We start from the raw sequence: 127,488 nt of genomic DNA, 5'->3' as shown, positions 1-127,488 counted from the left end.
CAGAAACCCTCAGAACATGTAGAACCCTCAGAACAGTCCAGTCAGAACAGTCAGAATCCTCAGAACAGCCAGAACCCTCAGAATAGTCAGAACAGTCAGAATCCTAAGAACAGTCAGAACAGTCAGAACCCTCAGAACAGCCAGAACCCTCAGAACAGTCAGAACAGTCAGAATCCTCAGAACAGTCAGAATCCTCAGAACATTCAGAACAGTCAGAACCCCCAGAACAGCCAGAACACTCAGAACAGTCAGAGCCCTCAGAACAGTCAGAACAGTCAGAACAGTCAGAACCCTCAGAACAGTCAGAACCCTCAGAACATTGAGAACCCTCAGAACAGTCAGAACAGTCCGAATCCTCAGAACAGCCAGAACCCTCAGAACAGTCAGAACAGTCAGAATCCTCAGAACAGTCAGAATAGTCAGAACCCTCAGAACAGCCAGAACACTCAGAACAGTCAGAGCCCTCAGAACCCTCAGAACAGTCAGAACCCTCAGAACAGCCAGAACCCTCAGAACAGTCAGAACCCTCAGAACAGTCAGAACCCTCAGAACATTGAGAACCCTCAGAACAGTCAGAACAGTCAGAATCCTCAGAACTGCCAGAACCCTCTGAACAGTCAGAACAGTCAGAATCCTCAGAACAGTCAGAACAGTCAGAACCCTCAGAACAGCCAGAACACTCAGAACAGTCAGAGCCCTCAGAACAGTCAGAACAGTCAGAACCCTCAGAACAGCCAGAACCCTCAAAACAGTCAGAACAGCCAGAACCCTCAGAACAGACAGAACCCTCAGAACAGTCAGAGCCCCCAGAACAGCCAGAACCCTCAGAACAGTCAGAACCCTCAGAACAGTCAGCACAGCCAGAACCCTCAGAACAGTCAGAATCCTCAGAACAGCCAGAACCCTCAGAACAGTCAGAACAGTCAGAATCCTCAGAACAGTCAGATTCCTTAGAACAGTCAGAACAGTCAGAACCCTCAGAACAGCCAGAACACTCAGAACAGTCAGAGCCCTCAGAACAGTCAGAACAGTCAGAAATCTCAGAACAGTCAGAACCCTCAGAACAGCCAGAACAGTCAGAACCCTCAGAACAGCCAGAACCCTCAGAACAGTCATAGCCCTCAGAAAAGCCAGAACCCTCAGAACAGTCAGAACCCTCAGAACAGTCAGAACAGTCAGAACCCTCAGAACAGCCAGAACCCTCAGAACAGTCAGAACCCCCAGAACAGCCAAAACAGTCTGAACAGTCAGAATCCTCAGAACAGTCAGAACCCTCAGAACAGTTAGAACCCTCAGAACCCTCAGAGCAGTCAGAACCCTCAGAACAGCCAGGACCCTTTGAACAGTCAGAACCCTCAGAACAGCCCGAACACTCAGAACAGTCAGAACAGTCAGAACCCTCAGAACATTGAGAACCCTCAGAACAGTCAGAACAGTCAGAATCCTCAGAACATCCAGAACCCTCAGAACAGTCAGAATCCTCAGAACAGTCAGAATCCTCAGAACAGTCAGAACAGTCAGAACCCTCAGAACAGCCAGAACACTCAGAACAGTCAGAGCCCTCAGAACAGTCAGAACCCTCAGAACAGTCAGAACCCTCAGAACACCCAGAACCCTCAGAACAGTCAGAACCCTCAGAACATTGAGAACCCTCAGAACAGTCAGAACAGTCAGAATCCTCAGAACAGCCAGAACCCTCAGAATAGTCAGAACAGTCAGAATCCTAAGAACAGTCAGAACAGTCAGAACCCTCAGAACAGCCAGAACACTCAGAACAGTCAGAGCCCTCAGAACAGTCAGAACAGTCATAATCCTCAGAACAGTCAGAATCCTCAGAACATTCAGAACAGTCAGAACCCCCAGAACAGCCAGAACACTCAGAACAGTCAGAGCCCTCAGAACAGTCAGAACAGTCAGAACAGTCAGAACCCTCAGAACAGTCAGAACCCTCAGAACATTGAGAACCCTCAGAACAGTCAGAACAGTCCGAATCCTCAGAACAGCCAGAACCCTCAGAACAGTCAGAACAGTCAGAACCCTCAGAACAGCCAGAACACTCAGAACAGTCAGAACCCTCAGAGCAGTCAGAACCCTCAGAACAGCCAGAACCCTTTGAACAGTCAGAACCCTCAGAACAGCCCGAATACTCAGAACAGTAAGAACCCTCAGAAAATTGAGAACCCTCAGAACAGTCAGAACAGTCAGAATCCTCAGAACAGCCAGAACCCTCAGAACAGTCAGAATACTCAGAACAGTCAGAATCCTCAGAACAGTCAGAACCCTCAGAACAGCCAGAACACTCAGAACAGTCAGAGCCCTCAGAACAGTCAGAACCCTCAGAACAGTCAGAACCCTCAGAACAGCCAGAACCCTCAGAACAGTCAGAACCCTCAGAACAGTTAGAACCCTCACATCAATGAGAACCCTCAGAACAGTCAGAACAGTCAGAATCCTCAGAACATCCAGAACCCTCAGTACAGTCAGAACAGTCAGAATCCTCAGAACAGTCAGAACAGCCAGAACCCCCAGAACAGCCAGAACACTCAGAACAGTCAGAGCCCTCAGAACAGTCAGAACAGTCAGAACAGTCAGAACCCTCAGAACAGTCAGAACCCTCAGAACATTGAGAACCCTCAGAACAGTCAGAACAGTCCGAATCCTCAGAACAGCCAGAACCCTCAGAACAGTCAGAACAGTCAGAACCCTCAGAACAGCCAGAACACTCAGAACAGTCAGAACCCTCAGAGCAGTCAGAACCCTCAGAACAGCCAGAACCCTTTGAACAGTCAGAACCCTCAGAACAGTCAGATTCCTTAGAACAGTCAGAACAGTCAGAACCCTCAGAACAGCCAGAACACTCAGAACAGTCAGAGCCCTCAGAACAGTCAGAACAGTCAGAAATCTCAGAACAGTCAGAACCCTCAGAACAGCCAGAACAGTCAGAACCCTCAGAACAGCCAGAACCCTCAGAACAGTCATAGCCCTCAGAAAAGCCAGAACCCTCAGAACAGTCAGAACCCTCAGAACAGTCAGAACAGTCAGAACCCTCAGAACAGCCAGAACCCTCAGAACAGTCAGAACCCCCAGAACAGCCAAAACAGTCTGAACAGTCAGAATCCTCAGAACAGTCAGAACCCTCAGAACAGTTAGAACCCTCAGAACCCTCAGAGCAGTCAGAACCCTCAGAACAGCCAGGACCCTTTGAACAGTCAGAACCCTCAGAACAGCCCGAACACTCAGAACAGTCAGAACAGTCAGAACCCTCAGAACATTGAGAACCCTCAGAACAGTCAGAACAGTCAGAATCCTCAGAACATCCAGAACCCTCAGAACAGTCAGAATCCTCAGAACAGTCAGAATCCTCAGAACAGTCAGAACAGTCAGAACCCTCAGAACAGCCAGAACACTCAGAACAGTCAGAGCCCTCAGAACAGTCAGAACCCTCAGAACAGTCAGAACCCTCAGAACACCCAGAACCCTCAGAACAGTCAGAACCCTCAGAACATTGAGAACCCTCAGAACAGTCAGAACAGTCAGAATCCTCAGAACAGCCAGAACCCTCAGAATAGTCAGAACAGTCAGAATCCTAAGAACAGTCAGAACAGTCAGAACCCTCAGAACAGCCAGAACACTCAGAACAGTCAGAGCCCTCAGAACAGTCAGAACAGTCATAATCCTCAGAACAGTCAGAATCCTCAGAACATTCAGAACAGTCAGAACCCCCAGAACAGCCAGAACACTCAGAACAGTCAGAGCCCTCAGAACAGTCAGAACAGTCAGAACAGTCAGAACCCTCAGAACAGTCAGAACCCTCAGAACATTGAGAACCCTCAGAACAGTCAGAACAGTCCGAATCCTCAGAACAGCCAGAACCCTCAGAACAGTCAGAACAGTCAGAACCCTCAGAACAGCCAGAACACTCAGAACAGTCAGAACCCTCAGAGCAGTCAGAACCCTCAGAACAGCCAGAACCCTTTGAACAGTCAGAACCCTCAGAACAGCCCGAATACTCAGAACAGTAAGAACCCTCAGAAAATTGAGAACCCTCAGAACAGTCAGAACAGTCAGAATCCTCAGAACAGCCAGAACCCTCAGAACAGTCAGAATACTCAGAACAGTCAGAATCCTCAGAACAGTCAGAACCCTCAGAACAGCCAGAACACTCAGAACAGTCAGAGCCCTCAGAACAGTCAGAACCCTCAGAACAGTCAGAACCCTCAGAACAGCCAGAACCCTCAGAACAGTCAGAACCCTCAGAACAGTTAGAACCCTCACATCAATGAGAACCCTCAGAACAGTCAGAACAGTCAGAATCCTCAGAACATCCAGAACCCTCAGTACAGTCAGAACAGTCAGAATCCTCAGAACAGTCAGAACAGCCAGAACCCCCAGAACAGCCAGAACACTCAGAACAGTCAGAGCCCTCAGAACAGTCAGAACAGTCAGAACAGTCAGAACCCTCAGAACAGTCAGAACCCTCAGAACATTGAGAACCCTCAGAACAGTCAGAACAGTCCGAATCCTCAGAACAGCCAGAACCCTCAGAACAGTCAGAACAGTCAGAACCCTCAGAACAGCCAGAACAGTCAGAACAGTCAGAACCCTCAGAGCAGTCAGAACCCTCAGAACAGCCAGAACCCTTTGAACAGTCAGAACCCTCAGAACAGCCCGAATACTCAGAACAGTAAGAACCCTCAGAAAATTGAGAACCCTCAGAACAGTCAGAACAGTCAGAATCCTCAGAACAGCCAGAACCCTCAGAACAGTCAGAATACTCAGAACAGTCAGAATCCTCAGAACAGTCAGAACCCTCAGAACAGCCAGAACACTCAGAACAGTCAGAGCCCTCAGAACAGTCAGAACCCTCAGAACAGTCAGAACCCTCAGAACAGCCAGAACCCTCAGAACAGTCAGAACCCTCAGAACAGTTAGAACCCTCACATCAATGAGAACCCTCAGAACAGTCAGAACAGTCAGAATCCTCAGAACATCCAGAACCCTCAGTACAGTCAGAACAGTCAGAATCCTCAGAAGAGTCAGAACAGCCAGAACCCTCAGAACAGCCAGAACACTCAGAACAGTCAGAGCCCTCAGAACAGTCAGAACAGTCAGAACCCTCAGACAGCCAGAAACCTCAGAACAGTCAGAACAGCCACAACCCTCGGAACAGCCAGAACCCTCAGAACAGTCAGAGCCCTCAGAACAGCCAGAACCCTCAGAACAGTCAGAAACCTCAGAACAGTCAGAATCCTCAGAACAGCCAGACCCCTCAGAACAGTCAGAACAGTCAGAAACCTCAGAACAGTCAGAATCCTCAGAACAGTCAGAACAGTCAGAACCCTCAGAACAGCCAGAACACTCAGAACAGTCAGAGCCCTCAGAACAGTCAGAACAGTCAGAACCCTCAGAACAGCCAGAAAAGTCAGAACCCTCAGAACAGCCAGACCCTCAGAACAGTCATAGCCCTCAGAAAAGCCAGAACCCTCAGAACAGTCAGAACCCTCAGAACAGTCAGAACAGTCAGAACCCTCAGAACAGCCAGAACCCTCAAAACAGCCAGAACCCTTTGAACAGTCAGAACCCTCAGAACAGTCAGAACCCTCAGAACCCTCAGAGCAGTCAGAACCCTCAGAACAGCCAGAACCCTTTGAACAGTCAGAACCCTCAGAACAGCCGAACACTCAGAACAGTCAGAACCCTCAGAACATTGAGAACCCACAGAACAGTCAGAACAGTCAGAATCCTAAGAACATCCAGAACCCTCAGAACAGTCAGAACAGTCAGAATCCTCAGAACAGTCAGAATCCTCAGAACAGTCAGAATAGTCAGAACCCTCAGAACAGCCAGAACACTCAGAACAGTCAGAGCCCTCAGAACCCTCAGAACAGTCAGAACCCTCAGAACAGCCAGAACCCTCAGAACAGTCAGAACCCTCAGAACACTCAGAACCCTCAGAACATTGAGAACCCTCAGAACAGTCAGAACAGTCAGAATCCTCAGAACAGCCAGAACCCTCTGAACAGTCAGAACAGTCAGAATCCTCAGAACAGTCAGAACAGTCAGAACCCTCAGAACAGCCAGAACACTCAGAACAGTCAGAGCCCTCAGAACAGTCAGAACAGTCAGAACAGTCAGAACCCTCAGAACAGCCAGAACCCTCAAAACAGGCAGAACAGCAAGAACCCTCAGAACAGACAGAACCCTCAGAACAGTCAGAGCCCCCAGAACAGCCAGAACCCTCAGAACAGTCAGAACCCTCAGAACAGTCAGAACAGCCAGAACCCTCAGAACAGTCAGAATCCTCAGAACAGCCAGAACCCTCAGAACAGTCAGAACAGTCAGAATCCTCAGAACAGTCAGATTCCTTAGAACAGTCAGAACAGTCAGAACCCTCAGAACAGCCAGAACACTCAGAACAGTCAGAGCCCTCAGAACAGTCAGAACAGTCAGAACAGTCAGAAATCTCAGAACAGTCAGAACCCTCAGAACAGCCAGAACCCTCAGAACAGTCATAGCCCTCAGAAAAGCCAGAACCCTCAGAACAGTCAGAACCCTCAGAACAGTCAGAACAGTCAGAACCCTCAGAACAGCCAGAACCCTCAGAACAGTCAGAACCCCCAGAACAGCCAAAACAGTCTGAACAGTCAGAATCCTCAGAACAGTCAGAACCCTCAGAACAGTTAGAACCCTCAGAACCCTCAGAGCAGTCAGAACCCTCAGAACAGCCAGGACCCTTTGAACAGTCAGAACCCTCAGAACAGCCCGAACACTCAGAACAGTCAGAACAGTCAGAACCCTCAGAACATTGAGAACCCTCAGAACAGTCAGAACAGTCAGAATCCTCAGAACATCCAGAACCCTCAGAACAGTCAGAATCCTCAGAACAGTCAGAATCCTCAGAACAGTCAGAACAGTCAGAACCCTCAGAACAGCCAGAACACTCAGAACAGTCAGAGCCCTCAGAACAGTCAGAACCCTCAGAACAGTCAGAACCCTCAGAACACCCAGAACCCTCAGAACAGTCAGAACCCTCAGAACATTGAGAACCCTCAGAACAGTCAGAATCCTCAGAACAGCCAGAACCCTCAGAATAGTCAGAACAGTCAGAATCCTAAGAACAGTCAGAACCCTCAGAACAGCCAGAACACTCAGAACAGTCAGAGCCCTCAGAACAGTCAGAACAGTCAGAATCCTCAGAACAGTCAGAATCCTCAGAACATTCAGAACAGTCAGAACCCCCAGAACAGCCAGAACACTCAGAACAGTCAGAGCCCTCAGAACAGTCAGAACAGTCAGAACAGTCAGAACCCTCAGAACAGTCAGAACCCTCAGAACATTGAGAACCCTCAGAACAGTCCGAATCCTCAGAACAGCCAGAACCCTCAGAACAGTCAGAACAGTCAGAATCCTCAGAACAGTCAGAATAGTCAGAACCCTCAGAACAGCCAGAACACTCAGAACAGTCAGAGCCCTCAGAACCCTCAGAACAGTCAGAACCCTCAGAACAGCCAGAACCCTCAGAACAGTCAGAACCCTCAGAACAGTCAGAACAGTCAGAATCCTCAGAACAGCCAGAACCCTCTGAACAGTCAGAACAGTCAGAATCCTCAGAACAGTCAGAACAGTCAGAACAGTCAGAACCCTCAGAACAGCCAGAACCCTCAAAACAGTCAGAACAGCCAGAACCCTCAGAACAGACAGAACCCTCAGAACAGTCAGAGCCCCCAGAACAGCCAGAACCCTCATAACAGTCAGAACCCTCAGAACAGTCAGAACAGCCAGAACCCTCAGAACAGTCAGAATCCTCAGAACAGCCAGAACCCTCAGAACAGTCAGAACAGTCAGAATCCTCAGAACAGTCAGATTCCTTAGAACAGTCAGAACAGTCAGAACCCTCAGAACAGCCAGAACACTCAGAACAGTCAGAGCCCTCAGAACAGTCAGAACAGTCAGAACAGTCAGAAATCTCAGAACAGTCAGAACCCTCAGAACAGCCAGAACCCTCAGAACAGTCATAGCCCTCAGAAAAGCCAGAACCCTCAGAACAGTCAGAACCCTCAGAACAGTCAGAACAGTCAGAACCCTCAGAACAGCCAGAACCCTCAGAACAGTCAGAACCCCCAGAACAGCCAAAACAGTCTGAACAGTCAGAATCCTCAGAACAGTCAGAACCCTCAGAACAGTTAGAACCCTCAGAACCCTCAGAGCAGTCAGAACCCTCAGAACAGCCAGGACCCTTTGAACAGTCAGAACCCTCAGAACAGCCCGAACACTCAGAACAGTCAGAACAGTCAGAACCCTCAGAACATTGAGAACCCTCAGAACAGTCAGAACAGTCAGAAAATTCAGAACATCCAGAACCCTCAGAACAGTCAGAATCCTCAGAACAGTCAGAATCCTCAGAACAGTCAGAACAGTCAGAACCCTCAGAACAGCCAGAACACTCAGAACAGTCAGAGCCCTCAGAACAGTCAGAACCCTCAGAACAGTCAGAACCCTCAGAACACCCAGAACCCTCAGAACAGTCAGAACCCTCAGAACATTGAGAACCCTCAGAACAGTCAGAACAGTCAGAATCCTCAGAACAGCCAGAACCCTCAGAATAGTCAGAACAGTCAGAATCCTAAGAACAGTCAGAACAGTCAGAACCCTCAGAACAGCCAGAACACTCAGAACAGTCAGAGCCCTCAGAACAGTCAGAACAGTCAGAATCCTCAGAACAGTCAGAATCCTCAGAACATTCAGAACAGTCAGAACCCCCAGAACAGCCAGAACACTCAGAACAGTCAGAGCCCTCAGAACAGTCAGAACAGTCAGAACCCTCAGAACAGTCAGAACCCTCAGAACATTGAGAACCCTCAGAACAGTCAGAACAGTCCGAATCCTCAGAACAGCCAGAACCCTCAGAACAGTCAGAACAGTCAGAACCCTCAGAACAGCCAGAACACTCAGAACAGTCAGAGCCCTCAGAACAGTCAGAACAATCAGAACAGTCAGAACCCTCAGAACAGCCAGAACCCTCAGAACTGTCAGAACCCTCAGAACAGTCAGAACAGTCAGAACCCTCAGAACAGCCAGAACCCTCAGAACAGTCAGAGCCCTCAGAACAGTCAAAACCCTCAGAACAGTCAGCACAGCCAGAAACCTCAGAACCCCCGGAACCCTCAGAACAGTCAGAATCCTCAGAACAGTCAGTATCCTCAGAACATTCAGAATCCTCAGAACAGTCAGAATCCTCAGAACAGCCAGAACCCTCAGAACAGTCAGAATCCTCAGAACAGTCAGAACAGCCAGAACCCTCAGAACAGTCAGAATCCTCAGAACAGTCAAAACCCTCAGAACAGCCAGAACCCTCAGAACCCCCATAACCCTCAGAACAGTCAGAACCCTCAGAACAGCCAGAACCCGGAGAACAGTCAGGATCCTCAGAACAGTCAGAAGTGTCAGAACCCTCAGAACAGCCAGAACCCTCAGAAGAGTCAGAACCCTCAGAATCCTCAGAACAGTCAGAATCCTCAGAACAGTCAGAATAGCCAGAATCCTCAGACCAGCCAGAACCCTCCGAACCCCCAGAACCTTGAGAACCCCCAGAACCCTCAGATCAGCCAGAACCCTCAGAACAGTTAGAACCCTCAGAACGATCAGAACACTCAGAACAGTCAGAACAGCCAGAACCCTCAGAACAGCCAGAGCCCTCAGAACAGTCAGAACCCTCAGAACAGTCAGAACACTCTGAAGTGGGACACTATGGACCCAACAGACATGGCAACTCTGCTTCTTGCTCCTAACCAACATTGCAGTACTTTGTTTTTTTTTGTCTGTTATTTCTTACATTGTTAGCCCAGAATGTTTTTTGTGTTGTTACATACAGCCGGAAAGATCTTTTGGATATAATTGTTAAATAGCCATCCCTAAAATCACCCTCCACCCAGTACCTTGCCCTGAACTTAGTCACTGTCACTAGCCGGCTACCACCTGATCACTCAACCCTGCACCTTAGAGGCTGCAGCCCAATATACATAGACATGGAATCACTGGTCACTTTAATAATGTTTACATACTGCTTTATTCATTTCATATGTATATACTGTATTCTATTCTAATGTATTTTTGTCAATGCCACTCCGACATTGCTCGTCCTAATATTTAGTTATTTCTTAATTCCATTATACTCTTTTTTGATTTGTGTGTTTGTTGTGAATTATTAGATACTACTGCACTGTTGGAGCTAGGAATACAAATATTTCGCAACACCCGCAATAACATCTGCTAAATATAAAAACTCAGGTTTTCTTCCTGTCCTCTCAGTGGGCAGTAGGAGGGTTAACCAGCCCGACTACTTAGAAGGAGAGGCTATACTTTCCCCTGCCCACAAGGCATAGCTAAGCTCTCTCATCTCCAGAACAACAGTTGGTGGTTTACCAGTTGTTATTGACTAGCAGAGCTATGCTGCAGTTGGACACCTCCTGTTGGGTGTATCAGGTGGCAAGGCAGAGCAGCAGACAGACACACACCACGTGTTAGGCTGTAAACAGTGTAAAACACGCCACTAAGTCAACGTGCCACAAAAAGTAGTTCACTATATAAGGAATAACGTGTTATTTGGGACGGGACATACAGTTGAAGTCGGAAGTTTACATACACCTTAGCCAAATACATTTAAACTCAGTTTTTCACAATTCCTGACATTTAATCCTAGTAAAAATTCCCTGTCTTAGGTCAGTTAGGATTGCCACTTTATTTTAAGAATGTGAAATGTCAGAATAAAAGTAGAGAGAATGATTTATTTCAGCTTTTATTTCTTTCATCACATTCCCAGTGGGTCAGAAGTTTACATACACTCAATTAGTATTTGGTAGCATTGCCTTTATATTGTATAACTTGGGTCAAATGTTTTGGGTAGCCTTCCACAAGCTTCCCACAATAAGTTGGGTGAATTTTGGCCCATTTCTCCTGACAGAGCTGGTGTAACTGAGTCAGGTTTGTAGGCCTCCTTGCTTGCATACGCTTTTTCAGTTCTGCCCACAAATTTTCTATAGGATTGAGGTCAGGGCTTTGTGATGGCCACTCCAATACCTTGACTTCGTTGTCCTTAAGCCATTTTGCCACAACTTTGGAAGTATGCTTGGGGTCATTGTCCATTTTGAAGACCCATTTGCGACCAAGCTTTAACTTCCTGACTGATGTCTTGAGATGTTGCTTCAATACATCCACATAATTTTCCTGCCTCATGATGCAATCTATTTTGTGAAGTGCACCAGTCCCTCCTGCAGCAAAGCACCCCCACAACATGATACTGCCACCCTTGTGTTTCACGGTTGGGATGGTGTTCTTCGGCTTGCAAACCTCCCCCTTTTTACTCCAAACATAACGATGGTCATTATGGTCAAACAGTTCTATTTTTGTTTCATCAGACCAGAGGACATTTCTCGTAAAAGTACGATCTTTGTCCTCATGTACAGTTGCAAACCGTAGCTTTTTTATGGCGGTTTTGGAGCAGTGGCTTCTTCCTTGCTGAGCGGCCTTTCAGGTTATGTCGATATATGACTCGTTTTACTGTGGATATGGATGCTTTTGTACCCGTTTCCTCCAGCATCTTCAGAAGGTCCTTTGCTGTTCTAGGATTGATTTGCACTTTTCGCACCAAAGTCTGTTCATCTCTAGGAGACAGAAAACGTCTCCTTCCTGAGCAGTATGACGGCTGCGTGGTCCCATGGTGTTTATACTTGCATTCTATTGTTTGTATAGATGAACATGGTACCTTAAGGCGTTTTGAAATTGCTCCCAAGGATGAACCAGACTTGTGGAGGTCAGCAATTGTTTTTCTGAGGTCTTGGCTCATTTCTTTTGATTTTCCCATGATGTCAAGCAAAGAGGCACTGAGTTTGAAGGTAGGCCTTGAAATACATCCACAGGTACACCTCCAATTGACTCAAATAATGTCAATTAGCCTATCAGAAGCTTCTAAAGCCATGACATCATTTTCTGGAATTTTCCAAGCTGTTTAAAGGCTCAGTCAACTTAATTTATGTAAACTTCTGACCCACTGGAATTGTGATACAGTGAATTATTGTCATAATAGTTGAAGCCGTGTTGTATGGACCAAACTGCAGACGGAATGTGGATACTCATCTTTTAATGTAAAGAATAATAAATCAAAGCAAAGTATACACAGGAAAACAATAAACACACGACAGGTTAACAGGCTACAAACAAACAAACAAACAAACAAACAAACAAACAAACAAACAAACAAACAAACAAACAAACAAACAAACAAACAAACAAACAAACAAACAAACAAACAAACAAAAGACTAGCAGTGTTAGCACAACCACCCACAAACCCAAGTGCCAAACATACTCCTAAATATATGACTCCCAATCAGGAACAACAATCCCCAGCTGTTCCTGATCAGGAGTCACAAGACTAACCCAGAAACAGACATACTAGACAACACATACAGACTTCTTCTGCCACGTCCTGACCAAAATACTACACCACTACTCCCTCTGCTGGTCAGGACGTGACAATTATAAGTGAAATAATCTGTCTGTAAACAATTGTTGGAAAAATTACTTGTCTCATGCACAAAGTAGATGTCCTAACCAACTTGCCAAAACTATAGTTTGTTAACAAGATGTCTGTGGAGTTGTTGAAAAACAAGTCTTAATGACTCCAACCTAAGTGTACGTAAACTATCTATCTATCTATCTATCTATCTATCTATCTATCTATCTATCTATCTATCTATCTATCTATCTATCTATCATCTATCTATCATCTATCTATCTATCTATCTCTGTCTGTCTGTCTGTCTGTCTGTCTGTCTGTCTGTCTGTCTGTCCAGTTCAGTTTAAGGGGCTTTATTGGAATGGGAAACATATTCATATTCAAACGAATTCTTTGTGGGTCTGTGTAATCTGAGGGAAATATGTGTCTCTAATATGGTCATACATTGGGCAGGAGGTTAGGAAGTGCAGCTCAGTTTCCACCTCATTTTGTGGGGAGTGTGCACATAGCCTGTCTTCTTTTCAGAGCCAGGTCTGCCTATGGTGGCCTCTCTCAATAGCAAGGCAATGCTCACTGAGTCTGTACATAGTCAAAGCTTTCCTTTAGTTTGGGTCAGTCACAGTGGTAATTTATTCTGCCACTGTGTACTCTCTGTTTAGGGCCAAATAGCATTCTAGTTTGCTCTGTTTTTTTGTTAATTCTTTCCAATGTCAAGTAATTATCTTTTTGTTTTCTCATGATTTGGTTGGGTCTAATTGTGTTGCTGTCCTGGGGCTCTGTGGGGTGTGTTTGTGTTTGTGAACAGAGCCCCAGGACCAGCTTGCTTAGGGGACTCTTCTCCAGGTTCATCTCTCTGTAGGTGATGTCTTTGTTAAGGAAGGTTTGGGAATCGCTTCCTTTTAGGTGGTTGTAGAATTTAACGTCTCTTTTCTGGATTTTTATAATTAGCGGGTATCGGCCTAATTCTGCTCTGTATGCATTATTTAGTGTTCTACGTTGTACACTGGGGATATTTTTGCAGAATTCTGCATGCAGAGTCTCAATTTGGTGTTTGTCCCATTTTGTGAATTATTGGTTGGTGAGTGGACCCCAGACCCTATAATTGATTCAAGTATTTTTAGCCAGATCCTAATTGGTATGTCAAATTTTATGTTCCTTTTGATCAAATCAAATGTATTTATATAGCCTTTCTTCATCAGCTGATATCTCAAAGTGCTGTACATAAACCCAGCCTAAACCCCAAACAGCAAGCAATGCAGGTGTAGAAGCACGTTGGCTAGGCAAAACTCCCTAGAAAGGCCAAAACCTAGGAAGAAACCTAGAGAGGAACCAGGCTATGAGGGGTGGCCAGTCCTCTTCTGGCTGTGCCGGGTGGAGATTATAACAGAACATGGCCAAGATGTTCAAATGTTCATTAATTAATAAATAATAATAATCACAGTAGTTTTCGAGGGTGCAACAGGTCAGCACCTCAGGAGTAAATGTCAGTTGGCTTTTCATAGCCGATCATTGACAGTATCTCTACCGCTTCTGCTGTCTCTAGAGAGTTGAAAACAGCAGGTCTGGGACAGGTAGCACGTCCGGTGAACAGGTCAGGGTTCCATAGCCACAGGCAGAACAGTTGAAACTGGAGCAGCAGCACGGCCAGGTGGACTGGGGACAGCAAGGAGTCATCATGCCAGGTAGTTCTGAGGCATGGTCCTAGGGCTCAGGTCCTCCGAGAGAGGATAGCATAGAAGGCCCTTCTTGCCTTCTCTCTCAGATCATTCACAGCTTTGTGGAAGTTACCTGTGGTGCTGATGTTTAGGCCAAGGTATGTATAGTTTTTTGTGTGCTGTAAGACATTTTGGTCTTACTGAGATTTACTGTTAGGGCCCAGGTCTGAAAGAATCTGTGCAGAAGATCTAGGTGCTGCTGTAGGCCATCCTTGGTTAGGGACAGATGCACCAGATCGTCAGCAAACAGTAGACATTTGCCTTCAGATTCTAGTAGGGTGAGGCCGGGTGCTGCAGACTGTTCTAGTGCCCTTGCCAGTTTGTTGATATATATGTTGAAGAGGGTGGGGCTTAAGCTGCATCCCTGTCTCACCCCACGGCCCTGTGGGAAGAAATGTGTGTGTTTTTTGCCCATCTGTCTGTGAGTCCCAGACTGAGACCATGTTGTTGTCTGTACTTGTAGGTGAAATAAGGTGAATGAATTGTCATTTCGGTATTGCTTTAATAAAGTGCATAATCAGACTGAATAACATTGTTTATGAGCAGAAGAGATTTTAGAGATGGTTGAACAACTCCATTTCCTGGTCAAATGACAGCAGGTGTTGACCTTACCTTGAAATGCTTACTTACAAGCCCTTAACCAACAGTGCAGTTCAAGAATAAGTAAATATATACAGTATAAAAAAACACAATAAATTAACAATGACAAGGCTATATACAGGGGGTATCGGTACCGAGTCAACGTGCGGCGGTACAGGTTAGTCGAGGTAATTGAGGTAATATGTACATGTAAGTAGGTGTAAAGTGATTATGCATAGATAATGAACAGCAAGTAGCAGCAGGGGGGGGGGGGGGTTAGGGGGTCAATGTAAATAGTCCAGGTAGCCGTTTGATGAACTATTTAAGTCTTGAGGCTTGGGGGTAGAAGCTGTTCAGTAGTCTAATGCCTTGGGGGTAGACGTTGTTAGTCTCTCAATCGCTTTGGCTAATTTTTTTAAACAGTCTTAACATTCTCTAAACTGTAAAGTGCAATTGTCACAACTGCAAAATGTAGTAACTCACCCAAAACATTTAATTCATGCTTTAAAACCTCTTGAGCCCTACTGGTCAAAGTGTTTAGATGTTTTTCCCCCATGGCAGTCAACCCTGGAAATGTTTGTTATATTCAAATGTCAGTTTTGTTCTACTTTTGTGTTGACTCTGACTACTTACTGTACTATACCAGAAGGTCCGTTTTGTTTAGCTGAACGCTATTGTGAATCACACTGAGCTGTTTAGATACCGACTTCAACAGTAGGTCAAAGTTCACTGGGAAAAGTCAAAAATGTACAATACTGTAGTACACAGAATAAGGATATGAACATTTGTATGTATACAGTATATGTATTCTTGTAGCAATGTCTTACATGTAAACAGAAAATTCACATTTGCATGTCCCTTTTTACATATTATTTTACATGTAAAGTCATATATAATGAGCAGAAAATTTGCCACAAATTGGCATCCATGAAAAAAAACTGCAACAATGAGAAAACCTGCGTTAGTTCTGTAAAAAACAGTACGTTGTATCTCCTCACACCACATCACACTACCAGTCCCCATCTTCTTGGTGGACATCCTGTCTCTCTTGTTGGTCTGGCCAGAGATTTTCATCAACGTCACATCTGATGTTTTCCCTTGCGATGCACCGAGGGAAAAATCTCCTTGAGTGGCGCAGCCATCCCCTGCAATGATCGCCTGTGATGTCCTCACAAGCAGCATTCATGGCATCTAACAGAGACATCTGATCTTGTGCCTGATAGTCATATACTTTCCACCTCTATGCTGAACAAAACTCTTATATCGGTTTCAGGAATGGGGAGGATGTTGGAAGGAACTCCATTGTTATCCTTTCATGCGCAGCAAACCATTCCCTAACAATGTTGGTTCAGTGGAAGCTGACATTATCTCACACAATTACATCATTTGGCAGATCTGGTCTAACTAAACCTCTTTGGTGTTCTGGTGTTATGTCTCTGTAAAGTTTATTTAGGAAGGCCAGGAGAAGTTGGGTGTTATAGGGCCCAATGTGTGGAATATGTGTGCTCACAGCATTCTCAGAAATAGAAGCCCAAATTGTCACATTGCCCCCAACGTTGGCCTGGTGTGCCAATTGTGGCTCGGTGTCCAATGAGATTGCGGCCACGTTTCCTGCCTTTGGACAGATTGAACCCAGCCTCGTCCACAAAAACAAGAATGTGGATCATTTGATGTCCTTCCAACTCCATTATTGTCTATATAGTAACATAGAAACAAAATATAAAGGTAGTTTTACTGCCTATTCTAGAATCAGACAGTTTAGAAAAGTATAAGTGTTTCCTGTTCTTATGGGTATCTACAACTTCAGGAAGTATATACAGATATCATTGAAGTACAGTAGAACTCCCTATACAATATACCATGTGCACACCAGTGGTTTACCAGGACATACTGGTACCACAGCTCCTACCTGGACATACTGGTACCACAGCTACTACTTGGACGTACTGGACATACTGGTACCACAGCTTCTACCTGGACATACTGGTACCGCATCTCCTACCTGGACAAACTGGACATACTGGTACCACAGCTACTACCTGGACATACTGGACATACCGGTACATCAGCTCCTACCTGGACATACTGGTACCGCAGCTCCTACCTGGACATACTGGTACCACAGCTCCTACCTGGGCATACTGGACATACTGGTACCTCAGCTTCTACCTGGACATACTGGTAACGCAGCTCTTACCTGGACATACTGATACCACATCTCCCACCTGGTCATACTGGTACCTCAGCTCCTACCTGGTACCACAGCTCCTACCTGGACATACTGGTACCACAGCTGCTACCTGGACAAATTGGACTTACTGTACCGCAGCTCCTACCTGGTCATACTGGTACCACAGCTCCTACCTGCTACCACAGCTCTTACCTGGACATACTGGTACCGCAGCTCCTACCTGGTCATACTGGTACCACAGCTACTACCTGGACATACTGGAACCACAGTTCCTACCTGGTCATACTGGTACCACAGCTCCTACCTGCTACCACAGCTCCTACCTGGACGTACTGGTACCGCAGCTCCTACCTGGTCACACTGGTACCACAGCTCCTACCTGGACATACTGGAACCGCTTCTCCTACCTGGTCATACTGGTACCACAGCTCCTACCTGGTCATACTGGTACCGCAGCTCCTACCTGGTCATACTGGAACCGCTTCTCCTACCTGGTCACACTGGTACCACAGCTCCTACCTGGACATTCTGGAACCGCTGCTCCTACCTGGTCATACTGGTACCACAGCTCCTACCTGGACGTACTGGTACCGCATCTCCTACCTGGTACCACATCTCCTACCTGGACATACTGGTACCACAGCTCCTACCTGGACATACTGGTACCACAGCTCCTACCTGGACATATTGGTACCACAGCTCCTACCTGGACATAATGGTACCGCAGCTCCTACCTGGACATACTGGTACCACAGCTCCTACCTGGACATACTGGACTTACTGTACCGCATCTCCTACCTGGACATATTGGTACCGCAGCTCCTACCTGGACATACTGGTACCGCAGCTACTACCTGGACAAACTGGTACCACAGCTCCTACCTGGACGTACTGGAACCACACCTCCTACCTGGTCATACTGGTACCACAGCTCCTACCTGCTACCACAGCTCCTACCTGGACGTACTGGTACCGCAGGTCCTACCTGGTCACACTGGTACCACAGCTCCTACCTGGACATGCTGGAACCGCTTCTCCTACCTGGTCATACTGGTACCACAGCTCCTACCTGCTACCACAGCTCTTACCTGGACATACTGGTACCGCAGCTCCTACCTGGTCATACTGGTACCGCAGCTCCTACCTGGACGTACTGGTACCACAGCTCCTACCTGGTCATACTGGTACCACAGCTCCTACCTGTTACCACAGCTCTTACCTGGACATACTGGTACCGCAGCTCCTACCTGGTCATACTGGTACCACAGCTCCTACCTGCTACCACAGCTCCTACCTGGACATACTGGTACCGCAGCTCCTTCCTGGTCACACTGGTACCACAGCTCCTACCTGGACATACTGGAACCGCTTCTCAGACCTGGTCATACTGGTACCACAGCTCCTACCTGGACGTACTGGTACCGCAGCTCCTACCTGGACAACTGGAACCGCTGCTCCTACCTGGTCACACTGGTACCACAGCTCCTACCTGGACATACTGGAACCGCTGCTCCTACCTGGTCATACTGGTACCACAGCTCCTACCTGGACGTACTGGTACCGCAGCTCCTACCTGGTACCACATCTCCTACCTGGACATACTGGTACCACAGCTCCTACCTGGACATACTGGTACCACAGCTCCTACCTGGACACCACAGCTCTTACCTGGACATACTGGTACCGCAGCTCCTACCTGGACATACTGGTACCACAGCTTCTACCTGGACATACTGGTACCACAGCTCCTACCTGTACATACTGGTACCACAGCTCCTACCTGGACATACTGGACATATTGGTACCACAGCTCCTACCTGGACATAATGGTACCGCAGCTCCTACCTGGACATACTGGTACCACAGCTCCTACCTGGACATACTGGACATACTGGTACCTCAGCTCCTACCTGGACGTGCTGGTACCGCAGCTCCTACCTGGACACCCTGGTACCACAGCTCCTACCTGGACATCCTGGTACCTCAGCTCCTACACTCTATCACTATTCCTCTCAAATCGCACCTTGTACAGTTGTTTCATAGTCATTGTATTTTTTTTCCAATACTCTGCCTATAGTGGAAATGCTGACAGAGTTTATATTTGCGAAAATATTGTCGTCATTGATGATTGCACTTTGGATCTCTGAGCCTGATGTAATTGTTGGTATGTTGCAAATGTCTTGTTCTTGCTGATGGCTGAATACTGCTGCTGCCACCAGCATGAGGTCGTTGTGCAGTCCTATATATGACAGGTAGAGCTGCTCTGTCACCAGCATGAGGTCGTTGTGCATTGGTTTATGACACTGTGGACCTGTTTACATTAGGCTGGACTCTCCGACCAGTCTCTTCCATTGTCAGTTCATGGTTTATGACACTGTGGACCTGCTTTAAATTAGGCTGGACTCTCCGACCAGTCTCTTCCATTGTCAGTCTAGAAGAAAAAGAAACACACTCCTATTAAGGCGAGGTGCTGGCTAGCGGAGTAGAAAACTAGAAAATAAGGGAGAGCCACACACTCCAGGAGCTCAGATGCAAAATAATTATGTGGGTTACATGGAGAAACAGTCTATTTTCAATCCTCTCAAAAATGTTTTCTTGCCTAACATCATTATTTGGAAACGGTATATTGATTATATTTTTGTTCTATGGAGGGGTGATGCAAAACAGCTCCAGGCATTCCATGCTTTTCTTAACTCCTGTTCTGAGCATCTGAGATTTACTGTGCAATCTGATACACATCAAATCAGTTTTCTTGATCTTATGATCTTGTGTGAAAATAATGTTCTATACACTGATCTTTACAGGAAACCTACTGATCGTAACAGTTTGTTGAGGGCTGACAGTTGTCATCCACTTCCCTTGAAAAATAGTTTGCCTTCCAGCCAATTCTGTCGAATCAAAAGAATTTGCAAAAAACAATCAGATTTTGACAGAAATATGGCTGAGACGCAAAGAAAATTCAAGGAGAGGGGGTACAAAAATGATCAGATTAATATTGCCATTGAGAAAATTCAAAACAAAACGAGACATGACCTTTTCAAAGGTCAGTCTCGCAAAAAGACGCATTCTTGCGTTCTAACTACCCGCTATTTAAAGTGCTCTGAACAAATTCACAAACATTGGCACATTCTAAGATCCGATGATAGTCTCGGTAATGTGTTTTCGGACCCTCCCTTGGTCTATTCTCACGGGGCAGAAATCTCAGAGACCAATTGGTACACTCTGATTTACCACCCCAAGATATTCCTGAACAACATCTATTTGCGCCCCTACTGGATGGAAATGACAAGTGTAATGGCAATGGCACTTATAAATGTAGATCCTTCAAACACCCCCAAACAGGGAAACAGATCCCAATCAAAGGTGTTATCACGTGCTCCACTAAGGCAGTTATTTATCTTATAACTTGTCCTTGTGGTAAAAATGATGTGGGTAAAACAAAGCGTGAATTAAAAGTACATATCTCAGAGCATCGTAGCACCATTAGGTGCAAAAACTTGACTTACCCAGTTGCGGCCCACTTTTTGGAAGCAATCCACTCGATTTCGTCTCTGCGTTATATTGGCATCGAACATGTCACCCTCCCTTGATAATTTATTGTTAAAACGAGAATCTGCCTGGATCTTTAACTTAAAGACCCTTGCTCCCTTCGGTCTCAACATAGACTTTGATCTGAAGCCATTCTTGTGATTATTGTGACTTTGCCATTGTAATTGTTTGTAAGCTTGTGTAGTCTAAAATGAATTTATGATCGTATGCTATCCATTTGTTTTTTGTATGCTGTTCTTTGTATGCCATTTTTATATTTGAGAATTAACCAATGATATCAGGCCACACTTGGCCATGATTACAGACACCTGTGTGTCTTTTGACACTATATAAACGAGTCATCTCGCAGTGTTTGTGATCATACTTTGATGAAGACAGCTTGGCTGTCGAAACGTTGGATATTAAATTCTTCCATTGTCAGACCATGGTTTATGACACTGTGGACCTGTTTACATTAGGCTGTACTCTCCGACCAGCCTCTTCCATTGTCAGACCATGGTTTATGATGTATGGTTTATGATGTATGTTTAGGAAGAGTAGCTGCTGCATATGCAATAGTTAATGGGGATCCTAATAAACTAAACTGTCCGTCTGCCCGCCTGTCTGCCCGCCTGTTTGTCCGCCTGTCTGCCCGCCTGTCCATCTTTGTGGTCAGTGACTGTAGAGTAGTAGACTTTGCCTGGACAGTGGAGACAGTGCAGTCAGGGCCAGCCTGAAGAGTAGACGGTATGGGCCAGCCTGAAGACTAGACAGTATGGGCCAGTCTGAAGAGTAGACAGTATGGGCCAGCCTGAAGAGTAGACAGTATGGGCCAGCCTGAAGAGTAGACAGTATGGGCCAGCCTGAAGAGTAGACAGTATGGGCCAGCCTGAAGAGTAGACAGTATGGGCCAGCCTGAAGAGTAGACAGTATGGGCCAGCCTGGGGGCAGCTGTCGCTGGGCTAGTCAGACCATGATGCCAAGACAATCTCCTTATTGTCTTGCCTGGCCCTGGGCTGGAGGTAGGCTGCAGCTGGCATGGAGAAGGAATGCCTCCCTCCCTCCCTCCCTCCCTCCCTCCCTCCCTGTTCTGGGGTTGGGTTCTGGGGCTGCTAGGTTATGTTCTGGGGCTGTGGGTTTGGGTTCTGGGGCTGTGGGTGTGGGTTTGGGTTTGGGCTCTGTGGTTGTGGGGTTGGGTTCTGTGGCTGTGGGGCTGGGTCCTGGGGCTGTGGGGCTGGGTTCTGGGGCTGTAGGGTTGGGTTCTGGGGCTATGGGGTTGGGCTATGGGGTTGTAGGGTTGGGTTCTGGGGAAATGGGGTTGTGGGGTTGGGTTGTGGGGTTGGGTTCTGGGGCTGCTAGGCTATGTTCTGGGGCTGTGGGTTTGGGTTCTGGGGCTGTGGGGTTGGGCTCTGGGGCTATGGGGTTGGGCTGTGGGGCTGGGTCCTGTGGCTGTGGGGCTGGGCTATGGGGCTATGGGGCTGTGGGATTGGGTTCTGGGGCTGTGGGGTTGGGGGGTTGGGTTCTGGGGCTGTGGGGTTGGGGGGTTGGGTTCTGGGGCTGTGGGGCTGTGGGGTTGGGTTCTGGGGCTGTGGGGTTGGGGGGTTGGGCTCTGGGGCTCTGGGGTTGGGTTCTGGGGCTGTGGGGCTGTGGGGCTGGGTTCTGGGGCTGTAGGGTTGGGTTCTGGGGCTGTGGGATTGGGCTATGGGGCTGTGGGGTTGGGCTCTGGGGCTGAGGGGTTGGGGGGTTGGGTTCTGGGGCTGTGGGGCTGTGGGGTTGGGCTCTGGGGCTGAGGGGTTGGGGGGTTGGGCTGTGGGGCTGTGGGGTTGGGCTCTGGGGCTGTGGGGCTGGGTTCTGGGGCTGAGGGGTTGGGGGGCTGGGTTCTGGGGCTGTGGGGTTGTGGTGTTGGGTTTTGGAGCTGTGGGGTTGGGGGGTTGGGCTGTGGGGCTGTGGGGTTGGGCTCTAGGGCTGTGTTCTGGGGCTGAGGGGTTGGGGGCTGGGTTCTGGAGCTGTGGGGTTGTGGGGTTGGGCTGTGGGGCTGTGGGGTTGGGTTCTGGGGCTGTGGGGTTGTGGGGTTGGGTTCTGGGGCTGTGGGGCTGTGGGGTTGGTCTGTATGTATGCAGGGCTCTGGGTCTGGTTGTTTGTAAAACATTTAGTACAGCACTGTAACAACCCCATGTTGTAGGGTTAGATATGACAGCACCACCTAATGGAAAGTCACACAAAGTAGAATTATGAGTAACAAGGTGCTGTTGTATAGGGCACAGAGAGATGTCTTATACTGACTACATGACCACAATCCATCACTCTCCGACTCTGCACAGACTCAGTGGAAGATGATCCATTCCATAACAAGTAAACAATGCCAGCTAACTAATAAAACTAATTTGGGTTTCGCTTAGATACAGTGGTGGAAAAGTACCCAACTGTCATACTTGAGTAAAAGGGAAAGTCACCCAATAAAATACTACTTGAGTAAAAGTCTAAAAGTATTTGGTTTTATATATATACTTATGTGTCAAATGTAGAAGTAAAAGATTAAATCATTTCAAATACCTTATATTAAGCAAACCAGACGGCACCATTTTATTTGTTTTATTTTTATTTACGGATAGCCATGGGCATGCTGTCACATCTGCTCCTGCCACACCCCCTAGTGGACATCCGGTGTCTCCTTGACCTGCAGCCCCAGTACACTCTCTCTCTCTCCGTGTGTGTGATTGTATGGTTGGAGACAGGTGTGCTGGAGTCAGAGCAGTTCCCCACCAGCTGCAACTCATTCCATAATCAAGACCTCTACAAATACTCAGTCCTGCCACTTCCACTCTGCCACATCATAATCTCCATTCAGTCAGTCATGCTTCTTGCTATTTGTTGTTATTTAAGCTCCTGTATCCTGCTGTGCCTGTTTCTGCTGCCTGCCTGATGCTGTTTATCCTCTCACTGCAGTTTTGCTTCTCTGACTCTTGTTCCTGTCTCCTGTTCCACATCTCGCTATCCTGTTCTCGATTCAGCTCACCACCACTCGCTTGGATTCCCCTCCGGACCTGTTTACCCTGTCCCAACCCAGCTCACTCCAACTCCAGCCTCCACATCTGGATTCCTACAACTCATCCGAGCTTCCCCGGATCTGCACTCCATCTCTCCCTGTGTTATAATAAATACCTTGGTTCATTCATCCCTGTTTCCTTGTCTGAGTCTGCTCTGGGGTTCCCCTGTGCTGCTCCGCCTAACACACGCTCCAACACTCAGACATCATTTACAAATGAAGCATTTAGTGAGTCCACCAGATCAGAGGCAGTAGGGATGACCAGGGATGTTCTCTTCAAGTGTGTGAATTGGACCATTTTCCTGTACTGCTAAGCATTCAAAATGTAACGAGTACTTTTGGGTGGCAGGGAAAATGTATGGAGTAAAAAATATATTTTATTTAGGAATGTAGTGAAGTAAAAGATTTCTACAATATAAATAGTAAAATACATATACTACTTAAGTCGTATTTTTGGGTAATTTAAAGCAGTGGTGTAAAAATACATGAAAGTACTACTTACATGTACTGTAAGTATTTTCTGATGTCTGTACTTTACTTTTTTACATTTTGGACAACTTTTACTTTTGATTCTTAAGTATATTTAAAACCAAATACTTTTAGACTTTTACTCAAGTAGTATTTTACTGGGCGACTTTCACTTTTACTTTAGTCATTTACTATTAAGGTATCTTTACTTTTACTCAAGTATGATAATTAGGTACTTTTTCCATTACTGCTTATAATAATTTGTATCTAAGTACTTTACACCACTGTATATGCTGTCCAAAGAAAGGTTGGGGGACCAAGATTCAAAGGTCAGATCAGGAAGGATCTTGATTGTGCCTAGGACATTGGACATTGAACTCATCATATTTGGTTGGCAAGCATGTGAATGGTTTGTGTCTGGAGTGTATGGTCGAAGAAACGGTGGAGCATGTGTTATATTGCTGTATGCTGAATAGAGGGAAAGATTTAAGTGTAGGTTCGTTGAGTTTGGATGGGGTTGGGGGGTGGGGTTGGGGTTGGGGGTTGGGGAAGGGTCTATAAGAAGTTAGAAGGGTTCTTTTTTTATTTTCTCAGAAGCAATGAGTTAGTGTAGGATTTAGAGATATGGAGCTAATGTTGTTCTGGGATTCCTCCAATGTTATTGAGGAGTACACCACATCAGTCATTGGCTTCATAAATAAGTGCATTGATGACGTCATCCCCACAGTGACTGTATGTACACACCCCAACCAGAAGCCATGGATTACAGGCAACATCCGCACTGAGCTAACGGCTAGAGCTGCCGCTTTCAAGGAGCAGGACTCTAACCCGGAAGCTTAAAAGAAATCCCGCTATGCCCTCCGATGAACCATCAAACAGGCAAAGCATCAATACAGGACTAAGATCGAGTCGTACTACACAGGCTTTGACGCTCGTCGGCTGTGGCAGGGCTTGCAAACCATTACAGACTACAAAGGGAAGCACAGCCGAGAGCTTCCCAGTGACACGAGCCTACCAGACGAGCTAAACTACTTCTATGCTCGCTTTGAGGCAAATAACACTGAAACATGCATGAGAGCATCAGCTGTTCCGGAAGACTGTGTGATCACGCTCTCCGCAGCCGATGTGAGTAAGATCTTTAAACAGGTCAACATTCACAAGGCCGCAGGGCCAGACGGATTACCAGGACGTGTACTGCGAGTATGCGCTGACCAACTGTCAAGTGTCTTCACTGACATTTTCAACCTCTACCTGTCCGAGTCTGTAATGCCAACATGTTTTAAGCATACCACCATAGTCCCTGTGCCCAAGAACACTAAGGTAAACTGCCTAAATGACTACCGACACGTAGCACTCAGGTCTGTAACCATGAAGTGCTTTGAAAGGCTGGTCATGCCTCACATCAACACCATTATCCCAGAAACCCTAGACCCACTCCAATTTGCAAACCGCCCCAACAGATCCACAGATGATGCAATCTCTATTGCACTCCACACTGCTCTTTCCAACCTGGACAAAAGGAACACCTATGTGAGAATGCTGTTCATTGACTACAGCTCAGCGTTCAACACCATAGTGCCCTCAAAGCTCATCACTAAGCTAAGGACCCTGGGGCTAAACACCTCCCTCTACAACTGGATCCTGGACTTCCTGACGGGCCGCCCCCAGGTGGTAAGGGTAGGTAACAACACATCTGCCACTCTGATCCTCAACACGGGGGCGCCCTCGGGTGCGTGCTCAGTCCCCTCCTGTACTCCCTATTCACTCATGACTGCATGGCCAGGCACGACTCTAACACCATCATTAAGTTTGCCGATGACACAACAGTAGTAGACCTGATCACTGACAACGACGAGACAGCCTATAGGGAGGAGGTCAGAGACCTGGCCGTGTGGTGCCAGGACAACAACCTCTCCCTCAACGTGATCAAGACAAAGGAGATGATTGTGGACTACAGGAAAAAGAGGACCGAGCACACCCCCATTCTCATCGACTGGGCTGTAGTGGAGCAGGTTGAGAGCTTCAAGTTCCTTGGTGTCCACATCACCAACAAACTTTCATGGTCCAAGCACACCAAGACAATCGTGAAGAGGGCACGACAAAACCTATTCCCCCTCAGGAGACTGAAAATATTTGTCATTGGTCCTCAGATCCTCAAAAGGTTCCACAGCTGCACCATCGAGAGCATCCTGACTGGTTGCATCACTGCCTGGTATGGCAACTGCTCGGCCTTTGACCGCAAGGCACTACAGAGGGTAGTGCGAACGACCCAGTACATCACTGGGGCCATGCTTCCTGCCTTCCAGTACCTATATACCAGGTGGTGTCAGAGGAAGGCCCCAAAATATTGTTAAAGACTCCAGCCACCCTAGTCATAGACTGTTCTGTCTGGTACCGCACGGCAAGCGGTACCGGAGCACGAAGTCTTGGAGGCTTCTAAACAGCTTCTACCCCCAAGCCATAAGACTCCTGAACAGCTAATCAAATGGCTACCCAGACTATTTGCATTGCCCCCACCCCCTTTTTACTCCACTGCTACTCTATGTTGTTATCATCTATACATAGTCAACTCTACCTACATGTACATATTACCTCAACCAACCGGTGCCCCCGCACATTGACTCTGTACCGGTACCCCCTTGTCTATAGTCTCGCTATTGTTATTTTACTGCTGCTCTTTAATTAGTTGTTACTTTTATTTCTTATTCTTACCTGTATTGTTGGTTAGGGGATCGTAAGTAAGCATTTCAAGTAAGCATGTGACTAATAAAATACAATTTGATATGATATGATTTGAACTGTGATTGACCACACACTTCAGAACAGTAGGTGGCGGCATAATCCTTTAACATCTGTTTGCGGACAGCCATTTTGTCCAAGTTGAAGAAGAAGTCTGACACTGTAAACATTACGTCACGAGGGCCGGGAAGGGATAGCGTTCACCGTCTAGTTTCCAAGGTAATTTTGGTTAGCAATAACGGTCGCAAATAGATGTTCGCGTTAACTCAGAGTGGCACCTTTGGGTAATACATAATTATCTTCCTAACTTTTGCAAATTGGTAATTGCAATTGTGTAATAGATGTGGGTCGTTAGCTGCCAAGTTTGATAGCTATCTAGCTTGCATAGCCCCTTTTGGATAGCTGTCTTGCTAGCTAGGTAGATAACGTTAGCTAACTACCAAGCAGCTAACGTTAATTTACATATGGCCAACGTTAGATATCTGCATAGCTAACATCCTGTGTTTTTTTTGTTTTGGTCATGTTCAATGTTATCTACTAACGTTATATCCCAACTAACGTTAGATAACTAGCTTAGCAAAGTAGCTACGCTAGCTACCCAGCCAGCTAGTTTAGCCAACCAGCTAAGTTAACGTTAGCTGGCTACTCTTGATATGAGGTGTATTGCTAACGTTAGTTGGCTGGCTAGAGGTAGCTAGGTTGGCATGCATTCACAAAGTTGACGCCCTTTCTTACTAACGTTAGTTGTCAAAGAAGCTGTATGGACATTATTATTCCCGAAACTATTTAATCAGTCAAACCTAACTGTTTGGTTTGCTACTCTAGCCAGATGCTGGTAGCAGTAGTTATATTTGTCAGACGGCAACAGATCATTGCTAGCTACTTTGACACTTGCACAAACGTTTAGATAGCTACAGAAACTCAGATCTTAGCTAGCTGGCTCGATCATATGTTTGTCTGTCTTGCTAGGTAAGGAACCATTTTAGATTCCGAAATCAGTAACTAGTAGTGTCCTTTATCCATGAGGTCATCTGGAAATAGAAGGGTGTGCATTATTAGTCCTCTGAGGGTTTATTTATAAGAGCTGTTGAAGGTTGGAGGTCACTGGAACAACAGACACACTGGCTGAGAGTGGACCACAGGACATGGTTGAGTCCTAAATGGCACCCTATTCCCAAATAGTCCATGGAGCTCTGGTCAACAGTAGTGCACTATATAGTGGAGAGTGACATTTGGGACTCATTCCAGGGGATATGTTTTTAGGACTGGGGTGGGGGGTTTTGGCAGCGTACCTGGTAGTTCGGCACAACTGCAGAACATTGCTGGCTAGAGGAGAGGGACATGGGGTTATGTTTTGAGGACAGGGGTGGGGTATGTTTTTAGGACTGGGGACTTTGTTTGGGCAGTGTAATTACATTTACATTTTAGTCATTTAGCAGACGCTCTTATCCAGAGCGACTTACAGTAGTGAATGCATACATTTCATGCATAAAAAAAAAAAAGTGTACTGGCCCCCCGTGGGAATCGAACCCACAACCCATGCTGGCGTCGCAAACACCATGCTCTACCAACTGAGCCACAGAGCTATGTATACCTAGTTGGTTCTAGACAGATTGGCTAACTGGATTTGCATTGTCAAATCCTATGCCAGTCAATTTCAGTGATCATAGCTTATTATTACCCAACTAGTCTGTCTGACATTGAGAGACATCAGGGAGTATTGCACTCTGTTATTCATGAGAACTTGTTCTCAACTAGCTTACCTGGTTAAATAAACGGAAAATAAAAACTACCAGAGCTTCTTGACATAAGAACAGCGATTACTCACCTCAAACTGGACAAAGATATTTTCTTTAATGAGTCTGACGCTAAGGAAATACTGCTTTCTTGAGACCAGCCCCAAATCCCAGTCATTCACGGGAATAAAAGGCTGAGAAAACGGGGGCGGAGGTCGGGGTGCCTTGTGAGAATTCGTAGGCGAGTGGGTAAACTACCACTACCATCAGTACTATTGGCAACATGCAATCATTGGGAAAATAAACTTGATCTACGATTAAGACTATCCTACCAAAGGGATATTAAACTAATATCTTATGTGTCATCGTGGCTGAACGACGACATGGATAATACAGAGCTGGCTGGCTTCTCCGTGCGTCGGCAGGACAGAGCAACTACGTCTGGTAAGACGGGGGAGGGGTGTGTGTGAATGTCTTTTTGTCAATAACAGCTGGTGCGCAATGTCTAATAATAAAGAAGTCTCAAGCTATTTCCCGCCAGGAGACCACACTATCTACCAAGAGGAGTTCTCATCTATATTATTCATAGCTGTCTATTTACCACCACAAACCGATGCTGGCACTAAGACGGCACTCAACCAGCTGTATAAGGACATAAGCAAACAGGAAAACGCTCATCCAGAAGCGGTGCTCCTAGTGGCCGGGGACTTTAATGCAGGCAAATTTAAATCCATTTTACCTAATTTCTACCAGCATGTCACATTGACTCGGTACCGGTACCCCCTGTTTATAGCCTTATTTTATTGTATTACTTTTTATTTTATTTCCTACTTTATTTAGTGAATATTTTCTTAACTCTATTTCTTGAACTGCATTGTTGGTTAAGGGCTTGTAAGTAAGCATTTCATGGTAAGGTCAACACCTGTTCTATTCGGCGCATGTGGCAAATAATATTTGATTTGACTTAAGGTCATTAACCATCATGTTGAAACTGAGTAGACTGCAAACATTCCACTGACAGCATTTTTTCCCAGATGTTTTTAAAAGAGTGAGGTCATATTGTCTGGAGTGAGTACTTTTCTAGGCCAGACCTAGGTTAAAGCCTTTTCAAACTCAGAGTTGACCTTTTACTTCTTATTATGACAAATGGACTTAATTTTTGCATGATAGTCCCATGTCTACAGAGTAGGAAAGTGGCAGTTAACTTCATGTGGGTACCTGGGACGGTAGCGTCCCACCTGGCCGACATCCGGTGAAATTGCAGAATGCCAAATTCAAATTAAATTACTATAAATATTTAACTTTCATGAAATCACAAGTGTAATACATCAAAATAAAGCATAACTTTGTCAGATTTCAAAAAGGCTTTACGGCGAAAGCAAACCATGCGATTCTCTGAGGACAGCGTTCAGCTCACAAAACATTACATAGTTACCAGCCAAGTAGATTAGTCACGAAAGTTAGAAATAGCAATAAAATGAATCACTTACCTTTGGTGATCTTCTTATGGTTGCACTCACAAGACTCCATGTTACACAAATGTTTGTTTTGTTTGATGAAGTCCCTCTTTATATCCAAAAACCTCAATTTTGTTGGCGCATTTTGTTCAGTAATCCAATGGCTCAAATGCGGTCACGAGGCAGAAGAAAATTCCAAATAGTATCCGTAAAGTTCGTAGAAACATGTCAAACGATGTTTATAAACAATCCTTAGGTTGTTTTTTAGCCTAAATATTCGATAATATTTCAACCTGACAATAGCGTCGTCAATATAAAAGAAAAACAAAGGCGCGCTCTCAGTTGTGCACAGAAAAGAGCTCTGGGGACATCCCACTATCTACTCATTGAAACTGGTCATTCTCCCTCATTTTTCAGAATAAAAGCCATAGGGAACGGAATCTGGGTCCTATCCCTTTAAATGGTGGATAGGCTTTCATTGGAAAAACAGCCATTTCAAAACAATGGCACTTCCTGGATGGACTTTTCTCAGGTTTGAGACCACACGTGCACCTGATCTTGCAGGTATTGCTACTGAACTGGACGCACCAAGAATGATGATAGTGACACTTGCTATGTTTTGCATAGGCCTATAGGATAGAGCCTACCTTTTAGGAGGATGATTTGCAGGCAGAAACAAATAAGTATATAATCAATACTTATTAAAAAAGTAAAGGTGCAACGCTCACTCACCATAGTAGCCTAACCTATGTGCGCGTTGTGCCTTTACCTTTTCAATGATTACATTTTTTGATTGCACTTCGACTCACGTTGTTTGAGCGCTCTCCACTTTCCATTATCAATATTTATATACAGTCTAATCATATTGAAGTTAACTGCCCTGTGATTCTCTGCCCATGTAGGCAGCCTACTCCATTTCAATGAGACCACACATACTAGGAACACTTGGGCGGCAGGTAGCCTAGTGGTTAGAGCATTGGGCCAGTAACCGAAAGGTTGCTAGATCGAATCCCCGAGCTGACAAGGTTAAAAATCTGCAGTTCTGCCCCTGAACCCAATGTTCCTAGGCTGTCATTGTAAATAAGAATTTGTTCTTAACTGACTTGCAGGTTAAATACTGGAGTTGAATCAGAGAATTCTGTGAATAATGCGAAAAGTCAGATTTTTTTAAAACAATAGGTGGGCTAACGCATATAGAGCAGAAAGAGGACTGTTTAAAAATAATCTGTGGGACAACACAAATATTTTCATCCGAAAGTCGTCTGTCTGACCGCTGCTCCCTCCCGCAGTGTGAAAAATGCTGACCGTGCCGCAATGATCTCTGTCGGGACCCACAGGTTCCCACAGGCAGCCCGCGGGAATGCAGCTTTAGTGCAGTCAGTACACAACACCATGGTCATCATGTCTTAGCAGGATCAGATGGTGACAGGGTCCCAGCAGGGAAGACCAGTCTACGGAGCTCAGGTGAATTTTGCAGTATATTAACAATATCAGTGAATGATAGAAAGTTCCATCTTGAGTTGATGGGTGGGTGACTCTCACAATCTTGGTTTCAAAGATTTCAAACATGACATCAACAAATGTCATTTTTAGGCATTAATAACAATGTCTGAAGTGTTTGTGAGCTTTAATTTAAAAACATTTACTGACAATTTAACACCTTTTTGAACATATTTTCCAAAACAAATTCTTAATCTCATTACCGCAACAGTCTGAAAACGTCAAGACCATTAGGAAAGCTAATACATGTTTTATTATTAAGTCATGCACAGTTACTTGAAACATTTTTATTTGATTTTGACTGATTTCTCTCATTACCGCAAAACCTTCCACAATCTACAACCTAATATTTTTGATATTTCAATGAAACCTGACATTTTCTAAATGATGTGGCAAACCTGGAAGAACATACCATATAGATTCTACACATGCATTTAAAAGCCAACAACTATTTTTCCATTCATTAAATTAACATTAAATTCAACACCTGTTGCGGTAATGATACATAGGGTTCAAAAATGAGGTTGATTTCGGTAATGATAATAAGTATACTATGACTGAGGTATGGTTAAAAACATTATACAATTTCATGTAGAAAATAAATTAGATAATATTAGCACAATCATGGATTCAAGTTCAATCAATTTCATTTTGCAGTGCTTCAAAAGTACATAACATACATAAAAACAACACATAGAAAAACATTAGAACAGCGCTAAACAGGGCAACATTAGAACATATGCTAAGAACACGTAAACCATTTTACCACGGCACTGAAATAACCCACCACCTAGGGCAAATACCACCTTCTGATTTGTCAATACTTGTCACGTGGGAGACATTAATTCTGAACAACCATGCTAACAAAACAGATGTGTAGAAATATGCACACAGCTAAAATATCAAACAAATATGAATGTGCATACCATACTGTGTACACCATACACTTCTAATTCATGGAAGTAGTCCAGTTCATTTGGGAGCAGGTACTATTTTTCCCCCCCTATGTTGATTGGGTGTGTCTCATGTACATTTGTTTCTAATCTTCAAAACGATTGTGAATGAATGACTTTGGCAAAGTAGCTATGGTATAAACAGCAGGATAATGTACTAGTAGAAAATCAGTTAACCTCACTCCAGGGGGTTAAATGGCCCTCCGCTTCACGGTAATGACATCAACTTGGAGGTAGGGTGCACGTGGCCGTTGTATGGCGGTAACCCTCACAGTCTAGTCCTATCACCACCCCAACGCATCCTGCTACCCTCTCTATCCCCCTTCCAATTCCAGTGTTTTACACACGTTTGTTTGTGTACTTTGCCCAGATCTCAGGCAACACACAGAAGTGTCGAGCTGAGGATGTGGAAGGTTGTGGCTCTGGGATGACGGCTTTTATAGCGTCAAAGTAGTACCAGACTTTTTCTCCCTTAAATCTGATGGATGAAAAATGGAAAAACTCAGTGTCGACTTCGTATTGACCATTTGCCAATCTGGAAAGAAAGTAAAACAGAAAATACTTAATAGGACTCAGGATTTATCATCAACAACATGACGTATCCATACCACCAGAACAAATGCACACCAATTATGATGGCGCCTACAGAGATGGTCGCCTCGCTTCGGAAACTATGGTGGTCACCTCGTTCTTAGGAAACTATGCCGTATTTTGTTTTTTTATGTGTTATTTCTTACACTGTTACCCCAGGAAATCTTAAGTCTTATTACATACAGCCGGGAGGAACTATTGGATATAAGAGCAATGTCAACTTACCAACATTACAACCAAGAATACGACTTTCCCGAAGCAGATCCTCTGTTTGGACCACCACCCAGAACAATGGATCGGTAGGCGATCCCAGTAGGCGACCCAAAACAACAGCGCCGCAGAAGGGGCAGAAGGAGCGGTCTTCTGGTCAGGCTCCGTAGACGGGCACATCGCTCACCGATCCCAAGTATACTACTCGCCAATGCCCAGTCTCTTGACAACAAGGTAGACGAAATTTGAGCAAGGGTTGCCTTCCAGAGAGACATCAGAGATTGTAACATTCTCTGTTTCACGGAAACATGGCTCACTCGGGATACGTTATCAGAGTCGGTACAACCACTCGGTTTCTTCGCATCGCACCGACAGAAACAAACATCTCTCTGGTAAGAAGAATGGCGGGGGTGTATGCCTTATGATTAACGAGTCGTGGTGTGATCATAACAAAATACAGGAACTCAAGTCCTTTTGTTCACCTGACCTAGAGTTCCTTAAATGCCGACCTCATTATCAACCAAGAGAATTGTCTTTGATTATAATCACAGCCGTGTATATCCCCCCCAAGCAGACACATTGACGGCCCTGAAAGAACTTCATTGGACTCTATGTAAACTGGAAACCACATATCCTGAGGCTGCATTTATTGTAGCTGGGGATTTTAACCTGTTGGGGCTAGGGGGCAGTATTTGCACGGCCGGATAAAAAACGTACCGATTTAATCTGGTTACTACTCCTGCCCAGTAACTAGAATATGCATATAATTGTTTGATTTGGATAGAAAACACCCTAAAGTTTCTAAAACTGTTTGAATGGTGTCTGTGAGTATAACAGAACTCATTTGGCAGGCCAAAACCTGAGAAGATTCCAAACAGGAAGCGCTCTCTCTGACCATTTCATGGCCTTCTTGATCATCTCTAACCAAAACAGGGGATCTCTGGCATGACGTGACGTTTTCTAACGCTCTCAGAAGGCGCCAGAAAGCTGAATGGTGGCTTTGCAGGCCCTGGCTGAAAAACATTAGCGCATTTTGTAAGTGATCGATCAGAGGACAATGAGACTGGGGCGCGCGTGCCCGAGCTGACACCATGTTTACTTTCTCTCTCTTTGAACGAAAACAACCACTCCCGGTCGGAATATTATCGCTTTTTTACGAGAAAAATGGCATAAAAATTGATTTTAAACAGCGGTTGACATGCTTCGAAGTACGGTAATGGAATATTTAGATTTTTTTTGTCACGAAACGCGTCGGGCGCGTCACCCTTATATACCCTTCGGATAGTGCCTTGAACGCACGAACAAAACGGCGCTATTTGGATATAACTATGGATTATTTGGGACCAAACCAACATTTGTTATTGAAGTAGAAGTCCTGGGAGTGCATTCTGACGAAGAACAGCAAATGTAATAAAGATTTTCTTATAGTAAATCTGACATGACCACTGTAGTGTGGTGTTTCCGGTCACAACTTGCAGACTTGTTTACGCTGTTGTGCGTTTTTGTTGCCGTTTTTACTTTGCTACCTGACGGTTTTTACTTTTTCATTACCGTATATTTTTACTTTTTCCCTCACTCAACTTTTTTTTTTCATTCAACTTTCCTACCCCGGAGGTTTTATCTGGACATGGTTCGTCAGGACTTCAAACAGCCGAAGCTAAGTAACATTAACATGATGCCTTCTAATTGCAGTCGTTGTACTCATAATATACAGGAGAACGATCGCCTTACGGCAAGGATAGCTGTGCTGCAAGCCCAGCTTCAGACGCAATCGTTAGGCAAGGGTCATTTCAGTGTAGGAAAGGATGAAACAGCGTCTGTGCCACCAGCAAGTACAGATAGTAACGTTAGTATAAACCCCCTCGCACGGTCCCCGCAGCCGGACATCTTTCTCATGGCTTCTGGAGGGAAACGCTGTAGGAATGCTCAACCGGTGTCGCTTATTCAGCCGACAGAAACTTTCAACCGGTTCTCCCCATTAAGCGAGTCGGAGTCGGAGGCCGAGACTTCTCTGGTCTCTGCTCCTCCCGTTGTGGGGTCTGAGACGCCGACGGCTCCCACCATTAGCTCTGACAAATTGAAAACCCTAGTCATTGGCGACTCCATTACCCGCAGTATTAGACTTAAAACTAATCATCCAGCGATCATACACTGTTTACCAGGGGGCAGGGCTACCGACGTTAAGGCTAATCTAAAGACGGTGCTGGCTAAAGCTAAAACTGGCGAGTGTAGAGAGTATAGAGATATTGTTATCCACGTCGGCACCAACGATGTTAGGATGAAACAGTCAGAGGTCACCAAGCGCAATATAGCTTCAGCGTGTAAATCAGCTAGAAAGATGTGTCGGCATCGAGTAATTGTCTCTGGCCCCCTCCCAGTTAGGGGGAGTGATGAGCTCTACAGCAGAGTCTCACAACTCAATCGCTGGATGAAAACTGTTTTCTGCCCCTCCCAAAAGATAGAATTTGTAGATAACTGGCCCTCTTTCTGGGATTCACCCACAAACAGGACCAAGCCTGGCCTGCTGAGGAGTGACGGACTCCATCCTAGCTGGAGGGGTGCTCTCATCTTATCTACGAACATAGACAGGGCTCTAACTCCTCTAGCTCCACAATGAAATAGGGTGCAGGCCAGGCAACAGGCTGTTAGCCAGCCTGCCAGCTTAGTGGAGTCTGCCACGAGCACAGTTAGCGTAGTCAGCTCAGCTTTCCCCATTGAGACCGTGTCTGTGCCTCGATCTTGGTTGGGCAAAATTAAAAATGGCGGTGTTCGCTTCAGTAATCTTACTAGTATAAAGACCTCCTCCATTCCTGCCATTATTGAAAGAGATTGTGATCCTTCACATCTCAAAATTGGGTTACTTAATGTTAGATCCCTCACTTCCAAGGCAGTTATAGTCAATGAACTAATCACTGATCATAATCTTGATGTGATTGGCCTGACTGAAACATGGCTTAAGCCTGATGAATTTACTGTGTTAAATGAGGCCTCACCCCCTGGTTACACTAGTGACCAAACCCCCCGTGCATCCGGCAAAGGCGGAGGTGTTGCTAACATTTACGATAGCAAATTTCAATTTACAAAAAAAAAAACAATGACGTTTTCGTCTTTTGAGCTTCTAGTCATGAAATCTATGCAGCCTACTCAATCACTTTTTATAGCTACTGTTTACAGGCCTCCTGGGCCATATGCAGTGTTCCTTACTGAGTTCCCTGAATTCCTATCGGATCTTGTAGTCATAGCAGATAATATTCTAATTTTTGGTGACTTTAACATTCACATGGAAAAGTCCACAGACCCACTCCAAAAGGCTTTCGGAGCCATCATCGACTCAGTGGGTTTTGTCCAACATGTCTCTGGACCTACTCACTGCCACAGTCATACTCTGGACCTAGTTTTGTCCCATGGAATAAATGTTGTGGATCTTAATGTTTTTCCTCATAATCCTGGATTATCGGACCACCATTTTATTGCGTTTACAATTGCGACAAATAATCTGCTCAGACCCCAACCAAGGAAGATTAAAAGTCGTGCTATAAATTCTCAGACAACCCAAAGATTCCTTGATGCCCTTCCAGACTCCCTCTGCCTACCCAAGGACGTCAGAGGACAAGAATCAGTTAACCACCTAACCGAGGAACTCAATTCAACCTTGCGCAATACCCTAGATGCAGTTGCACCCCTAAAAATTAAAAACATCTGTCATAAGAAACTAGCTCCCTGGTATACAGAAAATACACGAGCTCTGAAGCAAGCTTCCAGAAAATTGGAACGGAAATGGCGCCACACTAAACTGGAAGTCTTCCGACTAGCTTGGAAAGACAGTACCGTGCAGTATCGAAGAGCCCTCACTGCTGCACGATCATCCTATTTTTCCAACTTAATTGAGGAAAATAAGAACAATCCGAAATTTCTTTTTGACACTGTCGCAAAGCTAACTAAAAAGCAGCATTCGCAAATGGAGGATGGCTTTCACTTCAGCAGTAATAAATTTATGAACTTTTTTGAGGAAAAGATCATGATCATTAGAAAGCAAATTACGGACTCCTCTTTAAATCTGGGTATTCCTCCAGGGCTTCATTGTCCAGAGTCTGCACAACTCTGCCAGGACCTTGGCTCAAGGGAGATACTAAAGTGTTTTAGTACTATATCTCTTGACACAATGATGAAAATAATCATGGCCTCCAAACCCTCAAGCTGCATACTGGACCCTATTCCAACTAAACTACTGAAAGAGCTGCTTCCTGTGCTTGGCCCTCCTATGTTGAACATAATAAACGGCTCTCTATCCACCGGATGTGTACCAAGCTCACTAAAAGTGGCAGTAATAAAGCCTCTCTTGAAAAAGCCGAATCTTGACCCAGAAATTATAAAAAACTATCGGCCTATATCGAATCTTCCATTCCTCTCAAAAATTTTAGAAAAAGTTGTTGCGCAGCAACTCACTGCCTTCCTGAAGACAAACAATGTATACGAAACGCTTCAGTCTGGTTTTAGACCCCATCATAGCACTGAGACTGCACTTGTGAAGGTGGTAAATGACCTTTTAATGACGTCAGACCGAGGCTCTGCATCTGTCCTCATGCTCCTAGATCTTAGTGCCGCTTTTGATACCATCGATCACCATATTCTTTTGGAGAGATTGGAAACCCAAATTGGTCTACATGGACAAGTTCTGGCCTGGTTTAGATCTTATCTGTCGGAAAGATATCAGTTTGTCTCTGTGAATGGTTCGTCCTCTGACAAATCAATTGTAAATTTCGGTGTTCCTCAAGGTTCCGTTCTAGGACCACTATTGTTTTCACTATATATTTTACCTCTTGGGGATGTCATTCGAAAACATAATGTTAAATTTCACTGCTATGCGGACGACACACAGCTGTACATTTCAATGAAACATGGTGAAGCCCCAAAATTGCTCTCGCTAGAAGCCTGTGTTTCAGACATAAGGAAGTGGATGGCTGCAAATTTTCTACTTTTAAACTCGGACAAAACAGAGATGCTTGTCCTAGGTCCCAAGAAACAAAGAGATCTTCTGTTGAATCTGACAATTAATCTGGATGGTTGTACAGTCGTCTCAAATAAAACTGTGAAGGACCTCGGCGTTACTCTGGACCCTGATCTCTCTTTTGAAGAACATATCAAGACTGCTTCAAGGACAGCTTTTTTCCATCTACGTAACATTGCAAAAATCAGAAACTTTCTGTCCAAAAATGACGCAGAAAAATTAATCCATGCTTTTGTTACTTCTAGGCTCGACTACTGCAATGCTCTACTTTCCGGCTACCCGGATAAAGCACTAAACAAACTTCAGTTAGTGCTAAATACGGCTGCTAGAATCCTGACTAGAACCAAAAAATGTGATCATATTACTCCAGTGCTAGCTTCCCTACACTGGCTTCCTGTTAAGGCAAGGGCTGATTTCAAGGTTTTACTGCTAACCTACAAAGCATTACATGGGCTTGCTCCTACCTATCTTTCCGATTTGGTCCTGCCGTACATACCTACACGTACGCTACGGTCACAAGACGCAGGCCTCCTAATTGTCCCTAGAATTTCTAAGCAAACGGCTGGAGGTAGGGCTTTCTCCTATAGAGCTCCATTTTTATGGAATGGTCTGCCTACCCATGTGAGAGACGCAGACTCAGTCTCAACCTTTAAGTCTTTACTGAAGACTTATCTCTTCAGTAGGTCCTATGATTAAGTATAGTCTGGCCCAGGAGTGTGAAGGTGAACGGAAAGGCTGGAGCAACGAACCGCCCTTGCTGTCTCTGCCTTGTCGGTTCCCCTCTTCCCACTGGGATTCTCTGCCTCTAACCCTTTTACAGGGGCTGAGTCACTGACTTACTGGTGTTCTTCCATGCCGTCCATGGGAGGGGTGCGTCACTTGAGTAGGTTGAGCCACTGACGTGGTCTTCCTGTCTGGGTTGGCGCCCCCCCCTTGGGTTGTGCCGTGGCGGACATCTTTGTGGGCTATACTCGGCCTTGTCTTCGGACGGTAAGTTGGTGGTTGTAGATATCCCTCTAGTGGTGTGGGGGCTGTGCTTTGGCAAAGTGGGTGGGGTTATATCCTGCCTGTTTGGCCCTGTCCGGGGGTATCATCGGATGGGGCCACAGTGTCTTCTGATCCCTCCTGTCTCAGCCTCCAGTATTTATGCTGCAGTAGTTTATGTGTCGGGGGGCTAGGGTCAGTCTGTTACATCTGGAGTATTCTCTTGTCTTATCCGGTGTCCTGTGTGAATGTAAATATGCTCTCTCTAATTCTCTCTTTCTTTCTTTCTTTCTTTCTCTCGGAGGACCTGAGCCCTAGGACTACCTGGCATGATGACTCCTTGCTGTCCCCAGTCCACCTGGCCATGCTGCTGCTCCAGTTTCAACTGTTCGGCCTGCGGCTACGGAACCCTGACCTGTTCACCGGACGTGCTTGTTGCACCCTCGACAATTACTATGATTATTATTATTTGACCATGCTGGTCATTTACGAACATTTTAACATCTTGACCATGTTCTGTTATAATATCCACCCGGCACAGCCAGAAGAGGACTGGCCACCCCTCATAGCCTGGTTCCTCTCTAGGTTTCTTCCTAGGTTTTTGGCCTTTCTCAGGAGTTTTTCCTAGGGAGTTTTTCCCAGCCACCGTGCTTCTTTCACATGCATTGCTTGCTGTTTGGGGTTTTAGGCTGGGTTTCTGTACAGCACTTTGAGATTTCAGCTGATGTACGAAGGGCTATATAAATAAATTTGATTTGATTTGATTTGACTTTGGTGAGGGCTAAACTTGGTGGGTGTCTAAATAGCTAGCCCTGTGATGCCGGGCTATCTACTTAGAATATTGCAAAATGTGCTTTCACCGAAAAGCTATTTTAAAATCGGACATAGCGAGTGCATATAGGAGTTCTGTATCTATAATTCTTAAAATAATTATGTTTTTTGTGAACGTTTATCGTGAGTAATTTAGTAAATTCACCGGAAGTGTTCGGTGGGAATGCTAGTCACATGCTAATGTAAAAAGCTGTTTTTTGATATAAATATGAACTTGATTGAACAAAACATGCATGTATTGTATAACATAATGTCCTAGGTGTGTCATCTGATGAAGATCATCAAAGGTTAGTGCTGCATTTAGCTGTGGTTTGGGTTTATGTGACATTATATGCTAGCCTGAAAAATGGGTGTCTGATTATTTCTGGGTGGGTACTCTGCAAGCGTCCCACCTAGCCCATAGAGGTTAACAAAGCTAATCTGAAAACAAGGCTCTTGTTATTCAATATGGTCGTGCATATTGAATGCACGACCCGGGCTGGCAGCATTCTGGATCATTGCTACTCTAACTTCCGCAACGCATACAAAGCCCTCCCTTGCCCTCTTTTCGGCAAATCTGACCACGACTCCATTTTGTTGCTCCCAGTCTATAGATAGAAACTAAAACAGGAAACGCCTATACTCTGGTCAGACCAGCGTTGAACAGACCTATCTGATTCGCAAGCTTCAAGATTGCTTCAATCACGTGGACTGGGATATGTTCCGCATAGCATCGGACAACAACATTGATCTATACGCTGATTCGGTGAGTGAGTTTAGTAGTAAGTGCATCGGTGATGTTGTTCCCACGGTGACTATTACAATCTTCCCCAACCAGAAACCGTGGATTGATGGCAGCATTCGCGCAAAACTGAAAGCGCGAACCACTGCTTTTAATCATGGCAAGGCGACCGGAAACATGACCGAATACAAACAGTGTAGTTATTCTCTCCAAGGCAATCAAACAAGCTAAGCGTTAGTATAGAGACAAAGTAGAGTCGCAATTCAATGGCTCAGACACGAGACGTATGTGGCAAGGTCTACAGTCAATCGCAGATTACAAAAAGAAGACCAGCCCCGTCGTGGACACCGATGTCTTGCTACCAGACAAACTAAACAACTTCTTTGCTCGCTTTGAGGACAATACAGTGCCACTGACACGGCCCGCTAACAAAACCTGCGGGCTCTCCTTCACCGCAGCCAACGTGAGTAAAACATTTAAACGTGTTAACCCTCGCAAGGCTGCCGGGCCAGAGTTGATGGCAGGGACATTTACCTGCTGAGGTGAGAATGGCGGTTCTCTTGGAGGCTGGGACATTTACCTGCTGAGGTGAGAATGGTTGTTCTCTTGGAGGTTGGGACATTTACCTGCTGAGGTGAGAATGGCTGTTCTCTTGGAGGCTGGGACATTTACCTGCTGAGGTGAGAATGGCTGTTCTCTTGGAGGCTTGGACATTCACCTGCTGAGGTGAGAATGGCTGTTCTCTTGGAGGCTTGGACATTCACCTGCTGAGGTGAGACTGGCGGTTCTCTTGGAGGCTGGGACATTCACCTGCTGAGGTGAGAATGGCGGTTCTCTTGGAGGCTGGGACATTTACCTGCTGAGGTGAGAATGGCGGTTCTCTTGGAGGCTGGGACATTTACCTGCTGAGGTGAGACGGGCGGTTCTCTTGGAGGCTGGGACATTTACCTGCTGAGGTGAGAATGGCTGTTCTCTTGGAGGCTGGGACATTTACCTGCTGAGGTGAGAATGGCGGTTCTCTTGGAGGCTGGGACATTTACCTGCTGAGGTGAGAATGGCGGTTCTCTTGCAGGCTGGGACATTCCCCTGCTGAGGTGAGAATGGCTGTTCTCTTGGAGGCTGTGTCTTCTTGAACATGTTGAAGTGTATCACCTTCCTGGCTTGATGGTGTTATGTCCAATACAGCTTTTAACTTTCTTTCTTCTGTAATACCTTTGCGTTTTCCCGCCACTGTTTTTTCTTCTTTTCATGTTGCTTCTTTGTTAGATCTTGAATTTTCTTGATTTTACAATTTTGTTTTTGATATCTGGAAATGGAAAGGAAGCATGACATGAAATGAGCATGTCTCAAAACATGGGAAAAATCTTACTCTTATGGACACGTCATCCTATAGAAGGGACTGAATGGCTTACAGACTGTGTGTTAGACGTGTGTGCGTGCATGTGTAGACTTCCTAACACTGTAGGGTATTGACTTCCTGTAGACACTGTACGAGGGAATAGGCTTCCTATAGACTATATATATATTTCTGCTAATTACTCTTGCTGTAACCTCTCTAACACCTAACCCCCCTCTCTCCTTCCCTCTGTACTCTTCTAGCAGTTCTGGGTTGGTGTAAACATTTTCTCAGAATTGTCAGCCTAGCCTTCGCTAAAGCTTTCTTTTTGTCACTTGCTGACTGTCTGCAATTAAACAGGACATAAAGCAAAATATCAACAGTTGGTAAATAACAATTAAATTAATAGTTCATAATATTTATTTAAAAATAGTCTGTATGATAAATTTCTCATTACCGAAACAGAAGTTCTCTCTACCGCAACTGGCCTTAAATTGTAGCGGTAAATGAGAATGGTGTTGCGAAGGATGAGGAAACGTAGCATGTTTTGCTAACAATAGAGAAGACATGATGACTAAGCAAATATTCTTATTCAATGTACATAATTAGACATTATTTAAGTATATTTTCATCAAATTTAAATCTGTTTTTCTAAATGTGTAAAACTACCTGTATCGGTAATGATAATCAATACTGTCGTGTACGCAGTCTGACGAGAATGTTTAACTTTTTAACTGGAGAAATATAAAGATATCTGCTTACCTGGTAGCCATCTTGAAGGTAGTGGCAGATGTGTTGCTTCATTCAAAATCAAACTTTATTTAAAATTCTCTGTATGTGAACAGTCCTTCAAAAAGGTTGTGGAGATGAGAACGTCAGTCAGGGATACATCGATTTTCCACTATTTTTTTCATTATTATTACGATTTATTATTATGCATGAATATTCAGTTATTCATTTCTGTCATTTGAAAACATCTAGTAGAACATCCATACATTCTGAATATTTTCATTGAAATTACTCGTTGTAGAGAACACTATCTTTATTATGATATTTTGTTATGTTACTAAATTCCATGTTTTACATTTAAAATCAATTCTTTGAATGGTTTCATGAGAATGACCTGGGTAGACCTACAGTAGCTACAGTCTGGGATCTGGGAATAATTGTCATTTCAATTATTCAACCATTGATTCTATTCTTGGATAATATATTGTATAAATATACACCAAGGTAATTCTTTGTCATGCTTCATTTTAGGAGGATCAGAGAGTGACAGGGGTTTCAGCAGGATCAGGCAGCCAGCCAAGACCAGTCTGACAGAGGTGAGGTGAATTTTTGCAAATAGAACACTTTATTCTCTGTGCATTAAACACTGGACAAGCTAGAGGCTGTTTTGACAAACCTCAAAAGTTGATTTCCAAACTGTATCAAGGTTTGATACAGGCTTTTCCCGATGACACCACATATGTCGAACAAAAACGTGAGGTAGACCAGGTAGAAGCTGATAAAGATGAGTAGATACAGATGTTTGAATCCCCAGTCATGTTCATATCTCAGACATAAATTACTGCAGTTTATGACCATCCCATAGAACGTGCTATATGCCGGGTTTCGATGACCGTCCCATAGCACGTGCTATATGCCGGGTTTCGATGACTATCCCTTAGAAGGTGCTATATGCCGGGTTTCGAGGACCATTCCATAGAACGTGCTATATGCCGGGTTTTGATGACCGTCCCATAGAACGTGCTATATGCCGGGTTTCGATGACCGTCCCATAGAACGTGCTATATGCCGGGTTTCGATGACTGTCCCATAGAACGTGCTATATGCCGGGTTTCGATAACGCCGACAGACATGGCAGTATTTAAAAAAAATAATAATTGAGTTATTTCTTACATTATTAGCAAAGAAAGTTTTTTTGGGTGTTACATACAGCCGGAAATAACTTTTGGATATCAGAGCGGTGGTAACATTACGACCAGGAATACGACTTTCCCGAATTGGATCCTTTGTTCGTACCCTCCAGGGCAATTGAACTTATCCCAGAGGCTGCTCCAAGACGCCGCCGGCGGAGAAGCGGTATTCGAAGTGGACTTCTATTACTTGCAAATGTTCAGTCTCTGGACAATAAAGTAGAAGAGCTCAGGGTGAGGATCTCCTTCCAGAGAAACATCAGGGACTGTAACGTACTCTGTTTCACGGGAACATGGCTCTCTCGGGATATACTGTCCCCGTCCATACAGCCAGCTGGGTTCTCAGTACATCGCGCAGACAGGAATTAAGAACTCTCCGGGAAGAAGAAAGGCGGTAGTGTATGTTTCATGATTAACTACTCATGGTGTGATTGTGATAACATACAGAATCTCAAGTCCTTTTGTTCACCTGACCTAGAATACCTCACAATCAAATGCAGACTGTATTACCTCCCAAGAGAATTCTCTTCGGCTATAGTCACAGCCATGTATATTCCCACGACGGCCCTCAAGGAACTGAGGCCACATTTAATGTAGCTGAGGATTTTAACAAAGCAAATTTGAGGAAAACTCTACCGAAGTTCTATCAACACATTGACTGTAGTACTCGCGCTGGAAAAACACTTGACCACTGCTACTCCCCCTTCCAGGATGCCTACAAGGCCCTCCCTTCGGCAAATTGGGTCACAACTCTATTTTTGTCCTCCCTTCCTATAGGCAGAAGCTCAAACAGAAAGTACCCGTGGTTAAAAATTACTCAACGCTGGTGTGACCAATTGGAATCCACGCTTCAAGATTGTTTTGATCAAACGAACTGGGATATGTTCCGGTAGCCTCCTGAGAATAACATTGATTTATACACGGACACAGTGACTGAGTTCATCAGGAAGTGTATAGGGATGTTATTCCCACTGTGAGTATTAAAACATACCCAAAACAGAAAGCGTGGATAGATGGCAGCATTCGCACAAAACTGAAAACGCGAACCACCACATTTAACCATGGCAAAGTAACTGGGAATATGGTTGAATACAAGTCAGTGTAGTTATTCCCTCCGTAAGGCAATCAAACAGGCAAAATGTCAGTACAGAGACAGTGGAGTCGCAATTCAGCGGCTCACAGACGTTCTACAGACAATCACGGATTACAAAGGAAAAACCAGCCATGTCGCAGACCCTGAAGTCTTGCTCCGGGACAAGCTAAACACCTTATTCGCCCAGTTTGAGGTTAACACAGTGCCTCCAAAGCGGCCTGACTCCCAAGGCTCTCATTCTCTGTGGCCAATGTGAGTAAGACATTTAAGCGTGTTAACCCTCGCAAGGCTACCGGCCTAAATGACATCCCTAGCCGCATCCTCAGAGCATGTGAAGACCAGCTGGCTGGAGTGTTTACGGACATATTCAATCTCTCCCTATCCCAGTCTGCTGTCCCCACATGCTTCAAATTGTCCACCATGCTTTACTTGCAATGACTGTGATGTGGTTATTGGACCTTGCTTAGTTGAATGCATTTGACTAAGTTGTTCTGGTTAAGACGGTGATGGTGTAGGAATTCTGTAACATCTAAACTCGCTCTGGGTAGTAGTGTCTGTCTGAATGGCTGTAACACCTCTCCTCTCTCTCTGTCTGGGTAGGTAGTGTCTGTCTGAATGGCTGTAACAGCTCTCCTCTCTCTCTCTCTGTCTGGGTAGGTAGTGTTTGTCTGAGGGTGGATGAGGTGGCAGCAGAACACCGGGTGATGGTGTAGCACCGGGTGACAAGCTGCCAGGGTGAGGAGGACAGGTGCGGTGCTAGCTGAGTGGAGGGGGATGTGGCGCTGGACGACCCACTTGGACGGAGGGCCGCGGAGGGTGAACCATGCTGCCGTCTCCATGGGACACAAGGTGTACTCCTTCGGAGGGTACTGCTCTGGGGACGACTATGAGACGCTGAGACAGATAGATGTACATGTCTTCAACACAGGTAGGTTATTGTTATAGACCAAACAGAGCTGGATTATTAATGATAGAACTGTCTAGGCTTAGGTTCCAGCAGTGCTAGGTATGTCCCATGCATGCTCGTCTTTCCCTAAATTACTTCCAGTTTTCTTAACTTCAAATGGCCAGTCCTTTGATATTGTAATCTGACCACTTTCATCTTAAGATCTATCATTTTGCCCTCTGATGTCACGGTGACATCAGGATCTGTCGGTCATTATGAAGTAGTGTAGTTCTTCAGATGAGTGTGGAAGAAATGAAGAGGACGTGGGGAATGGGGGTCAGGAAGTATAGAAGAGCAGGACGTGGGGAATGGGGGTCAGGAAGTATAGAAGAGCAGGACGTGGGGAATGGGGGTCAGGAAGTATAGAAGAGCAGGACGTGGGGAATGGGGGTCAGGAAGTATAGAAGAGCGGGACGTGGGGAATGGGGTCAGGAAGTATAGAAGAGCGGGACGTGGGGAATGGGGTCAGTAGGTATAGAAGAGCAGGACGTGGGGAATGGGGTCAGTAAGTACGGAAGAATGGGGTCAGTAAGTATGGAAGAGCAGGACGTGGGGAATGGGGGTCAGGAAGTATAGAAGAGCAGGATGTGGGGAATGGGGGTCAGGAAGTATAGAAGAGCAGGGCGTGGGGAATGGGGTCAGGAAGTATAGAATAGCAGGAAGTCTAACCTCCAGCACCTCTCTCGGGTTCCACCCCATCTGGTCTAATCTGTTTCTAACCTTAGTCTGTATGCCACACACTCACAGGTGTTTTTCAGCACAGCTGAACAAAGAGAAGCTTCACTGCTAGACACTATTTGGGGTGTAATTTTCACGCCCGGAAGAATCGTTGGTTGGTTGAGCCTGCTGTCTGAACTACAAATGAATGAAGTCATGTTTTGTAGCATCTATTGTGGCCTTTGTGTTTTGCTGATTGCACGATCACGCTAGCAGTGAGTAGATATGGCTGTCCTTGTTCAATAGAACCATTGGACTCGTCTCAACGATGTTGCTATCTGCCAGGACAATGCAGGATATGTAGGTTGACTCATTTTTCCCTGGCTTTGTAAAGACTACAGCCTGACGGGAGCCTTACTTCCTTGTTCCCACCCTCAAATGCAGGCTTTTCAAAATGAGGGCGTGTACTAGTTTTTACGGGTTCACAGGGAGCTATCTGAGATGGCTAGCGAAGAAATTACAATGGCTGCTCTCTCTGTAGTAATACTAGTGTCTCTAGTAATACTAGTGTCTCTCTGTAGTAATACTAGTGTCTCTCTGTAGTAATACTAGTGTCTCTCTGTAGTAATACTAGTGTCTCTCTGTAGTAATACTAGTGTCTCTCTGTAGTAATACTAGTGTCTCTCTGTAGTAATACTAGTGTCTCTCTGTAGTAATACTAGTGTCTGGCTCTCTGTAGCAATACTAGTGTCTGGCTCTCTGTAGCAATACTAGTGTCTGGCTCTCTGTAGCAATACTAGTGTCTCTCTGTCCTCTGTAGTAATGCTAGTGTCTCTCTGTAGTAATACCAGTGTCTCGGTCTCCTCTCTCTAGTTTCTCTGCGGTGGATGAAGTTGCCTCCAGTGAGAACAGGTGGTCGGGAACATGCCAGGGATGTCCCCTACATGCGTTACGGTCACACAGCCGTGCTGCTGGAAGATACCATCTACATATGGGGGGGTCGTAATGACACGGAGGGGGCCTGCAACGTCCTCTATGCCTTCCACGTCAGTAAGTACACCTGATGGTTTGTGTTGTATGTCAGCTTGATTTAGAAGATACACTCGTTGTTGGATTGAATAAAGCAGACCTAGCTCTAACACCTGCCTGGCTAGCTATGTGGGTTAGATGTTTCCACTTGGTGTATCCACAGCTGCAGCCTCTAGAACAGTATCTCCTGGATAACATGCCTGTTTGGTCCCCAGACAACCACCGGTGGTTCACCCCTAAGATATCTGGGACGGTTCCGGGAGCGAGAGACGGCCACTCAGCCTGCATCCTGGGGAAGGCCATGTACATCTTTGGAGGGTATGAGCAGCTGGTAAGAATCCTTGACCTTTAACCCTGACCCGTGTGTCCTGGGGAAGCTCCTCTGTTTGTTTGGTGTTACCATGACATTTCCCTGTTCTCTTCCAGGCTGACTGCTTCTCTAATGACATTCACAAGCTGGACACCACCACCATGGTCTGGTCACTAGTCAACGCAAGGGTGAGTTACCCAACCCTAACCATTTCACTTCCTGGGGGTTGGCGTTACTAGTCCAGTTGGAGACCATTTCACTTCCTGTGTCTTGGTGTTACTAGTCCAGTTTTATTGAGTGGACATAACAGAAAGGCCCTTCAACATCCTCTGGGATGTTGACAAGTACTAAAAGGGAGAGAATTTTACACGACATTATACTGTTACCCTGCCAACCTTGCCGGCTGAAAACGAAATCACTACAGGGTGGGGGCTGGGTGAAAAATGTATCGTTTTATATGGTGATAAGGGAAAATTCTGAAGTTACATATTGTTGTTATTTTTGGACGATATTATACTGAACAAAATTATATATGCAACATGTACAGTAGAGCTGCCGCTTTCAAGGAGCTTATAAGAAATCCCGCTATGCCCTCCAAAAAAAATATCAAACAGGCAAAGCATCAATACAGGATTAAGATTGAATCATACTACACCAGCTCAGACGCTCGTCTTATGTGGCAGGCTTGGAAACTATTACAGTCTACAAAGGGAAACACAGTCGTGAACTGCCCAGTGACACGAGCCTACCAGACGAGCTAAATTACTTCTATTCTCCCTTCGAGGCAAGCAACACTGAAACATGCATGAGAGCATCAGCTGTTCCAGACGACTGTGTGATCACGCTCTCCGTAGCCGATGGCGTAGCAGTGCAGACGTGGTTTGTTGTCCTCTTGTTTACTTTTTGTATTTCTCGTCTTTTTTTGTATATATTCCAATTTATTGTTAAATCTCTTTTTCCATTTTTAAATTAAATATACCTTCCGGTAACCCGCCTCACTCAATGTGACACGATCCGCTATTTTTTTAGACCCTATAGCCAAAACTTTTATCAGAAGGTAGCCAGCTAATTAGCTAAGTTACTAGCCATTTAGTCATTGTTAGCCACTGCTAGCGGCCTTTACCCTCTGCTCAGGTCAGGCACCACCCGTTTTTTTTGCCTGGATAGTACCTGCCAGCCTCGGACTGTTTTTCTCCACTACAACGCCAGATTCCTGCCGACCATTGATCATCACAGCTAGCTATCTTCAACTGAGTGACCCAGCCCCGAAGCTAGCCCTGAGCCAGGTGCATCTCCCGGCTAGCAAACGAAATTCCCACAACTACAAGACGCTTCTACTTACCCCGGACTGCTAACTTTAAACGCCGTGTCTCCCGCATTCTAGCGTAGTAATGACTACCTGGCGGCTTCCCTGTTTCATCTGTTGCTGTACACTGGACCCTATGATCACTTGGCTACATAGCTGATGCCTGCTGGACTGTTCATTTATCACGGTACTCCACTTTGTTTACCTTTGTTTATCTGTCGGCCCTAGCCCCGAACTCAGACCCTGTGTGTAGTTAACCGACCCTCTCTGCCCATTTATCGCCATTTTACCTGTTGTTGTTGACTTAGCTGATTAGCTGTTGTTGTCTTACCCATTGTTGACTTAGCTAGCTCTCCCAATCAACACCTGTGATTGCTTTATGTCTCGCTAATGTCAATATGCCATGTATACTGTTGTTTAGGATAGTTATCATTGTTTTAGTTTACTGCGGAACCCCTAGTCCCACTGTACATGCCTTAGATACCTCCTTTGTCCCACCTCCCACACATGCGGTGACCTCACCCAGTATAACCAGCATGTCCAGAGATGCAACCTCTCTTATCATCACACAGTGCCTGGGCTTACCTCCACTGTACCCCACCATACCCCTGTCTGCACATTATGCCCTGAATCTATTCTAACACGCCCAGAAATCTGCTCCTTTTATTCTCTCCACATCAACAACAAACTAGAATGGTCCAAACACACCAAGACAGTCGTGAAGAGGGCACAACAAAACCTATTCCCCCTCAGGAGACTGAAAAGATTTGGCATGGGTCCCCAGATCCTCAAAAAGTTATACAGCTGCACCATCGACAGCATCCTAACTGGTTGCATCACTGCCTGGTATGGCAACTGCTCGGCCTCTGACCGCAAGGCACTACAGAGGGTAGTGAGAACGGCCCAGTACATCACTGGGGCCAAGCTTCCTGCCATCCAGGACCAAGTCCTGGACCAAGAGGCTTCTAAACAGCTTCTACCCCCAAGCCATAAGACTACTGACATCTAATCAAATGGCTACCCGGACTATTTGCATTGTCCCCACCCCACCCCCCATTTTTACCCTACTACTCTCTGTTTATTACCTATGCGTAGTCACTTTAACTCTACCTACAGGTACATATTACTTCAATTACCTTGACTAACCTGTGCCCCCACACATTGACTCTGTACCGGTACCCCCTGTATATAGCCTCGCTACTGTTATTTTACTGCTGCTCTTTTATTTTTTCTAACTTTTATTTTGTATTTTTTACTTAACACATTTTTCTTAAAACTGCATTGTTGGTTAAGGGCTTGTAAGTAAGCATTTCACTAAGGTCTACCACCTGTTGTATTCTGCGCATGTGACAAACTGAAATCATATTTACTACTCTAGACTGTAAATTATTAGCTTGTTCTACTGTAAGCGCACTAATCAATTACTCCCAACAATATTGTATAGAAATAAATGGAACCAGGACAGTAACCGTGGCAATGCATACTGTTTGCATTCTTCTAAATGACAAACCTAATTGAAACTAGAGTATAGAACATATACTAGTGGATAGATGACATCCTGTAGTATCCATTTATCATCTCCTTGTGGGACAATGTTTACGGTGGATGACCAATACGACTGGATCATGGATCATTTCAACGAATCATCACCTCACGAGTAGTTCTACTTAGTAACGGGTTGGCTTTCATTTGAGTGATAGCTAGACTGTCAAATCCACATTTTGGATTATGGCCAGCGACTTTTCCAAAGAGTGCTTTACACCACTCCAGCCAGCGCTTGGCATTTATTTGAGCCAGCTGTGTATTTCCTTAATGTACACCGCTTTCCTCAATAAAATGTTGAAGACGATCACACTGTTTATTGTGACTAGAATAAACATAATAACACATCCATTGCAGATCAAATTGCCAAGGCTACCTTCTCATACTCGCCATATCATGGTTCAGCATCATTCTCTCACTCGTTGTGCCTTGGGTTAGGGTTAACTCCGTGTGCCTTGGGTTAGGGTTAACTCCGTGTGCCTTGGGTTAGGGTTAACTCCGTGTGCCTTGGGGTTAGGGTTAACTCCGTGTGCCTTGGGGTTAGGGTTAACTCCGTGTGCCTTGGGGTTAGGGTTAACTCCGTGTGCCTTGGGGTTAGGGTTAACTCCGTGTGCCTTGGGGTTAGGGTTAACTCCGTGTGCCTTGGGGTTAGGGTTAACTCCGTGTGCCTTGGGGTTAGGGTTAACTCCGTGTGCCTTGGGGTTAGGGTTAACTCCGTGTTCCTTGGGGTTAGGGTTAACTCTGTGTGCCTTGGGGTTAGGGTTAACTCGTTGTGCCTTGTATCCCCCTTGGTAGCAACACGATTACACCAGATACTCTTCAGTATTCAACATTTGTCCAGGTCTCCCGGCCTTCAATACCGTCCACTAGGTGCAAGATGTTTCTGTTTTTGCAACCTTAACCCCCTACATGGACAAATGTTGAATACTGAAGTAAGACTTCTGTGAGATCTTGCTGCTCGTTGAGCTGACCATGTCAACCCACACTGCTGTTTCATCCTTGGCAATGATGTTGCTCTCCTGTCTCTTCTGATGCACAATCTTAATGGTACGAAGGAAGTATCCTGGTGCCTTGTAGTTAGCTTAGTTAAGCACTGTGAGGGAAGTATCCTGGTGCCTTGTAGTTAGCTTAGTTAAGCACTGTGAGGGAAGTATCCTGGTGCCTTGTAGTTAGCTTAGTTAAACACTGTGAGGGAAGTAGCCTGGTGCCTTGTAGTTAGCTTAGTTAAACACTGTGAGGGAAGTAGCCTGGTGCCTTGTAGTTAGCTTAGTTAAACACTGTGAAGGAAGTGGCCTGGTGCCTTGTAGTTAGCTTAGTTAAGCACTGTGAGGGAAGTGTCCTGGTGCCTTGTAGTCAGCTTAGTTAAGCACTGTGAAGGAAGTGGCCTGGTGCCTTGTAGTTAGCTTAGTTAAGCACTGTGAGGGAAGTATCCTGGTGCCTTGTAGTTAGCTTAGTTAAGCACTGTGAGGGAAGTATCCTGGTGCCTTGTAGTTAGCTTAGTTAAGCACTGTGAGGGAAGTATCCTGGTGCCTTGTAGTTAGCTTAGTTAAACACTGTGAAGGAAGTGGCCTGGTGCCTTGTAGTTAGCTTAGTTAAGCACTGTGAGGGAAGTATCCTGGTGCCTTGTAGTTAGCTTAGTTAAGCACTGTGAGGGAAGTATCCTGGTGCCTTGTAGTTAGCTCAGTTAAGCACTGTGAGGGAAGTATCCTGGTGCCTTGTAGTTAGCTTAGTTAAGCACTGTGAGGGAAGTATCCTGGTGCCTTGTAGTTAGCTTAGTTAAACACTGTGAAGGAAGTGGCCTGGTTCCTTGTAGTTTTAAGCACTGTGAGGGAAGTATCCTGGTGCCTTGTAGTTAGCTTAGTTAAGCACTGTGAAGGAAGTGGCCTGGTGCCTTGTAGTTAGCTTAGTTAAGCACTGTGAGGGAAGTAGCCTGGTACCTTGTAGTTAGCTTAGTTAAGCACTGTGAGGGAAGTAGCCTACTGCCTTGTAGTTAGCCTAGTTAGGCACCGTTAGGGAAGTAGCCTACTGCCTTGTAGTTAGCCTAGTTAGGCACCGTTAGGGAAGTGGCCTGGTGCCTTGTAGTTAGCCTAGTTAGGCACCGTTAGGGAAGTGGCCTGGTGCCTTGTAGTTAGTCACTGTGCAGGTTTATTGTCATTGTCGTTCTCGTCTGTTGGCATGTTGAAAGTTGTTAGTCTCCTAGGTCACTCGACTGGTTTAGTAGAGCATCATTCCCTGCCCTGCATGTCCTGCAGCCTGCTGTCTGACTTGACTTTATGACTGGTGGTGTGTCTGATGTTGTAACTCCAGCTAAAGTGCCTCTTCTAACTGGTTCATGTGACTGGTTGTGTATCTTGGAACCCTAGAGGACAAGTCATTCTGGAATGATTGGTTGGCATGTGTAACAGGCACTGTGATGAGGACAGTACAGGGAATAGGGCTGGAGACTGGGCCTTTTTGTCAAGCACGTTTTCATCCACTCAATACTGTAGGCTAACCGTTCACATTAGACTGACTGTTAAACATTATGCCCTAAGCTATTCACTATTACTTCAATAGTCCCCACACACACCACTACCAGAGGTTCATCTCTGTGTTATACATGTCATCAAACACTGTTTATGTAGGAATGTTTAACTATGCATTTGACTTAGAGAGCATGCACCAGGGCATTCTAGTTCAGGTACATGTGATCACTGAATGACCGAGGTAGGGAGACCAGGAAGACACTATGGAGGTGTTTGAAGGGGGGGCGAGTGTTTGAAGGGGGGGCGAGTGTTTGAAGGGGGGGCGAGTGTTTGAAGGGGGGGCGAGTGTTTGAAGGGGGCCGGTGTTTGAAGGGGGCCGGTGTTTGAAGGGGGCCGGTGTTTGAAGGGGGTCAGTGTTTGAAGGGGACCAGTGTTTGAAGGGGGCCAGTGTTTAAAGGTGTTCATTAATTAGCCTACCTTGTGTAGTTCATCTCCTGTATCAAACAGTTTGACATGAGATATTTACATTCAGTTTAAAGATGCACTATGCAGAAATCACTCCACCATTTCCTGGTTGCAAAAATTCTAATAGTTTGTCTTATTTCAGTTTATGTGACAAAACAAGCAAGTATAGTGTAGATAATATGGTATCCCAGGAGGTCTACCTTGGGGGATGGTAATAGAGGGGAGGTACGTGAGTTGACGTTGGCTCCCTCTGCTGGGAGTACGTGAGCTGGACACCCCGACACGGGTAGCTCTAACTGGAGGTAATTAGGGGAAAGTGCCAACCAGCCGTGGAGGCCAAATAAAAGGAGCACGGTGGCACACCGCGAGAGAGAACAGACACAGAGCAAAAGTAGAGAAGAAGGACCGAGCAAAACCTAAGTGATTTTCTTTGTTTATTTTCTGTCATAGTAAAGTTGTTTTTGCAGACTAAAACCTCCCTGTCTCTGTGTTAATCTCTGCACACTCAACCCAACACCCCACGGTTTACCACAATAGTCTAATCTAAGCTACTGTGAAATATATTTTCCATAACCAAAAATATTGTATATTTATGTTTGAAATTGGTGAACAAAATTGAAAGAAATGACGCAAAAACTTAACTTAAGAACGGGAACGGGAAGCATATACTGTAAATGGTGCCCATAGAACAGCTCTACAGCTTCTTAGACTTGCTTTCAATGAGTGACAGATCTATAACACACATTTCTATGTGAATTTGGTCGGTTGCCCAAAAAGTGACATATTGCAGCTTTAAGAGCAATTCCTTCGGAAATCATAGCAAGGTAGTAGTCAGTCACACATCGGTCTTGCTGTGGTGTGGCAGTGCACCTGTGTTTGAAATCTCTCCCCACTTGAGGGCGCTGTTTACGTTCGGGTTAGGGATGTGCACAGTTATTCGAATATCCGAACGGATGTTAGCATTGTAATTGTTTTGTCACATGAATTAAAAATGAAAGGCTGAAATGTCTTGAGTTGATGAGTATTCAACCCCTTTCTTATGGCAAGCCTAAATAAGTTCAGGAGTAAAAATGGACTTAAGTCACATGTACTCACTCTGTATGCAATAATATTTTTTTAACATGATTTTATGAATACCTCATCTCTGTTCCCCACACATACAATTAAATGTAACGTCCCTCAGTCGAGCAGTGAATTTCAAACACAGATTCAACCACAAAGACCAGGGAGGTTTTCTAATGCCTCGCAAAGAAGGGCACCTATTGGTAGATGGGTAAAATTAAAAAAGGCAGATATTGAATATCCCTTTGAGCATGGTGAAGTTATTAATTACACTTTAGATGGTGTATCAATACACCCAGTCACTACAAAGATACAGGCCTCCTTCCCAACTCAGTTGCCAGAGAGAAAGGAAACCGCTCAGGGATTTCACCATGAGGCCAATGGTGACTTTAAAACAGTTACAGAGTTTAATGGCTGTGATAGGAGAAAACTGAGGATGTATCAACAACATTGTAGTTACTCCATAATACTAACCCAATTGACAGAGTGAAAAGAAGGAAGCATGTACTGAAAAAAAATATTCCAAAACATGCATCCTGTTTGCAACAAGACACTAAAGTAGTACTGTAAAAAATGTGGTAAAGCAATTCACTTTTTGTTCTGAATGCAAAGTGTTGTGTTTGGGGCAAATCCAATACAACACATTACTGAGTACCACTCTCCATATTTTCAAGCATAGTGGTGGCTGCATCATGTTATGGGTATGCTTGTAATCATTAAGGACTGGGAAGTTTTTCAGGATAGAAAAGAAACTGAATGGAGCTAAGCCCTGGCAAAATTCTAAAGGATATTCTGGTTGTCTGCTTTCAACCAGACACTGGGAGATTAATTCGCCTGTCAGCAGGACAATAACATAAAAAACAAGCCAAATCTACACTGGAGCTGCTTACCAAGAAGACAGTGAATGGCCGAGTTACTGTTTTGACTTAAATCTGCTTGAAAATCTATGGCAAGACTTGAAAATGGCCTTCTAGCAATGATCAACAACCAATTTCACAGAGTTTGAAGAATTTAGAAAATAACAATACTGTGCAATCCAGGTGTTCAAAGCTCTTAGAGACTTACCCAGAAAGACTCAGCTGTAATCTATTTTTTAAAAAGCATGCGAAAAATGTAATTCAAATAACCAAATTCAACCTAGCTAATTCCCGATTTATACTAAATTGTTTGACTACAGAGGTAGCAAAACTGTACTTCAAATCTATGATACTCCCCCACTTAACATACTGCGTGACTAGTTGGGCTCAAGCTTGCTGTACAACATTAAAACCTATTCAGTCTGTCTACAAACAGGCTCTCAAAGTGCTTGATAGGAAGCCCAATAGCCATCATCACTGTTACATCCTCAGAAAGCATGAGCTCCTGAGTTGGGAAAATCTTGTGCAATACACCGACGCATGTCTTGTATTCCAGATCCTAAATGGCCTGGCTCCCCCTCCACTCAGTACTTTAGTTAAACAGAAAACCCAAACATATGGCAGCAGATCCACAAGGTCTGCCATGAGAGATGACTGTATAGTTCCCTTAAGGAAAAGCACCTTTAGTAAATCCGCTTTCTCTGTGAGAGCTTCCCATGTCTGGAATACACTGCCATCAGACACACATAACTGCACCACCTATCACACTTTCACAAAAAACATGAAGACATGGCTAAAGGTCAATCAGATTTGTGAACATAATCCCTAGCTGTGTATTGCCGCTTTCCATGTTGTCTGTAGCTTGTGAGGTGTGGAAACACTTTGTTGCTTTTATGGATTTTGTCTTGTTGCTTTTTGTGCTATGTTGCTCTGTCTGTATGTTTTGTCTTGCTTGTCCTATGTTGTTCTGCGTGTGCTCACTGCTCAATGATTGTCTGTATTGTAATTGTTTTTAATAACCTGCCCAGGGACTGCCGTTGAAAATTAGCTGGCTGGCTAAAACCGTCACTTTTACAGAAACGTTGATTAATGTGTACTGTCCCTGTAAAAATAAACTCAAACTCGAAGGTCATTCTGACATGCATTGTGTAATGTGTATGAATAAGTAGTTGAATTTGTTTATTGTATTTTAATGTGTATATGAATGTGTAGTTTAATGTGTTTATTGTATTTTAATGTGTAGTTTAATGTGTTTATTGTATTTTAATGTGTAGTTGAATTAGTTTGTATTTTAATGTGTATATGAATGTGTAGTGTCATGTCTTTTGCATCATTAAAGTGAAGACTGTTATTTTATCAAATCAATTCTCCAGTTATTATTACGTGATTAAACTAATCATGTAAATGTAATTAACTAGGATGTCGGGGCACCAAGGAAAATCTTCAGATTACAAAGTTAGAATTTTCCTAATATAACTCTTCAGATATTTTAATATCTGATCAATTAGTCTTCTAATTAATGAGTTATTTTTTACCTCACGTTAGTCTCATTCCAAATGTCGTAGATTGTTGGTTATCTGCACGAACCCAGCCTTCACTATGAATCATCCATACATCAATTGTCTTTATCATTTATTTACTAACTAAATAATCACAGAAATGCATAAACAACACAGTACATATGGTTACAAGGAAATGATAGGGGAGGTTCCCTAGTGGGCTAAGCCGATATGACGGCCTGGTGGACAAAGGGAAGTGGGTGTGGACTGAGAAGGGCAGGAAAGACAAAAATGAGTCACTACACAGTTGATAATTATAATCATTGAAATGCTAATCCTTTGCACATGAACGCTCACTCATTCGGGAATAATTGCAATCAACATATATTTACGCCCAGTGTGTCGTCGTGATCTCTGTTGGAATCGTCCGACTTTCTGTTGGAAAGTTCATCTGAGTGTCTTTCTCTCTTCCCTGAAGTATTTTATGGTTAGAATGGATACTTCAGAGTACCATTCAGAAATGTTCTCATAGAATAGATGTTTCGGCGGTTGTCGATCTTAGCATCCCAGGTTGACATCATTTCTAGCTGCAGACTAGTATTTAGTATCTAAGATTTGCTCTTATTCTGTCGGGATCGATAGTCTGAGTTTAACCATTTCCCACCGTGTAGCCAATGCTCCATCACCTAACATCACCTTACATCATTTCACAAATAGTTTCATCTTTACTCATTCATTTTATACAATAATTAGACACAAACCTCATAACGGAGGCACCTGTATAAACAGAGTTATGGTAACAAACATGAGACAAAACGGACCGGGTCGTAGCTGGCTTCTCCACGGACCATTTACACATTCTCCAAAACATGGATATTGTTCAGTTCTCAAGTTCTGTGATGTAGAAGAAGTTCCTTTGTTCTACTTTGAAACTCTCTCTCTATATACTGCATGAGGGAGAGAGTCTCCTCCAGGAATTTACGACCTGAGATAACATAACCTGGGTGTAGGAGGGAGAGAGGGGGAAGCCACTAGCTATACCCAAAGAGGCCCACGTCATGACAGTAGTTTAATGTGTTTATTGCATTGTGGTGCAGTACAGGACTCATCTGGAAAGATACCTTGGTCTCAGCATTGACTCCCTGTCAAAATTACTTACGTAAATGAGATTTCTTTATTTCAATAAATGTAAAACAACATTCTAAAAACATATTTTCAATTTGTCATTATGGGGTATTGTGTGTAGATGGGTGAAAAAAAAAAACTATTATGTAATCCATTTTCAATTCAGGCTGTAACAACAAAATATGGAATAAGTCAAGGGGTATGAATACTTTCTGAAGGCACTGTAAACCACAGGAAAATCCCCTTTTTGACTGCAAGGGGCCTTGAACAGAATTATAGACTGTGAATGTTATGGAATTAGATATGTTGAAGGAGATTCTCTCCTCTATTCTAGGATACTCCTGCTTGTTGGAGGGACTTCTTCTCTGTCACCGTCACCACTAACTCTCCTCCCCTCTCCGCCCTTCTCTTCTCCCCTGTCCGTCCCTCTTCCCTCTCTCCTCTCCACCCCTCTCTGCCCCTCTTCCCTCTCTTCTCTCTCTCCTCTTCTCTCTATCCCTCCCCTCTTCCCTTTCCCTCCCTCTCCTCTCTCTTCTCTCTCTCCTCTCCAGGGTACTCCAGCTCGTTGGAGGGACTTCCACTCTGCCACCATCGTTGGCACTAAGATGTTTGTGTTTGGAGGCAGAGCAGATCGCTTCGGTCCGTTCCACTCTAGTAATGAGATCTACTGCAACAAGATAAAGGTGTTTGATACAGAGACCAACAGCTGGCTGAACACTGCTACTGCCCAGCTCCTACCAGAGGGACGACGTAGCCACTCAGCCTGTAAGAGAGAGACACACACACACACGTTGCATTTTTCAACCTTTTAATAGCATATTGGCAGAGTTGAACTCTAAAGCACTTTCAGTTATGAACAGTGGCAATTAAAAGACTCTAATGTCAATGCATTCTTTATATGAAAAGCAGAGAACGCTTTAATGACAATGGATGCATTATAAGTTAAACAGAGAAGACTAATGACAATGGATTCATTATAAGTTAAACAGAGAAGACTAATGTCAATGGATTCATTATAAGTTAAACAGAGAAGCCTAATGACAATGGATTCATTATAAGTTAAACAGAGAAGCGTAAAATTGTCCAGCTTTCTTACGTTTATGTTGTGATTATGTTATATTGACTGCAGCTCTCCTCCATGACCTTTCAGTCTCGCTGTCGCATGGGGTGTTTGTGTCTTTAGGGCCCCACTGCTCCTGTTGGGGTGTTTGTGTCTTTAGGGCCCCACTGCTCCTGTTGGGGTGTCGTTAGGACCCCACTGCTCCTGTTGGGGTGTTTGTGTCTTTAGGGCCCCACTGCTCCTGTTGGGGTGTCGTTAGGACCCCACTGCTCCTGTTGGGGTGTGTTTATGTGTCTTTAGGGCCCCACTGCTCCTGTTAGGGTGTGTTTATATGTCTTTAGGGCCCCACTGCTCCTGTTAGGGTGTGTTTATATGTCTTTAGGGCCCCACTGCTCCTGTTGGGGTGTTTGTGTCTTTGGGCCCCCACTGCTCCTGTTGGGGTGTGTTTTTGTGTCTTTAGGGCCCCACTGCTCCTGTTGGGGTGTGTTTATATGTCTTTAGGGCCCCACTGTTCCTGTTGGGGTGTGTTTGTATCTTTAGGGGTGTCTTTAGGGCCCCCACTGTTCCTGTTGGGGTGTCTTTAGGGCCCCACTGCTCCTGTTGGGGTGTTTGTGTCTTTAGGCCCCCACTGCTCCTGTTGGGGTGTATTTATGTGTCTTTAGGGCCCCACTGCTCCTGTTGGGGTGTGTTTATATGTCTTTAGGGCCCCACTGCTCCTGTTGGGGTGTCTTTAAGGCCCCCACTGTTCCTGTTGGGGTGTCTTTAGGGCCCCACTGCTCCTGTTGGGGTGTTTGTGTCTTTAGGCCCCCACTGCTCCTGTTGGGGTGTGTTTTTGTGTCTTTAGGGTCCCACTGCTCCTGTTGGGATGTCTTTAGGGCCCCACTGCTCCTGGTAGGGTGTCTTTAGGGCCCCTCTGCTCTTGTTGGGGTGTATTTAGGGCCCCACTGCTCCTGTTGGGGTGTCTTTAGGGCCCCTCTGCTCCTGTTGGGGTGTCTTTAGGCTTTAGGGCCCCACTGCTCCTGTTGGGGTGTGTTTGTGTCTTTAGGGCCCCACTGCTCCTGTTGGGGTGTGTTTAAATATCTTTAGGGCCCCACTGCTCCTGTTGGGGTGTGTTTATGTGTCTTCAGGGCCCCTCTGCTCCTGTTGGGGTGTTTGTGTCTTTTGGGCCCCACTGCTCCTGTTGGGGTGTCTTTAGGGCCCCACTGCTCCTTATGGGGTGTCTTTAGGGCCCCACTGCTCCTGTTGGGGTGTCTTTAGGGCCCCTCTGCTCCTGTTGGGGTGTCTTTAGGGCCCCACTACTCCTGTTGGGGTGTCTTTAGGGCCCCACTGCTGCTGTTGGGGTGTCTATAGCAGAGGTCGACACCTGTCCACAGAAGCAATCAATCAATCAATCAGATTCCAAACTCTCCACCATGGCCAAGACCAAAGAGCTCTCCAAGGATGTCAGGGACAAGATTGTAGACCTACACAAGGCTGGAATGGGCTACAAGACCATCGCCAAGCAGCTTGGTGAGAAGGTGACAACAGTTGGTGCGATTATTCGCAAATAGAAGAAACACTAAAGAACTGTCAATCTCCCTCGGCCTGGGGCTCCATGCAAGATCTCACCTCGTGGAGTTGCAATGATCATGAGAACGGTGAGGAATCAGCCCAGAACTACACGGGAGGATCTTGTCAATGATCTCAAGGCAGCTGGGACCATAGTCACCAAGAAAACAATTGGTAACACACTACACCGTGAAGGACTGAAATCCTGTAGCGCCCGCAAGGTCCCCCTGCTCAAGAAAGCACACATACATGCCCGTCTGAAGTTTGCCAATGAACATCTGAATGATTCAGAGGACAACTGGGTGAAAGTGTTGTGGTCAGATGAGACCAAAATGGAGCTATTTGGCATCAATTCAACTCGCCGTGTTTGGAGGAGGACGAATGCTGCCTATGACCCCAAGAAAACCATCCCCACCGTCAAACATGGAGGTGGAAACATTATGCTTTGGGGGTGTTTTTCTGCTAAGGGGACAGGACAACTTCACCGCATCAAAGGGACGATGGACGGATGTACCGTCAAATCTTAGGTGAGAACCTCCTTCCCTCAGCCAGGGCATTGAAAATGGGTCATGGATGGGTATTCCAGCATGACAATGACCCAAAACACACGGCCAAGGCAACAAAGGAGTGGCTCAAGAAGAAGCACATTAAGGTCCTGGAGTGGCCTAGCCAGTCTCCAGACCTTAATCCCATAGAAAATCTGTGGAGGGAGCTGAAGGTTCGAGTTGCGAAACGTCAGCCTCGAAACCTTAATGACTTGGAGAAGATCTGCAAAGAGGAGTGGGACAAAATCCCTCCTGAGATGTGTGCAAACCTGGTGGCCAACTACAAGAAACGTCTGACATCTGTGATTGCCAACAAGGGTTTTGCCACCAAGTGTTTTGCCACCAAGTACTAAGTCATGTTTTGCAGAGAGGTCAAATACTTATTTCCCTCATTAAAATGGAAATCATTTTATAACATATTTGACATGCGTTTTTCTAGATTTTTTTGTTGTTATTTTGTTTCTCACTGTTCAAATAAACCTACCATTAAAATTATAGACTGATCATTTCTTTGTCACTGGGCAAACGTACAAAATCAGCAGGGGATCAAATATTTTTTTCCCTCACTGTAATCGATGCGGTGCGCATTTGCGAAAAAGGACTGTCGTTTCGCCAACTTGTACCTAACCATAAACATCAATGTCTTTCTTAAAATCAATACACAAATATATATTTTTAAACCTACATATTTAGTTAATATTGCCTGCTAACATGAATTTCTTTTATCTAGGGAAAATGCAACAGAGTCAAGGTATATGCAGCAGTTTGGGCCGCCTGGCTCGTTGCGAACTGTGTGAATACTATTTCTTCCTAACAAAGACAGCCAACTTCGCCAAACGGGGATGATTTAACAAAAGCGCATTTGCGAAAAAAGCACAATCGTTGCACGACTGTACCTAACCATAAACATCAATGCCTTTCTTAAAATCAATACACAGAAGTATATATTTTTTTAACCTGCATATTTAGCTAAAAGAAATCCAGGTTAGCAGGCAATTTTAACCAGGTGAAATTGTGTCACTTCTCTTGCGTTCATTGCACGCAGAGTCAGGGTATATGCAACAGTTTGGGCCGCCTGGCTCGTTGCAAACTAATTTGCCAGAATTTTACATAATTATGACATAACATTGAAGGTTGTGCAATGTAACAGGAATATTTAGACTTACGGATGCCACCCGTTAGATAAAATACGGAACAGTTCTGTATTTCACTGAAAGAATAAACGTGATAGTTTCCGGATTCGACCATATTAATGACCTAAGGCTCGTGTTTCTGTATGTTATTATGTTATAATTAAGTCTATGATTTGATAGAGCAGTCTGACTGAGCGATGGTAGGCTGGTGTAACCGATGTGAAATGGCTAGCTAGTTAGTGGGTGCGCGCTAATAGCGTTTCAAACGTCACTCGCTCTGCGACTTGGGAGTGGTTGTTCCCCTTGCTCTGCATGGGTAATGATGCTTGGAGGGTGGCTGTTGTCGATGTGTTCCTGGTTCGAGCCCAGGTAGGAGCGAGGAGAGGGACGGAAGCTATACTGTTACACTGGCAATACTAAAGTGCCTATAAGAACATCCAATAGTCAAAGGTATATGAAATACAAATCGTATAGAGAGAAATAGTCCTATAATTCCTATAATAACTACAACCTAAAACTTCTTACCTGGGAATATTGAAGATTCATGTTAAACTGCTCCTGTTGGGGTGTCTTTAGGGCCCCACTGCTCCTGTTGGGGTGTCTTTAGTGCCCCACTGCTCCTGTTGGGGTGTCTTTAGGGCCCCACTGCTCCTGTTGGGGTGTCTTTAGGGCCCCACTGCTCCTGTTGGGGTGTCTTTAGGGCCCCACTGCTCTTGTTGGGGTGTTTGTGTCTTTAGGGTCATATGATTGAATATGTTTTTAAAACAGAAATACATATCCCCTAAATGTTTGTTATATTCATTTTCCTTTGTCTCTTTCCTCCAGTTTCCTACAACGGGGAGCTGTATATATTTGGGGGCTATAATGCTCGTCTGGACCGACACTTCAACGACCTCTGGAAGTTCAACCCAGGTGATCAACCGTTCTAAAAACATACAATTCTCCATCCATTCTACGCTCTGAGGTTTGATAGGATACGTACGAGCTAGTGTTGGGTTGGTAGGACAGTCAGGGAGCTAGTGTTGGGTTGGTAGGACAGTCAGGGAGCTAGTTCTGGGTTGGTAGGACAGGCAGGGAGCTGGTGTTGGGTTGGTAGGACAGGCAGGGAGCTGGTGTTGGGTTGGTAGGACAGGCAGGGAGCTGGTGTTGGGTTGGTAGGACAGTCAGGGAGCTAGTGTTGGGTTGGTAGGACAGGCAGGGAGCTAGTGTTGGGTTGGTAGGACAGTCAGGGAGCTAGTGTTGGGTTGGTAGGACAGGCCGGGAGCTAGTGTTGGGTTGGTAGGACAGTCAGGGAGCTAGTGTTGGGTTGGTAGGACAGGCAGGGAGCTAGTGTTGGGTTGGTAGGACAAGCAGGGAGCTAGTGTTGGTAGGACAGGCAGGGAGCTGGTGTTGGGTTGGTAGGACAGGCAGGGAGCTAGTGTTGGTAGGACAGGCAGGGAGCTGGTGTTGGGTTGGTAGGACAGTCAGGGAGCTAGTGTTGGGTTGGTAGGACAGGCAGGGAGCTAGTGTTGGGTTGGTAGGACAAGCAGGGAGCTAGTGTTGGTAGGACAGGCAGGGAGCTGGTGTTGGGTTGGTAGGACAGGCAGGGAGCTAGTGTTGGTAGGACAGGCAGGGAGCTGGTGTTGGGTTGGTAGGACAGGCAGGGTGCTAGTGTTGGGTTGGTAGGACAGGCAGGGAGCTAGTGTTGGGTTGGTAGGACAGGCAGGGAGCTAGTGTTGGGTTGGTAGGACAGGCAGGGAGCTAGTGCTGGGTTGGTAGGACAGTCAGGGAGCTAGTGTTGGGTTGGTAGGACAGTCAGGGAGCTAGTGTTGGGTTGGTAGGACAGTCATGTGGGTTGGTAGGACAGTCAGGGAGCTAGTGTTGGGTTGGTAGGACAGGCAGGGCCCTGGGTAGGGGAGGGCCTGAATGTCGCGGGGCTGGGTATAGTACTGCCTGAATGTCGCGGGCCTGGGTAGGGCAGGTCATGGCCTGGGAAGGGAAGGGCTCTACTCAGTGTAGTTGTATACAGCAGTACTGGCACCCAGGCTGAGTACTCCTTCAGATATTGTGTTGGTTTGGTGAGCATCATAGTTTCTGGTCGTGTTGTTAGCTGTGCTGTTGTCATGATAATTTTTACCTTTAAAGGAGGATCAGGAGCATCATCATATTGACCTCAGCATCATATTCATCTCATCATCATTTTCACCTCATCATATTCACCTCATCATCATATTATCATCCTATTCATCTCATCATCATATTCACCTCATCATCATATTCACCTCATCATATTCACCTCATTATCATATTGACCTCATCATATTCACCTCATCTTGACCCAGTTTTTCTCCTCTACTAGCCTGGCTACCAGGACATACAGACAGACAGGCATACAGACATGCAAGGCAGACAGTATGGGTGTGTGTCCCAAATCATACCCTCAGCCCTATTTAGTGCACTGCTTTTGACCAAGGCCTGTTGTGCGCTATAGGGAACACGCTGAGCCATCTATTCCTGCAGTTCTAAACCTGTCCACTAGATGGCAGCACAACCTCTATCTGTTCAGGCCTTGATCTATGGCGCTGAAAGGCCTGAACAGCTTGTTGCTATAGCGGGTCCATGGTGATGCCCTATTAGGGATGACTGAATGCTGAGCAGCCACACAGAGTGGAGAGAGCTTGAAAAAGATCTTATGCTGTTTCTGATGCACACAGTTCTATATTAATAAACTAATGTTGTCCTCCTGGCTGTTGCCTCTCTCCCTCCTATCGTTCTCTTTGTCTGTTCTAAATATAGGGACCAGATGAATGAATTGAAGAGTTCAGTAGAGACTAGATCAGGTTTATGTAACATTAACTACCTGAGGTTGTCTACTTCTAAGTAGGGATACAACACAGCCACCTACCTATTACCTTGACCTGACTTTTCAACCATTTAGCAGATTTGGTCCTTATTAGGATCCCTATTTAGCAGATGGTAATTGCTCCTTATTAGGATCCCCATTTAGCAGATGGTAATTGGTCCTTATTAGGATCCCCATTTAGCAGATGGTAATTGCTCCTTATTAGGATCCCCATTTAGCAGATGGTAATAGGTCCATATTAGGATCCCCATTTAGCAGATGGTAATTGGTCCTTATTAGGATCCCCATTTAGCCCTGCAAAAGCATCAACTATTCTTCCTGGGGTCCACATGACATAATACATAGTACAGAACATTATTAGTCAAGGACTGAAATGCATACATTTAAAACGTCACACATAGCCTAGATATCAGTACTACACACAATATCTATGTCTAATACATAGTACAGTGCAAATTACAATACACGATTACAGGAGCAATTAGGGTTAAGTGCCTTGCTCAAGGGCACTTAGGCAGATTTTCCCCTAGATATGCTCAGGATTCAAACCAGCGACCTTTTGGTTACTGGCCCAATGTGCTTAACCACTAGGCTACCTGCTGCCAGAGTAGCATTTTATAGAGCCCTATAAAATCAATAACTTTTTTCCCCCCAAATTCAATTTTCTCTTTTTATTTTTCTAGGCTTCTGTTTTTTCCAGGTTTTTGCTCTCAAAATCACGCTTAGAACATCCAATTTTGTTGTTTTACTATAAGTCCTCAACAATATGACCTGGCTGCACCACTATGTAAAAATAAGTTCATGGCTTTTGTAATTTCTTTATCATAATTTAAGGGATGTTTTTGCTCTAGATTGCAGGAAATGGTAGTTACTGAACAGGTGTTCAAAAATCTCTGAGTCCAAAGGGGGGCAAAATCCCCTCCGGACCCTGATGACGGCGGGGAGAACCCTGTTAAGCTACTTTGTAGTTTTTGGGAAAGCCTTTCCATCTACCAGCAGACGGTTAAGTTCCATACATTTAGTTGATATCCTACTGTGTTCCATACATTTAGTTGATATCCTACTGTGTTCCATACATTTAGTTGATATCCTACTGTGTTCCATACATTTAGTTGATATCCTACTGTGTTCCATACATTTAGTTGATATCCTACTGTGCTCCATATATTTCAAATCAAATGAAATTGTATTTGTCACATATACATGGTTAACAGATGTTAATGCGAGTGTAGCAAAATGCTTGTGCTTCTAGTTAGATGACAAGCCAAATTTCTTCTGCCTTACGCCTTCTTCACCACGCTGTCTGTGTGTGTGGACCATTTCAGTTTGTCCGTGATGTGTACGCAGAGGAACTTAAAACTTTCCACCTTCTCCACTACTGTCCCGTCGATGTGGATAGGGGGCTGCTCCCTCTGCTGTTTCCTGAAGTCCACGATCATCTCCTTTGTTTTGTTGATGTTGAGTGTGAGGTTATTTTCCTGACACCACACTCCGAGTGCCCTCACCACCTCCCTGTAGGCTGTCTCGTTGTTGTTGGTAATCAAGCCTACCACTGTTGTGTCGTCTGCAAACTTGATGATTGAGTTGGAGGCGTGCATGGCCATGCAGTCATGGGTGAACAGGGAGTACAGGAGAGGGCTGAGCACACAACCTTGTGGGGCCCCAGTGTTGAGGATCAGCGAAGTGGAGGTGTTGTTTCCTACCCTCACCACCTGGGGGCGACCCGTCAGGAAGTCCAGGACCCAGTTGCACATGGCAGGGTTGAGACCCGGGGACTCAAGCTTAATGATGTGCTTGGAGGCTACTATGGTGTTGAATGTTGAGCTGTACATTTGGATTTTAGCACTACACAGCTGATTCAAATAACCTAAGCTTTATGATGAGTTGGTTATGTGAATCAGCTGTGTAGTGCTAGGGCAAAACCAAAACGTGCACCGGGGGGAGTGGGCAGGACTGAGTTTGGGAAACCCTATTCTAGAATATAGCTGGGCTGTATAAAGACGGTTGTAGATGTTTTCTTCATACCCACCTCCCTCTTAAATGCCATGGTGTGGTGGATAAACATTATTTTACTCACATGATTGTGAATGTTTCAATATATTTTCTCGTGTGTGTGTGTGTCCTCCAGAGGCATTCTCATGGAAGAAGGTGGAGCCTCTGGGTAAAGGTCCGTGCCCCAGGAGGAGACAGTGCTGCTGCTTGGTGGGAGATCGTATCATCCTGTTTGGAGGAACCAGGTAAGAGGCAGTCGTTTTTAGTCCACATCATAGTAGTCTTGGACGGTCTGTCATACCTACCTTGTGCCTTACCGGGCTATTCGGTAAAACTGGCACTGAACAGAAGTGGCACTGTTTTCAAACCCCACTCATACTCTGTAATCTGAAGGTTAACAATCCTAACAAGTACATGTAAAACCCCTTAGAGAATGCTAACTAAATGCTGACGAGTGCATTGCAAAAACATTCTACAGTCTCTGACCTAAAGTATTTGCAGGACAGACATACCAGCTCATAAAGTTATACAAGTAACTAAAATATGCTACTCGCTGTTTGCTGCTCGCCCAAAACAAATATTAGACAACGTGGCTCTTGATCCTCTGCTGTTACCAAACAAAGTGAACTAGTTACTAAATTAGCAAACCAAATGCACAACTGCAGAGTATTCAGCACATTTTAGACAGTTAACTTAATAGTTATAAGATATCTAGCTGGCAAACATCAAGTTGTGCATTCCCTCTTGTAACTAGATCAGCTGGCACATGCTGCACAACTTTATTTTTTAGCTTTAAAAAGAAAATGGAACCTTTTTATTTGACTCACAAGGCTCTGGTCTCTCGTTGTTGTGCTTGTGAACAAACACCACATGTATGGGTCTACCAGTAAGATTCAAAATGAAACATTACAAAAAAAAATATATATATATTTTTTTAAATGCATGAAATTAAATGTATGAAATGTATGCGTTCACTACTGTAAGTCGCTCTGGATAAGAGCGTCTGCTAAATGACTAAAATGTAAAATGTAAAAAAAATTATGTGACAGGTGAAATGAAGAACACAACCTTCTTTGTCTCATAACGTGTTGCACAAGTTGACTTAGGTATTCACTTAAAAAGTAGCTACAAATATTCACATTTATAAATATCTTTAAATAAATCATTTTAACAGCTCAGAATCCCAGCCCCCATGTCTTCCAGCCCTGCTCAGCCCACCTCTGAACCTCACTGAGACAGCCTGATACTGGGGATAACAGCTCAGTCCCAGCCCACCTCTGAACCCCACTGAGACAGCCTGATACTGGGGATAACAGCTCAGAGCCTCACCCTGCTTTAAGGCCCCGGCTGAAGGGTTCCACACTGACATCATTAGCTTTCACCTGCAGGAGAAAGTGTTTGATCAAATATTTTTATTAGAATAAATGTGAAAGAAATAATGGTCAAAGAAGACATCTGTATAAAAGCAGAGAGATTTGCTTTATTGCAATGTTATTAGTCATGTAACGACTGGTGTTATTAGTCATGTAACGACTGGTGTTATTAGTCATGTAACGACTGGTGTTATTAGTCATGTAACGACTGTGGTGTTATTAGTCATGTAATGACTGGTGTTATTAGTCATGTAACGACTGGTGTTATTAGTCATGTAACGACTGGTGTTATTAGTCATGTAACGACTGGTGTTATTAGTCATGTAACGACTGTGGTGTTATTAGTCATGTAATGACTGTGGTGTTATTAGTCATGTAATGACTGTGGTGTTATTAGTCATGTAACGACTGTGGTGTTATTAGTCATGTAACGACTATGGGGTTATGTAACGACTGTGGTGTTATTAGTCATGTAACGACTGTGGTGTTATTAGTCATGTAACGACCGTGGTGTTATTAGTCATGTGACGACTGTGGTGTTATTAGTCATGTGACGACCGTGGTGTTATTAGTCATGTGACGACTGGTGTTATTAGTCATGTGACGACTGTGGTGTTATTAGTCATGTGACGACTGTGGTGTTATTAGTCATGTGACGACTGTGGTGTTATTAGTCATGTGACGACTGTGGTGTTATTAGTCATGTGACGACTGTGGTGTTATTAGTCATGTGACGACTGTGGTGTTATTAGTCATGTGACGACTGTGGTGTTATTAGTCATGTGACGACTGTGGTGTTATTAGTCATGTGACGACTGGTGTTATTAGTCATGTGACGACTGTGGTGTTATTAGTCATGTGACGACTGTGGTGTTATTAGTCATGTGACGACTGTGGTGTTATTAGTCATGTGACGACTGTGGTGTTATTAGTCATGTGACGACTGTGGTGTTATGTAACGACTGTGGTGTTATTAGTCATGTAACGACTGGTGTTATTAGTCATGTAACGACTGTGGTGTTATTAGTCATGTAACGACTGTGGTGTTATTAGTCATGTAACGACTGCGTTTAGTTGGTCCCTGGGATTTGGCTAGGAGGATAGTCTTACAGGAGTCATGATTTCCTGTCTGCAGGCAGCAGATAGGGATTGGCTCATGGTGTGGGTAAGATAGGGAAAACGAGCGTCTTGGTGATAGTCTGTTGTCTGACCAGGGGAGTAAATACAACACCTCTCATCTCAGACAGACAGGCAGATGGGCTGATGACCTGGTCCATTTGGCAGGATCCCTTTATCTATATATCTATCTACAGCCTACCATTGTATCTACTCACACCTACATTTATCCACACACACACCTACACATATCCACACACACCTACACATATCCACACACACCTTCACATATCCACACACACCTTCACATATCCACACAGCTGTCTGTCTGCCTCCCTGGCTGGGTGTCTGTCTGTCTGCCTCCCTGGCTGGGTGTCTGTCTGTCTGCCTCCCTGGCTGGGTGTCTGTCTGTCTGCCTCCCTGGCTGGGTGTCTGTCTGTCTGCCTCCCTGGCTGGGTGTCTGTCTGTCTGCCTCCCTGGCTGGGTGTCTGTCTGTCTGCCTCCCTGGCTGGGTATCTGTCTGTCTGCCTCCCTGGCTGGGTGTCTGTCTGTCTGCCTCCCTGGCTGGGTGTCTGTCTGCCTCCCTGGCTGGGTGTCTGTCTGTCTGTCTATATGGGTGTTGTTTCCTGATACTGTAAAATGAGTCTGATCCCTACAAGACAACGTGGTCACCCACAGCTGATCCCTGATGAACTCTGAGCAAGGAGGTCACCCAAAGATTGTCTGTTTAGTTACACTAAGACACCAGACCCACACACAGGTTCATATTAGGCTGGGCTGTTGTTGTTTACACTAAGACACCAGACCCAAACACAGGTTCATATTAGGCTGGGCTGTTGTTGTTTACACTAAGACACTAGCGCGCCCCTCCCCCCAGACCCCCCCCCCCCCCCGCCGACTAGCGCGGCCCCCCAACCACTCGCATGCCCCCTCCCCCCCGACCACTCGCGCGCCCCCTCCCCCCCGACCACTCGCGCGCCCTCAGGTTGGGGAACCACTGCACTAACACACTTAAGACCCACACACAGACTGAGGACCTAGTCAAAACAGCAGCTTATTTACTTTCCCTCGTATTTAAACAGAGGAGAAGTGTGCCGAGTCGGAGGTGTGTCCATCTTTATTGTAACACAGGACATTGTGTGTTTATTGAAATCCACAAGGCTATCTTGTTCTTTGAGATGTATTACATGTTGATCATTTAGCTGTTATCTGTTATCCAGAGTGACATACAGTCCGTTAACCAAGCTAGGATAGACAACCACATATCAGTCATTACCAGGAAAGCAGATAAATCAGAGCTAGTTACAAGTGTTAGTGCCAGAAAGGGGATCCTTAGTCAGTTGAACAACTGAATGCATTCAACCCAAATGTGTCTTCTGCATTTTCTGCAGAATGGCAGATTTTTCCACCTTGCCGGCTCTGGGATTTGAACCAGCGACCTTTGGGTTCCTGGCCCAACTCTCTTAACCACTAGGCTACCTACCTGTATGTCTGTGGAACGTCTATAAGCAAATGTGCTCTGTGTTTTGTGTTTATTTTCCTGGAGCTTAACTACTTTCAGAGTCATTAGGCAGCTATTAACCCTAGCTTTAACCCTAGCTTTAACCCTAGCTTTAACCAGCTCAAGACTTATTTGTTTCTGTCTAAATTAAATAGACAAACGCCTGCAAATTACCCAGCAGACACCTTGCTTGTGTTCTTTATAACACTTCCGGATCCTAGGAAGCGTGGCAAGGAAACACTGTCAGATTTATGTGCGAGTGTGTTTGTGCGTAGGAGCGTGGCTAAGAAACACTGTGTAAATTTATGACGACTCTTCTATACCACTGTTGTTTACCTTTCAGTCTGAGCCAGACCAGAACGCTGAATGATATTTATTTAAAACATTCTGTTGTATTTATTCGCTCTTTATGATATTTACTTTACCTGCAGGAATTTGTTGGCCATTAATTTATTGTTTTAGTGAAGCACAATAAAAGGATTAAGTCGTGGGCCCGCTGTGTTCTCACTGTGTTCAAAGGGTCAGCTATAGGACTGGACTAGAGGTGTTTGTCTGGGAAACTCTCACCTTAACTAACCCTATTACAACCCTATGTGGGAATTATTACAGCAGTAAACTCACTATATGAACATTACAGCAATATAGACTGTGGGAAACTGGGTCAACAACAGAGCAAAATGGATGTTCATTAGGTTGGAACACACCGTGTGTAAGGGTGAGGATGTCAGAACCACTGAACTATTTCTACGGTGACATTGTGTCCTTGTTCACTATTAGGGGCTGTATTTGTCCTTTTTATTCACTATTGACTGTTGTTTTAACATGTGCTTTAGGACAGCAACTTGGAATTAGTTCCCATTTATAAAGTGATTTAGTGCAGCAGTTTATCCTGGGTGTGTATGAGAAAGAGATCTGCCAGCAACACATAGCCTGTGTGTCTCTCTCTCTCTCTCTCGCTCTCTCTCTCGCTCGCTCGCTCGCACACACACACACACACCCCTCACCTCCACTTACTCCAGAGTAAACAGCCTGCTGAGCTGTAGAGAGGCAAGACATTCTGTCCTGATTTATGAGCTCAGGGAGCCTCCTCTCTGTGTCACACAGCGACACCTGAACCCTAACCCTCTGTTACCCCTCACTGGTCCTCTGGGCCTCTGGTTAACTCATCTACTCAAACAGGCAGCATGCATGAGTGACTCCACCTGCACAGACCTTAGCCTAGCAACACTAGCTGTATAGTCACTCTGTTATACTTTCTAGTACTAGCTCTATAGTCACTCTCTATGTCTAATATTACACTTTCTGATACTAGCTCTATAGTCACTCTCTGTCTGTTATACTAGCCCTATAGTCACACTCTGTCTGTTATACTAGCTCTATAGTCACTCTGTCTGTTATACTAGCTCTATAGTCACTCTGTCTGTTATACTAGCTCTATAGTCACTCTGTCTGTTATACTAGCTCTATAGTCACTCTCTGTCTGTTATACTAGCTCTATAGTCACTCTGTCTGTTATACTAGCTCTATAGTCACTCTCTGTCTGTTATACTAGCTCTATAGTCACTCTGTCTGTTATACTAGCTCTATAGTCACTCTCTGTCTGTTATACTAGCTCTATAGTCAGTCTCTGTCTGTTATACTAGCTCTATAGTCACACTCTCTGTCTGTTATACTAGCTCTATAGTCACACTCTCTGTCTGTTATACTAGCTCTATAGTCACACTCTCTGTCTGTTATACTAGCTCTATAGTCACACTCTGTCTGTTATACTAGCTCTATAGTCACACTCTGTCTGTTATACTAGCTCTATAGTCACACTCTGTCTGTTATACTAGCTCTATAGTCACACTCTGTCTGTTATACTAGCTCTATAGTCACTCTGTCTGTTATACTAGCTCTATAGTCACTCTGTCTGTTATACTAGCTCTATAGTCACACTCTGTCTGTTATACTAGCTCTATAGTCACTCTGTCTGTTATACTAGCTCTATAGTCACACTCTCTGTCTGTTATACTAGCTCTATAGTCACACTCTGTCTGTTATACTAGCTCTATAGTCACTCTGTCTGTTATACTAGCTCTATAGTCACACTCTGTCTGTTATACTAGCTCTATAGTCACACTCTGTCTGTTATACTAGCTCTATAGTCACACTCTCTGTCTGTTATACTAGCTCTATAGTCACACTCTCTGTCTGTTATACTAGCTCTATAGTCACACTCTCTGTCTGTTATACTAGCTCTATAGTCACACTCTGTCTGTTATACTAGCTCTATAGTCACACTCTCTGTCTGTTATACTAGCTCTATAGTCACTCTCTGTCTGTTATACTAGCTCTATAGTCACACTCTCTGTCTGTTATACTAGCTCTATAGTCACTCTCTGTCTGTTATACTAGCTCTATAGTCACTCTGTCTGTTATACTAGCTCTATAGTCACACTCTCTGTCTGTTATACTAGCTCTATAGTCACACTCTGTCTTTTACGTCCAGTCTGGTGATTGTCTAGCTACCTCCAGTCTGGTGATTGTCTAGCTACCTCCAGTCTGGTGATTGTCTAGCTACCTCCAGTCTGGTGATTGTCTAGCTACCTCCAGTCTGGTGATTGTCTAGCTACCTCCAGTCTGGTGAATGTCTAGCTGCCTCCAGTCTGGTGATTGTCTAGCTACCTCCAGTCTGGTGATTGTCTAGCTGCCTCCAGTCTGGTGATTGTCTAGCTGCCTCCAGTCTGGTGATTGTCTAGCTACCTCCAGTCTGGTGAATGTCTAGCTGCCTCCAGTCTGGTGATTGTCTAGCTACCTCCAGTCTGGTGATTGTCTAGCTACCTCCAGTCTGGTGATTGTCTAGCTGCCTCCAGTCTGGTGATTGTCTAGCTACCTCCAGTCTGGTGATTGTCTAGCTGCCTCCAGTCTGGTGATTGTCTAGCTGCCTCCAGTCTGGTGATTGTCTAGCTGCCTCCAGTCTGGTGATTGTCTAGCTACCTCCAGTCTGGTGATTGTCTAGCTACCTTCAGTCTGGTGATTGTCTAGCTGCCTCCAGTCTGGTGATTGTCTAGCTACCTCCAGTCTGGTGATTGTCTAGCTACCTCCAGTCTGGTGATTGTCTAGCTACCTCCAGTCTGGTGATTGTCTAGCTACCTCCAGTCTGGTGATTGTCTAGCTGCCTCCAGTCTGGTGATTGTCTAGCTACCTCCAGTCTGGTGATTGTCTAGCTGCCTCCAGTCTGGTGATTGTCTAGCTGCCTCCAGTCTGGTGAATGTCTAGCTACCTCCAGTCTGGTGATTGTCTAGCTACCTCCAGTCTGGTGATTGTCTAGCTACCTCCAGTCTGGTGATTGTCTAGCTACCTCCAGTCTGGTGATTGTCTAGCTACCTTCAGTCTGGTGATTGTCTAGCTACCTCCAGTCTGGTGAATGTCTAGCTACCTTCAGTCTGGTGATTGTCTAGCTACCTCCAGTCTGGTGATTGTCTAGCTACCTCCAGTCTGGTGATTGTCTAGCTGCCTCCAGTCTGGTGAATGTCTAGCTACCTTCAGTCTGGTATGGGTCTTGAAGCCAGTTAATGATTTTCTGGTACAGGCATCACCTGCTGGTCCCATGTACTGTCAGTACACTGTGGTTCTCACTTGTGTCTTTGTTTGTCTGTGTGTTTGTCTAAAGTTGGGGACCGGCCATCCTCTGATGGACAGGAACGTGACAGCTTGGCATGCTGAGAGCTGGGCCTGGCCCAATCAGATAATTTGACTTGTTTGGTGTGTATATATTAGGGATGTTGCTGCTGGCCAACAGGCCCTCATTAACCCAACAGAAAATACTCTGCATGCATACAAGGAACAGATTCATATATACACTCTTCATACAAGGAACAGATTCATATATACACTGGTCATACAAGGAACAGATTCATATATACACTCGTCATACAAGGAACAGATTCATATATACACTCGTCATTATAAGGAACAGACATTTTTGATGAAGAGCTTAATGGAAACAGGCCTGGTATTGTTGCATGTCGTCTTACAGTCAAACAGCTGTTGCCTATTATTAGACATGCAGTTCCTGTAATGAAGCAGCTAATAATAAAACCTCATTTTAAACACGTCAAATTATCAAAGCCAGTTGGAAACAGTACACCTGGGTGTTTCTGGAAAAGCCAGTTGTAAACAGTACACCTGGGTGTTTCTGGAAAAGACAGTTGTAAACAGTACACCTGGGTGTTTCTGGAAAAGACAGTTGTAAACAGTACACCTGGGTGTTTCTTGAAAGGCCAGTTGTAAACAGTACACCTGGGTGTTTCTGGAAAAGCCAGTTGTAAACAGTACACCTGGGTGTTTCTGGAAAGGCCAGTTGTAAACAGTGCACCTGGGTGTTTCTGGAAAGGCCAGTTGTAAACAGTACACCTGGGTGTTTCTGGAAAAGCCAGTTGTAAACAGTACACCTGAGTGTTTCTGGAAAAGCCAGTTGTGAACAGTACACCTGGGTGTTTCTGGAAAGGCCAGTTGTGAACAGTACACCTGGGTGTTTCTGGAAAGGCCAGTTGTGAACAGTACACCTGGGTGTTTCTGGAAAAGCCAGTTGTGAACAGTACACCTGGGTGTTTCTGGAAAGGCCAGTTGTGAACAGTACACCTGGGTGTTTCTGGAAAAGCCAGTTGTAAACAGTACACCTGAGTGTTTCTGGAAAAGCCAGTTGTAAACAGTACACCTGGGTGTTTCTGGAAAAGCCAGTTGTGAACAGTACACCTGGGTGTTTCTGGAAAGGCCAGTTGTGAACAGTACACCTGGGTGTTTCTGGAAAAGCCAGTTGTGAACAGTACACCTGGGTGTTTCTGGAAAAGACAGTTGTGAACAGTGCACCTGGGTGTTTCTGGAAAAGACAGTTGTAAACAGTACACCTGGGTGTTTCTGGAAAAGACAGTTGTAAACAGTACACCTGAGTGTTTCTGGAAAAGCCAGTTGTGAACAGTACACCTGGGTGTTTCTGGAAAAGCCAGTTGTGAACAGTACACCTGAGTGTTTCTGGAAAAGCCAGTTGTAAACAGTACACCTGGGTGTTTCTGGAAAAGCCAGTTGTAAACAGTACACCTGGGTGTTTCTGGAAAAGCCAGTTGTAAACGGTACACCTGGGTGTTTCTGGAAAAGCCAGTTGTAAACAGTACACCTGAGTGTCCCATATGTGCCAGAGCTGAAAACCTCAAAAGTTGAAAGACTGGGAACCTAAAAGCAACAACTAGGATGGGTTGCCAATATGAACTAGGATTGTGCCTTTGGGCTTCTGGACAACAAAATAAAGTTGATATGAAAATCAATAGAACAGGATAGAAATGCCTCAAGATCCCATTTACACGATACTGCCTCAAGCTCCCATTTACACGATACTGCCTCAAGCTCCCATTTACACGATACTGCCTCAAGCTCCCATTTACACGATACTGTCTCAAGCTCCCATTACACGATACTGCCTCAAGCTCTTATTACGTTATAGCTCCCATTTACACAATACTGCCTCAAGCTCCCATTTACACAATACTGCCTCAAGCTCCCATTTACACGCTACTGCCTCAAGCTCCCATTACACGATACTGCCTCAAGCTCCCATTACGTTATAAATACCGTGACTTACCAAGACAGTTAGTGGAAAGAAAACACACCTTCCTCTAGGAATCGACTCCTAGGATTAAGTATTTTTGCAACGGAGGAGACTGATTAGTTGCCGTACTTCCGAGAATACAAACACTCATGTGCGCTAGCTAGGGATGGAGAGAGACGGGAGGGGCACAGTATAGGCAGGTCAGCCACCAGACAGACAGAACCGTGCACTAGGCCTATCTCAAATCATAATTTTATTGGTCACATACACATGGTTAGCAGATGTTAATGTGAGTGTAGCGAAATGCTTGTGCTTCTAGTTCCGACAGTGCAGTAATATCTAACAAGTAATCTAACAATTCCATATCTACCTTATACACACAAATCTAAGTAAGGGAATGGAATAAGAATATGTACATATAAATATATGGATGAGCGATGGCCGAACGGCATAGGCAAGATGCAATAGATGGTATAGAGTACAGTATAGATGGTATAGAGTACAGTATATACATATGAGATGAGTAATGTAGGGTATGTAAACATTACTAAAGTAGCATTATTAAAGTGACTAGTGGTCCATTTATTAAAGTGGCCAATGATTTTGAGTCTATGCAGGCAGCAGCCTCTCTGTGTTAGTGATGGCTGTTTAACAGTCTGATGGCCTTGAGATAGAAGCTGTTTTTCAGTCTCTCGGTTCCAGCTTTGATGCACCTGTACTGACGTCGCCTTCTGGATGATAGCGGGGTGAACAGGCAGTGGCTCGGGTGGTTGATGTCCTTGATGATCATTTTAGCCTTCCTGTGACATCGGGTGGTGTAGGTGTCCTGGAGGGCAGGTAGTTTGCCCCCGGTGATGCGATGGGCAGACCACACCACCCTCTGGAGAGCCTTGCGGTTGTGGCCGGAGCAGCTGCCGTACCAGGTGGTGATACAGAGCCCGACAGGATGCTCTCAATTGTGCATCTGTAAAGTTTGTGAGGGTTTTAGGTGACAAAGCAAATTTCTTCATTCTCCTAAGGTTGAAGAGGCGCTGTTGCGCCTTCTTCACCACACTGTCTGTGTGGGTGAACCATTTCAATTTGTCCGTGAGGGTGTACGCAGAGGAACTTAAAACTTTCCAACCTTCTCCACTGCTGTCCCATTGATGTGGATAGGGGGCTGCTCCCACTGCTGTGTTCTGAAGTCCACGATCATCTCCTTTGTTTTGTTGACGTTGAGTGAGAGGTTATTTTCCTGACACCACACTCCGAGGGCCCTCACCTCCTCCCTGTAGGCCGTCTCGTCGTTGTTGGTAATCAAGCCTACCACTGTTGTGTCGTCTGCAAACTTAATGATTGAGTTGGAGGCGTGCATGGCCATGCAGTCATGGGTGAACAGGGAGTACAGGAGAGGGCTGAGAACGCACCCTTGTGGGGCCCCAGGGTTGAGGATCAGCGGGGTGGAGATGTTGTTACCTACCCTCACCACCTGGGGGTGGCCCGTCAGGAAGTCCAGGACCCAGTTGCACAGGGCGGGGTTGAGACACAGGGTCTCGAGCTTGATGACGAGTTTGGAGGGTACTATGGTGTTAAATGCTGAGCTGTAATCGATGAACAGCATTCTTACATAGGTATTCCTCTTGTCCAGATGGGTTAGGGCAGTGTGATTGCGATTGCGTCATCTGTGGACCTATTGGGGCGGTAAGCAACCTCTGGAGAAGACCGAGAGACTGAAAAACAGCTTCTACCTCAAGGCCAACAGACTGTTAAATCAGCCATCACTAACATTGTTGTCAGCAGCCACTCATACTGACTCAACTCTAGCCACTTTAATAATGAAAAATTGATGTAATAAATGTATCACTAGCTACTTTAAACAATGCCACTTCATATAATGTTTTCATTCCCTACATTACTCATATGTATATACTGTACTCTATACCATCTACTGCATCTTGCCTACGCCGTTTGGCCATCACTCATTTATATCTTTGTATGTACATATTCGTATTCATTCCTTTACACTTGTGTGTACAAGGTAGTTGTTGTGGAATTGTTAGATTACTTGTTAGATATTACTGCACTGTCGGAACTAGAAGCACAAGCATTTCGCTACACTTGCATTAACATCTGCTAACCATGTGTATGTGACCAATACAATTTGATTTGATTTGGGTTCTCCAGAGGTTGTGTGTTCCCCAGAGGTTGTGTGTTCCCCAGAGGTTGTGTGTTCCCCAGAGGTTGTGTGTTCCCCAGAGGTTGTGTGTTCCCCAGAGGCTGTGTGTTCCCCAGAGGCTGTGTGTTCCCCAGAGGCTGTGTGTTCCCCAGAGGCTGTGTGTTCCCCAGAGGCTGTGTGTTCCCCAGAGGCTGTGTGTTCCCCAGAGGCTGTGTGTTCCCCAGAGGCTGTGTGTTCCCCAGAGGCTGTGTGTTCCCCAGAGGCTGTGTGCGCTCGCCCCAGAGGCTGTGCGCGCTCGCCCCAGAGGCTGTGCGCGCTCGCCCCAGAGGCTGTGCGCGCTCGCCCCAGAGGCTGTGCGCGCTCGCCCCAGAGGCTGTGCGCGCTCGCCCCAGAGGCTGTGCGCGCTCGCCCCAGAGGCTGTGCGCGCTCGCCCCAGAGGTTGTGCGCGCGCGCCCCAGAGGTTGTCGCCCCACCCTATCTGCTGTATGACCAATGAAACACTTTAACAAACTCCTGTTTCCAGCCGTCATCAGTTTTCTGTGAGCTGCCGATAGTTTGATGTATCTAGCGTCCTTCATAGTGTTTTAATTGGCTCATATGCATCACACCGAGAGTAAACAGCTCAGTTAGCTGTCTTACATGCTTCACCATGTTAAATTGACCTTTACTATGAATGACTGACTGAGAGGCTGATTGATGTTCTCTCTGCCAGGCTGGAACAGGCCTGCTGTTATAGAATCCTGCTGTCAGAAAGATCCATCCATACTTGGCCAGACACTGTTAGGACTGGGCGATATATCAAATTCATTTGAATCGGCAGTGCCTTCAGAAAGTATTCATACCCCTTGATTTATTCCACATTTTGTTGTTACAGCCTGAATTCAAAATGGATTGAATAGATTTGTCTCACCCATCTACACACAATACCCCATAATGACAAAGTTAAATTATGGTTTTAGACATTTTTGCACATTTATTGAAAATGAAATACTGTATTCACACCCCTAAGTCAATAATGTTACAATCACCTTTGGCATCGATTACAGCTGTCAGTCTTTCTGGGTAAGTCTCTAAGAGCTTTCCACACCTGGATTGAACAATATTTGCACATTATTAAAACAAATTCTTCAAGCTCTGTAAAGTTGGTTGTAGATCATTCCTAGACAGACATTTTTATGTCTTGCCATAGATTTTCAAGGCGATTTAAGTCAAAACTGTAAATCAGCCACTAAGGAACATTCAGTGTCTTCTTGGTAGGCAACTTCAGTGTACTCTTGAGTGGACAAAACATTAGGAACACCTTCTTAATATTGATTAGCCCCCCCTTTTGCCCTCAGAAGAGCCTCAGTTCGTCAGGGCATGGACTCTACCAGGTGTTGAAAGCGTTCCACAGGGATGATGGCCCATGTTGACTCCAATGCTTCACACAGTTGTGTCAAGTTGGCTGGATGTCCTTTGGGTTGTGGACCATTCTTGATACACACGGGAAACCGTTGAGTGTGAAAAACCCAGCAGTGTTGCCGTTCGTAACACAAACTGGTGCGCCTGGCACCTACTACCATACCAAAGGCACTTACATTTTTTGTCTTGCCCATTCACCATCTGAATGGCACACATACACAATCCTTGTCTCAAGGTTTTAAAAAAGATCCTTCTTTAACCTTTCTCCTCCCCTTCATCTACACTGATTGAATTTGATTTAATAAGTGACCATCAATAAGGGATCATAACTATCTTGCCATTCACATGGTCAGTTTCATGGAAAGAGCAGGTATTCCTAATGTTTTGTACACTCAGTTTATGTTTGGCCTTGTTTTTTAGGTTATTGTCCTGCTGAAAGGTGAATTGTCTCCCAGTGTCTGGTGGAAAGCAGACAAGCAGGTTTTCCTCTAGGATTTTGCCTGTGCTTATCTCCATTCTGTTTATTTTCTATCCTAAAGAACTACCCAGTCCTTGCCGATGAAAAGCATACCCATAACATGATGCAGCCACCACCATGCTTCAAAATATGCAGAGTGATACTCAGTGATGTGTTGGATTTGCCCCAAACATAACGCTTTGTATTCAGGACATAAAGTTAATTTATTTTTCCAGCTTTTTAGTAGTTTTAATTTAGTGCCTTATTGCAAACATAATGCATGTTTTGAAAATTCTTTATACTGTACATTGTCCTTTAGATTAGTATTGTGGAGTAACTACAATGTTGTTGATCCATCCTCAGTTCTCTCTTATCACAGCTATTAAACTCTGTAACTGTTTTAAAGTCACCATTGGCCTCATGGTGAAATCCCTGAGCGGTTTCCTTCCTCTCCGGCAACTGAGTTAAGAAGGAGGCCTGTATCTTTGTAGTGACTGGGTGTATTGATACACCATCCAAAGTGTAATTAATAACTTCACCATGCTCAAAGGGATATTCAATGTATTTATTTTTGTATTTTTTTACCCATCTACCAGTAGGTGCCCTTCTTTGTAAGGCATTAGAAAACCTCCCTGGTTTTTGGGGTTGAATCTGTGTATGAAGTTCACTGCTCAACTGAGGGATCTTACATATAATTGTATGTGTGGGGAACAGATATGAGGTAGTCATTCTAAAATCATGTTAAACACTATTGAACAAAGTGAGTCCATTCAACTGATGTGAATTGTTAAGTACATTTTTACTCCTGAACTTATTTAGCCTTGCAATAACAAAGAGGTTGAATACTTATTGACTAAAGACATTTCAGATTGTCATTTTTTATACATTTGTAAAACATTATAAAACCATAATTTCACATTATATGGGGTATTGTGTGTAGGCCAGTAACACGCAATCTCAATTTAATCCATTTTAAATTCAAGCTGCAATACAACAAAATGTGGAAAAAGTTGAGGGGTTTGAAAACTTTCTGGAGGCACTGTATGTTTAAGGACGATGTTCCAAATCCCTGTATCACAAGAATCAAGGTTTTAATGAATTTTTTATCAGTGTTTTCTTTTTGGTCTTGTCTTCTGTGCTGTGTGCACTGTGCACCTTCCCTCTCGTACGCAGACACCAAACCCCTCCCCCTGCCACGTACAACCACTAAGACTAAACATCACCTCTCTGACAACAAGCAGTTTCAACTCTAAAGATCACTACTTCCTCTCTGACAACAAGCAATTTCAACTCTAAAGATCTCTACTTCCTCTCTGACAACAAGCAGTTTCAACTCTATAGATCTCTACCTCCTCTCTGACAACACGCAGTTTCAACTCTAAAGATCACTACTTCCTCTCTGACAACAAGCAGGTTCAACTCTAAAGATCTCTACTTCCTCTCTGACAACAAGCAGTTTCAACTCTAAAGATCACTACTTCCTCTCTGACAACAAGCAGTTTCAACTCTAAAGATCTCTACTTCCTCTCTGACAACACGCAGTTTCAACTCTAAAGATCACTACTTCCTCTCTGACAACACGCAGTTTCAACTCTAAAGATCACTACTTCCTCTCTGACAACAAGCAGTTTCAACTCCATCTTTGCATTTGTGGTTTGATCCAACAGAATTGGTCATATGGACACTGGAACACATCGAGACATTATCTTACTGTAATAGAGGAGAGGTTGTCTCTCAACTCGTCAAATTGCACGAAGAGCAAGTTTTAATGAACATTGATTCTGTAACGCTAATGCTCAGTTTGTGTCCTGCACAGCATTGCAGAACAACATACTGCTAGCATCATTTTAGCCACAGACTGTTATACTAGCTGTCTAGTCTGTTTTTAGAAATGTGCAATAAGCATCAAACACCATTATATAAGGAATTGGCAACTTCCCATTCTGAGAAATAAGGTAGGCCACTTGATTTCAACATCTGAACAAAGTGGACAGGCTACTATGCTGTTCAAACAGTTGGAGACAGAATGGTGTGTTTATAACAATTCAACTGTTCAACCTTGTTAGCATGTAAATAGATCCAACTTGATATAAAAATATTAGCCCTCTTGAGAGATTGTCATATGAGACCTGTATGCATTTGCTATAAGAAGTTGGTCATTATTAGTGAATGTGCATTATGCTTGATTCTGGTTAAATTTGTGACAAAAAGGGCATTTTCGTGTACAGACGAGCCAGATCAGTGATTATTGCCAGATCAGTTTGCTAAATGACTTAAATGTAATTATTGCAAAAAAGCAGGTTAAACTATTTTGATAAAATAATGACATTATTAGTGGGTCTTGTGGTTGGGGAAGGCTTATAGTTAGCCTAAGTATAATTTCATAGACTTTGAATTCATTAGATTTTTGTTGACTGTTTTGAAATGTCGTATTTAATTGTGACAATACTTAGCACCTTTCAACTAGCTGTAGAGGAGGTCTGACTAGCTGTGGAGGAGGTCTGACTAGCTGTGGAGGAGGTCTGACTAGCTGTAGGCGAGGAGGTCTGACTAGCTGTAGGCGAGGAGGTCTGACTAGCTGTAGGCGAGGAGGTCTGACTAGCTGTAGAGGAGGTCTGACTAGCTGTAGAGGAGGTCTGACTAGCTGTAGAGGAGGTCTGACTAGCTGTAGGCGAGGAGGTCTGACTAGCTGTAGGCGAGGAGGTCTGACTAGCTGTAGGCGAGGAGGTCTGACTAGCTGTAGAGGAGGTCTAACTAGCTGTAGAGGAGGTATGACTAGCTGTAGGCGAGGAGGTCTGACTAGCTGTAGGCGAGGAGGTCTGACTAGCTGTAGGCGAGGAGGTCTGACTAGCTGTAGGCGAGGAGGTCTGACTAGCTGTAGGCGAGGTGGTCTGACTAGCTGTAGGCGAGGAGGTCTGACTAGCTGTAGGCGAGGAGGTCTGACTAGCTGTAGGCGAGGAGGTCTGACTAGCTGTAGGCGAGGAGGTCTGACTAGCTGTAGGCGAGGAGGTCTGAGTAGCTGTAGGCGAGGAGGTCTGACTAGCTGTAGGCGAGGAGGTCTGACTAGCTGTAGGCGAGGAGGTCTGACTAGCTGTAGGCGAGGAGGTCTGACTAGCTGTAGGCGAGGAGGTCTGACTAGCTGTAGGCGAGGTGGTCTGACTAGCTGTAGGCGAGGAGGTCTGACTAGCTGTAGGCGAGGAGGTCTGACTAGCTGTAGGCGAGGAGGTCTGACTAGCTGTAGGCGAGGAGGTCTGACTAGCTGTAGGCGAGGAGGTCTGACTAGCTGTAGGCGAGGAGGTCTGACTAGCTGTAGGCGAGGTGGTCTGACTAGCTGTAGGCGAGGAGGTCTGACTAGCTGTAGGCGAGGAGGTCTGACTAGCTGTAGGCGAGGAGGTCTGACTAGCTGTAGGCGAGGAGGTCTGACTAGCTGTAGGCGAGGTGGTCTGACTAGCTGTAGGCGAGGAGGTCTGACTAGCTGTAGGCGAAGGAGGTCTGACTAGCTGTAGGCGAAGGAGGTCTGACTAGCTGTAGGCGAGGAGGTCTGACTAGCTGTAGGCGAAGGAGGTCTGACTAGCTGTAGGCGAAGGAGGTCTGACTAGCTGTAGGCGAGGAGGTCTGACTAGCTGTAGGCGAGGTGGTCTGACTAGCTGTAGGCGAGGTGGTCTGACTAGCTGTAGGCGAGGAGGTCTGACTAGCTGTAGGCGAGGAGGTCTGACTAGCTGTAGTTGAGGCGATCTGACTGGACTAGCTGTAGTTGAGGAGGTCTGACTGGACTAGGTGTAGGCGAGGAGGTCTGACTAGACTAGGTGTAGGCGAGGAGGTCTGACTAGCTGTAGGCGAGGTGGTCTGACTAGCTGTAGGCGAGGAGGTCTGACTAGCTGTAGGCGAGGAGGTCTGACTAGACTAGGTGTAGGCGAGGAGGTCTGACTAGACTAGGTGTAGGCGAGGGGGTCTGACTAGACTAGGTGTAGGCGAGGAGGTCTGACTAGACTAGGTGTAGGCGAGGAGGTCTGACTAGACTAGGTGTAGGCGAGGAGGTCTGACTAGACTAGGTGTAGGCGAGGAGGTCTGACTAGACTAGGTGTAGGCGAGGAGGTCTGACTAGACTAGGTGTAGGCGAGGAGGTCTGACTAGACTAGGTGTAGGCGAGGAGGTCTGACTAGACTAGGTGTAGGCGAGGAGGTCTGACTAGACTAGCTGTAGGCGAGGAGGTCTGACTAGACTAGGTGTAGGCGAGGAGGTCTGACTAGACTAGGTGTAGTGGTGGTGTGGAGGGGTTAGGGAACTGTAAAGGTTTAGAGGACCACAGAGGGAGTAATCCCTGTTCATAGCCAAAACATCCCAGTCCCTAGCCTGTTCCTGTGCCTGGGGTTTAATCCCCATTACCAAACCACAACCTCACCCTTAATCCATGGCATGTAATCTGTACAGAACTTCCCAGTCTGCTGAAGGTTGTCAGAACAGGGTGTTTGGTTGAGCTGCAGGTACCAGAGCTGTTTAGGGTTAGTGTATCAGGTATGTCAGAATGTGTTGCTGCCACCATATCACCATACAGCTTTACTGGCTGGTAGAGCTACTAGTCCAGCTGCATATAAGTCTATTATCTCTGTGTTCTACATCAGGGTTCATAGGGCAGACTAAACACACAGCTGTGACTGAGATGGGCCAGAGAAGAGGAATAGCTACCTCATGCCAAGGCATTGAGATGGGCCAGAGAAGTGGAATAGCTACCTCATGCCAAGGCATTGAGATGTGCCAGAGAAGAGGAATAGCTACCTCATGCCAAGGCATTGCCAAGTACACAATATCTTTTTTTCACATAAGAGACCTGATTACTTACCTGTCAACACACTCATATTGTCTGTACTCCTGAAGGTCAGAGGTTTATCCATAGTCAGGCCCTCGCAAACACACTCCCTGAGATTCAGCCTGTCATATGGAAGAGATGACCCAGCAGGCTATGGGGCAGTCAGCACATGGATGTTCAGGACCTGGTCAGGACCTCAGGTCACTGTGGTCAGCGCAGAGCAGTGTCCGGCTCGTGGCTGAGAGACAGTCATTTACTCTTCAAATCTTCAACATGTCCTCTGTACCCAAACCCACCCTATCTGTAACCCCTTAACCCACTACCTGGTTGTATAAATACAGAGAGTCAGCTCAACCCTGATAACATGTCCTCACCTGTATCTGAAAGCTTTAACCCACTACCTAGTTGTATACAGAGGGTTTGGGGGTTGAGTGTTACACATAAACACACTTGATGTGTGTAGTCTTGTCTCCCTTTCTGTCACAACAAATAAAGCAGTGATAAAACTGAAGTACAGATTTTATTTTAGACTGAAGAACAATAGTCTAGTATGATCCCAGTTGAGCTGTTTGGATGGACACTATCTCTCCCAGATAACTGTGTCTCACCTCCAGAGCAGGACTGAAGTCTGTCTCGCCTCCAGAGCAGGACTGAAGTCTGTCTCGCCTCCAGAGCAGGACTGACGTCTGTCTCGCCTCCAATGCAGGACTGACGTCTGTCTCGCCTCCAGAGCAGGACTGACGTCTGTCTCGCCTCCAGAGCAGGACTGATGTCTGTCTCGCCTCCAGAGCAGGACTGACGTCTGTCTCGCCTCCAGAGCAGGACTGACGTCTGTCTCGCCTCCAGAGCAGGACTGAAGTCTGTCTCGCCTCTAGAGCAGGACTGACGTCTGTCTCGCCTCCAGAGCAGGACTGACGTCTGTCTCGCCTCCAGAGCAGGACTGACGTCTGTCTCGCCTCACCTGACTGATAATAAACACATGTAGCAGACAGACCCGTAACAACTGACTGATAATACAAAGCCAACATTAGTATTTTTTCACGTTGTTTAGCCTCTAGAACATTTTTTTCCTGTGGGATATCAGCCTCAGTTCAGACTGAGTTTTTTCTACTGCAGTTGTAATTTGAGACATTTAGTTGATCAGACAGAGATAGGCAGGTGGCTGCCATCTTCTCCATATAATCTCCACCATGGGTGTCTCTCTGGTAGTCAGCTGAATTCAGGTTCCCCTGCTTTACCTGGGAATTAACTCTCCACTACAGGCCTAATCCACAGGGCAGCCGCTTAAGATCAGCCATTACAGCTCAGCCACTACAGCCCTATAGTCGCTCACTACGGCCCTATAATCACTCACTACGGCCCTATAGTCGCTCACTACGGCCCTATAATCGCTCACTACAGTCTAGTCTCTATAGGGCGGCGCACAATTGGCCCAGCGTCGTCCAGGTTTGGCCGGGGTAGGCCATCATTGTAAATAAGAATTTGTTCTTAACTGACTTGCCGAGTTGAATAAATATACACTACAGTCTGGTCAGCCACTACAGTCTGGTCAGCCACTACAGCCTGGTCAGCCACTACAGTCTGGTCCGCCACTACAGACTAGTCAGCCACTACAGTCTGGTCAGCCACTACAGTCTAGTCAGACACTACAGTCTAGTCAGACACTACAGTCTAGTCAGACACTACAGTCTAGTCAGACACTACAGTCTAGTCAGCCACTACAGTCTGGTCAGCCACTACAGTCTGGTCAGCCACTACAGTCTGGTCAGTCCGTACAGTCTAGTCAGCCACTACAGTCTGGTCAGCCACTACAGTCTGGTCAGCCACTACAGTCTGGTCAGTCCGTACAGTCTGGTCAGCCACTACTGTCTGGTCAGCCACTACAGTCTGGTCAGCCACTACAGCGACAACAGTCTGGTCAGTCACTACAGTCTAGTCAGCCACTACAGTCTGGTCAGCCACTACAGTCTGGTCAGCCCGTACAGTCTGGTCAGCCCGTACAGTCTAGTCAGCCACTACAGTCTGGTCAGCCACTACAGTCTGGTCAGCCACTACAGTCTGGTCAGCCACTACAGTCTGGTCAGCCACTACAGTCTTGTCAGCCACTACAGTCTGGTCAGACACTACAGCCACTACAGTCTGGTCAGCCACTACAGTCTGGTCAGCCACTACAGTCTAGTCAGCCACTACAGTCTGGTCAGCCACTACAGTCTGGTCAGCCACTACAGTCTGGTCAGCCACTACAGTCTAGTCAGCCACTACAGTCTGGTCAGCCACTACAGTCTGGTCAGCCACTACAGTCTGTTGAGCCACTACTGTCTGGTCAATCCGTACAGTCTGGTCAGTCCGTACAGTCTGGTCAGCCACTACAGTCTAGTCAGCCACTACAGTCTGGTCAGCCACTACAGTCTGGTCAGCCACTACAGTCTGGTCAGCCACTACAGTCTAGTCAGCCACTACAGTCTGGTCAGTCCGTACAGTCTAGTCAGCCACTACAGTCTGGTCAGCCACTACAGTCTGGTGAGCCACTAGTCTGGTCAGTCCGTACAGTCTAGTCAGCCACTACAGTCTGGTCAGCCACTACAGTCTGGTCAGTCCGTACAGTCTAGTCAGCCACTACAGTCTGGTCAGCCACTACAGTCTGGTCAGTCACTACAGTCTGGTCAGTCCGTACAGTCTGGTCAGCCACTACAGTCTGGTCAGCCACTACAGTCTAGTCAGTCACTACAGTCTGGTCAGCCACTACAGTCTAGTCAGCCACTACAGTCTGGTCAGCCACTACAGTCTGGTCAGCCACTACAGTCTGGTCAGCCACTACAGTCTAGTCAGCCACTACAGTCTGGTCAGTCCGTACAGTCTAGTCAGCCACTACAGTCTGGTCAGCCACTACAGTCTGGTGAGCCACTAGTCTGGTCAGTCCGTACAGTCTAGTCAGCCACTACAGTCTGGTCAGCCACTACAGTCTGGTCAGCCACTACAGTCTGGTCAGTCCGTACAGTCTGGTCAGCCACTACAGTCTGGTCAGCCACTACAGTCTGGTCAGCCACTACAGTCTGGTCAGCCACTACAGTCTGGTCAGTCCGTACAGTCTAGTCAGCCACTACAGTCTGGTCAGTCACTACAGTCTGGTCAGTCCGTACAGTCTGGTCAGCCACTACAGTCTGGTCAGCCACTACAGTCTGGTCAGTCACTACAGTCTGGTCAGTCCATACAGTCTGGTCAGCCACTACAGTCTAGTCAGCCACTACAGTCTGGTCAGCCACTACTGTCTGGTCAGTCCGTACAGTCTGGTCAGCCACTACAGTCTGGTCAGCCACTACAGTCTAGTCAGTCCCTACAGTCTAGTCAGTCCCTACAGTCTAGTCAGTCCTTACAGTCTGGTCAGCCCCTACAGTCTGGTCAGCCCCTACAGTCTGGTCAGCCCCTACAGTCTGGTCAGTCCATACAGTCTGGTCAGTCCCTATAGTCTGGTCAGCCACTACAGTCTGGTCAGTCCCTACAGTCTGGTCAGCCCCTACAGTCTGGTGAGCCCCTACAGTCTGGTCAGCCCCTACAGTCTGGTCAGTCCCTACAGTCTAGTCAGTCCCTACAGTCTAGTCAGTCCCTACAGTCTGGTCAGTCCTTACAGTCTGGTCAGCCCCTACAGTCTGGTCAGCCACTACAGTCTGGTCAGCCCCTACAGTCTGGTCAGTCCCTATAGTCTGGTCAGCCACTACAGTCTGGTCAGTCCCTACAGTCTGGTCATCCACTACAGTCTGGTCAGTCCCTACAGTCTGGTCAGCCCCTACAGTCTGGTCAGCCCCTACAGTCTGGTCAGCCCCTACAGTCTGGTCAGCCACTACAGTCTGGTCAGCCACTACAGTCTGGTCAGCCACTACAGTCTGGTCAGCCACTACAGTCTGGTGAGCCACTACAGTCTGGTGAGCCACTACAGTCTGGTCAGTCCGTACAGTCTGGTCAGTCCATACAGTCTGGTCAGCCACTACAGTCTGGTCAGCCACTACAGTCTGGTGAGCCACTACAGTCTGGTGAGCCACTACAGTCTGGTGAGCCACTAGTCTGGTCAGTCCGTACAGTCTGGTCAGTCCGTACAGTCTAGTCAGCCACTACAGTCTAGTCAGCCACTACAGTCTAGTCAGCCACTACAGTCTAGTCAGCCACTACAGTCTGGTCAGTCCGTACAGTCTAGTTAGCCACTACAGTCTGGTCAGTCTGTACAGTCTGGTCAGCCACTACTTAACCACTACCCAGGACGGGGCACAGATATGTTGAAGGCTGCCTGAGATTCGGGCAATTAAGTTTATCTACTTCCCCAGAGTTAGATGAAATCGTGGTTACAATATTTTTGTCGTTGTATGAAGATAGTGATAGTTTAGCAAACCAATGCTAACTAGCGTTAGCGCATTAACTTGAAGTCTACAGCTTGGGTTTTGAATGTATGTTGTATCTCAGTAGGAAATGAGCCCTGTAGAGGAATGGAAGGATTCTCAGCATTGGTTGCCCCACTTCAGGATCTGATTGGTTTGTCTGTGAGGTGGTGCCAGGATAGAGTAGACTACAACATTAACCATAACTGTAACCAGCACAGTGAGGACAGTACATTAAGATACTTAAATGTTCACTTGCCGGCTGCCCCTGTTCCTCCTGATAGTGTTGTGGTGCAGATAGGATAGATACTAGACTGGTTAGGGCCTGTCTGTTCCTCCTGATAGTGTTGTGGTGCAGGTAGGATAGATACTAGACTGGTTAGGACCTGTCTGTTCCTCCTGATAGTGTTGTGGTGCCAGGTAGGATAGATACTAGACTGGTTAGGGCCTGTCTGTTCCTCCTGATAGTGTTGTGGTGCCAGGTAGGATAGATACTAGACTGGTTAGGGCCTGTCTGTTCCTCCTGATAGTGTTGTGGTGCAGGTAGGATAGATACTAGATTGGTTAGGGCCTGTCTGTTCCTCCTGATAGTCTTGTGGTGCCAGGTAGGATGGATACTAGACTGGTTAGGACCTGTCTGTTCCTCCTGATAGTCTTGTGGTGCCAGGTAGGATAGATACTAGACTGGTTAGGACCTGTCTGTTCCTCCTGATAGTGTTGTGGTACAGGTAGGATAGATACTAGACTGGTTAGGACCTGTCTGTTCCTCCTGATAGTGTTGTGGTGCCAGGTAGGATAGATACTAGACTGGTTAGGGCCTGTCTGTTCCTCCTGATAGTGTTGTGGTGCCAGGTAGGATAGATACTAGACTGGTTAGGGCCTGTCTGTTCCTCCTGATAGTGTTGTGGTGCCAGGTAGGATAGATACTAGACTGGTTAGGGCCTGTCTGTTCCTCCTGATAGTGTTGTGGTGCCAGGTAGGATAGATACTAGACTGGTTAGGACCTGTCTGTTCCTCCTGATAGTGTTGTGGTGCCAGGTAGGATAGATACTAGACTGGTTAGGGCCTGTCTGTTCCTCCTGATAGTGTTGTGGTACAGGTAGAATAGATACTAGACTGGTTAGGGCCTGTCTGTTCCTCCTGATAGTGTTGTGGTGCAGGTAGGATTGATACTAGACTGGTTAGGGCCTGTCTGTTCCTCCTGATAGTATTGTGGTGCCAGGTAGGATAGATACTAGACTGGTTAGGACCTGTCTGTTCCTCCTGATAGTGTTGTGGTACAGGTAGGATAGATACTAGACTGGTTAGGGCCTGTCTGTTCCTCCTGATAGTGTTGTGGTGCCAGGTAGGATAGATACTAGACTGGTTAGGGCCTGTCTGTTCCTCCTGATAGTGTTGTGGTTCCAGGTAGGATAGATACTAGACTGGTTAGGGCCTGTCTGTTCCTCCTGATAGTGTTGTGGTGCCAGGTAGGATAGATACTAGACTGGTTAGGGCCTGTCTGTTCCTCCTGATAGTGTTGTGGTGCCAGGTAGGATAGATACTAGACTGGTTAGGACCTGTCTGTTCCTCCTGATAGTGTTGTGGTGCCAGGTAGGATAGATACTAGACTGGTTAGCGCCTGTCTGTTCCTCCTGATAGTGTTGTGGTACAGGTAGGATAGATACTAGACTGGTTAGGGCCTGTCTGTTCCTCCTGATAGTATTGTGGTGCCAGGTAGGATAGATACTAGACTGGTTAGGACCTGTCTGTTCCTCCTGATAGTGTTGTGGTGCCAGGTAGGATAGATACTAGACTGGTTAGGGCCTGTCTGTTCCTCCTGATAGTGTTGTGGTACAGGTAGGATAGATACTAGACTGGTTAGGGCCTGTCTGTTCCTCCTGATAGTGTTGTGGTGCAGGTAGGATTGATACTAGACTGGTTAGGGCCTGTCTGTTCCTCCTGATAGTGTTGTGGTGCCAGGTAGGATAGATACTAGACTGGTTAGGGCCTGTCTGTTCCTCCTGATAGTGTTGTGGTGCCAGGTAGGATAGATACTAGACTGGTTAGGGCCTGTCTGTTCCTCCTGATAGTGTTGTGGTGCCAGGTAGGATAGATACTAGACTGGTTAGGGCCTGTCTGTTCCTCCTGATAGTGTTGTGGTGCCAGGTAGGATAGATACTAGACTGGTTAGGGCCTGTCTGTTCCTCCTGATACTGTTGTGGTACAGGTAGGATAGATACTAGACTAGTTAGGGCCTGTCTGTTCCTCCTGATAGTATTGTGGTGCCAGGTAGGATAGATACTAGACTGGTTAGGACCTGTCTGTTCCTCCTCATAGTGTTGTGGTGCCAGGTAGGATAGATACTAGACTGGTTAGGGCCTGTCTGTTCCTCCTGATAGTGTTGTGGTACAGGTAGGATAGATACTAGACTGGTTAGGGCCTGTCTGTTCCTCCTGATAGTGTTGTGGTGCAGGTAGGATTGATACTAGACTGGTTAGGGCCTGTCTATTCCTCCTGATAGTATTGTGGTGCCAGGTAGGATAGATACTAGACTGGTTAGGACCTGTCTGTTCCTCCTGATAGTGTTGTGGTACAGGTAGGATAGATACTAGACTGGTTAGGGCCTGTCTGTTCCTCCTGATAGTGTTGTGGTGCCAGGTAGGATAGATACTAGACTAGTTAGGACCTCTCTGTTCCTCCTGATAGTGTTGTGGTGCAGGTAGGATAGATACTAGAGTGGTTAGGGCCTGTCTGTTCCTCCTGATAGTGTTGTGGTGCCAGGTAGGATAGATACTAGACTGGTTAGGGCCTGTCTGTTCCTCCTGATAGTGTTGTGGTGCCAGGTAGGATAGATACTAGACTGGTGAGGTTTAGGTTTAGTTGTAGTCACAAAGGGTGTGACTACAACTAAACCAGAGAGACCTCTTCACACCATGTTATACAGACAACGGCCCTGCAACTAACCCAGAGGAACCTTGAAACAGCTTGAGAAAACACGTCTTCTATTGTTTGTGATTCCAACAACAACTTTTACATGTCCAACTACAATGCTACTCTTTAGCAGATAAGGAATTGACATCACACCTTCATGTGCTGTGCCTTTATGAAGACATGCCCCAGTGATGAGCTCTCCCGGGCCTGAACAAGCACTGGGTGTCTGTTATCGGCTGTATCCTCAGTCTTGGACGGATTTGATGTGAGACTGCTTCCTGCTTCATCCTCTGTCCACTTCCTGTTAAGCTGTGGCCCTTCAGAATCATTACACTACTTCCTGTTCGTCCTTCAGAACCTTCTGGTCAGAGGAACTCATCATGCTACAATATGACTTCCTGTCAGACGCTTATCAGGAGGAACAGATACAGGCCCTAATGCTAACATAGTCGCACCGTGTGTGTGTCCCCCCCTCTCTCTCTCTCTGTCCATCTGTCTCTCTGTCTCTGTCTCTCTGGTGATCAGCCTAGTGTAACCCTAAGAACTGACGTTCTGCATAGTTTCCCATTTGTGTCAGAAATCTGCTGTACTGAATGAGAGAGAGGGGCAAGTCTGTTTAAAGTGCAAATCTACCACTTTTTAACTTCTTTATCTCCAGCACCAAACCTGTGTCTCCATATGTGAAAACAGCCATCACTAACATTGAGTTGCTGCTGCCAACACACTGACTCGACAACAGCCACTTTAATAATGGAGAAATTGCTGTAATCAATTTATCACTCGCCACTTTATATATATAATGTATACTTACCCTACATTATTCATCTCATATGTATATACTGTACTCTATACCATCTACTGCATCTTGCCTATGCCGTTCGGTCATCACTCATTTATATATTTTTATGTACATATTCTTATTCATTCCTTTACACTTGTGTGTATTAGGTAGTTGTTGTGAAATTGTTAGATTACTTGTTAGACATTACTGCACTGTCGGAACTAGAAGCACAAGCATTTCGCTACACTTGCATTAAAACCTGCTAACCATGTGTATGTGACCAATAACATCTGCTAACCATGTGTATGGACCAATAACATCTGCTAACCATGTGTATGGACCAATAACATCTGCTAACCATGTGTATGGACCAATACCATCTGCTAACCATGTGTATGGACCAATAACATCTGCTAACCATGTGTATGGACCAATAACATCTGCTAACCATGTGTATGTGACTAATAACATCTGCTAACCATGTGTATGGACCAATAACATCTGCTAACCATGTGTATGGACCAATAACATCTGCTAACCATGTGTATGTGACCAATAACATCTGCTAACCAGGTGTATGGACCAATAACATCTGCTTACCATGTGTATGTGACCAATAACATCTGCTAACCATGTGTATGTGACCAATAACATCTGCTAACCATGTGTATGTGACCAATAACATCTGCTAACCATGTGTATGTGACCAATAACATCTGCTAACCATGTGTATGTGACCAATACATTTGATTTGATTTGAACTGTGGTCCTAAAATGCTTCTTCTGTGACATCACAGGATATGATTTAAAGTTCTAAAACGTTCTAACCAGAGGGGGTGTTGTCTTGCTCCCCACGTCACCTCTAATCTCATTGTGTTTGAAAATCGCTGTAAGCTGCTGGGGGAGGTTGGTGGGGTGGTCGGGGTTAGGGGACCTACCAAGGAGGAGGGGGTGGGGGTAGTAGAAGATCTGGGGGGGGGTGTAGAGGGGTGCGTAATGAGTTCCCCAGCTGGCCCCCTGGGACCTGTGGGCTCGTGCTCCGTTCCTCTCCAGGCCGCTTTAAATCCACAAGCTGTTTATTTAGTCAAGATTAGGAACGTAAAACCTTACAACATCCTGGGAACGCGGAGAGAGATGGAGAATGATGGAGTAAGTAATGAAAATGAATGGAGAGAGAGAAAGGAGGAGATGGGAAAACAGAAGGAAGAGGGATAGTGAAATGTACCTTCTACAGGATGTCATTCAACAAATGGATGTTATTGTAATTAAGTGATAACTGTTTTCCTCTTATTCAAGCAATATTGGCTTTCACATCCTCACACCAAGTTGACTTTAGCCAAAGCAGACTGTACATGGCTCAGCTATTCCCTTGCCTTAGCTGCCACAGATAAATATTGTATACCTGATTCAACTGATCGCTGATTCAAAATGGTGGCTACAGACAATTATACCTGATTCAACTGATAGATGATAAAGCTATACCTGATTCAACTGTACCTGATTCAACTATAGCTACAGATAGCTACATACAACTATACCTGATTCAACTATAGCTACAGACAACTATACCTGATTCAACTATAGCTACAGCCAACTATACCTGATTCAACTATTGCTACAGACAACTATACCTTATTCAACTATACCTGATTCAACTATAACTACAGACAACTAAACCTGATTCAACTATAGCTACAGACAACTATACCTGATTCAACTGTACCTGATTCAACTATAGCTACAGACAACTATACCTGATTGAACTATACCTGATTCAACTATAGCTACAGACAACTATACCTAATTCAACTATACCTGATTCTACTATAGCTACAGACTACTATACCTGATTTAACTACTCCTGATTCAACTACTCCTGATTCAACTATACCTGATTCAACTATACCTGATTCAACTATAGCTACAGACAACTATACCTGATTCAACTGTAACTGATTCAACTATAGCTACAGACAACTTATACCTGATTCAACTATAGCTACAGACAACTATACCTGATTCAACTATACCTGATTCAACTATAGCTACAGACAACTATAGCTGATTCTACTATAGCTGATTCAACTATACCTGATTGAACTATAACTACATACAACTATACCTGATTCAACTATAGCTACAGACAACTATACCTGATTCAACTAAACCTAATTCAACTATAGCTACAGACAACTATACCTGATTCAACTATACCTGATTCTACTATAGCTACAGACTACCATACCTGATTTAACTACTCCTGATTCAACTACTCCTGATTCAACTACTCCTGATTCAACTATACCTGATTCAACTATACCTGATTCAACTACAGCTACAGACAACTATACCTGATTCAACTATAACTGATTCAACTATAGCTACAGACAACTTATACCTGATTCAACTATAGCTACAGACAACTATACCTGATTCAACTATACCTGATTCAACTATAGCTACAGACAACTATAGCTGATTCAACTATAGCTGATTCTACTATAGCTGATTCAACTATACCTGATTGAACTATAACTACAGACAACTGTACCTGATTCAACTATAGCTACAGACAACTATACCTGATTGAACTATACCTGATTGAACTATACCTGATTCAACTATAGCTACAGACAACTATACCTGATTCAACTATACCTGATTCTACTATAGCTACAGACTACTATACCTGATTTAACTATTCCTGATTCAACTACTCCTGATTAAACTATACCTGATTCAACTATACCTGATTCAACTATACCTGATTCAACTATAGCTACAGACAACTTATACCTGATTCAACTATAGCTACAGACAACTATACCTGATTCAACTATACCTGATTCAACTATAGCTACAGACAACTATAGCTGATTCAACTATAGCTGATTCTACTATAGCTGATTCAACTATACCTGATTGAACTATAGCTACAGACAACTATACCTGATTCAACTATACCCGATTCAACTATAGCTACAGACAACTATACCTGATTCAACGATACCTGATTCAACTATAGCTACAGACAACTATACCTGATTCAACTATAGCTACAGCCAACTATACCTGATTCAACTATTGCTACAGACAACTATACCTGATTCAACTGTACCTGATTCAACTATAGCTACAGACAACTATACCTGATTGAACTATACCTGATTGAACTATACCTGATTCAACTATAGCTACAGACAACTATACCTGATTCAACTATACCTGATTCTACTATAGCTACAGACTACTATACCTGATTCAACTACTCCTGATTCAACTACTCCTGATTCAACTATACCTGATTCAACTATACCTGATTCAACTATAGCTACAGACAACTATACCTGATTCAACTATAGCTACAGACAACTATACCTGATTCAACTATAACTGATTCAACTATAGCTACAGACAACTATACCTGATTCAACTATAGCTACAGACAACTATACCTGATTCAACTATACCCGATTCAACTATACCTGATTCAACGATACCTGATTCAACTATAGCTACAGACAACGTATACCTGATTCAACTATACCTGATTCAACTATATCTACAGACAACTATACCTGATTCAACTATAGCTACAGACAACTATACATGATTCAACTATATCTACAGACAACTATACCTGATTCAACTATAGCTACAGACAACTATACCTGATTCTACTATAGCCACAGACAACTATTCCTGATTCAACTATGCCTGATTCAACTATACCTGTTAGCTACAGACAACTATACCTGATTTAACTATAGCTACAGACAACTATACCTGATTCAACTCTACCTGATTCAACTATATCTACAGACAACTATACTTGATTCAACTATAGCTACAGACAACTATAGCTGATTCAACTATACCTGATTCAACTATACCTGATTCAACTATACCTGTTTCTACTATAGCTACAGACAACTATACCTGATTCAACTAAACCTGATTCAACTATAGCTACAGACAACTATAGCTGATTCAACTATAGCTACAGACAACTATACCTGATTCAACTATAGATACAGACAACTGCACCTGATTCAACTATACCTGTTTCTACTATAGCTACAGACAACTATACCTGATTCAACTATACCTGATTCAACTATAGCTACAGACAACTATACCTGATTCAACTATACCTGATTCAACTATAGCTACAGACAACTATACCTGATTCAAGAATTCCTGATTCAACTATACCTGTTGCTACTATAGCTACAGACAACTATACCTGATTCAACTATAGCTACAAACAACTATACCTGATTCAACTATAGCTACAGCCAACTATACCTGATTCAACTATAGCTACAGACAACTGTACCTGATTCAACTATACCTGGTTCAAATATAGCTACAGACAAGTATACCTGATTCAACTATACCTGATTCAAATATAGCTACAGACAAGTATACCTGATTCAACTATAGCTACAGACAACTATACCTGATTCAACTATAGCTACAGACAACTATACCTGATTCAACTATAGCTACAGACAACTATACCTGATTCAACTATACCTGATTCAACTATACCTGATTCAACTATAGCTACAGACAACTATACCTGATTCAACTATAGCTACAGACAACTATACCTGATTCAACTATAGCTACAGACAACTATACCTGATTCAACTATACCTGATTCAACTAATAACTGATTCAACTGATAGCTGATTCAACTATACCTACAGGCAACTATATTTGGTTCGACGATACCCGATTAGATGATAGCTTATTTAAGTGATAGCTGCAGTGTTGGTTGTGGAAGATAGGCTAATGGATGTGACGTGTGTAGCACTAGGTCTTCTGTGGTGCACCAGTCTGCCCCAGCAGACAGCAGGACCTGACAGGTGTGTGTCCTACTAGGTCTTCTGTGGTGCACCAGTCTCCCGCAGCAGACAGCAGGACATGACAGGTGTGTGTAGTACTAGGTCTGAGGCAGGGCAACAGTCTCCCCCAGCAGACAGCAGGACATGACAGGTGTGTGTCCTACTAGGTCTGAGGCAGGGCAGGAAACAGATGCGTTGTGAGGCTAGATGCTACAGAGGGCTTTAAGAGGGGGGAGCTACTATCAGTACTATCGTCTGACCACCTCTCTCCTCTCTCCTTCCTGTGGGCCTAATAAGAGCTGCTCTCATCTTCTGATAACAACCCCAAAACACAGGATGCATGTCCTTCTGATCAGCATGTACCCTAGGTCTATGTGTGACCGACTGGCTCCCTGTCTGGTCCTTGTTCCTGAGGTCTTGAATTTGTACCTCCTGGGTTTACTACCAGGTCTGGGGCTGACAGGGCTCAACCTGGGGGAGGAAACTGTTAAAACATCCAGACAGGAGGAGGAGCAGGTCAAGTGTTCCCTGCAGGGGTTCTGTGGTCAATATGGACATACAGTCCATGTCTCAATCACACCAGTCATAGCACCACATGGATGGGATGCTAGGTAGATGCTTTGGTTTCAGGAGGAACACTATCTCCAGTGAGACCAAGGAGAGACACAGGAAGTGGGGGGTTAATGTGGACTTCCTGTATGTGTTAGAAGCCTTGAACAGTATACTTCCTCTTCCTGCTAACCCTGTGTGATGACACCTATATGGCCCTGTACGGTGTGGTGTCATGAGCTCTCAGACATGTCCAGAACAGCAGTATAACATGTTGCCTCCTCTCTACAGTCCATGTCCAGAAGAGCAGTATAACTAACATGTTGTCTCCTCTCTACAGCCCATGTCCAGATCAGGGGATGGGAGATGAGTTTAACCTCATGGATCATTCTGACCTCTACATACTAGACTTCAGTAAGTGGCTCTTTTTTTACACACACACACACACACGATCAGTGTTGTCCAGGGTCACGCCAAGGCTCTTAGCACTCTGGGAGGAGGACACAATGGATTTGTCAACCGTGATCGCGATATCATGGAACGGGCAGTCCTTCTCCGGGAGGAAGGGCAGCTCCGTCTTGCCGAGGTTCAGCTTGAGGTGGTGATCCGTCATCCACACTGATATGTCTGCCAGACATGCAGAGATGCGATTCGCCACCTGGTTATCAGAAGGGGGAAAGGAGAAGATTAATTGTGTGTCGTCTGCGTAGCAATGATAGGAGAGACCATGTGAAGATATGACAGAGCCAAGTGACTTGTTGTATAGCGAGAATAGGAGAGGGCCTAGAACTGAGCCCTGGGGGACACCAGTGTTGAGAGCACGTGGTGCAGAGACAGATTCTCGCCACGCCACCTGGTAGGAGCGACCTGTCAGGTAGGACGCAATCCAAGAGTGAGCCAACTCAGAGAGGGTGGAGAGGAGGATCTGATGGTTCACAGTATCAAAGGCAGCAGATAGGTCTAGAAGGATGAGAGCAGAGGAGAGAGTTAGCTTTAGCAGTGCGGAGAGCCTCCGTGACACAGAGAAGAGCAGTCTCAGTTGAATGACCAGTCTTGAAACCTGACTGATTTGGATCAAGAAGGTCATTCTGGGAGAGATAGCAAGAGAGCTGGCCAAGGACGGCACGCTCAAGAGTTTTGGAGAGAAAGAAAGAAGGGATACTGGTCGGTAGTTGTTGTCTCTTGAAGACGGGGGGGACGTAGCCAGCGGTCAAGGATGAGTTGATGAGGGAGAAGGTCTCCGGAAATGGTCTGGAGAAGAGAGGAGGGGATAGGGTCAAGCAGGCAGGTTGTTGGGCGGCCGGCCGTCACAAATCGCAAGATTTCATCTGGAAAGAGAGGGGAGAAAGAGGTCAAAGCATAGGGTATGGCAATGTGAGCCGGACCAACGGTGTCGTTTGACTTAACAAACGAGGATCGGATGTCGTCAACCTTCTTTGCTTCATGAATAACGACTCATGGTGTAATCATAACAAAACAAATGTTATTGGTCACATACACGTGATTAGCAGATGTTATTGGTCACATACATGTGATTAGCAGTTGTAATTGCGGGTGTAGCGAAAAGCTTTTGCTTCTAGCTCCGACAGTACAGTAATATCTAACAAGTAATATCTAACAAATTACACAACATATACCCAATACACACAAATCTAAGTAGGAATGAATTAAGACTATATACATATGGACGAGTGATGTCAGAGCGGAACGGACGATCTTAGTCCGTTCCGCTCTGACATCACTCGTCCATATGTATATAGTCTTAATTCATTCCTACTTAGATATAGAATACAGTACATGCAGCTGAAGTCGGTAGTTTACATACACTTAGGTTGGAGTCATTGAAACTCGTTTTTCAACGACTCCACAAAATTCTTGTTAACAAACTATAGTTTTGGCAAGTCGGTTAGGACATCTACTTTGTGCATGACACAAGTAATTTTTCCAACAATTGTTTACAGACAGATTATTTCACTTGTAATTCACTGTATTGTAATTCATGTAGGTCAGAAGTTTACATACACTAAATTGACTGTGCCTTTAAACAGCTTGAAAAATTCCAGAAAATTATTTCATGACTTTAGAAGCTTCTGATAGGCTAATTGACATAATTTGAGTCAATTGGAGGTATACCTGTGGATGTATTTCCTCCTAACATAGCTGGTGAACTGAGTCAGGTTTGTAGGCCTCCTTGCTTGCACACGCTTTTTCTGCCCACAAATGTTCTATAGGATTGAGGTCAGGGCTTTGTGATGGCCACTCTAATACCTTGACTTTGTTGTCTTAAGCTATTTTGCCACAACTTTGGAAGTATGCTTGGGGTCATTGTCCATTTGGAAGACCCATTTGGGACCAAGTTTTAACTTCACGACTGATGTCTTGAGACCTTGCTTCAATATATCCACATAATTTTCGTGCCTCATGATGCCATCTATTTTGTGAAGTGCACCAGTCCCTCCTGCAGCAAAGCATCCCCACAACATGATGCTGCCACCGCCATGCTTCACGGTTGGGATGGTGTTCTTCGGCTTGCAAGCCTCCCCCTTTTTCCTCCAAACATAACGATGGTCATTATGGCCAAACAGTTCTATTTTTATTTCATCAGACCAGAGGACATTTCTCCAAAAGTACGATCTTTGTCCTCATGTGCAGTTGCAAACCGTAGTCAGGCTTTTTTATGGCGGTTTTGGAGCAGTGGCTTCTTCCTTGCTGAGCGGCCTTTAAGGTTATGTCGATATAGGACTCGTTTTACTGTGAATATAGATACTATTGTACCCGTTTCCTCCAGCATCTTCACAAGGTCCTTTGCTGTTGTTCTGGGATTGATTTGCACTTTTCGCACCAAAGTACGTTCATCTCTAGGAGACAGAACACGTCTCCTTCCTGAGCAGTATGACGGCTGAGGGGTCCCATGGTGTTTATTCTTTTGTACTATTGTTTGTACAGATGAACGTGGTACCTTCAGGCATTTGGAAATTGCTCCCAAGGATGAACCAGACTTGTGGAGGTCTACAATTATTTTTCTGAGGTCTTGGCTGATTCATTGTGATTTTCCCATGATGTCAAGCATAGAGGCACTGAGTTTGAAGGTAGGCCTTGAAATACATCCAAAGGTACACCCCCAATTGACTCAAATGATGTCAATTAGCCTGTCAGAAGCTTCTAAAGCCATGACATCGTTTTCTGGAATTTTCCAAGCTGTTCAAAGGCACAGTCAACTTAGTGTATTGGTCACGTCCTGACCAGCAGAGGGCGTATTGCTTTGTCTAGGTCAGGATGTGGCAGGGGGTTTGTGTTTGTTAAATGTTGGGTGGATGATTGGGACTTCCAATTGAAGGCAGGTGTGTATAGTTGCCTTTGATTGGAAGTCCTATATAGGTGTGTGTGTTTGTCTTTGGGGTTGTGGGGAATTGTTGTGTGCACTGCGTTTGTTTGAGCCTGCCACACTGTTGCGAGTATTGTTTGTTGTTTTGTTTTTTCTCAAGTGGATACCTTACATGTTTTTATCAGTAATAAACATGAGTGTCCACAATCCCGCTGCGCCTTGGTCCTTCTATCTCCCATACGACATATTCAACGACAAGTATGACATTTTCTGTGACAGTATGTAAACTTCTGACCCACTGGAATTGTGATACAGTGAATTATAAGTGAAATAATCAGTTTGTAAACAATTGTTGGAAAATTACTTTTGTCGTGCACAAAGTAGATGTCCTAACCGACTTGCCAAAACTATAGTTTGTTAACAAGAAATTTGTGGAGTGGTTGAAAAATGAGTTTTATTGACTCCAACCTAAGTGTATGTAAACTTCCAACTTCAACTGTATATCCTGAGGCTGCTATTTATTGTAGCTGGGGATTTTAACAAAGCAAATTTTAGAACAAGGCTACCTAAATTCTATCAGCATATTGATTGCAGTACACAGGCGAGTAACACCCTCGATCACTGCTACTCTAACTTCCGCGATGCACCTAAGTAAGAATGCTGTTCATCGACTACAGCTCAGCATTCAACACCATAGTACCCTCCAAGTTCATCATTAAGCTTGAGGCCCCGGGTCTCAACCCCGCCCTGTGCAATTTGGGCCCTGGACTTTCTGACGGGTCACCCCCAGGTGGTGAGGTAGGAAAAAACATCTCCACTTCGCTGATCCTCAACACAGGGACCCCACAAGGGTGCGTGCTCAGCCCCCTCTTGTACTCCCTATTCACCCATGACTGCATGGCCATGCACGCCTCCAACTCAATCATCAAGTTTGCCGACGACACAACAGTGGTATGCTTGGTTACCAACAACGACGAGACGGCCTACAGGGAGGAGGTGAGGGCACTCGGAGTGTGGTGTCAGGACAACAACCTCGCACTCAAAGTCAACAAAACAAAGGAGATGATCGTGGACTTCAGAAAACAGCAGAGGGAGCACCCCCCTATCCACATCGACTGGACAGTAGTGGAGAAGGTGGAAAGTTTTAAGTTCGTCTGCGTACACATCACGGACAAACTGAAATGGTCCACCCACACAAACAGTGTGGTGAAGAAGGCGCAATAGCGCCTCTTCAACCTCAGGAGGCAGAAGAAATTTGGCTTGTCACCTAAAACCCTCACAAACTTTTACAGATGCAATAGCGCCTCTTCAACCTCAGGAGGCTGAAGAAATTTGGCTTGTCACCTAAAACCCTCAGAAACTTTTACACAGCATCCTGGCGGGCTGTATCACTGCCTGGTACGGCAACTGCACTGTCCACAACCGCAGGGCTCTCCAGAGGGTGGTGTGGTCTGCCAAACGCATTACCGGGGCCAAACTACCTACCCACCACACCTACAGCACCTGATGTCACAGGAAGGCCAAAAAGATCATCAAGGACAACAACCACCTATCACCCGCTATCATCCAGAAGGCGAGGTCATTACAGGTGCATCAAAGCGGGGACAAAGAGACTGAAAAACAGCTTCTATCTCAAGGCCATCAGACTGTTAAACAGCCATCACTAACACAGAGAGGCTGCTGCCTACGTACAGACTTGAAATCATTGTGTTATAGTTAACACACTGGATCATCCAGACCTCTACTGGTTATAGTTAACACACTGGATCATCCAGACCTCTAGTGGTTATAGTAAACACACGGGATCATCCAGACCTCTACTGGTTATAGTAAACACACTGGATTATTCAGACCTCTGCTGGTTATAGTTAACACACTGGATCATTCAGACCTCTAGTGGTATATCTCTACCTCTCTGACCTTCTACTGAATCAGCCTGATGTGGTATATCTCTAAGATAAGGATTTTTTGTTGACTCTGACTTTCTCTCTGTCTCTCTGTGTCTCTGTCTCTGTGTCTGTTTCTCTCTGTTTCTCTCTGTGTCTGTTTCTCTCTGTGTCTCTGTCTGTTTCTCTCTGTGTCTCTGTGTCTCTGTTAGTGTGTGATTAGCTCTGCCTGATGGCAATGTTAAAGGTGTTAATATCCTTTCCTGTCTCAGGTCCTAATTTGAAGACGTTATGCAAGCTAGCTGTTATTAACTACAGTCTGGACCAGCAGGGACTACCACACGACATCAGGTAACACCTTCCCCTAACCCTTGACCCTAACGCAAGCTAGCTGATATTAACTAGTCTGGGCCAGGGTGGTCTACCACACAACCTCAGGTAACCCCTTCCCCTAACCCTTAACCCCTGACCCAAGCTAGCTGTTATTAACTGGTCTGGACCAACTAGGACTACCACACTCTCTTCTCTCCTTCTCTTCTCCTCCTCACCTCTTTCTATCTACTCTTTTCTCTTCCTCTCCTTCTCTTCTCCTCTCCTTCTCTCCTCTTCTCTCGTCTTTGTTCTCTTCTCTCCTCGTTCTCTGCATTTCTCTCTTGTACTTCTCTCTTCTCGCCTCTTCTTTCTCTTCTCCTCTCTCCTTCTCTCCTCTTCTCCTCTCCTCTTCTCTCCTCCCCGTTCTCTTCTCTCCTCCTCGTTCTCTTCTCTCCTCCTCCTTCTCTCCTCCTCTTCTCTCCTCCTCGTCCTCTTCTCTCCTCCTCTCTCCTTCTCTCCTCGTCTTCTCTCCTCTTCTCTCCTTTTCATTCTCTTCTTCTCTCCTCTTCTCTCCTCCTCGTTCTCTTCTCCTCTCTCCTTCTCTCCTCCTCGTTCTCTTCTCCTCTCTCCTTCTCTCCTCTTCTTCTCTCCTCCTCGTTCTCTTCTCTCCTCGTTCTCTCTCCATTTCTCTCTTGTACTTCTCTCTTCTCGCCGCTTCTTTCTCTCCTCTTTCTCTCTACTCTTCTCTCCTCTTCTTCTCTCTTCTTCTCTCCTCCTCGTTCTCTTCTCTCCTCCTCGTTCTCTTCTCTCCTCCGCTCTCCTCTTCTCCGCTTTCTCTCTCCTCTTTCTCTCTCCTCCTCTCCTCTCTCCTCTCCTTCTCTCCTCTCCTCTTCTGTCGTCCTCTTCCTCCTAGTGGTTGTGTTATTATGTCTTTGTGTGCTTGACAGCATCGTCAGTCTCGTCCAGTAAAAGGTTTTATTTTCCATGCTAATGTTCTGCTGTTACCACTACTAATGTTCTGCTGTTACCACTACTAATGTTCTGCTGTTACCACTACTAATGTTCTGCTGCTACCACTACTAATGTTCTGCTGTTACCACTACTAATGTTCTGCTGCTACCACTACTAATGTTCTGCTGCTACCACTACTAATGTTCTGCTGCTACCACTACTAATGTTCTGTTGTTACCACTACTAATGTTCTGCTGTTACCACTACTAATGTTCTGCTGCTACCACTACTAATGTTCTGCTGCTACCACTACTAATGTTCTGCTGTTACCACTACTAATATTCTGTTAGCCAACACATTTATCTGTTACCACTACTAATGTTCTGCTGCTACCACTACTAATGTTCTGCTGTTCCCACTACTAATATTCTGCAGCTCCCACTACTAATGTTCTGCTGTTACCACTACTAATGTTCTGCTGCTACCAGTACTAATGTTCTGTTAGTCAACACATTTATCTGTTACCACTACTAATGTTCTGCTGTTACCACTACTAATGTTCTGCTGCTACCACTACTAATGTTCTGCTGTTCCCACTACTAATAGTCTGCAGCTCCCACTACTAATGTTCTGCTGTTCCCACTACTAATAGTCTGCAGCTCCCACTACTAATGTTCTGCTGTTACCACTACTAATGTTCTGTTAGTCAACACGTTTATCTGCTACCACTACTAATGTTCTGCTGCTACCACTACTAATGTTCTTCTGCTACCACTACTAATGTTCTGCTGTTACCACTACTAATGTTCTGCTGTTACCACTACTAATGTTCTGATGTTACCACTACTAATGTTCTGCTGTTACCACTACTAATGTTCTGTTGTTACCACTACTAATGTTCTGCTGTTACCACTACTAATGTTCTGCTGTTACCACTACTAATGTTCTGCTGTTACCACTATTAATGTTCTGCTGTTACCACTACTAATGTTCTGTTGTTACCACTACTAATGTTCTGCTGCTACCACTACTAATGTTCTGCTGTTACCACTACTAATGTTCTGTTAGCCAATACATTTATCTGTTACCACTACTAATGTTCTGCTGCTACCACTACTAATGTTCTGCTGTTACCACTACTAATGTTCTGCTGCTCCCACTACTAATGTTCTGCTGTTCCCACTACTAATATTCTGCTGCTCCCACTACTAATTTTCTGCTGTTAACACTACTAATGTTCTGCTGCTACCAGTACTAATGTTCTGTTAGTCAACACATTTATCTGTTACCACTACTAATGTTCTGCTGCTACCACTACTAATGTTCTGCTTTTCCCACTACTAATATTCTGCAGCTCCCACTACTAATGTTCTGCTGTTACCACTAATAATGTTCTGCTGCTACCAGTACTAATGTTATGTTAGTCAACACATTTATCTGTTACCACTACTAATGTTCTGCTGCTACCACTACTAATCTTCTGCTGCTACCACTACTAATGTTCTGCTGTTACCACTACTAATGTTCTACTGTTACCACTACTAATGTTCTGCTGTTACCACTACTAATGTTCTGCTGTTACCACTACTAATGTTCTGTTAGCCAACACATTTATCTGTTACCACTACTAATGTTCTGCTGCTATCACTACTAATGTTCTGCTGTTACCACTACTAATGTTCTGCTGCTCCCACTACTAATGTTCTGCTGTTACCACTACTAATGTTCTGCTGCTACCACTACTAATGTTCTGCTGTTACCACTACTAATGTTCTGCTGTTACCACTACTAATGTTCTACTGTTACCACTACTAATGTTCTGCTGTTACCACTACTAATGTTCTGCTGTTACCACTACTAATGTTCTGTTAGCCAACACATTTATCTGTTACCACTACTAATGTTCTGCTGCTATCACTACTAATGTTCTGCTGTTACCACTACTAATGTTCTGCTGCTCCCACTACTAATGTTCTGCTGTTACCACTACTAATGTTCTGCTGCTACCACTAGTAATGTTCTGCTGTTACCACTACTAATGTTCTGCTGTTACCACTACTAATGTTCTGTTGTTACCACTACTAATGTTCTGCTGCTACCACTACTAATGTTCTGCTGTTACCACTACTAATGTTCTGCTGTTACCACTACTAATGTTCTGCTGTTACCACTGCTAATGTTCTGCTGTTACCACTACTAATGTTCTGCTGTTACCACTACTAATGTTCTGCTGTTACCACTACTAATGTTCTGCTGTTACCACTACTAATGTTCTGCTGTTACCACTACTAATGTTCTGCTACTACCACTACTAATGTTCTGCTGTTACCACTACTAATGTTCTACTGTTACCACTACTAATGTTCTGCTGTTACCACTACTAATGTTCTGCTGTTACCACTACTAATGTTCTGTTAGCCAACACATTTATCTGTTACCACTACTAATGTTCTGCTGCTATCACTACTAATGTTCTGCTGTTACCACTACTAATGTTCTGCTGCTCCCACTACTAATGTTCTGCTGTTACCACTACTAATGTTCTGCTGCTACCACTACTAATGTTCTGCTGTTACCACTACTAATGTTCTGCTGTTACCACTACTAATGTTCTACTGTTACCACTACTAATGTTCTGCTGTTACCACTACTAATGTTCTGCTGTTACCACTACTAATGTTCTGTTAGCCAACACATTTATCTGTTACCACTACTAATGTTCTGCTGCTATCACTACTAATGTTCTGCTGTTACCACTACTAATGTTCTGCTGCTCCCACTACTAATGTTCTGCTGTTACCACTACTAATGTTCTGCTGCTACCACTAGTAATGTTCTGCTGTTACCACTACTAATGTTCTGCTGTTACCACTACTAATGTTCTGTTGTTACCACTACTAATGTTCTGCTGCTACCACTACTAATGTTCTGCTGTTACCACTACTAATGTTCTGCTGTTACCACTACTAATGTTCTGCTGTTACCACTGCTAATGTTCTGCTGTTACCACTACTAATGTTCTGCTGTTACCACTACTAATGTTCTGCTGTTACCACTACTAATGTTCTGCTGTTACCACTACTGTACCACTACTAATGTTCTGCTACTACCACTACTAATGTTCTGCTGTTACCACAACTAATGTTCTGTTAGCCAACACATTTATCTGTTACCACTAGTAATGTTCTGCTGCTACCACTACTAATGTTCTGCTGCTACCACTACTAATGTTCTGCTGCTACCACTACTAATGTTCTGCTGTTACCACTACTAATGTTCTGCTGCTATCACTACTAATGTTCTGCTGTTACCACTACTAATGTTCTGCTGCTCCCACTACTAATGTTCTGCTGCTACCACTACTAATGTTCTGCTGTTACCACTACTAATGTTCTGCTGTTACCACTACTAATGTTCTGCTGTTACCACTACTAATGTTCTGCTGTTACCACTACTAATGTTCTGCTGTTACCACTACTAATGTTCTGCTACTACCACTACTAATGTTCTGCTGTTACCACTACTAATGTTCTGTTAGCCAACACATTTATCTGTTACCACTAGTAATGTTCTGCTGCTACCACTACTAATGTTCTGCTGCTACCACTACTAATGTTCTGCTGCTACCACTACTAATGTTCTGCTGTTACCACTACTAATGCTCTGCTGTTACCACTACTAATGTTCTGTTAGTCAACACATGTATCTGTTACCACTACTAATGTTCTGCTGTTACCACTACTAATGTTCTGCTGCTACCACTACTAATGTTCTGCTGTTACCACTACTAATGTTCTGCTGCTATCACTACTAATGTTCTGCTGTTACCACTACTAATGTTCTGCTGCTACCACTACTAATGTTCTTCTGCTACCACTACTAATGTTCTGCTGCTACCACTACTAATGTTCTGCTGTTACCACTACTAATGTTCTGTTAGTCAACACATTTATCTGTTACCACTACTAATGTTCTGCTGCTACCACTACTAATGTTCTGCTGCTACCACTACTAATGTTCTGCTGTTACCACTACTAATGTTCTGCTGCTACCACTACTAATGTTCTGCTGTTACCACTACTAATGTTCTGCTGTTACCACTACTAATGTTCTGTTAGCCAACACATTTATCTGTTACCACTAGTAATGTTCTGCTGCTACCACTACTAATGTTCTGCTGTTACCACTACTAATGTTCTGCTGTTACCACTACTAATGTTCTGCTGTTACCACTACTAATGTTCTGCTGCTACCACTACTAATGTTCTGCTGTTACCACTACTAATGTTCTGCTGTTACCACTACTAATGTTCTGCTGTTACCACTACTAATGTTCTGCTGTTACCACTACTAATGTTCTGCTGTTACCACTACTAATGTTCTGCTGCTACCACTACTAATGTTCTGCTGCTACCACTACTAATGTTCTGCTGCTACCACTTCTAATGTTCTGCTGCTACCACTACTAATGTTTGCCTGATAATTAATGGGCTACTGAATATGTGTGCGTGAACACACACACACCACTCTGGTGGGATCAGGCGGGCCCCAGTGACTCCCCTCGTCCCTATGAGAACTAGTGCTGATCTTCACCCCCCATGCCAATCACCCCCTGTCCCCAACACACTGGAGTCATCCCCCTCCTCACACACTCTTCCAGCAAGTCAGAAAGAATGTGTGTTACAAGAGAGAGAGAAAGGGAGGGAGTGAGTATGAAAGGCGAGCCAGTGAAAACAACCAGTGACCTGTCATCAGGCCAGCTCTCATCTCACCCCTCTAGTCTCCATCAGTCTCCCTCTGTAACCCTCAGCCCCTCTAGTCTCCCTCTGTAACCCTCAGCCCTTCTAGTCTCCCTCCCTAACCCTCAGCCCTTCTAGTCTCCATCAGTCTCCCTCCCTAACCCTCAGCCCTTCTAGTCTCCCTCTGTAACCCTCAGCCCCTCTAGTCTCCCTCTGTAACCCTCAGCCCCTCTTGTCTCCATCAGTCTCCCTCCCTAACCCTCAGCCCCTCTATTCTCCCTCCCTAACTCTCAGCCTCTCTAGTCTCCCTCCCTAACCCTCAGCCTCTCTAGTCTCCCTCTGTAACCCTCAGACCCTCTATTCTCCCTCTGTAACCCTCAGCCCCTCTATTCTCCCTCTGTAGCTCTCAGCCCCTCTTGTCTCCATCAGTCTCCCTCTGTTACCCTCAGCCCCTCTAGTCTCCCTCCCTAACCCTCAGCCCCTCTAGTCTCCACCAGTCTCCCTCTGTAACCCTCAGCCCCACTTGTCTCCACCAGTCTCCCTCTGTAACTCTCAGCCCCGCTAGTCTCCCTCCCTAACCCTCAGCCTCTCTAGTCTCCCTCCCTAACCCTCAGCCTGTCTAGTCTCCCTCTGTAACCCTCAGCCCCTCTATTCTCCCTCTGTAACCCTCAGCCCCTCTATTCTCCCTCTGTAACCCTCAGCCCCTCTTGTCTCCACCAGTCTCCCTCTGTAACCCTCAGCCCCTCTAGTCTCCCTCTCTAACCCTCAGCCCCTCTAGTCTCCCTCTGTAACCCTCAGCCTCTCTAGTCTCCCTCTGTAACCCTCAGCCCCTCTAGTCTCCCTCCCTAACCCTCAGCCCCTCTAGTCTCCCTCCCTAACCCTCAGCCCCTCTAGTCTCCCTCTGTAACCCTCAGCCCCTCTAGTCTCCATCAGTCTCCCTCTGTAACCCTCAGCCCCTCTAGTCTCCATCAGTCTCCCTCTGTAACCCTCAGCCCCTCTAGTCTCCATCAGTCTCCCTCTGTAACCCTCAGCCCCTCTAGTCTCCATCAGTCTCCCTCTGTAACCCTCAGCCCCTCTAGTCTCCCTCCCTAGCCCTCGACCCTCTAGTCTCATCAGTCTCCCTCCCTAGCCCTCAGCCCATCTAGTTTCCATCAGTCTCCCTCTGTAACCCTCAGCCCCTCTAGTCTCCCTCTGTAAACCTCAACACTAGTTGTCTGCTACTCCCTGATTGTCATGTGACAGTCTACTCAGTGCCTCACCAGCCTTCCAACAAGACCCTCAGTGAGGCTTCCCTGCTCTCAGCCTGGCCTACAGAATCACTGAGAGGACAAACAACCAGAGTTCCTCAATGAATGACAAAGGATGTTGATTTAGCAAATTGTTACCCACTGACTCTTTCTCTCTCTTTCTGTGTCTCCTGTCTGGGTCTCGGTCTCCTGTCTGTGTCTCCTGTCTGGGTCTCGGTCTCCTGTCTTGGTCTCGGTCTCCTGTCTGGGTCTCGGTCTCCTATCTGTGTCTCCTGTCTGGGTCTCGGTCTCCTGTCTGGGTCTCCTGTCTGGGTCTCGGTCTCCTGTCTGGGTCTCTTGTCTCCTGTCTGGGTCTGGGTCTCCTGTCTGGGTCTCTTGTCTCCTGTCTGGGTCTCTTGTCTCCTGTCTGGGTCTGGGTCTACTGTCTGGGTCTCCTGTCTGGGTCTGGGTCTCCTGTCTGGGTCTCTTGTCTCCTGTCTGGGTCTGGGTCTCCTGTCTGGGTCTCCTGTCTGGGTCTCCTGTCTGGGTCTCTTGTCTCCTGTCTGGGTCTCTGTCTCTTTCTGTGTGTCTCCTGTCTGGGTCTCTGTCTCTCTACGTATGTCTCCTGTCTGGGTCTCTGTCTCTTTCCGTGTGTATCCTGTCTTGGTCTATGTCTCCTATCTGGGTCTCTGTCTCCTATCTGGGTCTCTGTCTCCTATCTGGGTCTCTGTCTCCTGTCTGGGTCTCTGTCTCTCTCCATGTGTCTCCTGTCTGGGTCTCTCTCTCTTGTCTGGGTCGGTCTCTCTTGTCTGGGTCTCTTGTCTGGGTCTCCTGTCTCTGTCTCCTATCTGGGTCTCTTGTCTGTGTCTCCTGTCTCTCTGTGTGTCTTCTGTCTGGGTCTCTGTGTTCCATGTAGGTGGGAGCTGAACGCCATGACGACCAACAGTAACATCAGTAGACCCATCTTCTCCTCTCACGGCTAATCTGGACTGGTTCCCTCCCCAGTACCATAACACCAGGGCTGAACTGACCCAGAGCTACCACAGTACCAGAACACCAGGGCTGAACTGACCCAGAGCTACCACAGTACCAGAACACCAGGGCTGAACTGACCCAGAGCTACCACAGTACCAGAACACCAGGGCTGAACTGACCCAGAGCTGCCACAGTACCAGAACACCAGGGCTGAACTGACCCAGAGCTGCCACAGTACCAGAACACCAGGGCTGAACTGACCCAGAGCTACCACAGTACCAGAACACCAGGGCTGAACTGACCCAGAGCTGCCACAGTACCAGAACACCAGGGCTGAACTGACCCAGAGCTACCACAGTACCAGAACACCAGGGCTGAACTGACCCAGAGCTACCACAGTACCAGAACACCAGGGCTGAACTGACCCAGAGCTACCACAGTACCAGAACACCAGGGCTGAACTGACCCAGAGCTACCACAGTACCAGAACACCAGGGCTGAACTGACCCAGAGCTACCACAGTACCAGAACTCTACTGTCTGGACTGACTCTACCAGAACTCTACTGTTTCTTGCTGTTGGCTCTCTGCTGTTGGCTCTCTCTTGCTGTTGGCTCTCTCTTGCTGTTGGCTCTCTCTTTCTGTTGGCTCTCTCTTTCTGTTGGCTCTCTCTTTCTGTTGGCTCTCTCTTTCTGTTGGCTCTCTCTTGTTGTTGGCTCTCTTGCTGTTGGCTCTCTCTTGCTGTTGGCTCTCTCTTGCTGTTGGCTCTCTCTTTCTGTTGGCTCTCTGTTGGCTCTCTCTTTCTGTTGGCTCTCTCTTGCTGTTGGCTCTCTCTTGTTGTTGGCTCTCTCTTGTTGTTGGCTCTCTCTTGTTGTTGGCTCTCTGTTGGCTCTCTCTTTCTGTTGGCTCTCTCTTGCTGTTGGCTCTCTCTTGTTGTTGGCTCTCTCTTGTTGTTGGCTCTCTCTTTCTGTTGGCTCTCTCTTGCTGTTGGCTCTCTGTTGGCTCTCTCTTTCTGTTGGCTCTCTCTTTCTGTTGGCTCTCTCTTTCTGTTGGCTCTCTCTTGCTGTTGGCTCTCTCTTGCTGTTGGCTCCCTGTTGGCTCTCTCTTTCTGTTGGCTCTCTCTTTCTGTTGGCTCTCTCTTTCTGTTGGCTCTCTCTTGCTGTTGGCTCTCTCTTGCTGTTGGCTCTCTCTTGCTGTTGGCTCTCTCTTGCTGTTGGCTCCCTGTTGGCTCTCTCTTGCTGTTGGCTCTCTCTTGCTGTTGGCTCTCTTGTTGTTGGCTCTTTCTTGCTGTTGGCTCTTTCTTGCTGTTGGCTCTCTCTTGCTGTTGGCTCTCTCTTGCTGTTGGCTCTCTTGCTGTTGGCTCTCTCTTGCTGTTGGCTCTCTCTTGCTGATTGTTTTACCAGTATCATAATGAGCAGAACATATTCTCCCTGATTGTTTTACCAGTATTATAATGATGAGAGCATGGACTCCCTGATTGTTTTACCAGTATTATAATGAGCAGAACATATACTCCCTGATTGTTTTACCAGTATTATAATGAGCAGAACATATATTCTCCCTGATTGTTTTACCGGTATTATAATGAGCAGAACATATATTCTCCCTGATTGTTTTACCAGTATTATAATGAGCAGTACATATACTCCCTTATTGTATTACCAGTATTATAATGAGCAGAACATATATTCTCCCTGATTGTTTTACCGGTATTATAATGAGCAGAACATATATTCTCCCTGATTGTTTTACCAGTATTATAATGAGCAGAACATATTCTCCCTGATTGTTTTACCAGTATTATAATGAGCAGAACATATTCTCCCTGATTGTTTTACCGGTATTATAATGATGAGAACATATTCTCCCTGATTGTTTTACCAGTATTATAATGATGAGAACATATTCTCCCTGATTGTTTTATCAGTAGTATAATGAGCAGAACATATTCTCCCTGATTGTTTTACCAGTATTATAATGATGAGAACATATTCTCCTTGATTGTTTTACCAGTAATATAATGAGCAGAACATATTCTCCCTGATTGTTTTACCAGTATTATAATGATGAGAACATATTCTCCCTGATTGTTTTACCAGTATTATAATGAGCAGAACATATTCTCCCTGATTGTTTTACCAGTATTATAATGATGAGAACATATTCTCCTTGATTGTTTTACCAGTATTATAATGAGCAGAACATATTCTCCCTGATTGTTTTACCAGTATTATAATGATGAGAACATATTCTCCTTGATTGTTTTACCAGTATTATAATGATGAGAACATATTCTCCCTGATTGTTTTACCAGTAGTATAATGAGCAGAACATATTCTCCCTGATTGTTTTACCAGTATTATAATGAGCAGAAAATCAACCATTAGAAAAGCATCTAAGTGGTTACACAGCTCACATTGGGAAAGTTCTGTTATTCACCAAGAGTTCTGTCATCTTTTCTCTCTGTGGAACAACTGAACACCACAGAAATGTCTCCTACCTGACAGAATGCCTCCAACCAACCCCCATAGTTTGCTGAGATGATGCCAACCACCTAGAACAAGTTAGCAAAGATTATATCCATCTCCTAGTCAGTCATTTATACAAAAATACCAGTTACCTTGCTTTTCTTGCTCTGATTTTACCTACAGTGGGGAGGGAAAGTATTTGATCCCCTGCTGATTTTGTACGTTTGCCCACTGACAAAGAAATGATCAGTCTATAATTTTAATGGTAGGTTTATTTGAACAGTGAGAGACAGAATAACAACAAAAATATCCAGAAAAACGCATGTCAGAAATGTTATAAATTGATTTGCATTTTAATGAGGGAAATAAGTGTTTGACCCCCTCTCAATCAGAAAGATTTCTGGCTCCCAGGTGTCTTTAATACAGGTAACAAGCTGAGATTAGGAGCACACTCTTAAAGGGAGTGCTCCTAACCGCAGCTTGTTACCTGTAAAAAAGACACCTGTCCACAGAAGCAATCAATCAATCAGATTCCAAACTCTCCACCATGGCCAAGACCAAAGAGCTCTCCAAGGATGTCAGGGACAAGATTGTAGACCTACACAAGGCTGGAATGGGCTACAAGACCATCGCCAAGCAGCTTGGTGAGAAGGTGACAACATTTGGTGCGATTATTCACAAATGGAAGAAACACAAAAGAACTGTCAATCTCCCTCGGCCTGGGGCTCCATGCAAGATATCACCTTGTGGAGTTGCAATGATCATGAGAACGGTGAGGAATCAGCCCAGAACTACACGGGAGGATCTTGTCAATGATCTCAAGGCAGCTGGGACCATAGTCACCAAGAAAACAATTGGTTACACACTACGCCGTGAAGGACTGAAATCCTGCAGTGCCCGCATGGTCCCCCTGCTCAAGAATACATATACATGCCCGTCTGAAGTTTGCCAATGAACATCTGAATGGCTCAGAGGACAACTGGTGAAAGTGTTGTGGTCAGATGAGACCAAAATGGAGCTCTTTGACATCAACTCAACTCGCCATGTTTGGAGGAGGAGGAATGCTGCCTATGACCCCAAGAACACCATCTCCACCGTCAAACATGGAGGTGGAAACATTATGCTTTGGGGGTGTTTTTCTGCTAAGGGGACAGGACAACTTCACCGCATCAAATGGACGATAGACGGGGCCATGTACCGTCAAATCTTGGGTGAGAACCTCCTTCCCTCAGCCAGGGCATTGAAAATGGGTCATGGATGGGTATTCCAGCATGACAATGACCCAAAACACACGGCCAAGGCAACAAAGGAGTGGCTCAAGAAGAAGCACATTAAGGTCCTGGAGTGGCCTAGCCAGTCTCCAGACCTTAATCCCGTAGGAAATCTGTGGAGGGAGCTGAAGGTTCAAGTTGCCAAACGTCAGCCTCGAAACCTTAATGACTTGGAGAAGATCTGCCAAGAGGACTGGGACAAAATCCCTCCTGAGATGTGTGCAAACCTGGTGGCCAACTACAAGAAACGTCTGACCTCTGTGATTGCCAACAAGGGTTTTGCCACCAAGTACTAAGTCATGTTTTGCAGAGGGGTCAAATACTTATTTCCCTCATTAAAATGTAAATCATGTTATAACATTTCTGTTTTTTGTTGTTGTTATTCTTTCTCTCACTGTTCAAATAAACCTACTATTAAAATTATAGACTGATAATTTCTTTGTAAGTGGGCAAACGTACAAAATCAGCAGGGGATCAAATACTTTTTTCCCCCACTGTATACTGGCACAGCAAAGTGTACAGCTTACCTATACTGGCACAGCAAAGTGTACAGCTTACCCATACTGGCACAGCAAAGTGTACAGCTTACCTATACTGGTATAGCAAAGTGAACAGCTTACCTATACTGGCACAGCAAAGTGTACAGCTTACCTATACTGGCACAGCAAAGTGTACAGCTTACCTATACTGGCACAGCAAAGTGTACAGCTTACCTATACTGGCACAGCAAAGTGTACAGCTTACCTATACTGGCACAGCAGAGTGAACAGCTTACCTATACTGGCACAGCAAAGTGAACAGCTTACCTATACTGGCACAGCAAAGTGTACAGCTTACCTATAATGGCACAGCAGAGTGAACAGCCTACCTATACTGGCACAGCAAAGTGAACAGCTTACCTATACTGGCACAGCAAAGTGTACAGCTTACCTATACTGGCACAGCAAAGTGTACAGCTTACCTATACCAGTCCCGTAACCTAGCCAACCGTTAGCAGGTGATGCCAGCCAGATGGCTGTGTCATGTCTGTCTAATGTACAGTCTACCTGTTCCGTCAGTACATTCAGAAAGTATTCAGACCCCTTGACTTTTTTCACATTTTGCTACGTTACAGCCTTATTCTAAAATTGATTACATTGTTGTTTTTTCCCTCATCAATCTTCACACAATACCCCCATAATGACAGAGCAAAACAAAACTATCACATTTACCTAAGTATTCAGACCCTTTACTCAGTACTTTGTTGAAGCACCTTTGGCAGCGATTACAGCCTCAAGACTTCTTGGGTATGACGCTACAAGCTTGGCACACCTGTATTTGGGGATCTGTAGATCCTCTCAAGCTCTGTCAGGTTTTATGGGGAGCACGCTGCACAGCTATTTTCAGGTCTCTCCAGAGATGTTAGATCGGGTTCAAGTCTGGGCTCTGGCTGGGCCACTCAGGGACATTCAGAGACTTGTCCCGAAGCCACTCCTGCATTGTCTTGGCTGTGTTCTTAGGGTTGTTGTCCTGTTGGAAGGTGAACCTTCACCCCAGTCTGAGGTCCTAAGCGCTCTGGAGTAGGTTTTCATCAAGGATCTCTCTGTACTTTGCTCCGTTCATCTTTGCCTCGATCCTGACTCGTCTCCCAGTACCTGCCGCTGAAAAACACCCCCACAGCATGATGCTGCCACCACCATGCTTCACCGTAGGGATGGTGCCAGGTTTCCTCCAGATGTGACGCTTGGCATTCAGGCCAAAGAGTTCAAACCTGGTTTCATCAGACCAGAGAATCTTGTTTTTCATAGTCTGAGAGTCTTTAGGTGTCTTTTGGCAAACTCCAAGCGGGCTGTCATGTGCCTTTTACTGAGGAGTGGCTTCTGTCTGGCCACTCTACCATAAAGGCCTGATTGGTTGAGTGCTGCAGAGAGGGTTGTTCTTCTGGAAGGTTCTCCCTTCTCCACAGAGGAACTCTTGAGCTCTATCAGAGTGACCATCGGGTTCTTGGTCACCTCCCTGACCAAGACCCTTCTTCCCTGATTGCTCAGTTTGGCCGGGCGGCCAGCTCTAGGAAGAGCCTTGGTGGTTCCAAACTTCTGCCATTTATGAATGATGGAGGCCACTGTGTTCTTGGGGACCTCCAATGCTGCAGACATTTTTTTGGTACCCTTCCCCAGATCTCGACACAATCCCGTCTCGAAGCTCTACGGACAATTCCTTCGACCTCATGGCTTGGTTTTTGCGCTGACTTGTATTGTCAACTGTGGGACCTTATATAGACAGGTGTGTGCCTTTCCAAATAATGTCCAATGAATTTAATTCACCACAGGTGGAGTCCAATCAAGTTGTACAAACATCTCAAAGATGATATACAATGGAAACAGGATGCCCCAGAGCTCAATTTCAAGTCTCATAGCAAAGGATCTGAATACTTATGTAAATAAGGTATTTCTGCAAACATTTCACTATGGGGTATTGTGTGTAGATTGCTGAGGATTTTTATTTAATACATTTTAGAATATGGTTGTAACGTAACAAAATGTGGAAAAAGGAAAGGGGTCTGAATACTTTCAGAATGCACTGTATATGAATATTGGCTATTTTCAGCCCTTTCTTGTGTAGCTTATCAGAGATAGACATAATATGGAAAATAGCAAACTAAGCAAGATAAAAATATATACATTCAGCAGTCCATTAATGGGGCGGCAGCGTAGCCTAGTGGTTAGAGCGTTGGACTAGTAATCGAAAGGTTGCAAGTTTGAATCCCCGAGCTGACAAGATACGAATCTGTGTGTGTGTGTGTGTGTGTGTGTGTGTGTGTGTGTGTGTGTGTGTGTGTGTGTGTGTGTGTGTGTGTGTGTGTGTGTGTGTGTGTGTGTGTGTGTGTGTGTGTGTGCGCGCGCACTGCGGGGTTGAAGCTACAAACCCATAGACTTGGCTCTCTCATCCCTTCCAGGCTTCTTGGAGGGAGGGTGGACAATGAGCCTGTCATAGTGGATGTCCCCACGCTCTCTGGCAGCTTTGCTGGGATTAGTTCTTTCCTCTTCTGGCACACAGCTTCAGGATGGTCCTCGTCGAGGATGGTCCTCGTCGAGGACCATCCTGTTCCATCCCGTTCCTCTCTATTTCTTGGCTCTTTCCAGAACAGCTACCTTGTCCTTGAACCTCAGGAACTTGATCACTATTGGCCTGGGTCTGTCACCTGGGCTGGTGGTGGGTTTTACAATTCTGCGGGCACGGTCCACCTCAATCATCAATTTCTCAGAGATCATTTCCCTCACTTTGTCCTCAGACTCCGTCCAGGTCTCGTGGAGATTCTGCAATTCCGTCCACAACCATGTTGTTCCGCCTTGACTGTCCCTCGAGATAGTCTGATATATCTGTCATTGTTATCGTGGATTCACACACAGAACTGATGTCCTCTCTCAATGACTTACAGGTTGCTGTCATCTTGCTGTTGTCCTGTTTCAACTCATCGAGCTGACCCTGGGAGAACTGCAGACTGGTCTTCAGGTCGTCCAATCTTTTGTTAGTTGAATCCACCAGTATTTGGATAAAACACTTGAAGCTGTGTCAGTGTGTTGTGACAACTGCACATTTTAGAGTGGCCTTTTATTGTCCCCAGCACAAGGTGCACCTGTGTAATGATCATGCTGTTTAATCAGCTTCTTGATATGCCACACCTGTCAGGTGGATGGATTATCTTGGCAAAGGAGAAATGCTCACTAATTGGGATGTAAACAAATTCGTGCACAACATTTGAGAGAAATACATTTTTTGTGCGTATGGAACATTTCTGGTATTTTTTATTTCAGCTCATGAAACATGAGACCAACGCTTAATATGTTGCGTTAATGTTTTTGTTCAGTGTATGTTTGCATATAATGACAATAAATTCAAAAAACTATGCTGGTATTCTTTTGTGGATTTATTTAGTTGTTTATTAAATTATATCCTTAGGTCAATGTGACTATTTAATAGTAGTAGCCATAATTCATCAATGGCGGCTTGCAGGGTTCTGGTTCAGTGAAGAAGAACCTCTAGGTTTCTGACCAAAGGACCCTATAAAAGGGGGATATGATGCAATCAAGGTTCTTTAAGGAACCTTTTCTACTGAAAGTGTATAAACTGTGTGCACACAGGCTAATGTAGTGGGAGGATAAGCACAATCTCACATCAAGTTCAGTTTTTAGAAAGAGCAACTTTTGAGTGAAAACTGGCGCCGGCATATTTTGTGCATACAAAATGTTTATATATTAGGCACTTTTCTCTGGGAAGCCGAACGAGTAATCCCAAACAGTAAGTCTAGGTTACAGCAGAGACTGTGTCTAAAGTAGAGAATCCTGCACATGTGCAGAAGCTTCTAAATGTTTGGCTATCGAGAATTCAGAACCACTTGGTAAAATGTATTGCAGAGTTCCTGCACCTAAATACACCAGTACCTGCACCTAAATACACCAGTACCTGCTCCTAAATACATCAGTACCTGTTCCTAAATTCACCAGTACCTGTTCCTAAATACACCAGTACCTGCTCCTAAATGCATCAGTTCCTGCTTCTAAATACACCAGTACCTGCTCCTAAATACACCAGTACCTGCACCTAAATACACCAGTACCTGTTCCTAAATACACCAGTACCTGTTCCTAAATACACCAGTTCCTGTTCCTAAATACATCAGTACCTGTTCCTAAATGCACCAGTACCTGCTCCTAAATACACCAGTACCTGCTCCTAAATACATCAGTACCTGCTCCTAAATACACCAGTACCTGCTCCTAAATACATCAGTACCTGCTCCTAAATACATCAGTACCTGCTCCTAAATACATCAGTACCTGCTCCTAAATACATCAGTTCCTGTTCCTAAATACACCAGTACCTGTTCCTAAATGCACCAGTACCTGCTCCTAAATACATCAGTACATGTTCCTAAACACGTCATTTCCTGCTCCTAAATACACCAGTACCTGCTCCTAAATACATCAGTACCTGCTCCTAAATACATCAGTACCTGTTCCTAAGTACATCAATACCTGCTCCTAAATACACCAGTACCTGCTCCTAAATACACCAGTACCTGCTCCTAAATACACCCGTACCTGTTCCTAAATACACCAGTACCTGTTCCTAAATACACCAGTACCTGTTCCTAAATGCACCAGTACCTGCTCCTAAATACATCAGTACCTGCTCCTAAATACATCAGTACCTGCTCCTAAATACACCAGTACCTGCTCCTAAATACATCAGTACATGTTCCTAAACACGTCATTTCCTGCTCCTAAATACACCAGCACCTGCTCCTAAATACATCAGTACCTGCTCCTAAATACATCAGTACCTGTTCCTAAGTACATCAGTACCTGCTCCTAAATACATCAATACCTGCTCCTAAATACACCAGTACCTGCTCCTAAATACACCAGTACCTGCTCCTAAATACATCAGTACCTGCTCCTAAATACATCAGTACCTGCTCCTAAATACATCAGTACCTGCTCCTAAATACACCAGTACCTGCTCCTAAATACACCAGTACCTGCTCCTAAATACACCAGTACCTGCTCCTAATTACATCAGTACCTGCTCCTAAATACACCAGTACCTGCTCCTAAATACATCAGTACCTGTTCCTAAGTACATCAGTACCTGCTCCTAAATACATCAATACCTGCTCCTAAATACACCAGTTCCTGCTCCTAAATACATCAGTACCTGCTCCTAAATACATCAGTACCTGCTCCTAAATACATCAGTACCTGCTCCTAAATACACCAGTACCTGCTCCTAAATACACCAGTACCTGCTCCTAATTACATCAGTACCTGCTCCTAAATACACCAGTACCTGCTCCTAAATACATCAGTACCTGCTCCTAAATACACCAGTACCTGCTCCTAAATACACCAGTACCTGCTCCTAATTACATCAGTACCTGCTCCTAAATACACCAGTACCTGGTCCTAAATACATCAGTACCTGCTCCTAAATACATCAGTACCTGTTCTTAAATACATCAGTACCTGCTTCTAAACACACCACTACCTGCTCCTAAATGCACCAGTACCTGCTGATTGGCCAAAAGACCAATTAGTTGAAAGAAACATCCGAATTGGGCTGCCTGTGTGTAAATGCAGCATTTTACATTTTCCTGGACCCCTAAAGAAAGGGTCCTACCAATGTTTCTTGTTTGTCCAGTTTAGTGACCATGTTGGCTTCTGAGGTTTTATAGTTTTTTTGTTTGTTTTTTGACTGATAAGTTGAACTACAAGAACATTCTCCAGTATGCCTGGGTCATGAACTACAAGGACATTCTCCAGTATGCCTGGGTCAGGAACTACAAGGACATTCTGCAGTATGCCTGGGTCAGGAACTACAAGGACATTCTCCAGTATGCCTGGGTCATGAACTACAAGGACATTCTGCAGTACGCCTGGGTCAGGAACTACAAGGACATTCTGCAGTATGCCTGGGTCAGGAACTACAAGGACATTCTGCAGTACGCCTGGGTCAGGAACTACAAGGACATTCTGCAGTATGCCTGGGTCAGGAACTACAAGGACATTCTGCAGTATGCCTGGGTCATACTTTACACACTATTTAACTTGTGTTATTGACCAAGGTTGTTAACCGCTGTGGTAGCTCTGCTTTGTTGTGGTCAAGTTTACTAACCATATTAACCACTGTTGTTAATCTCCTAGCTGCAGCTTGTTGTCAAGGTTGTCAGGGTCGGAGGTTAAGTATCAGAGTTGGTCAGTCCTAATGGACGCTTTCTCTTGGGTATCTGGTTTCCCTGTGTGTAGCTCCTAATGGCCTGGGCGATGACGTGTGTGTGTGTGTGTGTGTGTGTGTGTGTGTGTGTGTGTGTGTGTGTCCTCGGGGAGAGCTACTTAAGGCAGACCCTGGATCTAAATGAGTTTAGTGTGAATGAGGCTAAGGGTTGTTATGACTTGGTCCTCCCATGGCGGTCTGCTGCAAGTCACAACCATTCTAGATGGATCTTAAATTAGTTCACCGTTGTGATTGATTATCAGGTAAAGACATTTCATCTGTCAATCATCTGAGATATTTTAACAACACATCAATCACAAGTCAACTTTAGATCTGTTTAATGAGTATTAATGGTATTTATTGGTATTATCCTGTTTTCTTATGTTAAAATTCCGTTAGAGCATAGGGTCTCACTCACAAATATCTTAGGATCTTTCTTAGGGTCTCACTCACAAATATCTTAGGATCTTTCTTAGGGTCTCACTCACAAATATCTTAGGGTCTTTCTTAGGGTCTAAGTTCTTGGGGGCCAAATGCCCATTAAACAGTCTGTCGTCACTCTGTTGTGAGTCCCGCCTTGTGGCGCTTCATGGTCCCCAGACTACTGCCATGTGGCCTCTGAGGCTCCCTGGCGGAGGCCCCTTGGCCCCTGGTGATGTCCTGCTAAAAACCAGTGTATGAATGCCCTCTGCTCCAGTCGTCACGTCTGCCTGGCCCGGACAGACCACTCAAATGGCAATTTGGGGAAGTCCTGTCTTGTGGCGCCCCACCCTACCCCCTTTCTGCCCTTGGCCAACACAAGACTGTTTAAATCGGGACACGAGTGCTGCTATAGGACGTATGTCTCATCATAAGGGGAGTGTCTCATAGCCAACCCTGCCTGCCCCGCTCTCTCTCTCAATTTCAATTTAAGGGGCTTTATTGGCATGGGAAACATATGTTAACATTGCTAAAGCAAGTGAAATAGCTAAACAAAAGGGAACTAAACAATAGAAAATTAACAGTTAACGTTACACTCACAAAAGTTCCAAAAGAATAAAGACATTTCAAATGTCCTATTTTGAGGCGGCAGGTAACCTAGTGGTTAGAGCGGTGGGCCAGTAACCAAAAGGTTGCTGGATTGAATCCCCGAGCTGACAAGGTAAAAATCTGTTTTTAACCCACTGTTCCCCTGTAGGCCGTCATTGTAAATAAGAATTTGTTCTTAACTGACTTGCCTAGTTACAGTTGAAGTCGGAAGTTTACATACACCTTAGGCAAATACATTTAAACTACATTTTTCACAATTCCTGACATTTAATCCTTGCAAAAAATTTTGGTCTTAGGTCAGTTAGGATCACCACTTTATTTTAAGAATGTGAAATGTCAGAATAATAGTAGAGAGAATGATTTATTTCAGCTTTTATTTCTTTCATCACATTCCCAGTGCATCAGAAGTTTACATACACTCAATTAGTATTTGGTAGCATTGCCTTTAAATTGTTTAACTTGGGTCAAACATTTCAGGTAGCCTTCCACAAGCTTCCCACAATAAGTTGGGAGAGTTTTGGCCCATTCCTCCTGACAGAGCTGGTGTAACTGAGTCAGGTTTGTAGGCCTCCTTGCTCGCACACGCTTTTTCAGTTCTGCCCACAAATGTCCTATGGGATTGAGGTTAGGGCTTTGTGATGGCCACTCCAATACCTTGACTTCGTTGTTCTTAAGCCATTTTGCAACAACTTTGGAAGTATGCTTGGGGTCATTGTCCATTTTGAAGACCCATTTGCGACCAAACTTTAACTTCCTGACTGGTGTCTTGTGATGTTGCTTCAATATATCCACATAATTTTAGTTCCTCATGATGCCATCTATTTTGTGAAGTGCACCAGTCCCTCCTGCAGCAAAGTACCCCCACAACATGATGCTGCCACCCCCGTGCTTCACGGTTGGGATGGTGATCTTCGGCTTGCAAGCCTCCCCCTTTTTCCTCCAAACATAACGATGGTCATTATGGCCAAACAGTTCTATTTTTATTTCATCAGACCAGAGGACATTTCTCCAAAAGTACGATCTCTAGGAGACAGAACGCGTCTCCTTCCTGAGCGGTATGACGGCTGCGTGGTCCCATGGTGTTTATACCTGCGTACAATTTTTTTTTTTATGAGGTCTTGGCGGATTTCTTTTGATTTTCCCATGATGTCAAGCAAAGAGGCACTGAGTTTGAAGGTAGACCTTGAAATACATCCACAGGTACACCTCCAATTGACTCAAATTATGTCAATTAGCCTATCAGAAGCTTCTAAAGCCATGACATCATTTTCTGGAATTTTCCAAGCTGTATAAAGCCACAGTCAACTCAGTGTATGTAAACGTCTGACCCACTGGAATTGTGATACAGTGATTTTAAGTGAAATAATTAAGGGAAATAATCAAAGTAGATGTCCTAACCGACTTGCCAAAACTATAGTTTGTTAACAAGAAATTTGCGGAGTGTTGAAAAATGAGTTTTAATGACTCCAACCTAAGTGTATGTAAACCTCCGACTTCAACTGTAAATGAAGGTAAAATATATTTTTATTTTTTAATATGTCTATATACAGTGTTGTAATGATGTGAAAATAGTTAAAGTTCAAAAGGGAAAATAAATAAACATAAATATGTATCTAAAATGTATCATAAATGGTGTTTGTTCTTCACTGGTTGTCCTTTTCTTGTGGCAGCTGGTCACAAATATTGATACTGTGATTACACACTATGGTTTTTGGCACAGTAAATATGAGAGTTTATCAAAATTGTTTTTTCTATAATTTTTTGTATATCTGTGTAATCTGACGGTAATATGTGTCTCTAATATGGTCATACATTTGGCAGGAGGTTAGGAAGTGCAGCTCAGTTTCCACCTCATTTTGTGGGCAGTGTGCACATAGCCTGTCTCTCTTGAGAGCCAGGTCTGCCTACGGCGGCCTTTCTCAATAGCAAGGCTGTGCTCACTGAGTCTGTACATAGTCAAAGCGTTCCTTAAGTTTGGGTCAGTCACAGTGGTCAGGTATTCTGACACTGTGTACTCTCTGTTTAGGGCCAAATAGCATACTAGTTTGCTCTGTTTTTGTTAATTCTTTCCAATGTGTCAAGTAATTATCTTTTTGTTTTCTCGTGATTTGGTTGACTCTAATTGTGTTGCTGTCCTGGGGCTCTGTGGGGTGTGTTTGTGAACAGAGCTCCAGGACCAGCTTGCTTAAGGGACTCTTCTCCAGGTTCATCTCTCTGTAGGTGATGGCTTTGTTATGGAAGGTTTGGGAATCGCTTTATTTTAGGTGGTTGTAGAATTCTCTGCTCTCTCTCTGTCCTTCTCCCTGCTCTCTCTCTGCCCCTCTCTCCCTGCTTTCTCTGCCTGACAGTTTGTTCCTGCTGCAAGCAGCCTCCGCCTATAAAGCCAGTGTTATCTGTAGTTTTAAGTGCAGGCCACAGACAGACGGCAGGAGCGGAGCGGCAGAGACACCCTACTCTGGGCCTGCCTTTGGTTGCACACAGGAAGTGGGTACCTAGCAGATCCAGAGCCCCCCGGACTCCCTGTCTGGCCACAGTCCAGACCCCTAGACCCAGACCTCCAGGTGCCTCCAGTCCAGACCCTTCAACCTAGTCCAGACCCTTCGACCCAGTCCAGACCCCTCGACCCAGTCCAGACCCCTAGACCCAGTCCAGACCCATAGACCCAGTCCAGACCCCTCGACCCAGTCCAGACCCCTAGACCCAGACCCCTCGACCCAGACCCCTCGACCCAGTCCAGACCCCTCAACCCAGTCCAGACCCCTAGACCCAGTCCAGACCCCTCGACCCAGTCCAGACCCCTCGACCCAGACCATTAGACCCAATCCAGACCCCTCGACCCAGTCCAGACCCCTCGACCCAGTCCAGACACCTTGACCCAGTCCAGACCCCTCGACCCAGACCCCCAGGGGCCTTCAGACCAGATGTTAATGCAGGGAGACACAGCATATTAACTCTAAGTGGCCTTGAGAATGACTGACCTGATCCATCGTTTAAATCTTCTAGTTTCTCTCTCACCTCCCCCTCATAAATTACTATTAGACCGTTAGAGATAACCTGTTGGTTAGTAACCTGTTGGTTTATAACCTGTTGATTTATAACCTGTTGGTTCGTAACCTGTTGGTTCGTAACCTGTAGGTTAGTAACCTGTTGGTTCATGACCTGTTGGTTCGTAACCTGTTGGTTCGTAACCTGTT

General features: G+C 45.1%; 2 protein-coding genes across 5 annotated transcripts; one reads left to right on the top strand and one right to left on the bottom strand.

Annotated features, from left to right (window-relative positions):
• Positions 1 to 21,941: 21,941 nt before the first annotated feature.
• On the bottom strand, positions 21,942 to 30,045 carry LOC115163078 (extensin-like). Its single transcript, XM_029714672.1, has 2 exons — positions 30,006 to 30,045; positions 21,942 to 22,582 (listed from the first exon to the last, which is right to left on the bottom strand). Exons 1-2 carry the CDS (start codon positions 30,043 to 30,045, stop codon positions 21,942 to 21,944), a joined length of 681 nt encoding a protein of 226 aa, XP_029570532.1.
• On the top strand, positions 26,929 to 113,226 carry LOC115155187 (kelch domain-containing protein 3). Of its 4 annotated transcripts, none has more exons than XM_029701880.1 (13): positions 26,929 to 26,998; positions 43,367 to 43,431; positions 45,776 to 46,046; positions 47,595 to 47,771; positions 47,966 to 48,081; positions 48,177 to 48,248; positions 58,933 to 59,146; positions 63,493 to 63,579; positions 67,638 to 67,746; positions 99,702 to 99,775; positions 104,845 to 104,923; positions 112,717 to 112,819; positions 112,861 to 113,226. In XM_029701880.1, the coding sequence occupies exons 3-12, from the start codon at positions 45,893 to 45,895 to the stop codon at positions 112,781 to 112,783; spliced, it is 1,149 nt and encodes a 382-aa protein (XP_029557740.1). In that variant the 5' UTR covers positions 26,929 to 26,998; positions 43,367 to 43,431; positions 45,776 to 45,892; the 3' UTR covers positions 112,784 to 112,819; positions 112,861 to 113,226. The 4 variants fall into 4 exon arrangements, with proteins under 4 accessions (XP_029557740.1, XP_029557737.1, XP_029557738.1 ...); XM_029701878.1 differs by adding an exon at positions 28,912 to 28,959 and having other exon boundaries at positions 26,957 to 27,063; positions 112,717 to 113,226; XM_029701877.1 differs by having other exon boundaries at positions 112,717 to 113,226.
• The last annotated feature ends 14,262 nt before the right edge of the window (positions 113,227 to 127,488 follow it).

The sequence above is a fragment of the Salmo trutta genome, chromosome 2 (assembly GCF_901001165.1).
Source record: "Salmo trutta chromosome 2, fSalTru1.1, whole genome shotgun sequence".
Taxonomy (NCBI): domain Eukaryota; kingdom Metazoa; phylum Chordata; class Actinopteri; order Salmoniformes; family Salmonidae; genus Salmo; species Salmo trutta.
This window is presented reverse-complemented; position numbering and strand designations above follow the sequence as displayed.

Coding starts and splice junctions, on each gene's coding strand:
- LOC115155187 (XM_029701880.1), top strand. CDS start 45,893: ATGTGGCGCTGGACGACCCACTTGGACGGAGGGCCGCGGAGGGTGAAC. Junction 46,047..47,594: donor TGTACATGTCTTCAACACAG/GTAGGTTATTGT, acceptor TCCTCTCTCTAG/TTTCTCTGCGGTGGATGAAG. Junction 48,249..58,932: donor GGTCACTAGTCAACGCAAGG/GTGAGTTACCCA, acceptor TCTCCTCTCCAG/GGTACTCCAGCTCGTTGGAG.
- LOC115163078 (XM_029714672.1), bottom strand. CDS start 30,045: ATGGAGTCTTGTGAGTGCAACCATAAGAAGATCACCAAAG. Junction 22,583..30,005: donor CCATAAGAAGATCACCAAAG/GTAAGTGATTCA, acceptor ACAACCCCACAG/CCCCAGAACCCAACCCCACA.